The following is a 110,216-nucleotide window of genomic DNA, read 5'->3' on the forward strand; positions in this document are numbered from 1 at the left end:
AGCACTGGCCACAACACTGCACTGCACTGCACTGCACTATATTATACTATACTATACTATACCTAGGGATGGGCAATAATATATTGGTATTAAATCAATACTGTGATATGAGAAAAGATATCTTCATATTATAGTGTTGTGTATTTTAGGAAGCCTTTTAAACTCCATGGCCTGTTTTTGTTTCTCTTTTGATGTATTTTAGGAAGTTCTTTTGTAACACCTTGATGAAAAAAAATAGCCTTTTGGTTAAATCTGGCATTTTTTTTAAACCATGTGTATTTATTAATTTGCACTGTCCCTTCTCTCTCAAACAAACTAAACTAAACATATTTGTAATGCATACTAAAGTATTATAAAACTAAGCTTTATAATACTATACTACAGGCCACTGTACTCAACTGATCTACATTTACTGATTGAAAAACTTTACTGTAAATGTGCCACAGTTATTCAAAAGCTTATGTTACATCTGTAGTCCCTAGACAGATGTCACACCATAGGCCACTGTACTATACTATATCATATTCAGAACTAACATGGCCCTGTAGCCCAAAAGCTAAATTGTCTCAATAAGTACATCATTGTACACTAGAGCCAGCTCTATATAACACTATAATAATTGTGTAAGTAAAGTGATAGTCCTCATCTGTTGTCCCTGGATAGATGTCACTCGTTAGAGAAAACATGGCCTGATGGACTAAAGTTAAGTGGTCGACATACATCTTTATATACTAAAGCGAACTAAATTATACTCACTATAACACTAAACCACACTACAAGTCATTCTACTGTATTATAGTATTCTGTACTGTACTATACTATACTATACTATACTATGCTAATTCTCAGAGCAAACATGGTCCAATTAACAAAAGCTAAGGGGTCTCTCTACACATTTGTCCACTAAAGTCAACTAAATCATACTCTCTACAACACTAAAACCACACTGTAAGTCAATATACTATACTGTACTATTCTGTACTATAATATACTATAATATACTATACTATACTATATTATACTATGGTAATTATCAGCGCAAACTTGGCCCAATCATCAAAAGCTAAGGGGTCTTTCTACACATTTGTCAGTAAAGTCAACTGAATTGTACTCTAAACTACTCTACTATGCTCCAGGCCACTATACTACATTATACTCTACTATACTACCTAATTGAGAGGAATCACTGTAAATATGCCACAGTTCAACCCAAGTCTATTTTATTCAGCTGTAGTCCTGTACTCAATACTTTACTACACACTGTACTGTACTGTACTAGATTTCAGATTAAACGTGACTCAATAGCCACAAGCTAAGTCGTCTCTGTAAACCTGTAGTAGTCCATTTCGAAGGCCCCTATATTATGTTTAATTGGCTTTTCCTTTTTACAACACAAAATATGAGTAGTAAGAGGACAGCAGGCCCAGAGAGTCCACACGTCCGTCTTCATCATTTGTCATTGACAGCCGCAGGGGGTAGTTTTCACAGCTAAGCCAACAGATGTGGAAATAGGCCTCAACAGAGTAGTGACATAATTTCTGGAAAGGCCAGTACGTTTTTGGTTTCTAATAATAAAACGGCTTCCTAGTCCAACAACAACAATAGAGAGGGACTCAACCTACCGAGCAGCAGCAGTCGATGCGTCTGTTTGTACTCCCGTTTGAGCTCCTTCAGCGCCCTGTCAATGTTCTTACTGACTTTCTTCGCCTCCTTCTCGGCCTCCTTCTCCTCCACCAGCAATTTGTCCCAGTTTTTCTGCTTTTGGGTGCTAGTCTTTTGCAGCAGCTGTAAGCGTCGGCCGCGGTCCTTCCCTGTCCCCTTACCGCTACCTCCGCCGCCGCCGCCGCCGCCTCCGCCGCCACCTCCGTTTTGTATGAGCGCACCGTCGGTACCGGTGTCTCCACGGCGGTGCTCCCCGGCCGGGAGCCTGGCAGGGTCCCCGGGGCGAACCGGACCGCCGCCGCCGCGTAGCGCCGAAGTCTCCCCGCATCCCCCGGTGTCCTCCTGGCGGGCTCCCACGGCGCGAGTCGGCACGGCGGCGTCCGGAGGCTGATCCGAGTCCGAGGTGGCGTTGGAGATAGACCCGCTCAGGTCCCCGAAGAGCCGGGGACGCAAGCTGTAGCACAGCCCCATGTTGAAACCAATATTTCTCTCTGAATGTGATTTCTCATAAATTAAAATAGCCAAAAAAAAATAGCAGTTGCGCCACCACCAGCCCTAACGAGCCATCGTCACATTGGAGCTCCAGCGGTGCGATTTAAGTCCGAAATTGAGCCGAAAATGTGAATGAATTACGCTCCGACATTTGCTATATGTCATTTTGCATTTTCCCCAGTCAGCCTTCGCTTCGTAGTTAGTGGATCACCTGATCCTTTAGTGGACACTGCGGGTCCATCTTACCGTAAGTAACCAAAAGCACAACCTTGGGAAAAAAACGCTACTATCCGCTGCGCAGACAGTCAACAATCTGACTGCACAGTTGTTAGGTGCAATGCACGTCACGTCATGCTACTACAGTATGGCCATTTCGAGAATGCTGGTCATGATTTTCATTCCTCACATTTCATTGCCTGCATGCCTAAAAGCAACCTTCTGCCCTGTAGATAGTGAACCTGCTGTTTATTATCAGACCAATGACACACAAATAATCTTTCTTTATTTCACAAACGTGTCGAATAAAATGGCAACCCTTTGGAAATGGAAAATATTCAAAAGGATTTTAAACTTCTAGCAGTTTTTGAGTTGATTCACACAAAGATAATTACAATAATTGAGGCATTATTGTGTTTCCTAACACAGAGCTTTATTACACAAACCCTTATACATTATAATAAAATGTCTTTATATCACCCTTTTCATTATTTATTTTTGTGTCGGTGTCATTTACCGGATCTCTAAATATACATGACCTTTTTTGAGCCCCAAAGCAAATGTAAATATTATATGTACAAAATATCCGGTCTCCAAATTGGGAACCAGGGACATTTCAAGGGTCCTTGAGTTGGTCTCTGAGAGCTCCACAGAAAAATAAGGATACTTTTATTATGCAATCCAAACGCAGTAAAAATGTACAATACAATATAACGTGGTTTAGTCACCCAACGGCAGCTACAGTGTGACTGTTTGTGCAACAACACAATGTTGTTGTTTTTAGGTGGATGGTCACTGAAATTAAGTATTAACTGATTGGGGTCATTTGTGACATGCGTAATTACTCAAGGGTCCAGAAAAATGTGTATTTACCTGGATTACAGGGGCCAGTCACAATCAGATGCAGGGTTGAACATGAACCACTAGATGGAGCACTTATGACATAATACAGCACAATATCTCAAGTAAATTTAGAACACAGAACAACACATACGTTGGTCAAATCAGCCTTACGTAGTTTTAAAGTAAATACATGAAGAGACTAATTTCCACTAAATCCCAAATAAAAGGCTAATAACTGGCCCTCAGACATTAAATATTAAGTAGAGATTGTGTGATTCAATCGAGAGCTCCAGACCGAGACGTTATTTACTCCTATTGATGTCTTCTTGTCACACCATCATGATTTCAAATCAGTACATCGAAGACATAGCACATTATGAATAATTATGTCATTATAACTTAAATACTTGTATTTATACACATCACACTATTTTTTATTATTATTTATGACTTTTATTTAATATATTGTATACTATTCTAGGTGTATCACAGTGCATAATATTGTTCATATTATTAGTAAATTCTTATGTTTTTTTTAAAAAGTCTCTGCGTTGCCGAGGAGCCCGGAAGTCGCCCTTGTAAGCGGACAGAGCTAGTAGCACCTCTTCATCACCTTGTTATCGTCATCAGGTATACTTTATCTAGGTACGTGTAAATACTGATACAATTATTATTTGGTAAAAACTGTAAATTAGATCGTGTGGTTGAAAATTGGAGCTGGACAGTTTTCGCTCTTAAGCGAACATTACTGTATTTATTGTAATAGCAGACTTGTTAGTTGTTTGCTAAACCAGCCAAATTATCTTGCGCTATATGATGACGTTTTGAGAATCTGTGATGAAATGAGTTGACGTTTGTAATGTTCTGTTCAATATTACTCAACACCAAAACAAACTTCTTTTGTGGAAAGGAGAGAGAAAAAACATTAGATTTCAAGATCTGTATCCAGGTTCTTATAATGAGGTTATAATTGAGCAGTTGATATGAAGTAATGTATTAAAAACACCAACCCTAATGCTACCACTATATAATATTTAATAATTAATCCTTGCAGAACATCATCTGTCTTTTTACTTTTCCAAGTCCTTTTTTATTTGCAACAATGAAACTTAATAGATTAAAGGATCAGGAAAGAATGTGCTGGTTCTTATGATCTAAAAAAATTAAATAAATAAAACAGTGACAATAAAATAATTCAGAAAGATATTAGCATAACACAGAGACAAAGATACAAAAATATTTATATATATATATACATAATCAATAATGATATGTAGTGGCAAAATTAAACACATGGGTATTGCTGCTACTATGCATGGCTTACAAATTCTAGAAAAGTCACAAGGAGAGAGAACTCTTAATTATTGTTCAAGTTCGGCCCTGTGTTCTCTTAGGTCTTTGGAAAATGTGGGTTAATTGGATGTAAAAGAAAAGCAGGAGGCAAGCATTATTGTGAACAGCCGGTTCATGGTTCTTTGGTCAAAAGCATCCTCCGAATGGCATTCTCACACCTCAAAACCACTGGCTCACCTGTATGTGATCAGTGTTAGACAACACAGGTAAAGTCCTCTGATTCAGAACCAAATTCATGAATGTAGTTTAGGTTTGCAAGATCACAAATCCATCACACCTTATAAAATGTGTCAGCATGTGAACTCCACGCTCCCTCGCCAGGTAAACCTCCACCTTCTTTCATCGCCACTCTGCAGAGAGAAAGGTAAAGGATGTGCCCTTGTGTTTTATGAAGGGATGTAACTGTGCTTACGATGACCAACTGTTTGACCCTGTGGAACTGTCAAGGCTCCTCGGTGACTGAGAGGCAGGGCTGTCTGTGGACGATGAACCGCTACACCACGCTGAAGCAGCTGGGGGCCGGCATGTATGGCAACGTGTTCCTGGGAAAGAGCAATGACACTGGGGAGCAGGTGGCTATAAAGAGGTGAGTGTGGCTCCAGTAAACATGCCTGAGGGACAAACTGTGTTGTTTTGTCTCAAAGCATTAGGCTGATTAAGTTAAAAATCAATCACTGAAACAAAGGAGATTGTGTATACGGTATAATTACTAACTACTATGAAAAAGAAAAACTTTGTTCTCTTTAAATAAATGTGTGACACTCAAACCTGGGAGCTGCTAAATGTCGTGCATCACAGGAGTTTATGGAGGCAAGTGATATTCACAACTTCAGTTTCCAAATCACTCCACACCCCAGATTTAACATACTGAGATTTGAATGTGTAGACTTTTTTTTAATCTCACATCCCTAAATTTAAGATTACTTTTGTGAAACTGATGTTTCATATTTTGACACTGAGAAGTTGCGCAGTTCCAGCTCTCCTGTGGTTCTGTTGCAAAGCAATAAGGGAACCTGTGGCATCTTGTGTTAAAGCAGCTGTAATCCTAAATCATATAGACCTGCTTGCTCAAATAGAAGTGATAACAATTCACACCAAATGTTAAAGGTTGTAGTAGTATTAGCATGCAGATTGTTATGAAGAACTGCAACAAAACGGCAACACACATTTGCTTTCTATGTGTCATTGCCGATGTATTTGCTTGATGTAATACATTTAGTGTGTGTGTGTGTGTGTGTGTGTGTGTGTGTGTGTGTGTGTGTGTGTGTGTGTGTGTGTGTGCACTTTAAATCCTATCCAATAGGGGCTCCTGAGCCAACAGGGGACATTATCTCATGGTCATGTTTTAAATATACTAAAAATCATGTCTAAAACCTTTAGGTGAATATTTTTTTATTTTAACCAACTTCTGGGAAAACACCTTAAAAGTATTCTATTCTATTTTTGTTTTAGCAAAATGAACAGAAACAGAAGTCCACACTTAGTTGGAGTGACGTGGTAGTCCACTGTTGGTAATGTAGGAATGTGTGTGTGTGCGTGTGCGTGTGCGTGTGTGTTGGGGAGGGGACTGAATTAAGTAAGCATTCACATATTTAAATCATATACCTCCTGTTGTTATTTGGGGCAAACGTGTGAGCTTCCCCCACAATGCATTGCTATTTCAAAAACGTTTATGCTGCCTGAAAAAGGACCCCAGGCATGCATAATCACAATGAATGGTAATACCACATCCTGACTAATTTTTTCAGTCTGGATCTTTAATGTCACTGCTTCTATCAAGTTGGCTGTTTTACTTAAGTTTAGTGAACACAGAGTTATTACACTCCCCCGTGGCTATAATATCCTCCACACTAACTCTCAGTGGAACGTTATCGTGTCAAAGTAGCTCTCGTAATGTTGAAGACCGTTTAATATCCAGCAATTCAACATTTACAACGACAGTCTCTCACAGTCAGCTGCACCTTACAGTGGATGTTATTGTCACGGAGGGAACTCTGGATGAGGACTCGGACGCAGATGTTAAGGTTCACTGACGATCCTTTATTTACAACAAAAAACTCAGGAAAATCCCTGGAAACAAAGCCTCTGTTGGCGAGGCAGGAAAACAAACTCAAAAAGCAGAACTAAAAAACTCCGGTTTAACTCAGAGGGCAGTGAAGTAAAAACGGCAAAAGCCAAACCAAAAATCACTTCGCAAGGAAGGCAAAATGTTACAAATAAAAAAAGCTCTGATTCTACTCAAAGAGCTGGGTGATCAAAATGGCAAAAGGCAAAACAAGGTCGCTCTTACAGAAGAACTACAAACAAGAAACGAGGAACAAGAACGGGATAGACAATAATCAGGCTTGGATTTGCTGATATCATGAGGCGGGTGTGCAAGGCAAAAGGACATGACACACTGGCACAGGACAAGGGGAGACACAGACTATAAGTACACATGAGGGGAGTGGGGGAGCAGGTGGAGACAATCAGGAATCAGGGAAGACAATCAGACTGGTGACACATGAGGAAGGGCAAGGAACCTGAAACGAGAGGAGAGTTAATTTCCAAAATAAAACAGGAAGTCACAAAACAAACGTGGAGACAGGACAAAAACCCAACTTGACATACAGGTGTGACAGTTATATGTTTTACTGCGGAGCACTCAGTCAGACTGTGAATGATATGTGGAGCAGGTTATGGTGAATGTCAAGTCTCTTATGATCATAAATCAAGCGATACAATAAAAAAAGAGCAAAACATTTTAATGGTCTGCAAAAAATGCATTAGCTGCACAAATTTTCTTCATATCCATAAGAAAAAGTTCCATTTTCATGTCATGGAAAAAAAATGCTACAAATGCAACAGAATATACAGTATACTCTGTTCCCTCAGAGTACATGTAAAGCATTACTGGGTTTTATCCTGGGTTTCTTATTCAAAATGCAGTGTTATGATTAAAAACCTGCACCCCCACAAACAATCTAACGGCCTATTCATAAAGCATTAGTGGGCTGCTCAATGTAAACCCAGTAATCTCCAACTTCGTCATGTTCCAGGCATGTACAAGAGGTAACGAGCACGCCTCCTGACAGTCACCATGCAGAGCAGTGACAGCCCATTAGTGTTATTAAGGCTCCTTTTCTGGAGACTATTTTTATATTATTATTATTATTATTATTCTCTGTGGGTGATTGTGTGTCTGTTACCTCTCCACTGTCTTGTGGCGTACTGCAGGGCTCGGTTATGGGGCCTCTGTTATTTTCCCTTTATTTGTTACCTTCATAAAAAATGATAATGTGTCCTACCATTTTTATGCAGATGACATACAACTCCATCTGTCAATCAAACCCAGTGAGGCTTTCTCATTAACGAGGCTCCTGGACTGTGTACATGCTATTAGAGACTGGACGGCAGAAAACGGCGTACAACTCAACGGCACCAAAATGGAGGTTCTAGTTATTGCACCAGATGAAGTTGTCCCTACGATCAAGCAGAGTACTAGTCCACTCTCCTCTGCTGCCCATTTCAACCTGTGTAGAGGTTATTTTTGATTGCTCCATGTCATTTGACCCCTGTGTTAAACAGCTGTCCAGATCACGATTCTTCCACCTGAGAAATATCAGTAAACTGAGATCTGTATCAACAGCTGAGATGATTATTCACGCCTTCATCTCTTCACGCATCGATTTCTGTAACACACTTTTCTCGTCACTCAGTGTTGCTCTTAACCGTTTGCAGGTCATCCAAAATGCTGCCACCAGATTACTCACTAGGACACATCAACGGTCTCACATCAGCCCCATACTCATCTCTCCACTGGCTCCCTGTAGCATTTAGGGTCCACTTTGAAATGCTCGCCCTCACTTACAGAGCACTACACGGTCACACTCCTGCATATGTGGCTGAACTACTTCACCCTTATTCACCCGGCCGCGCTCTCAGGTCAAACATGTTAAACTTTCTGTCTGTCCCCCACACTGTCTTAAGACCCATGGTGACGGAGCTGTTGAGGCAGCAGCACCAAGGCTGTGGAATGATCTGCCTGTACTGTTTGCTGAGTCTGTGAATTCGTTCAAAAACCAGCTCAAGACCTGTTCAGACTGTTTGGTAACAACTCATGTCCTAGGCCTGCTTTTAAACCACGAAAGTTTTGTACTTTCTGTTTTTTGTGCATTCCTAATGTAAATTATTGGTCCTTATATGGTCACATTGTGTTTTTTATGTTTGTAATTCTGCTCCTGTTAAGCACTTTGTGCTTTATAAATACCTTTTACTTACTTACTTACTTTCTTTACTTACAATCAGGCTCATTGGATTCACAAGAGGCTCGGCTTTTCTTGCCTGTTTAGGGACCCCAGTATGCAGAAATATTCAACTACACTATTTTTAGAATAGTCAAAATAGCACATGTATACTGCATGTAAACAGTTTTTTGCCCAATAATGAATGGGATTGTCATAGAGGTCTGTGAAGGGGAGACTCGTGGGTACAAACAGAACCCATTTTCACTCACATATCTGGAGGTGAACGGTCAAGGGCCCCTTGTGAATGTGTCTTTCTCCAAAATGTGTGTTATTTGGCTAAATGGAGGTCCTGGGTCATAAAGAGTCCTATGATACCCGTATTCTCACCAGAATCTGGTGTCATATAGACTCTGAAAGACACTAATGTCGGCCGAGAAAGCCGGCATCCTTGAGGGGGTTCAGAAGTTTGTGGTTTCAGATGATGATTGTAATTAACATCAGAAAAAAAACCAAATTTACCAACGAACATTTGACAACCAGCTTTATGATTCCAGTTATCCAATGATATGCTTAGTGAGGCCCGACAGAGAACCAGACCGAGATGAACTCGCTTCACGATCCAGGCTCCTGTTATGTCTGCATCAAAATCAAAGATCCGAGCAGGAGACACACAGATCCAACACACAGGCAGAAGATGCAAGCTCAAACCTACACGAGACAGATTCTCTGCTACTACAACAACAATTCTCGAGGGAATTTGCACTTTTCATTTGCTCAGCTGCTGGAGTGCTCTGTATTTATTCACCTCAAGCAACCAACGCACCATCAGTGCAGCTGTTTACTGCCGTGGAGCAGAGGAGGAAAGCTATATTTGAGTTAACAGGGCCCTGGAACATTGAGGCTTATTTGGTGACCATTACACCGGGTTTAAGAGGCTAGTGGGATGTGTTCATTCAGAGTAAATTAGCTTGAGACCCAGTGTAATTATACAACACGGTTGCAGACTAACTGCTGTTGAAAAACAGCTTGGGTATTACTGCATGCCAGATAGTGTTAGCATTATTTTCTCTGAGTGTCCATTCTTTAGCCTTCTTGCTTCATTGTGGACATCTACCTGGTGCTTGTTGTTATAATCTTTATACAATAGTAGGTTGATTATGTGCTTTACCGACACATTCTCACAACAAACTGGTCAACTGCCAACGTTTGGACAGCGGCCCAAAGACTACATCCACACCACTACGTGTTCCTTATAATATACCTTTACCTAACCTCCACACAAACCCGGCGTCTAAGAACCCCTAAAACATGGACCTTTGAAAATGCTGATGAAGCAGTTTTAGTCAGGATGAACAGAAACGAAGACCTTTGAAAGCGATGACTCAGACACCCACATTCTTTCTGTTTTATGTTTAACAGTCATGACGTGACCTTCCCTGATTCGCCACGGCCCTAACACGTGATCTTCACGCCTCGACCACCAGTGGTTCACTTCAACATGGATACCGGTGACGTTGCTGACCTTGTTGTCAACAGGTAGGTCGGCGGTAGGCAAGCTAATATTCCAGCGCTTTGCAACAATCCCATGTCCAGCGGCGCTACCAGCCCCGGTCATGTGACCAGCGTGTTCAGGGCGTTGTACTATGGACAGAGACTCTTTGTGAAATGGCACTAAAATGCTAGTCTGGATGGAGATGGTTTTGGTTTTATAACATAGTGTGGATGTAGCCTACACTTCACACTGTGACGCATACGGGTTGGACGTGGCAGGTATCAGCTTCCCCTCGTTTCATGCATGGTGTCTTTTCAAAATAAACTTCCTTGTTCACAAGAAGTTAGGTTTAGGCAACTAACGTCACGACTGACGTGATAAAAATGTCTGTTTTTTTTGGTTTCGCACTGGACACAAACAGCAGTTTGAATCTGTTGAAAACACATTCAGCTCATCAGTCCAGCTGGTGTCATGAAGTGAGACAGAAAAAACAAAAGAATGATATTGAATACGTATTGAAAATGATTGCTGCTGCCTGTTTATGCACCAAGACCTGTAATCCCATAAGGCCTGTGAATCCCCTGAAGTTTCTCTCTTCTCCTCTTTCCTTCCCTACTTCCCTCCTTCACTCAATCCCACTTTCAAAAGGAGACATTGAATAGGAGAGACAGTCGACTACGTCTTTGACGAGAGGGAGACAGAGACGAGCCCGGTGCTCCGGCGGTTCTGGCTACTTTGTTCAGTTTTATCTCTGACAAAGACATTGCTACTAATTTGCCCAAACGAGCTCCTTGTTCTCAGTCTGTCTCTGGTCTTTTTGTTGCAGCGCTCTCTCACACCATCAAAACGTCCTCTGAAGCAGCACAGGGCAACCTAGCAGCTTTGACGGATAGCTGCCTCTCATGTTGGAGCAGAAACAACAATACAAAGGGCTTCAGCGCCATTCACAACAAGCCTGTGTGTGTGTGTGTGTGTGTGTGTGTGTGTGTGTGTGTGTGTGTGTGTGTGTGCGTGTGCGTGTGTGTGTTTCCCAGATTAGGTGAGCGTTTGCTGAGCCTCGTCCGTCTGTATAAGAGTCTGCATCGATGTCAGGGGAAAAACAAAGGAGCAAATCCCCTACGCTCATTTAAATTCCCAAAGAGCTCTCCATGTACTCTCCTTCCCATCTGGCCTTTCTGATCCAGTAGTTCAGCCGGATCCTCCTCCTCCATCCACATTCCTCTGAACCACTTTGAGACGCGGAACTAGAGACAAAGGGAATTGATCGTCATGCTGGTTTTTCATCGTTTTTAAGCATTATACACAAATGAAACAAGCAACTTAGCAAGTGTTTCCTGAGTAGCCAGCATGTTCACAAGTCAAGTCACTTCTCAAGTCTCTGAGCTAGAGTCCAAGTATTTAGTCACAAGTGCATGTGCTGCCCACACATTTCACTACTTTTTCTCTTAGTTAATTGTCTTAGTTAGTTCATCTCTATTTCTGGATCACTTGGCATATGACAGAATACACTCATCAACAGCGGTAAAGGATGCGCTAGCTTAGTGTAAAATAAAGACTGTTTACGAGTCCTAATCCCGTGTCAGACTCTTTTGAGGACGAGTCTAAGTGAAGACGAAGTCAAGTCTAAAATCAATGTGTGCACGTATTAAGTGCATCTTGAGTCCAAGTTGCGGACTGGAGTCCTGATCTCTGGAAGCTTCTCTGTTGTTACTATGAGAAACACATCGAAGCTAGAATGTGACAAACACGCACTGTAGTTCCTCTCAACGTGTCAATCCAGCAAACACAGCAGTGTAAACAAGGAGGAGCAAAGAGACTGTGTATATATATGTATATATATGTATATATATATATATATATATATATATATATATATATATATATATATACACACATATATATATATATATATATATATATATATATATATATATATATATATGTGTAAATACTGAGTATGTAGACTGTGCATGTTTACCTCCAGAACAGTGTCGGACTGAAACCCCCTGAGTGGGACAGACAGTGACAGACAGAAGGAGATATTTACTCAAGATTTGTAGATTCTTTTTTTTTCGGTGGAAGTCAAATTGCATTTGTGTTTAGTTAAAATATGGCTTTGAGGTTTTGCACAGCGGAAAGCTGTGTGTTTGGTCTCATGTATTAGAAAGCATTACCATATAAAGTGGAGGAGGACATGGACATCTATGGAGACAATACTCGTATAATTCTACCTCACCGGAGCTCACCGCTCAGCATCACAACACATGACCAAAGAGGGATCCAACAGCCGGGTAGTAGTTTCTCTCTCTGTGTGTCTCTCTATCTCTCTGTGTGTCTCTCTCTCTCTGCGTGTGTATCTCTCTCTCTGTGTGTGTCTCTCTATCTCTCTGTGTGTGTCTCTCTCTCTGCGTGTGTATCTCTTATACAGTCATTCAGGTATTAGAGACTTTTAGAGGACCCCCCCACACACTCACACACCATTTTAAAGTACAAGCCCCACCGAATGAATTCCAACTGAAATGCTTTTGATGAAGCCTGTCATTTAATAACCTGTTTGTGTTTATCTAACATTATGATTCAGTCTCCTCTCCTCCTGTCTAACCCACCCAGCCCCACCCTTTCAAAATAAAAGCCCCATGGATTAACTATATTTAAACATTAAGCTCAAAATGAGGCTTTTTTGTTGAAATAATTAATGTTCTTACTAATACTACGACAACTACTACTACTGCTGCAAATATTTCTAGTATTACTACTACTGCTACTAATACTACTTCTACTACAACTTTTTTACAACTTTTGCTGTTGCAACTATTACCATTACTACTACTGCTATTATTACTACCACTACTGCTAATACGACCAGTACTACTATTACTTATACTACAACTGCTACTACTACTACTACTACTACTACTGCTGCTATTCATACTACTACCAGTACTAATACTACTACAGCTATTAGTATGAATGCTACTAGTATTTCTACTACTGCTATTACTGCTACTTCAAATACTGCCATTACTATTACTAATACTACTACTTCTTCTACTACTACTACTGTTATATTAAATACAACAACCACTGCTACAGCTATTACTACGACTACTTCTACTACTTCTTTGAATTACTAATACTTCTACGACTAATAATACTTCTATTATAACTACAACTTCTACTACTACTATAAATATCTCTAATGCTACTAATACTTCTACTTCAAACAATACTTCTACGACAACTTCTACAAATATCACTACTGCTGACATTTTTTAAGCCACAGAAACCATTAGAATATCAAAATGTTCAGCTCTTTCAGGAGAGAGTGATATGACTTTTCATATTTATAATCTTTACATTTTTGAATTATTAAGCTTTTTGCAATTTGTTTTGAATAAGATATCTATGGAGAAAATCTTCAAATCCTGTTAAACTTCTTCAATTTTCAAAGCCTTCTTCTTTCTCATACTTTCAGCTACAGACACCATAGTTAGACGTTTCAACTAGAAGGGTTTTCAGCAGTGCAGTTTAAATGCTTTCGGGCTTCAACATTTTTCAGACAGGTAGTTGCTCATTTCTGTATTTTCAGCAATGTTTTTGCAATTCATTTCAGCTTTCAGCATTCCAACGCATTTTCAGCAGGAAATGCATTTTCTAGTTCCCAATGGGATGCTTCTCTGAAAGGTGGGCTCATGAAACCTTTATGACGGACTTAGAGTTCATGAATCAGTTTGAGTGCTCTGAGTCTATCCAGGCACAAGGTGGTGACCAGTTTCAAGGTTTATTACTTAAGATTTTGTCATCCTTGTATTTATCATACTTCAATTTTCCTCATCTTTCCAGCGACACTACACACACTAACGGGTCCAACCTGAATGCAGTCCAGCACTCACCTGCCAGCATCCGCTCTCCTCCTGATGACACTCATCCGGTCCTCTCTGGACCGGATGAGTGTCATCGTGGGAGCTCTAATGATTCGTAATTATTACTCCAGGACTCCATAAATCATATGCGTAATCATAGGCTTCTCCAGCACGAAACCTCACTTTAGACGACCTGCTGTTTGTGCCTTGACCTCCCAGAGAACTCTCACCCAGCCATCTTGTTCCCCTGATGAAACTTCTTTTATGAGCAGGGATGAATGCTAAAACTATTTGGAGTCTAGGTCTAATATTTATGAATAGAGATTCATGATTAAATCATTACTGGGATGTAGGTTTAATGTATAGCAGCGTTACTAATCTTCCATCCTTGACTGATGTAAAACTGCAATACCCTCCCTCCGAATATTTCACAACAACGTACCAGAATTGAACAGGAACAACTTTAGGCTGATGTAACCCCAGTTTAAGCTTTTGTTATCTTTAGAGAACATAGATTTTCACAATTTATGCCACCAATAAGCAACCTTAGAAGTTAAATTAGCGATTCCCCAATATATGGTAAAAATGAAGTGTTGTGTCACTTCTACAACCCTTATCTTTGTTCCAGTCACTTTATCTATAGCATGATCTCAGCTACAGGCTTTTTATTGAAATGTCTGCAGACTTCAGTCCCTGTTTACAGACAAAGCATTTCATCTGTAGCTCAGTTTGTGAAACCAAGTCATCATAGTTTTATTACGTACTTTACTAATGTCAGTTACGTAACAAAAATATTCTTACTCCAACACAAACTTAGTCAAGTAGTTGAATCTAAACACTAAGCAAACCTCTGTTAGAAGGGTATTTAGAGGATCATTGCTGTGTATTTGAATTTCAATAGGGCCTTCGCTGCCCAACGTTGTTGGCTGCTCGGGCCATAAATAGCGAGATCATAACACCAGCGAGTGTCTTCACCACCCATGGACCATTCCGACTCCACCTGAAGAAGAGAAACAGGAAACATGAGCGACATCATTGGTGAGAGCAGAAAAGACAGATAGAAATATGATCAGAGAAGGTGATGGTGAGTAATACTCTCTCCTTATCTTTACTCCTACCCTCCTCTGGTCTCCTCCAGCTTAATACATGAACACACCAAAAATATTGACATTAATGCTGGAGGAGTAATCATTCTGGACAACATTGGCTCTGTAGCCCGAGCTCCTTACAATGAGGCCAGGAGTCACCTACGCACTGAACGCATGAAGTCATTCAGAAAGTGCTCTTGCTTTCCCTCAAAGTACTTTGACCAAAGACCAAAATCAGTGCTGGACTGGTGGATTTCTTCAGCCGTTCATGTGAACTCTGTTTGCATTATTTCTGGTTTGGAGGTGAAGGAGAACATTTTCTATAATGTGAGATGCAGCTTACTGCACAATCAAAAGTATTGTGCAGTAAATGTACAATAGAGCTTTAGTTTATTTTCATCTGAAAACAAACTAAAGCTTTCAGACAAATGTAGTTAAAAATACAATATTTACCTCAGAGATGTAGGGGAGGAGAAGTGGAAAGTAGCAGAACATAGAAATACTCATGCAAAGTTAAAGTACCTTGTATTTTTATATAAGTACAATACTTGAGTAAATGTACTGATTTACATTGCTGGTAATGAAGATAATAAAGTTGTAAAAAGTGAGTATTTTGTTTGCTTCATTTGTGTAAACATGGAATTTATTGAAAGTTAAGATACTAGCAATAGCTAAAAATGTTTAATTAGATCAAACTTAATTTTAGTTTGTAGAAATTAAACCATTAAATTGATCTGAATCTACAAAAACAAAACAGGTAAATAGTAATTGAGGTTACATAATTAATTTTAGTATACTGAACATGAACATAGTGAGTAAACTTTACTCAAAATAGTTGAGGTAAAATTATGAATATAAATTAAGTAAAATCAACTTAATATATATATATCTGGATTTAGATCAATTTATTTCATGCAACCACTTACTTAAAAAAAATTAAGTAAATCCAACACAACATTTTTTTCAGTGTAGCATGATCTCAGCTACAGGCTTTTTATTGAAATGTCTACAGACTTCAGTCTCTGTTTACAGACAAAGTGTTTCATCTGTAGCTCAGTTTGAGGGCCCGACGTTGTTGGCTGCTTGGGCCATAAATCATAACCTGAGATCATAAAGCCAGCGAGTGTCTTCACCACCCATGGACCATTCCGACTCCACCTGAAGAAGAGAAACAGGAAACATGAGCGACATCATTGGTGAGAGCAGAAAAGACAGATAGAAATATGATCAGAGAAGGTGATGGTGAGTAATACTCTCTCCTTATCTTTACTCCTACCCTCCTCTGGTCTCCTCCAGCTGAATACATGAACACACCAAACATATTGACATCTAATGCATATTAATGTATACAAATGAAGTGTGACAAAAACACCGCCCACATGTAGTGCAGAATGTATTCGGGATGTAAATTATTAACTGCAGGTGAGAGTTATGCAGTATTTTATTTTTAGTTAATTATCATCCAGCACACATCAGTGAGTCGTGGGGGGGTATCAGACACATTGAGATTGTGATGAAGTGATGTGCAATGTGCTCATAGAGTTTGTTTGGTGTGCTGACTTGCATTACTGTTTACTCTTCATAAAGAATAATCATCAACTGATATGAATGTGTTGGTGCAGCTCTGAGCTGCTTTACGTCTGTTTGTTGTGTTGTCAACATACTATCACTTCACTGAGTTTATAGAAAACTGACTTTCCTTGCTTTGTATCACTTTCCATAATACAGCATACTGCTCTAATCATTCATAAAGCATATCTAATTATATCCAACAAGAATCCCTTCTATGTGATCATAAGTGGCCTCTTGTTCATCGTATGTCCACTTAGAAATCAAGTCATTATAACGTAGTATTGCGGTCGTACACAAACAGTGATTCATGATCCAAATGCAAAGTTGCTAAAGGGGCGTCGAGAACGGGCGCTAACAAACCAACCGCCCCTGACAGGTGCTGGATTCAAACGGACCAATCGCAAGCGTTTATCTACATGTGGGGAAGCACGGCGGGGCCACAAGGAGTCTTCAGTCTCTGGTTGAGTGAAGCCTTTAGAGACCGACTTGTGAGTCTGATTATACTTCAACGACATCAAACTTTGCCATCGCCTTCCAAAGTGACCTATAGGAGCTCTTTCTGATGCGGATCTCTAGCGTACCAACGCTGTTTTGTCCTTTGGCAAAATTGCCCCTGTGACTGTGACAAAGAAGATTCTCACGGTTTCATCTAGACAACTAAAAGTACTTGGTGAAGATTAGCTCATGGTTTGTCGCTGGAACAGAAATCTAACTAACTACCAGGACTAAGATACCCACTTCTTATTCCCAGCTGAGCTTTACTGCATCACAGGTTCATATCATGCCTCATAATAGTAACAACGTGATTCCACATGAACTACAATGAAGCAAAGACCAAATAAAGAGGTACTTTTGTTTTTGTGCTCTCCAAACTCCTTCCTTAGCTGGCTTCTTCTTACTTCCTTAACACTAGGCCTACAGACCAGTCTAAACTCTCTATGTCAAAACCAGCTCCTGTGGTAAATGGGATAACACTGTTTGGCTTTTTCATTTTTCATTTAATAGGATCAAATGAACCACTTGGTTCTTTGCACTAAAGTACAGTCTCTAAGAATTGGTTGCTTTTTTGCCGGACTTGTGAGTAACTTCAATTACCAGGTGTTGCACCGTGGCTTCCTGGTGGTTCCCTCCCTCAGACTCGGGGTTCTCTCCCTCAGGCTGGTGGTTCCCTCCCTCAGGCTGTTGGTTGTCATCCTGAAGGTTGGTGGTACATTGGCGGACAGCAAGCTAAATCAGAACGGTCATTAGAAAACGAACAATGCAATTTCAAACGTTCCTCTAATCTTAATTTTGTATGCAGGGTGGAAGTAAAATAAATGAAATACTCTTGTTCCTGAAACAAATTGTTTTGTTTCTGTACCGATACTTTTTTTTACTTTTACTTAAGTACCTTCTATCACAAGTATTGTACTTCACTACATTTCAAGTGACAGAGTAAAATAAAAAGTCCTAATAAACAGTGTGAGACTGGATCAAAAACAAGGACATACATCATCATCAGCAGCAGAGAAGAAGCTGCAGGAGGGCGGAGCTCCAGAGAGGTAACAGTGGGAAAGTTACATCTTCAATATACATTCAAAGTAATGTCAGGTGGAGTGAGGCGTGTAGAACAGCGCTAGCACCAGGGAACAGAACACTAACAAACTTCAAATGACAGCCCCACAATGCTAAACGCTAGAATAGTAACACGTCACAAGAAAAATCCACCGTCAATGTTGATTTTAATGTGAATGTACTTACATAAGGTAGCGGATAAGTTAGATCACCAGAGACCACAACTCCACCATAACCAGTAGAGTCGGTCTCACACTGGACCTAAGAAGGGAACGGTAATAAACAGAGATATTTATTTTACTACTGTATAATATAAAATATATTTAATATATAATAGTCCATGGTCAAAACATTAAGTTTGTAGTCACAGATATTTATAATGTGTCTGTGTGTGTGTGTGTGTGTGTGTGTGTGTGTGTGTGTGTGTGTGTGTGTGTGTGTGTGTGTGTCAGATATGTTGTACAACATGAAAGACAAAAGAGACTAACATACTCACCGGAAAAGGAAGCTCCTCCTTGAATATATTTTGACCCTACAGAACAATGACATTTTGTTTGACAACAATTCATAGGCCCATTTATATACTATATATATATATATATGAATATATAGAATGAAGTTATGAAATGAGCAAAGAAGAAAGTCAAATCATTATCATCATCTAATCTATTTTAACCAGCTCAGGGAGACCCAACAGTCACAGAAGGTATTTCACATGGCGTTCTCCAAAAAGAGAAACGTGGACAGAGACCAGTCTTTAACAAGAATGGACAGACTCTGGTTTGATGATTCTTCCTACGGACAGTTTAACACCAGAGTGTCTCACATGTTCAGAGGCCGTGGTGATTATTAAAAGCGGGAATGTGAAGCGCCACTACGAGACAAAGCACACATCTTTTGAGCAAACGTACCCACTCACATCTGAAATGAAGGCACAGAAAATAAACCTCAGAGCCCAATATGATGTTGACTACATAAAGAATTTGATACGACGGCTATAGGTGTTGAATTTTAGAAGCTTCTTGAAGTCTGTTCTTCGGATGAGCGTAACATGAATTTTGTAATCAAACTCTACTACGTCACTGCTTCACTCCTGATTGTGACGTCTCACGGGAAGACGACTACAACACGCCACCTCAGTCTCGCGTTGTTTCCCCAAACTAAATTACATTCAGCTTGGCTTTTTCATTTGTAATTTAATAGGATAAAATGAACCCCTTGGTTCTTTGCACTAAAGCACAGTCTCTAAGAAGCAGAGAAGAAGCTGCAGGAGGGCAGAGCTCCAGAGAGGTAACAGTTTGGAAATCCCCAGTCAACACCCAGCAAACAAACTTCAAATTCAAATATAGCCCCACAATGCTAAACGCTAGAATAGTAACACGTCACAAGAAAAAACATGTGAATGTACTTACATAAGGTGAATGATAAGTCAGATCACCAGAGAACACAACTGGACCCAAACCAGTAGAGTCGGTCTCACACTGGACCTAAGAAGAGAATGGTAATAAACAGAGATATTTATTTTACTACTGTATAATATAAAATATATTTAATATATAATAGTCCATGGTCAAAACATTAAGTTTGTAGTCACAGATATTTATAATGTGTGTGTGTGTGTGTGTGTGTGTGTGTGTGTGTGTGTGTGTGTGTGTGTGTGTGTGTGTGTGTGTGTGTGTGTGTGTGTGTGTGATACGTTGTACAACATGAAAGACAAAAGAGACTAACATACTCACCGAAAGAGGAATCTCCTCCTCGTCTATATTTTGTCTCTGCAGAGCAATGACATTTTACATCAGAATTACAAGTTTGTTGTTTGACAACAATTCATAGGCCCATTTATATACTATATATATGAATATATATAATGAAGTTATCAAAATGAGCAAAGAAGAAAGTCTAATCACAAATCACACTACTCCATCTGGAAGCCTGCCCGTCAGATGAGCGTAACATAGATATTGCAATCAAACTCTCCGTGTCACAAAATGAACTTTCGAAAAAACTTGAAACGCCAGTTATTCAATATGTCACGCTTTAATTAAAAGAATAGATAATATAACGTCGCTCAACAACAAACAAAGACGTTGCTAACAGGCTAGCTGGTTCGGCGACGATATAAATATCCACATCTTGAATCGCAGCTATCTTTTCAGTAAGTCTATGAACAACTATTTAACACCATTACCACCAATAACCTTACCATGTCAGTGGTTATATACCCTTAGATTGAAAATTGCAGCTCTATGTGGAGGACAGGCCTTTTTTAGACCTCGTGGTTTACCGTTGAAGATGGCGGACTACTACTTTCGGAAGGCAACTAGAACACGTCACATCCGTCCCGTCTTGCGTCGTTTCCCCAAGTTTGGATTTTTTCCATATTTCTAATGGTTTTTCTGATTTTTATTTAAAATAAACTGTCAGATCAGGTTTGTTTTAATAAGGTTTTACTAAATAAATTAAACTTTGTGTTTTTTCACACAAGAAGCCAAAGCTCATTTATATTCACTGATATTATTGCTAGACTGCATTGATAGTATCATACAAGTGTACCTGGTCCAAAGCTGTCAGTTCTTGCTGTAAAGTCTGTGCATGTTTACGGCCATTTCTGACTCTGAACCATTAAAAAGAAAATTTCAAGCGACATAATCGTCATCGCCTGTTAAATTCTACGAGCGCTCTCTCAATCAGCAAAGCCCTTTTTGGCTAAATCTAACTGGACAAACAACCCAAAGTTAAAAGATAACAAACACATTCACTGAAATGTCCATAGAAAATATTCTTCAAATACTTAAAATTCAGGTAGGTTTACCTTGTTGGGAAGCCTCGTTGGTGTCACCTGTCTGAAAACAGCTCCTTTTGACAGTTGAGAGAAGCAAATGACAGTTGATCACTTTCTCACACCCACTAAGCAGATCAAACGCATTGCCGTAGTTAAGCTGTGTCACTGGTATCACTGGTATCCCTGCCCTCTGTACTTACGTTTTGAGATTCCAAAATCTACAGTATTTTAGAATAGGTGGATCATCTACAATCATATCACATATAGGTTGTGTTGAGGAGGTGGGGATACTTGGACCCAGACATCCCCAAGTCATCCCACCAGTTAGGCCCATCACGTGCATTCAATTCATGTTGCAAGAAGCCATTCAATCATAATTTGCCAATCTTGTTTTCTTTCAACTTCAAGAATGAACTTGTTTGTTTTCAGTTGAGTAATCAGGTTCATCCTCTCTACCCATGAAACACGTCATCCTTTAAGTTGCTGTGAACACATTCCTCTCATGAATGACCTCAACAGAGATGCTGCTCCAATTTTAAACATTGAAACAAATGTATGTATTGGAGGAACTGGTTGTTGTTTTTTGGGTGGGGGGTATTTAATTTAATCAGCTAAACTAAAGTATTTAATTGGCAACAGAAGAAAAATCTTAATTGATGTCAAGCTCGAAGGAAACGTTTATTTATTATTCAGAAGCCTGCAACAGCTCACAAATCTGTTTGTTGAATCCCATTAGTGCTTCAGGAGAATCCAGCAGGTGGCTTCGGCTCCCAGGAGCAGCAAACTAAACAGCAAGCATCCAAAAAACACACAAGCGTTTGTCTGATTATAGTCCTTTTACACGTAAGAATGTATGAAATGAATTGCCTCTCTGGAGTCAAGTGTTTATGTGAGATGAAATTTTAACATTTCAACTACAAAAGGAGGCAAAGAAAGACTCAGCAATACAATCAAGTACAAATGCTGCTGATGCTGGAATGTGATCCAAGCGAGCCTCGTCTTCGTGTGCAATATGTTAACTGCATAAATATTATATAGACATCATGGCTGACGGACCCGATTCTGGGTCTTTACCGTCCAAAAATGACCAATGCATGTAATTATGAATATGAAGAAAAAAAGAAAAGAAAATCTAAAAAAAATTCAAAATCTGCTTAAAACAAACAATCCAAGACAGTCTGACACACTCCAAACACCATTCTACACAAATAGTGTACGCAAATAAAATATTTATCACAAAATCACGTATTTCTAGCCATAAGTCGCTCTTCTCCGAGTTAGCATAACAAAGCTAACGGTTAGCATAGGCAACCGAAATATCAAACAGCACGAGCATTCGACACAGACGCGCCACTGTTTTACTCCTTACTGGCTAACGCTTCTGTCTATCAAAATCACGATGCGTTTGTTAGATAGCCAGGACTCAGACGCTTCTAAGGCGGGCCCATTGACTGAAATCGACCAACCACAGGCTGAGCTAGGAGACCTGGAGTGGAAGCCAGATGAGAAAATCCCATGGATGACAGACATAAACAGGCTCAGAGAGGATCCAGGCTCTCTAAATGATGCCAAACTTCTGCATATGATAGATTGAACACTATTAGTCATAAAAGAAGTGAAATATATAATTATATACTCTATAAAATTACAATGGAACAGCTTGGAACCAAATGACATTTTGGTTGACCTTGGCTGAAATCACTGCAAATTGAAAATTGGATTAATTTATAGTCGGAGATAAAGAATTTCAATTTGTGCTGTGTTCCATCTTAATGTACTCTTAACCAGTAACATATATACTGATATTTACAAATTAGAACAAATTTCACAAGTGTCAGCTTTCTACACTATAACAACTATTAAAATACACCTTATATTTAGACGAAAATCACTCTCTTAACTATGGGTTGCAAAAATCGAGGAGAGGCCTACAAAAAGGCTTAGGGCTTAAAGGGTTAAACCCTGAGGGACCGCTGCAATATGCTTCACGGCTCTAGACTCAAACATGTTGCATCCTCAAATGAAAAAGAAAACATTTTGTGTCAAATGTGATGCCTTGGTGTGCATCACGTGTAGGCATTTTAGAGTAAATAAGATGTAGGATCATTTTAAAGACCAACAGTTGCACAGACATTTGAATTATTAATGCATTGTCAGTATTGCTACTACACAGTATATTGTCATAACATCCTTATTTGCCTTTAGACCACATTTAAAGGATTAGTTGTTTCAGATCTTTGGCAAGAAATAATTACATTACAGTCATGTAATAATGAATGTTTTACAAGACTGCTTCAGGCACTGTTTGTAAATGTATACTGATACTACTGATGACAGAAGTGAAAGTACACCGCATAGTGTTGCTCCTGGAGTTTAAGACAAAAGAAAGAAGAAAGGTTAAAACAGGTTACACATGCACAATATTACAATCTTGTACCTTTAAATATTACTATGTTACATAGAGATCTACTATTGTTATAATGGGTACAACAGTGATGCAACATTTTTGGAGCCCATAGTCCATAAAGAGAGCAAGAAGTATTATACAGTGGCTTTTATTTAACGTTTTCCAACACATGTGTATTGAAAGAAAACGCAAGTTCTGTTGTTTCCCCAACAGGATGAAGAGTAAGTTTTATTCTTGGGATGAGTGTTTGAATCTAAGAGAGGTGAAGGTGAGAATAGATATTGTCAAACAAGAAATCTCCACTAGTTGATACAGCAGCTTTTAGATACAGTATGTAAGCAATAACTGCCATATTTGGTAATTATGATCATTTTAAACCACCAATCTTTCTGCTTGTATTTGCAACAGTCATGTATTGTAGTAAACTAGTAAAGCAAAGTATATCTAATATATACCACATACATGTATAATTGATATTTTAAGGTTCAATCACTGCTGTTTTTAACCATATAAATAGGTATATTAACATATTATTGAAGCATTTTAGTTATAAATAAACTAAGTTATAAGTGAGCATTAGTCCTAGCCCTACTGTATATCTAGTCTTAACTCAAACAGGGAAGTTGTCTGCTTCAAAAACACTGTTTTGAAGTATTTAAGGTTATGAACTTACACGATGAGCTGATTCTCAATGATTCTATTGTATGTGTCTCCTAAATATGTTTGGATGTCAGTCACTGAAGAAGCTGAACCATGACAATGTGGTGAAACTAAAGGAAGTCTTTAGAGAAAACAACTACCTCTACTTGGTCTTTGAGCCTATGGAAGAAAACCTCAATCAGCTCATGAAGGGAAGGTAAGAACAAATCCGACAGCAACGTTTGTTATTTTCTTCTGGTGTAATTCTGCAATTATCTGGGTCAGATTGAGTCATCATGTGTCGGTCTTGGTTTTTGCAGAGACAAGTTGTTCCCTGACTCAGTCGTCAGAAAAATGACATCTCAGATATTACAGGGACTTTTCTATATTCATGAACATGGTAGGTGACTTCCAGCGAGGCATTTCAATACAAACTTGTGTTTTCAAGCTGTAAGCACTGTCCTGGTATATATATAGTTCATAATTGAGCAAACAGAAAACAACGAAACTAAAGGTAAAAAGCACATGAATGTGGACATAAGACATCAGGCATCACAGCCAAATATGACTCACTTCTCCTGTGAGAAGGAGAGGTGTGAGTGGTACCGAAGCTCAACTTTTATCGCTCTTCCATCAGCACTGGTTTTAGTGCATGTGGGTGCTGGTGTCTTTCCCAGTTCAATAAGGCATGCTTGTTTGTTGATGGTGTATTTATTTTTATCTCTTCTTTCTTTCTTTTGTCTTTCACTACTTTTGTCGCTGCCAGGGAAGATAAGATGTTTTCTGAAAATGAGATAAGGAACATTCTGTTCCAAGTATTGTCTGGCTTAGCATTTTTGCATAGAGAGACTCTTGCTGTCTTTCACTTTTCCTTTCCAAGGCTTGGCTTGACTGTGCTTTGTCAGGATAAAACATCTTTTTTATTTGGTCAGAGATGTTTTAACTCTGTGTTTCACATCTTAAAAAATCGGATCAAATTGTGGTATGCATCAATAGAGTCATGTAAAGTGCAACTCTTTTGTTTGAGAAAATAATGCAAAATCGAGACAAACATCAGCATCAGCACAGGTTTAGTTGACTGTCTCGTGTCTTGCAGGGTATTTCCATCGTGACATGAAACCGGAGAACTTGCTCTGCACGGGCCCAGAGCTGGTTAAGATTGCTGATTTTGGACAAGCCAGAGAAATCTGCTCGCAGCCACCTTACACTGAATATGTGTCCACAAGATGGTGAGACAAATTTCTTCTACAAGTTTAGAGCAATGTACAAGTGATTCCTGAAAACGAGTCCTCAACGTTGAGATTATTGGGGCTATAATAACATTAGTGTACTAATCCTGTTGCTATCAACTAAAACGTCATACTATATGACATCTGATTTGGGATTTGCTGCCTTTGCTATGACAAAGCACCATAAAGAAAATATACTTTTATTGTATTGGGATGAAAGCAGATATCTCAGAGACAGACATTCACATGAAAAACGAATACTATCTACATGGACAGATACCACCAGGGGTATGTGAAAAAATATGCTTGTAATTTGACTGACCCAACCCGCTCTCATTAGTTGCTCATGAGAGACACAAACATTTATTCTGTGTAAGATTAAAAAAAACAGAACAAAAAGGAATTTTAGGAAGAGTACAGTTAAATTAGTGTATGTAAATTTTCCATAAATATCCTCCCGTGCTGTTCTGACAGGTACAGAGCCCCAGAGGTTCTGCTAAAGTCAAACTCCTACAGCTCACCCATCGACATCTGGGCCGTGGGATGCATCATGGCGGAGCTCTACACACTCAGACCCCTGTTCCCCGGCAAAAACGATGTGGACGAGATCTTCAAGATCTGCCAGGTGCTGGGAACGCCGAAGAAGGTTAACCATCACAACAAGGTGTAATGTGTTATGGTTCTGCTGTCGCCGTGGATGTAACCAACCGGTATCTCTTAAATCATGGGGACGTCCTCTCTGCTTGGGCCCTTGCCTTTCTATGGCGCTAACATCAATCTATCTCGTTGCTTTCTCTTGTGTCTCACCACATCAGTCAGACTGGCCTGAGGGCTACAACCTGGCCACCTCGATGAAGTTCCGCTTCGATAAGTGCATCCCCACCAGCCTCAGATCTCTGATCCCCAATGCCAGCAACGAGGCAATCACACTGATGACGGGCATGCTGCAGTGGGTCCCTAAAAAAAGACCAAGTGCCGCTCAGGTACATTCAAAAACCCATTAAGTTTGAACACAGATTGGTAGGAATAAACATAAAAAGGTTACAGTGAAGACAACCGACCGTTGAGGTGGCAGTGTTTGTTTTGAGTAACACACGTCCTTTGGCGAACGATTTTTTCCTTAGCAGCTTTAAATACCTTGAGTGCATCTAATTTTAGCATTGGAGGCCCAAGTGGGAATCAATCAGCTTACCTTTGCAGTTACTGTAATACCGAACCTGACATCTATGTGTACTGCTGAGGCAATGCACCTCCACTGGCATCATTCAAGAGGCAGACACGAATCATTTTGAAAACCTTTCCACTACTACTGAAGCTTGAAAATTATGAAAAGTTTCCTGTGCTCCGCATGTTTATGAATTTATTTTACATTTCAGCCTGTAGCAGCGTGAGAAATGTGCAGATTTGGTTTGTCTCATTAGTCCTTTGCAAGATATATCTTGTTCTTGTCATATTTCATGTCTGCATTTTCAGTTTGATATGGCTTATTTTATTTTTTATTTGATCTAAATCTGGAGCTAAAATTTAAAAAAAAACTGAGGATATTTGTCCTTTGGTTTGTACTGTTTGTGTTCCAGGCTCTACAGTATTCATACTTCCATGTCGGCCAGGCAAAGATGTCCAAGCCGGAAGCAGAAACAAAGCCTCTGTCCCTCTGTAAGACAGGCCTAGAGTCCAGCGAGCCAAGTCGGACACAGACCTGCCGCCAGTCTCTCCCCCAGCACCTTCAGCAGATACTCCTGCCTCAGGATATCAAGGAGCCGAGCACAAACCCAGCTATGTGTTCCACCGTGGTGACAGAGGGGCAGCGGGAACCTGTCAGCTTTGTGAAAAACAGGCAACCGACGAGCTGGCATGCTGTAGGTACATCACTCAGGTAGAGCTACCACATCTCACAATGAGACCTTCTTGGGACTTGTTTTTCTCTTTGTATGTTAATTTTAAAGCAAACAAGAGCAGCTCCCACAAGAGCAGAGACCAGCACGACTGGAGTAAGGACAGGACGTCGTCAATGGGGACAGACGTCTTTCAAGTCCGTCGACATTTGTGACGCTGACGCTGGAGTGTTTATCAGCTCTCTGAAGGACAGGGCGCGGTCCGGGCCCAGCTGTCGGTTAGACTTCTTCATTCTCATGTAAAAGATGTTGTGAAAAAAAAAAAATACAATATGTTGTTGTTTAGATTTCCAGATTCAAAGAACAACACAGGAGCAAAGCTGCAGAGCAGCAGCGGGCTGAACAGAGCTGACTCCACCACTCTGTCAGCCAAGCAGCCGTCCAGACATCTGCCTGGTAAAAAAAAAAAAAAAAAAAAAAAAAATATATATATATATATATATATATATATATATATATATATATATATATATATATATATATCATTGGATCACAAAAATCACACTAAACAGTTTCCTTGACCTCTGCAATACCTTTGATTTCCTTTGCCTCCCGAAGGAGTGTTTAATTTACATTTTTCTAAATTTACTTTATTTATCTTGCCAAAAACTTTGAACACTGAAAATAAAAGCCATTAATAATGCAAAAAAAACTGAGAAAAATTAAGAAATGAATAGTACATTTATGTGAAGTTAAAAAGTGGCCTGAAACCAGTGAAAGAAGATTATCAGTGAATTAATTTAGAGTCGTTCTTTTCAGCCATAAATCTGAAAAACAACTTCTCGTTTTGGGACTACAGCAGCTAATTACAGCATCACACTGATAAAAACATCAGTGTGAAATGAGACCAGTTTTTTTATTTCTTCAGTGCTGAAATGAGGAAAAACTGTTATACAAAAAGCAAATGATGACTCTACCCATGCTGTCATTTGGAGCGATTAAAAAGTAACTGTAAGCAATGACATCAGTGGAGTGGCATACATCTTGTTCTTCATTGTCCTTCACAGACTCCTTCATGAGCAACTCCAACAGCCCAAACAAGACGTGCATGTCAGCTTTTCAGAAGACTGAAACAGGAGCAGCTAGGATTGCACCGGCACCAAAAAGAGGCATCTCTGCTGGTGAGTCACAACTGAAAACTGAAAACTTTCTATGTTTTATTTTCTCAGAAAGAACAATGGTTGAGTCAGTGTTGCTTGGCACCAATCAGACACGGATCAGAAGGTACTGGAGGCTAAATCTTTGTGTTTTGAGTGCAGTTTCTTTATGAGTATTTAACTTTCTCTTCCATCATACTTTAGAAGAAAAACGCCCCCTGGAGTTAGAAAGGAGTCAATACCTCCCTTAAAGATTAAGGAGAGTCTGAAAGGATTGTCACTGATGAAGGAGCTTTCAAGGATTTTTCAAACAGAACGTTCAGAACCTGATCTGATTCAGTGTGATGTCTCTGAACCTGATTTTTTTACCCACTTTCTTTTTGTGAATCTCGTAGTTGATCTAAGAGATCAGTCAAAAATCAAATCATCCAAGAGCAACACCACCTCACATAAACTGCAGCTCTCAAATGAAGGTATATATATACGTATTTAAAAAGCCCTATGAGCACAAGACATGCAGCTTGACGTCGCTTTCCAAGACAAACACTTTCCTTCTCTCCCTTGATAATTTCCCAGAATACGAAGAGGGGAGGAGCAGACCTCTGAATCCCAGCGCTACAGGGAATAACACTTTTACAAGGAGCACAAACATCCAGCCTGTGCACGGACGAGTCGACTGGACCACCAAATACGGAGGTCACCAGTAGAGCAGCAGTCTGCTCTGCTCCACCAGTGACTCATGGGAAAAGTTCCCACTGCACTTTAGCCAGGAAATACATACTTCAGAGGAGAAGTGTTTCCTGCTAGTCTGTTGTGACATTTGCCATGCTATTAAATATTGTTAAATTTTGCACTAGTGTCCCATAACCTCTAGGGTCAGTATTTTTTATTTTTATAACAGTTTAGGAAAATTAGAATTAAAGTTATTTTTCATTTAAGTGGGTGAATTTATTATTTTACAGCAGCTGATATATTTACAAACTAAAAACATCACCTAACTGTACAAAAAAAATGTTTTAGTTTTTGATTACTTTTTTTTTTTTTATAGAACCAGATTAACAGAAAGTCACATTACAGGGAATGATTGTGTATGTGGGAGCACAAATTATAAATTTTTCAGGTAAAAAATATATTTGTATGTATAACAAAAAGGTATATTAAGATATTTTCAAGATTTATGTAGTTTGTTTCGCATTCCAGCGATGATCTTCACCAGCATCAGTCCACTGAAAAGAGACATTTAAATCAGGAAACGGTTGAAAAAGGACTGAAAAGTAAACTGGTTCATTTTGTTTGTCTCAGGTTTATTAAAGCAAATGTTAACGGTGTGTTACCTTAATAAAGTCATTAAACCAGCTGGCATGAACTTCCAGGAGTTGAGGAATCTCAGTCCCATCACCACAGCCAGAGTTCCCGAGGTGCCTGCAGGGAAACCGTGTTAGTGAAAGCTGCGTGTGGACGGTCACAGTTTACCAAACTAGACTTGCTCACCAAGTGAAAGCCAGACATTCTTGGGATTTTGAGATGCCAGATAAGCACCGACTGCAGCCAACAGGCCGAACAGGAGCCCTGCAGCCAGAGAGGTGACGCTGCCTGTGGAGGAACAACACATGGGTTTATTTTGAAATCAAGCGTTGAATTCAATTTAATACATTTGACCACCTCTTTTATATCGGCACCACAAAACCTCCTAAATGATCATAAAGATGAATCCAAAAGTGTTTCAACAAATACTGATATATAAATCAAGAAACCAATCAGCAGATGAATCCTTAAAAAATAATAATTAGTTGCAGACCAGTGTAAACTAGTTCAAGATGAGCTCCACCTCAACCAGCAGTAAACCACTGCTTTTAGATTAATGCATGAGTACTGACAATCTATAACATAACATCAGTCATATGAGACTACTTTGCATTGAGTATTATTTTCCCGATGATAGCTAATACCTTTACTCAACCTGTTCAATGCAGGTATTTTACTTATTGCAGATCTGAATGACGTTACTTCCTCCACCTCTGTACAGTTAAGATAGCTATTAAATATAAATAAAAGATGTCGGTGGATCTCTCTCCTACCTGCTTTCACATAACCGATGATTCCTCCTGCCGACACCAGAACAGCATAGCTGAACCCAATCCAGTCTACAGCCATGTCGGGAAACCAGGAACTGTCTGCTGCTGAGGTAACTAAACCAGTTTATTAAGAGGAATAGTTACCAGCACTTCACCACAGTCTGGTTAGTCATGGCAACAAAGAATCTTAATCATTTTAACCATTAAAATATCATACAACACATACTAAAAACAACGGAAACAGTCTTAACTGAATTTTGAAACGACTTTAAGCAAGCACCCGTTTCCTACAGAGCAACTTCCTAACATTCACCCAATGTTCTCACTTCCGGCGTCCTTTCAAAATAAACACGCTACGTTTCATTTCCAATTTCATTTTTAGTTAACTCGTTCGTCTTCAACAGTGACAAAGAAAATAAAAAAGTGAAGCCTCGTAACCTACTCATGAGTATCTTGAATATATCCGTTAAAACAGACATTCAGCAGCTGTGCTTTATCATACATGTGTGTTAACTGTGAGTAAATGTGTTATATAGATCAAAATCTAATCTAAAAGTCTATGGATTATAAAACATTTTTTTATTGTTGCCCATTTCATGTTCCATTGTCATTCCTCTCATATGGCAAAATATATTCACAACATCTGTTCTTTATGACCTCCTTGTGGCAACCACAAGAAGCACATGCTTATGTGACCAAGTAAGTCCAGATATAAAACAGTCCATGAAGGATAATACAGATTATTTGTCCATTTTATTTTCCACCGCCCTTTTTCTTCTTTTTGGGCTTGCTCTCGTCTTCTAGAATAACTTCTTCTGCTGCAATTCGGACTCTCTTCGTCTTTGAAAGCTCCTGAATGAGTTCTGTGGATAGAAGCAAACAGATTTATGTGGATTTCAGTAAGAGAAAGCAGAACCACCCACAGTGCATCGAAAATCAAAATGCCTTAATATACCTTCTAATATCTAGAGCTCAAATCTCTTTCTTAATATGACGATGCAGAAGTGCAACGAGAGTGTTTGCAGGACAACTACCTTTAGACGTCGTTGCCTCAGCTGCAGGTTCCTCAGCGGTCTGCTGCACTGATGAAGGTTTCCACACAGCCAGACACGTCAGTCGGGCTGTTGTGTTCACTTCCCCGAGGAGAGTGGGAGACTCCAGCTCCTGTTGGACAATGCATTGCTACATTATTAACCGCACCTCGGCAGGTAACAACGGTGTTGTTCTGCTCATCTTTGTTTTTATTCTTATAAAAGGTTTTATATGTCCGATTTTTACTACATATCTGATTATACATGAAAATCTTATTTTCATTATTATTGCTTTTAAAATAACTTTATTCTTCTTCCTTGCAAAGTAGAATATGTCAACAGGTAATGCAGCTAAGGGATGTTGTATTTTAACACATAATTTGTGGCTACAAATGTAAATGTGGGATTTGGTTGAAGTTACAAGTAAATGGTTTAGGCTCAGATATTCATAAATAACACCAGAGACGTGCCTCTTTTAGATGAAGTTTCCACATTTTGATGAATCCGTCGTTTGAAGCCGTTACCAGAACGCAGTAATCCTCCATCATGAAACTGTCAATCGCTTTCACTCTAGAAATCACAAAATAAAGGTTTGTTCACTTACTTTTCACCAATATATGAGATTTAATAAAAAAACGAAAGATGTCTGTGAGATGAAGATATTATCAGCAATAACAAAAAAAAATATCATCAGTAAGTTTCATGCATTTCATTCTTACAAAGACAAGTCCAGTTCTCATCTCATCATTAGACGTGTGTTTTTAGAAATGCAGCTCTAAATTAACTGACATGGATCTGTAAAGTAAAGAAAAACCTTGTGAATTTACCTGGTTTCATGAGCCTTAAACTCACACACCCATTCCTCTTTACTCAGGTCACACAACCTCACAAACTCATCGTCTCCTGCGATGGCCAGGACGGAGTTCTGAAATACAAGCAGAATTATATTTATTTAAACTTAATCTAATGTCGCTTATTCCCGTCATATCTCGGTTCAAAAGCAGATACTAATAATCTCAACCACAACAATCTCTATATCACATTTAAATGTCAGTTTCTAGTCAGAGAACTCACATTTAAGAACTTGACAGACGAGATCCTCTTGGTGTTTGTGACGGTTCCGATCACAGAGGCCGTCTCCAGGTCGTAGATGTTCACTCTGTCATTCACCACAGCCACGTATTTATCCCCATCTGGAGACCATCTAACAATGTGTGCATCTGTTAAAAAGGGTTCGGAGAAAAAAAAAAAGAAAAAAAAGATTGAAGTCATTTCGAACACAGTAATATTATTAAAAGAACTTAAAAATGTCTTGACTTCAGAGTCCAAGGGGAGGCTTACTCTGCTTTATGTTTTTGATGAAGGCCGATCTTCCGTTAATCAGATTCCATGTCCTAAAAAGGATTTTTAAAAAAAAAAAAAAAGATGCAACAGTCAGTTTCTGATTCCCTGATAAATAAATGTTTACTTTCCAGCAGAGCTGTGACTTTTACCTGAGAGTCTTATCTGTCCCAACTGAAAGCGCAAGTTTCCCGGACGGATGGACGGATATCGACGTGACATGACCTCTGAGGAAAACAAGATGCAGTTATTTTACTAACACAAACATGGCCGTCTCACTCAGCAGCGTCCATCTCTCTCTGTGTGCTTACTGGTGAGCTTTGATGGATTTCAGACACTCCCACTTCTTTGTGCTCCACACACAAATGAGTCCATCCTCTCCTCCGCTCAGTAAATGAGACGTGCCATAAAACTCCAAGCAGGTGATGGTGCCTGTGAAATACAAGGAAGTTACGGGTCAGGTCTTCACTTTCTGTACACTTTGAAAAGCAAGCAAGGTCAACTCTTTCATGACATTTTATATGTGTTGTTCCAGCAGTAAAGAAAATGAATTAAGTGTGTGAAGCTGTCTGGATAAACAATCGTCTTTGCCTTTCTATCCATCCACACATCCTCCATCTCTACTGGACATACGTTGGTGTCAAACAGAAGACCTAATGAAGACCCTCACCGTCGTGATGCAGCAGAGCTCCGTGTTCGATCCGCTTCTTCATGTCGTACAGCTGTATGGTCTCATCTTTGCTTCCCGTCACGACAAACCTCTCACTGGCGGCCGCAGCTGATATGGAGGCTGTGTGTGCGTGATGTGTGAAGTCCGCCGTGGCTGTCCACTCCTGCATGATGCACAAAAACACAACTAACTAATGGACTCTTTGCAATATCTCAGGTGCTGAACCCGAGGAGAAAATAAACGTAGTGTTTGCTAGATCTGCCAGCTTCAAAAGCATGAAAAATCAGAAATTACACTGTCCATCATCACAGTAAACAACATTAAACATGTGGTCATAGTCGTGTATGACTTCCCATCAACCCCAGCGACAGTTTAGTTTACAAGAAGCCAGAGCAGACCATTACTTTTAAACACAACCACAAAAGAAGACAGTCCAACTTACTTTCTCATCCGTTTTGACTCGGTAACCAAAGGCTATCTGCTCGTAGCTTCCAGCAATCAGTCCCAGCACAGCTGCCATGCTGCCACTTGTAGCTATAGAGTGCTAAGCTAGCAGGCTAGTTAGCCTTCTTTAAACTTCAGCTTTCTTTCTGTCGCCCGATTTTGAGCAACAGCTAATAACAGCTCCAAAGAGTCCAAGCAGGGGCCTACACGAGAAACCCCGAGACGGTAAACAACGTAAACAACGTGGGGAAGCTGTTTAAGTATGAATATCTTACTAGCTATTTTTGCCAAAACAACGTGTGAGGCTGTTGCGCATGCGTAAAGTCGACTTCCTCCTGTCTAGTAAGTAGTGGTTTTCAGAATAAAAGCCGAGTTTTTATTACGCGTCAATGCAATTATGTAAATACTTTTCACAATGTCACTTTTCAAGTATGTAGTACTTGCAATTCTCAAAATTGGAGAAGGATATGCATTGCCTAATTTTGAGCAACAATGTGACAATTGAGGAGTTGAGACATTTAGAAAAAAATATTTAATGGTTAATGACAATAATAAAGAGCCTGTAGTGTGCCTTCACAATAATTATGTCATACTACAGGTCATTTTAGGTCATTTTGAAAAAAAGCTTATCATTTCTTTACTTAAAATTGAATTTAAATTACATTCAAAAATAATAGAATAAGCTTAAGTTAATATGTACTCATGTGTTGTTTTTTTTAATTATTACATATTTGTGGGGTAATGGTTGGGAGTTTAGAGGTATAACTATATATTTATAAAAACCCTAATCCTCACCCTTGTTATAACAACACGTTTTTCATATATTTAATCATTTAACAAGGAGACATTTCAGTACAAAACAATTACTGGCCTTAATAGCCTTATATTGATTATTTTGGATGCAGAAATGTAAGACAAAACGTGTATTAAAACTCAGTTTAAATGTTTTTCTATATTGCAATGACTAGGCGACATCTATGACAAGCACAATTTACTCACAGTAAGCCCACTGTAAATTATTAAAATGTATTGATAAAACTTCAGGATGGGGTCCGCCCTCGTCATGACGGAGGGGAGGGGCACGGACGTTTTCGGGTCTTGTCATTGGCTGGTTCTCTTTGGAAACGTCATGATTGACGCCTCAGATAACAGTTTTTTTGAGAGGATTCTATATCAGAGTAACTTTTTCAACTGAACGGAGTCATGGCGAGGAGGTAAGGTTTGGTGAAAATAGCAGATACATCAGAATGACTTATCTTTTAAACGGTTTTTTTTTTTTCATTTCCTTTTATGTGCATTCTTTGTTATTTTCTGATTGATGACACTTTTAAACAATACTCAACTCTTTGTTTCTACTGAAGACAAAAATGTTTGATGTAAACATCAGCCACATTTGCAACACAATACTTCTCAGGGTCCTTCTTGATGTTAATAAGTGAAGACTTTTTTTTATTTCTGGTTCAAACCAACAGCTGTTCTCAGTGCAGATTGCAGGTTTGTACAGTGGATGTCTGGATGTTGCACATTAGAGTTTGTTTTTGTTTGTATGTGAGAGCTGCAGGTTCTGGTTGTGATTAGTGGGTTGAAATAGACAACAGCACAAACAGGACAGGATTAGACTAGAAACAGACTCTGGTGCAATAAAAGTGTGTGGCGTTCCCCCCTCGTGATATTCTCAACTGTAGCCGAGCCAAATCAGAAACAGAGAAGTTTCTGTATTAGTGTGAGCTCCTTCCTGTCATTTGCTTCTTACTCAACTTTTTTTTTTCCCCAGTGAGTCAAACATCTGCTGTTCTTTTATATGGCAGGAAGTGTCAGTGGTACTATAAAATAGCATTTGAACGTTTTTTCATCTCATGTTACAACCTACAATTAGAGCTAGTTGTAACTTTATAATGGAGGTGGGGTCAGGTGGGGTCAGTTTTCCTAACTGGTCTGTGGGTTTTCTAACAAATAACCCCCCACCACCAAATCATGTCCTTGGGAGCAAATAAATAAGACAACAGAAGGCCTCCAGCTGCTGTAGGCTGCTCTATTTAAAAATTGCAAAGTAAAGCATGTGTAGGTAAATTTGCTGCAACAGTGGCTGAGTTTCAATGTAAAGCTGAGATGCACTAAGACTTTTATTAATATACTTAAAAAGGAAAACAGGAACAAAATAGTCAATGTGCAAGATGAACTTTGAAATCTACAATACTCAATATGGTTCGACACATGTTTGAGTTTGTTTAGCTCTTGATTAGACAAACATTGAGATCAAATTGTTGCTGCATTTGTTTGAAAAGGTCATTTCACCACATAAACAAACAATATTCCTCTTTCCCATTAGCAGTACTTAGTCTGACAGATAGTCTGGTTTTATTTGCAGGGGTTTTGAGATTTCTGCTGCCTCAAAATCAAAACTTCCAGCATGGACACAGCTATGGGGAAACTTTTTTCTTTTGTGATTTGGGTGAACTGACCAATGACTTCCAAGCAATGTTATTATTATACTATCAAACAGCATACACAGTACTTCATACATAAATAGCGTGAAAAAACAACAAATCAAGAAACGTTGAAAATCACAAGCTGTTATCTACTTAGTCACCCAGAAGTTTGTGATATGGATGGTTTTGGTATATTACTGCAACTTCCTGTTCATTTTAATCAACACATTTTGACAAGCGGGTAACGTGACGAGTAGGCCGTATCTTAACGGCACTATTTGATTGGTTTAACTGATGAATTCATCAGTCGTGGTAAAACAAGCGACCTCTTTCAAACTCATACTGGCTGTGAAGCACAAACAGTTCCTTCATCATTAATTCCTCCCATCCCAGGGTACAACGTGCAGCAGGACACTGAGTCACAGTAGCTGCTGTGGAGGAACAGCATTTACTTTGGCAGATTTCCTCCACTCTAGTGTTGAACACCGGAGCCCCCCAGGGCCGTGTGCTGATTGTTGATTTTAGAAAAAATGAGGCAAAGATACACACCTCTATCTACATGAATGGGGAAAAAAAATCCTCGTTAGTTTGAGCAGATTCCAAAACATATGTTTTAATGTCAGAAACGTATTATATTGCACCATTTCTGTTTCGTCTACCACTGCAACTCTACTTAATTCACTGCATTTACTTTCTTTCCCGTTTCACAGTCAAGAAGCCAATCAGGAGCTCACTGAGGTGCTAAACCAACTCTGGCGCCTGGATACCAACCGCCTCAAACCGGAGACTGATTACATAATTTCCCTACAGGTCATAATAAGTCTGCCTTCATTTTCTCTGAATTTCTCTGCAATGCAAAACACTCAGAGATACATGCAGTACATGAAAACCCCATGCAGTCAGTTGTCCTGCCTTTTGCAGCTACATGCTGATGTCTGTCTGCATATTTTTATGTGTTTTGCTCAGGGGAGGGCAGGTTATGTGCGTCAGGGCAGCAACTATGCCAGAGACCGGGCCAGGGCGCCGCTCTTCACATATGTCAACGAAGACAAACTCAAGGGCATCGAGACATATTTACGTAAGAAGCAGTTCAACCCCCCCCCCCCCCCATTGCACTTAATTTGCTCGAACCACCAACATTATTTAAACATGCATGTTTTGTGTAATGCAGATTTCATGAACTTGCTGGACAACTACGAGTCGTCCACAGGTGTGTCAGAGAAGGTGACGTCCGAGGAGCTTCAAGAGAACAGGCTCTTCATCGATTCCATGATGGAGACCGATGTCATGAAGGTGCAGATTCCCTTCTTTAATAACACATTCATTATCACAGTCAAACACACCGATCCTATACAGCAGCTGTTTACATCCCGAAATGCTGACAGTTTCAAGCTGCTTTTAACTGACCAGTTTGATGTCGTTCCACTCTGACACATTCTTATAATCCATTAGTTACAGGCCAGATGAGTTCCCATAACAAGAAGCATGGGAAACTCAAAGCTTTTAGCATGATGGGAATTTTAAAGAAACTAAGCTACAGCTACATAAAAGAGTTTACCTTTAATACTATAGATTAGTAAAATGATTTTAATTCATACCATATTTTATCACAATATAAAGATACCATACTGTCACTGTTGTTTTTTTTATTAATGTGTATGTTTAAACTTTGACTTGATGTCTAGGGGAACGCAAAAAAGATGGGAACAACATCGTAAGAAAAGGCTACAGAAGCACTTTAAGTTCATGAGTAGCATTTGACATAAAAATGATTAATGGAGAAAACTACAAACAGAAGCAAGTGAGGCGTCAGGGTCTTCAAGGACAAAATATAAAACAAGAACCCACACTAGATACAAGATAAAAACTCAAGATAATACTAAACATCTATAAAGCAGGAAATAAATAGTAAGAAAAGAAATGGCAGAGGAACCCTTACAAGACTTCTCTAAATAAAGTTACCATGACTAGAAAAAACTAAATACCAAGGTTTCAGCAGAGCTGTGTCAAGTTTCACCAGTTAACCTCCACCACAGACCAGCAGCAGACAGCTGAAGGGCCACAAAGGGACAGGAACCCAGACTCTGGGAGCAGATATGCAGCTCTGATTGTTGAGCGAGGACCAGGTGTGATCAGGCCCTCAGGTGAAGGCGAACTGAGACATTCCTGTTCTAACAAGAGGCTATATGTTTAGGATATGTTTTTATGCAACTTACTTATAATAATAGTTTCAAGTCAAAAGTGTTGGTTAACAAAACAATCTCAAAACAAAGTCAGTCTGCTAGCGATTCTGGAAGCAAGCTCAGCGGTTGTAGATGTTCAAATATCAGTTTTTCTGAGCACTTTTAGGACTTTTCCTCCATATCTGCTTAAAAGTCCGAAACACTTTAACTATTTCCGAGGGTAAGATTGATCTTTCAGTCTCAGGCATAATACAGACAGCTTTAGCCTGACGAACTATCTTTATCCTCAGTATGCTCTATTTTCTGATACTGTTCTTCGAAAGTGTTCTCTGATCCTAGCTCGACATGTCATCATGCTATTTGTTTTTTCTTTATAGTGTGCTCACAAGTATCTGGTCAGGAAGGGGCAGTCGCCATCAGGCAGTGGGCAGTTCAAGAGACAGCTGTATGACATCTGGTTCCGCCTCTACCACAGGGACAGGAGTGGAGGGTGAGTTTCACAATAACAGCAGGGGGAGCTACTGTAATGAAGGAAGACACGATGCTGGAGGTTAGAGCGCAGGTTTATTCATCTACAGCAGGGGAGACCAAACTTTTTTGACTGTGGGCCATATACAGAAAAATATAAAGAGTCATGGGCCAAGCAATAGTAAATATGTAGTTTTCAACCAGTTCACTGCAAGAAAACAGTGTTTCTATACCAGAAAAGTGCCATAGGAATTACATTTTCCATTAAAATAACACAACACTACATAAACATTACAGTAGGTTATTGTTGTAAAGGTCTTTTTGTACCTGCTGCTGCTAACCCTAACCCAGACGGATGAATATCCTTCTCAAGAACGAATAAGAAATCAAAAAATATATACAATATATATATATAAATATATAATATATACACTGTTTGCTCTTTTGTGCTCTCTGTGAAGTTATGTTGAGTTATGTTGAGACAAGAAGAAATATGAATATATGTACAAATAAAGAATACATTTTTGACAAAAAATACAATTCTAGCTTTTCTGGAGCTTTCAACCACATCTCCCAGTCTTCATTAGTTAATGGAGCGAAACTGCTCCACAAAAGGTAGTTAGTTTTTATAGTCAAACTATTATTTCCAAGGTCAGGAACATACTTTCATCCAAAAAAATACATCCGAGTGGATGGGTTTAATTTCACTTTAGTTTGCTGTACTGTTAAGAATTTTAATTTGCATTTATTTGATATTCGACTGCTTCTTTAAAGGAGAGCCCCAGGTTGTGTTACCTTTAGTGTTTTATCTAGTTAGCAATTCAAACACAGAAGATAAGAGGACATGAAGTTCATGTACGTGGAGACATAGTCAACCAATCTTTGAAATATGTTGTCGTTTTTTTATTACAGAGAGGATTCCTGTGGGTTTGAACATGTGTTTGTGGGAGAAACCAAGTTCGGCCAGGAGATCATGGGTCTGCACAACTGGGTCCAGTTCTACCTGCAGGAAAAACACGACCATGTTGACTACAAAGGCTACAAAGCAAGAGACCACAAAGATACAGTAAGAAAACACGGTGTCCTCATGTGAATTGTGAAGAAACTGAACACACTGAGCAGAAAATAAATGAGCTTTTTTCGTCGTTGTTTTACAGCCTGATGAAGATGACCATGTCCTGAACCTGCAGTTCAGCTGGAAAGGTTTGGTGAAGCCGGTTGGTGGCTGCTTCATTGGTGTGAGTCCAGAGTTCGAGGTGGCTCTGTTCACCATCATCTTCCTCATGTCGAATGAGAAGATGACGTCCGTGGTGGTGAAAGTGGACGAGTACGTGCTGGAGCTGGTTGTCTATCGGCACGGACGATCCATCGGCACGTCCTTCCCCAAACTGCTCAGCAGCAACCACAAGGATTTGTAATATCACTCCACCCAAGCTGTCTGATATTGTGTAAACATTTATATTTTCAACTATTTGTGTAACACTTTGATTTCATTCCTTTACAGTATAAACCTATAAGATAAATCTGGATCAGATTCTCTTTGCCCTAAACGTCAGGCTTAAACTGTCTATAATGAGTTTTCAGCCTAAACCTCCTGATCTGGACTGATATAATGGAAGGAGTATATCTTGTCACAATCATTTATCTGTCTGGTTCTGTATACTTTTATGGCGTAAATAAAAGTGTTTTTGTCTACAAATAAGTTGTGACATTTTTATCCTCTCCTGTTTGTGAAATAAGGTCAGATAGTTCACAAGATTTAGAGAAATGAAACCAAAGAAGTGACGTGACTCTTTTTAAGATATAAAGTTTAGCAATTTAGCACAAAAACAACTATTTGCCAATTTAACTGAGGCAATGCTGCCAAATATACTTGATGCAGCTTTATCATTTTACTCTAAAAAGATATATTTTTTTTTAAATAAGCCATGAATCTGAGGATAAAGACTAATTGTTTATTTGTGCTAATTAATTGTACTTAGCGTTCAGTACTCACGTTGTATACTACATATACAGTTAGATGTCTATACTGTGTATATGAATTACACATTTTTTGTACATGGAAGATTAAAGTTTTTAACTTGTGTCTTTAACAAGAATGTGTTTGTATAGATTTCTGGTGTTTCTTATGCATATGACAACACATTGAATCGTGAGATTGTGAAAGATTAAACCAGAACGATGGCACTTATTACGCAGTTATGGATTTATTTTTTAATATTTATATTTATCTGTGCATTTTGTTCATTCAATTCAGTGGAGGTCAGGCCTGCTTCGCCTCGCGGTTATTTCTGAGAACTGTACCTTTAAAATGAGCATTGGACGATCCCTCGCTTTGCGCATGCGTACTCAAACAAATCATGTCAAACCACAGAAATTAAACTGTTCCTCTGAAACCAACCTGAGGATGTGCTGAACGAGCAGGTAAACACAACCACGCCTTTAAAGCTGGATAAACTTCTCCTAGATGTTTAGTAACAGTAGCCTTGTATCTCATGAACAAACTTTTCCTGTTAGAGGCGACAAACATGGTCAGCTAACAGCTAGCCGCTCGGCTAACGTAGCCGTCAGTTGGTCAGCTCGTTACCACTCCGTCTGTTTGGGAGCCACCTGACAACCGCTCACATGACTCAAATAACTGCTGTCCGAGACATTACGACAGGAAGAAGATCATTTCAGTGTGTTTCTGTTTGCAGTTTGGGGATCGCTGGAGTGTCACTTAGGGGCTTGTTAAACAGCAAGCCACAACAACAACAACAACATCATGTTTGGTAAAAAGAAGAGAGCGCCACAGCCCAGAGGCCAGGGCGCTGCTGCAGCCAAGCAGGTAACAACAACAACAACAACAACAACACTGAAGGTGTTTATTGTGATGTTGCCTCTTGACAATAGCTGGGCGAAGTTGATCTCTCGCTTCGTGGTTGCAGATGGGTCTGTTTGTAGACCTGGACCCGGAGGAGATGATGATGGGCATGGAGGGGAATGTGGACGACCCGGACTTGGAGGCGGAACTTGCCGCTATTACTGGCAATACAGCTGCGGCAGGAGGGAGAGCCAAGCAGAAGGGGAAAAGTGAGTTCAGTGGTAATGATTAAACGTCCTGTAAACAATCCCTCTTAATAGTGAAGGGTGCAAACGCATTGGGATAGGATAAGGGCCAGACCTGTATCCTGTCTCGAGGGTGTTGGATGGGATTGAGGTCAGTAATCCGCACAAGCCAAACAAGTTCTTCAACAGGCTCTATTTTCATTTGCATTATTACTACATCATCATGTAATATGTTGTTGATCTCACATACAAACCCAGTGGGATACATGGCGTTATGTTTGTGTCGTAGGCCCGCTGCCCATGGAAGACATCGCAAAAATGGCCGATGAGTGTATGAAAGATGTCGATGACGATGAAGATGACGGTGACCTGGAAGACGACGAAGATCTATTGGTTGGTTTTTGTGTTTTATTATCTCTGCTCTCATGCCAGGGTTTGTGGCTGCCATTTGCCCGACACACGTTTTAAATACACTGGAATCAATACAAGTAGCTGTACAAACCCAACAAACAACAGCAGAGCCATCGAATAGACAACTGTACTGCTTGTGGGCCTCTTGGCCATCGGCCATGAGATTTAAAAGTCTTGTTGCCTTCACACACTCACTGTGAGCCTGTGAATGGTGGATACCCAAGTATAGTAGAGTTATTGATCTGAAATAACAAAGTACTCAATGTTGTAAAAAAAGAAAGAAAGTGGTACAGAGTTACTTTGTGTTGTAACAGCAGAATTAACTGCTTATTAATAGACTTATTTAATTATTTATTATTATTTTTGCATCTTTTTATCTAGGCTTTTTATTTTATTGGGTCACCAAACAACCATTTTCACACAGAGTGAGAATATCATGTCTTAGTATCTTTGGTATCCTAACATGTTGATGGATGTGCCACTACATTGGTTCATGTAAGGATGCAGTTTGAGTAGTTACAATAATCCCCAGAGCAATCCCAGTGTCAACAGTTAATTCATGGTGGCGTGGGGGAGGAGACCAGGAAGCTAGTGCACAGAGCTGAGAATTTAAGTCCTTTTTAATTCTTGATTAACTGAAATGTTAAAGTGATTTTGTAGCCATAAAGATGATATTTCAACAAAGATAATGGCCAGTTTATCCAGGTACTGATTCTCCTTCCAACTGAGTTAAACAACTGGAACAGAACCAGCTCTTTTTCATTGCAAAGTTGAGCTTGACAGGTGAACACCTGATTATTGGCCCACCTTATGACCCATAAACCGGAGAAAATACAAAACCCAACCTCACCTGGTAGGCATGTATGTAAAAATAATGCTGAATAAATGCCTGCGCAAATACCACAGTAACTATGGTAATAAGCCAAAAAGGTTTTACAGGTCTAACATTCCGGTTTAATTAGTCTGTTAATTGTTGAAGGGCCTTCATTTCATCTGCACATTTTGGTTCACAGTTCACTTTTATTTGTCAAACAGCTGCATGTCTTACCGAACGGAAAACTTGTCTCACATTTCTGTAGTCCAGCCTTTCATGTAAACAATCAAAGTTGGCTGTTGATCAGTTGCTGTATTTTTTTTTTTTTTTCCCCATCAGGCAGAGCTACAGGAAGTGGTGGGTGAGGAGGAAGCTGAGGATGTCGTACCTGTCTCCTCCACATCCTCTGCCACCGCTTCTCAAGCTGAAACACCAGAGTCGCCAGTGACGCAGGTACAATGAACGTTGCTGCCTGTCTGTAACTTGACACCAGCAGCCGCCAAAATACGAGTCGAAGCTTAAACTGTCGTCAGTCACAGGAAAGGGCTGGCGTATTGTCCTTCTTGCCCTCTGCTGGTTTACAAAATGACCTGCTTCTTTTGATCTTAAACCCCCTCAACTAGTTCTAAACAATAGTTGCTTACTTAATATTGAGTAGAATAGATGCTGTTGAGATTTACGTTTCCCACTCTTTCTAGTAAGTATGTGCATTCCTGTAACACATTTCCTTAAATACTTGTAATACTTTGTGTGCAGTATTTTAAACCTGTGATTAAAGATAAGATATAGATATGTTGAAATTTGATTCTCTCTTTTTATTTATCCGTGGTAAATACTTTCTCAACACCCAGTTCTAAAGTAATGTATTGACCTTTTAGCGTAGATTTACCAGCTGTTTTCAGATCATGTTGACAGTATCTGCCTGTTGTTTTTGGTGACGCAGCAGGACGTGACGGTCTCCTCAGCAGCTCCGGGCAGCCTCCAGCACACCCTGGAGGAGAGAGTTTTCATGTATAAGACGGCCTTGCAAAACGCCAAAACTGCAGGCGAGACCTCCAAAGTGAGGAGATACGATCGCGGCCTGAAGGTGAGCGACACTGCTGCCTGATGACATGTTATATGGTCACGGTGCAGAATTACATTTTACAATATTGTCTTATGTTTGTATATGGGATGATTTATCACAGGATTTTCCAAATGTCACAAAACGTTTTCACCGGATTTGTTGGTACAAGTTTCTAATAAGGGCTTATAAATTGTAACCCATGACTTTATTATGGTGAATAAATACTTTCACCATATGCTTTATCAGTGGAAGTCCATTAACAGGTATACAATATTTATATATTTACACATGTTCACGAGTCTCTCACTCTCTAATTAGCCATCAATTCTGCATTTTGACACGTTGAAAAGTCATTAATATTGGGTTTTAATAATGCCGGTAATCAAGTCTGCAGTTTAAGGTGAAAAACAATTATTTTTCACAAAACATTACATTACGTTACATTACATTACAGGCAGCTGTTTGACAAAACCAAAGTTGTTCTTATGAATAGTTTATAATGAATCTATAAAGCATTAGTAAATGATTAACTACATGAATAAAGCCATTCATTACAGTTTAATAACCCTTAATAAAGGTTGTCTTGCTAGAGAATGAGATGTCCAGCTTTAGTCACATATCTAATATAATCAACATGACATTTCAATGTATTTTAGGTTTTTTTTGAACACGCAGTGTGATTAGTATCTCTGTGTTAAGAAGGCCTGCTAGCTCCAGCTTGTTGTTCTTTACTCTGTTCTATGTTGTCTTCATTGTCTTTTTAGTGGTTTGAGTGCCACTGTTCAATTTCCGATCTTAACTTTATTCTATCCAAGAGGCAAAATAAAAGCAGTTCATCAACTGAAAATAATTACTCAATAAAGGTCTTTTCTTTAAATTATGTGAGCAACACTAAAAAGCTACAGATTACACCTAAAGGAAGACATCATGCTTTTTGTCATCTTTTAAATTATTTCTTAAAACCCATTATTTGTGATATTTACTTATTTTCTTGTTTCATAGTAATTGTTTTTATAATTTGTGAGTGGAATCACTGGACTACTGTGACGCTTCCTTCATTACACATGAAGTGTTTTTTAGATTTCAGACATCCTTTACAATTGCAGATGGTCCTGATTGTTATCGTTGCTCTCTACAGACTCTGGAGTCAATGTTGGCGGCCATTAAAAAAGGGAGACCCGTGAACGAGGCGGAGATCCCTCCTCCTGTTGCCACTGGAGCCCCGAGTGCCGCCTCTCGGCCTGCTGTTCCCCATCGACCGGCTCCCCCCGTTCCCTCGCCGTCTGAACCCACTCCTTCAGATCAGCAGGGGGAGCCTGCCGTACCGGAGATCCTCACCCCCAGCAGCGAAGAGGAGCAGTCGTCCTCTGCCGCCCTGCCCACTCTGAGCACCGTCCCATCTCCAGAGGAGCAGACGGAGGAAGCTGTCGTCCAGCCTCAGACCAGTCCGACAGATGGTCCGTGTGAGATGGATTACACAAAGTTATATCAGTGAACATATAGGATATTAGAGAAAGTGTAATTAGGATTGTGGATTCATTGTTTGGCCCTCATTTTAAGACTAGTTGGTTAAATATTAGTGCATTACTTAAAAATAATCCTGACCTCAATTAATACTTTGGTCTTTAATTTGATTCCTCGTAATGTATTCCAGCACTCTTTTCATCCGGTGCGCCTCCACGTTGTGAGCTTCTTGATATAGAGTGAGTGTGAGCCTTTCATTGTGTCATTTGTTCTGCGTGTCTGTCCTCGTGAATCCACAGCGAACGAGTCGACCAAGACGTTGCTTTTGGAGAGGCAGAAAGAATACAAGATGGCAGCTCTGAGAGCCAAGAAGCAGGGAGATGTGGAGCAAGCCCGGCTTTACTTCAAGACCAGCAAGGTGAGTGGAGAGACCACAACACTGTCCTGTGCAGGAATTTGTATCGGTGGTGTTTTGAATAAATTTGAATCCCTTTTTTTTATTTTTTTAGGAGATTCAAATTTATACAAAACACTGCTGGTATAAAAAATGTTTCTTGGTTTTCTGTGTTGTGTGCCAGCATTTTACTCACAGTGAATCATTTAGTTTTAGCATGGTGTTAATATTAATGTGCTTAATAGATGACAAGTAGACTCATGTGTTACCTGACAACTTTCTTGTAGAATCTGTCGGATATGTTTCGTTTCATTTTGAAATTTAAAAATAAAAAACAAACTCATGTATTTATTTTGAGCCAAATTAAATGGTTTCAATGATTTTTTTACAAACTTATGCAGGCAACCAGTATGACATTCTTGACAACATACAATAATCACTGTAGTCTTTCACATATATAGTTGCTGAGCTACAACTGTTAATAAAGTGAAACTCATTTCTTGATCCTGTCTTTTATGTCTCTATTTTTCACTACAAGCTAAATACAAAATACAGCCTTGTGTCTGCTGCAACTGGAAGCAAACATCCAAACTATTTTGCTCAGCAGAGCAAGTTTCTGATGTAGGGATGTAGCAGCAGCTGCGTTTGTGACAACAGACACACTGTTGTGTTTTTAACCTGATGCTTGCTAAAGAAGAAAAATAATTGTGCGGCCTGTTGTCTGGGCCTGTTGCAGGATTTCCCTCTCAAGAATGTGAAACATGCCAACAATTTGGAAGTAGACAAAGACCATCGTTGTGTTTGAGAGTTTGGGTTTGCTGTAATTCTGTGTTGCAGAGGTTCGATGCGGTGATTGCGGCGTTGGATAAGGGACAAGCAATCGACCTGGGTGGCCTTCCTCCATCTCCACAGGGTGAGGAACACTGGTATAACGTGAGAGAGAACAAATTCATTTTTAGATGATTTCTAAAAAAAACACTTATGTAAATACAATGAGACATTATTTTAAAAGTTGATGAAATTTGTAATTGTGCAGGTGAATTATGATCAATCCTAAACAAGAATAGAAGCACCATGTTGAGAAACTGCAGAACAATAATTATTTGAAATGTTTTGTTTTAAACACAAGCCCTGGATTATATTTTAAAAAATTAAAGAAATATGTCTAGAAACCCGACATTTCACCAAATGTATTAAAACAAGTCAGTCGTTTCTCTGGACAGAAACCTGTTGTATCTGCTTCTGTATGTTTTCATTTATCTCGTGTTGTTATATTTCAGCGACAGGAGGAAGCTCTGCTCCAGTGAGGGAAACTCCCTCAAGGCAAAACATAGATGTCACCCAACTGGTTACAGCCGCTCCAGGTAGTAATACTATCAGCGCATGTATTCCCTTTGCTTGTGTCGCTGCAATGGCTCAAGTTTCTTTTTAACCAGTCATGCAGTTCTGTGTCCAATTCCCCCTTACTTCTCTTAGCAGTATTTAATATGGACCAGCTAATGTGAGCTTGAGGCTAAACATCAGAGGTGATGTCAAAGAGAAGGGAACACACGGCTCTTTTAATATATTTTCTTAATGACTAACTTTTTAACTACCAACCAAATCACCTCCACAGTTCTGTGTCAAATTCTTAGTCTGATTTATTACAATACTGAGGAAAATCTTTGAAAACATTGTTGCCCTCAGCCGCCGCCCCCCCCCCAGCAGCCCCTTCGGCTCCCAAAGACGTGCTGGAGGCTCTCGAGCAGAGACGAGCCAAGTATGTGGAGGCGTCCAATCAGGCCAAAGCCGGTGGAGACGACCGCAAGGCCCGGATGCACGACCGGATCGCCAAGGTACAAAGAGAGCCTCTCCTCTACATTCTACATTTCTACATTGACAGAATACTGAGACTGAGTTTGTCAGGCTCTATTGTACACGATTATCTGTAATATAAAATAATAATGGTATGAAAATATATGTGGGTTTGAATACCATTGGCACCATTCCTAAAAACGCTGCACTTCTTGCACTACAACAACAGCTCGTTTCTCTGTTTACCTCATGACAGCAGCATTTTAAAGATGTTTAACGTCTCTCCTCCTGCAGCAATACCAGAGCGCCATCCGAGCTCACAAAGCAGGAAAAGCGGTCAACTTTGAGGAGCTGCCGGTTCCCCCTGGTGAGATTCTTTTGTCATTAGTCATGTTTTTAGAGTTGAATGTTATTTACATATAATTTGTTCCACAAAAATGAATTTGAATTTTTGTTTGCGGTTTTGTAGTCCCGGGGTGTGACTTTGTACTGTATCACTATAAAAGCTGTCAGTGAGTGTTTTTGTACACGTAAACGTAGCGTTTAAGAACTGTAATGCCAGTCAGATTACAGATTTAATTAGTTTTATTATTCAGGTTTTCCTCCAATCCCGGGCCAGAAGGAGACGGGAGCGGAGCAGGGATTCATTGCTGCTCTGGAGGCAGCAGATAAGCTTTCCTCCACTGATGATGCCGAAATGGCGAATGAAGCAGAAGAAGAAGAAGATGAGGAGGAAGAGGTGGGCTATCAGCAGCACGTTATATATGTTATATATCCTTTTATTAATGTGGTGTTTTGTGTTTGTTGCAGTCGAAGCCTGCAGCTCCAGAAGGGCCAAAGAAGCTCATGTTAGACGTCCCCACTGCAGGGCAAGGACGGAAGAGGACTCCGTCAGCTTCACCTGACAGAACAACCACCAGGGAAGGACTTTCACCATCAGGTCCGTCCGCAGAAGGAAACTTTTCCTTAAGCAGGTCACAGAAGTCTCTTTTAATTTCTGTGACCCTTAAAATCATTTGAAGATATTCAAGGGATTGTAACTCTGTAAGAGTAAATGTTGACTGAAAGTAGTATAGTTCTGTGGCGTAAGATGACCAAAATCAACCAAACTCTACACTTCAATCACCAAAGGCTGCTGGTGCCTTCAGGTGGTAGTTTGAGTTATTAGTTTTAATATAAGGAAAACAAATAACACACCAATTAACATGACTGGAATGAACAATGAGAAATGCACACACACGACAATACTTATTAGAGCGGCAAAGATTAGTTAATTAATAGATTAGTCGATTGTTTCAGTCATTTTTTTAAGCTGAAAATCCCGAAATTCTCTGATTCCAGCTTCTCAAAAGTGATTTGCGGTGAGATGTGAGTATAAATTGTATTAGAGCATAAAGCAAATTGGAATTGTCAGCTTAATTAATAATGAACATAATTATTAGTTGCAGCCCCAATACTAATAATGTAGCAAATGCTGTCCAGACAAGAACAAAAACACCAGACAGTCCGGTCCTTCCACCTGCAGCCATGCTGCAAATGACCTTATTTTCATTACTGTGTAACAAAGAAAGAAAGACGGCCATAACTGTTCACATGAAGCACCTGTGCAGAGGTAAACCTGATCCCCACTAAAAATAAAACATCTACTCGTTTACATTCGGTTTACTCTCTTGTCTTTCTTCGTCCTCCAGCGGGTCAGCAGCTTGAGTTTCTGGAGGGCAGGAAGAAGCAGTACATGAAGGCGGCTCTGCAGGCAAAGCAGAAAAACGACATGGAGCAGGCCAAGATCTTCCTCCGCACCGCCAAAAGCTTCGAACCCATGATCGAGGCAGCACGCAGCGGCAGGACTGTGGACATTAGTGCGGTGAGCAGACGGGCAATTTACTCTGCAAATGAATCCATTTATGATTTACTTAGACCCAGCTTGGTGTTAGAAATAGCTCTTATTCTGTTATATCAAATGTATTATGATTATTGTGACTTGTGTTAAATTCTTGACAAAGTTTGTACTTGTTTTTGTTTCAGTATTTAAGAACGTCATATGATAAGTTGTCGTATGTCATGAAATATTCTAGGTATAGTATATCATAAAGAGTAATTAAAACATAATTATAAAGTAATGAACAGTCCTACAGTAGTCTAGTATTAGTTATAAAAATATCAGATAAAAAGTCTTATTATAGTATCTCATAAAATAATGTCATACATCAAAAGTTATAGTATTGTCTGGCAACATTTACAGATATTGATGTGAACACATGGAGAGTCCTGCTGTGGCTGACTTCTCTGTTCTGTTTCCTGTAGGTGCCGTCGCCCCCTGGTGATGAAGACGAGGACTTCATCCTGGTTCATCACAGCGACGTGCAGATCTCAGAGAAGGCAGAGCAACTTTACACACAGCTGGCCAAGATCCTCAAAGAGCAGTACGAGGTAAAATGACCGATTAGCTCGTGTTTGCATTTGGATTAATTTACATTCCTCAAATCACCAAATTCTTACCTCGCTGATTTAAAAAAAAAATGTTATCGTCATGTACATTTTTCAGGTTTCCCATCACCCAGAAGACACTTTAATCTCTCCAGAATCCAAAAAAAGATTCAGCTCTCTGATATTTATATATTTAAGTTTCCAAAATTATTTCTGATCCCAAACAAAGATTTAGATTTTGTCTGGTTTCTCTGCACTGTTCTTATTCATTTTCCTTGAGATATCTGACGTCTGTTCGTTTTCCTCTTTTGTTAGAAATGTATGACTCACTCCAAGCAGTTCACACACCTGGGGAACGTCTCCGAAACAACAAAGTAAGCTTCCTGTGCAACTATTGTCATTAACAATAAGACTGTTTATCTCCTGGGATTAAATGGATTATCCACTCTCTAAAATGATTCAATTATACAGTCTATAAAATGTAAAAACAAATTGAATGTTTATTTAAATTACACAGTGAACTGCAACAGAAGGATGTTATAAAGTCCCCACGTAGAGTCGACTGATTTCTCAAAGAAGATGTTTTGTGTGTGTGTGTGTGTGTGTGTGTGTGTGTGTGTGTGTGTGTGTGTGTGTGTGTGTGTGTGTGTGTGTGTGCGCTCTAGGTTTGAGAAGATGGCGGAGAGTTGTAAGAAGAGTCTGGAGGTGCTGAAGCTGGCTCAGTCCAGAGGTCTGCCTCCTCCTAAACATCACTTTGAGGAGAGATCATTTCACACTGTCAGGTAGGTGTTATACTGCAAAGATTTCTGTAATGAGCTCTCATTCATTAGTTATAAAAGTTAGAAAAAAATAGAAGCTTGCAGTGCCAGGAATAAAGTCAAAGATGCCTTGTTTAGATGTTTCAAATGTTTAAATATTGACACTCTTTGGCCACTTTATTAAATTCACCTCAGCAATTTGAAGGATGTTTGACTTTACTCAGTTTGTATTTATAGTGGATGCCTCAGCAATGAATCACTCATCTATTTATCTTTCTTTTCATGCTTTCTTTCTTTCCTTGGTTCCTTTCAGGATATTTCCAGACCTGAGCAGCACCGACATGGTTGTTATCATCGTGAAAGGGATGAATCTTCCTGCTCCTAGTGGTAAAAACAAAACCATTTATCAACCGGGCTCCATATACTGTACAGCAAGTTTACATGGCGTCTGCAAGTACTGAAATAAATGGTTCTGAAAACACTTTAATTAATTCAAATCTTAAAGTAAGTCAACAGTTATTTTCATCATGTATTATAGTTTCAAGTGACACTAAAATATCTTAAATACAAGTTGCTGAGACTTTTAGCTTTATGTCATTTTGGCCTTCTGTCATAAACCAAAACCTTTTGCAAAAGCTCGTACTGGTTGATGCTTCGTCGTAAACGTTCTCTTTCTCCTTCAGGAATTCAAACAAACGATCTGGATGCATACGTGAAGTTCGACTTCCCCTACCCCAGCGCGGTAAGAGGCTCAGACTGCCGATCATTTTAGTTCTCATTTAAACCGGTGACTTCTCTCCTTAAAGTGTTTGGCTTCTGTGTTGTTGTCACCAGGAGCAGCCGCAGAAACACAAAACAGCTGTCATCAAGAACACCAACTCCCCAGGTGAGACATGAACAACATCGCTGTAGATCTGTGGGGTTCATATATTTGTATCGACAACGAGGATCATTTAAAAAAAAAAAAAACATGTTAGTTTCACTTTTTCCAAGAGGTTTGGACACAAAACACTTCATGAATGTGATGCTGTGGTGCAGATTAGAGAGTGTGTAGAGTAAATCAATGAACTATTAAAATTATTGTAAGTATCCTTATTTATTTATCTTGAAATTATTTTTGTTATTTACGTTTTATGTCTATATGAGTGGTTTAATTTCAAAATAATACAAATAAAACAAAGCAAAGATGCAAACTGTTTTAAGAATTCAGTAGAGTGAGAATCACAATCAGGTTTTCATAGATTTCGTATATCTCTATGTCTGTGATCTCTTTCAAACTAAGAATACAAGCAGAGCTTCACCCTGTCAATCAATCGGAAACACCGCGGCTTCAGGAGGGTGGTGACGTCTAAAGGCCTCAAGCTGGAGCTGCTGCACAAAGGGTGAGTCTCACACAGCTGCTCCCGCTGCAGGGAGTCGACCTCACGCCGCTTCAGTTTGGTGATCCGCCGCAGCAGCTGGTCGCCCTCACAGAACGGGATGCTTTCCTCTAAATCTGTGGCTCAAATCTCAGAAGTGGAAGCTTCGGTGAAATGAATTATCAAAGTTCACACCGTAATGATTATCACTAAGTTGATATGTTACAATATTTGCTTAATTTGCATACACAAAACGATATTCGCAAAATCACATTGGAGTTAAACTATTTATTTGTGTTTTTTACCAAAACAAAACCCCAAAACGTTCTTTTACAGCAACATGTTTTGGTACGATTTAACTGTTCAGTGTTTATTTAGACATAAGAACACTGATATATTGATGTTAAAAATGTTTAGCCCTTGCTGGGAGTTGATTTTCATACTGGAGAGGAAGGAAAGAAGGGGGAAAAACACGATATATAACTATAAGTAATACAATATTACAGCGATTGTTTCACACGTTTTAGTCGAGGGACTAAAACATGGTCCTTGGAAAGTCAAGAGTTTGTCTTACTTCCAGTTTTATGCTCAATGTTTGTCGGCAAAGTTTCTCCGAACATTGATACAAGTAACCAGATGAAAAAGTCTGAGCTTTGTCTTGTTATTTCACAGCTGCATTCATGTCAGAGTAGCTAAAGAAAGCCAGCTGTGTGTTGCTCAGTGACGCCGTGTTTCATCTCGCAGCGGTTTCTTGCGGAGCGACAAGCCGATCGGGACGGCCCACGTAAAGCTGGAGAAGCTGGAGTCACAGAGTGAAATCAGGGAGATCGTAGAGGTGAGTTAGATCAAAAACAAAGCTGATTGAGAGGAGGAGCTTTCATAGTCTGTTTTCTGAGATGTTCGGGGACATAATAATTATCAGTAACTGAGACGCTCGTGTCTCTGTTGTCAGGTGATGGACGGTCGTAAAGCCACAGGCGGTCGGGTTGAGGTTAAGATCCGGCTGCGGGAGCCTCTGAGTGGACAGGACATGCAGAAGAGCACCGAGCGCTGGCTGGTGATCGACCCGTCACAGGTAACATGAGACAAAACGCTGTTAATACCATTGTGTTTGCAGCTGTTATCTCAAAATACACACCTGGGATGTCAAAATAAAAAATAAAACTTCTGATGTTGGTTCTTTTGATCTAAAAGGTTCTCGTTTAGATGCTGCTGCAAGATTAAAGAGGATTCACAAGATAAAGGTAGTTGTCTTGCAAATTTTTCGTCTGAATTGAATGAAAATGAGGAGACATGTTTGACGTAGGAAAGATTTGAATACCTTTGGACAGAGCCAGGCTAGCTGTTTCCAGTCTTTGTGCTAAGCTAAGCTAAGCTAAGCGGCTGCTGGCTGATCGTCTAACTCTTGGCATCAAGCCCTTTACTATTATCTTAAATGTAGGTGTACGGATGCATTTGGCTGTATTCGATTCATCTGACTGATAACGAATGATTTATCTTGCAGATTAAAGGCACTCAATCAGAAACACAGGACAGAGTTTGGGATGTGATGAGGACGGTCTGTTGTTCAGTCTGACCTACGCGGGTCTTTGACTTCAAACTTTTGCACATTTGGAAGACAGAGGAGCTCCTTTCACACTGCGGTCCACCAGGAGGAGACACGGAGCCGGTTTAGGACCGGCCAGCGTGTCCGTCTTCAGTCCGACGGGACGGACCATTACTTGTCTAAACCGATGGTTAGCACAGGCTGAAGAGGCTGAAGAGTCTCCTTGAGGACAGCAGGCCACGTGTCCTCCGCTAAGAGGCTCGGTGTCGAGCTAACTACGACTTAAGTTAATATATATCAGAGAATGTGTACATATTCCTCATATTATTACAGCTCTGGTATCTAGAACTGCACCTATGCACTAATACCAAAGTAATCACTGTTGCTGTAAAATCCTGCATATTTGAAATTTGCCTTTCAGCAGCCAAACCTGACGCCAGACCCCCGACACATTTCATCTGGTTTCAGTGTGAGAACGAAGGCAGACGCAGAAGCTCTGCGATGTTTTAAAGGAGTAAGCCAAGTAATGATGATGATGATGATGATGATGATGATGATGCTATATAATAATGTTGAAGATCACACTCCCTTTTGTTTTTGGCACCTTTCACTTTGATTAGGAAGTCCTCTTGACTGCGGTCACTAAACTGCACTGTCACATTTGTATTTGTCTGTTTTACACTGAATGTGAGTTCAGCTCATCTTTAATTGTTAATGTCTAAAAAGCTAAATATTAATTTAGCTTAAGGAAAACCCCCATTATTACACAGATAAGATGGTAATATTTTTTTAACGTAGACATGATTGGGTGACTAAACTTTGATAGTATCCTGTACACATCACCTCTTGACCCGTTCTGTATCCAACACACCAACATGAGAGGCATCAGTCTCCTCATCCAACTCTTGTCAAGAGTGCATTCCCCAAAATGTGTAGAACTACTTTTTACTACTATGCAACAGCCTCTGAGGCGTGGGATGATTATTTTTATTTTTTTAAAAGGGCCAGTTCACCCAAATTACAGGAAGACTTTCTGTTTTCTTACTTGCTGCGTTTTGAAAAGGAAAAAACAACTGGAAAATGATGTTGGAATTGAAAGTAAATTTTTTTACCTTAGTAGTTTAAGGAAAACAATTAACTTCCAATCTCAACTTTAATGGACAATACGTCTTTAAAGTGAACATCAACCAATCTGCTGATTAGAAAAAGAGCTCCAGAACAGCTACTAGATGGACCTCACAGTGAAAGCTGTTGGTTTGAGTTGGAACCAGAACATTGAGTGAACTGACCCTTTACTGCAGCATTGTAATAAATGCTAGTTCAGAAGCCATAAACACACTGAGCCAACATTAATACCGTTTTCCAACTGGTTTACCTCAAAGTAAGACGACACTGGTCACATTTGTTTCTCATAAGGAAAACCTCATGGATCAATGCAACCTGAAGTTTACCATAAACATTGCCCTTAATAATGAAACCATACAGTTACCCATCATTTTATTTTGTTAAAACATACATAATGCTGTTTGTATTTACAGAACGATAACCTCTGGAATAATCTGTAAAACAGAATCAAGGCTTTATTTTGTTTTTAATTCTGGATTAATTTGCCTGTCCTGCTTAAAAATATACCAATTAAAATGATCTTGTTTTGCATTGTCAAGTACTTTTCTTTGAGTAAAAAAAATAAAATCTGAATTTGCAATAAAACTTTTGAAGAACCTGAATAAAAAGGCAAAAACTAAACATTCATTTTAATTTTCTATAAGCTTTTATTTTACATATACTACAGTTTTTCGATAAAGACCACTTTGACATTTAAAGGAAAGGAGGACAGGGTTTTTGGCTTTTCAAACTTTTGACTGTTTATTAAAAAAAGGAAAAAAAATATTTGAACAAAACCCAAACAATGACGGAACTGAATGAGTGGATCGTCTAAAGATAGAACTGTTAAAATGCAACGTTGATTTGCTCTCTTCGATTCAAGCTGGTTTGCATGCAGTGTTATAGGTTCAGATCTAACGTCTTACAACTAAAAATAAAAAAAATAATGCTACTTTTTCAGTCTAACAAATTGCACCTTTTTCTTTTGGATTTAGGACATATTGCACACGTCAGATAATGCCAAAATAAAACGTAACAGAAGACAGGAAGTCAGAAGAATAAAGCCTCACGTCTCCTCTTCATTAATGCTAATTTATAAAAACAGAAGTGATGAACGTCACCCAGTGAAGACACAGTGATTGAGATACACCAGCTCTGGTAGGATCACAGTAATAAACCCAGAGCTGGTCACCTGTTGACCTCTCATTCAGTCCTTACTGAACATGTGAAATCGGCTTCACCAACAATACTTTGCTACAGTGGCTCCTAAAATACTTAAAAAAAAAAAAAATTGAGTAACGAATACAGAGCAGCTACGGGTCGAATTCAGAAGCGTCGGCTCGTCTGCAGGTTTTCATGTGATTGTCTGATTTACAATTGTGATGACGAGATTCATTTGACCGATTAAAATGCTTCAACTAACCTCTGGTACTGTAGTGACAGCACTGTCTTTGTGTGCAGCCCCTTCTGGTTTTACATTAGCATGATTAAAGATGGAGAAATTGCCACAATGCAGAATGATTATTGTACAGAGTGTTTTTGACATGATGCGGTGGTTTTTGGTGATTAGTCTAGCCAGAACCAAAAACACACTTTTACAGATTTGAACAGTAACAGGAGGAATACATTCTTATCATTTTCTTCCAGGTCCATGTTGTTGAAGGAGAGCACAGTCCGGAGGAGACAGATGCACTAAAACAGTTGAGGCCTTTTTTTTTCGGATCTACAGGGTTCCTCTAAGCAGGTCTGAACAGTCTGGAGCAGGATGTTCATGAGTTCAGGGCTTTTGGAGGGACGATAAAGTTGCAGGAAATGTGAGATGAAATACATTCAGCTTCAGGTCGATCAAACTCTGGTTTCTGCAGGAACCCCGGATCTTTACAAACACTGAACTTTTCTGCCGTTGGGGGGGAAAAAAAAAAAAACGAAACAAACATGAGTCTTCCAGGACACGGCAGCAACCCCGACGCTCGCTCTCACTCTCCTGTTGATGGCTTAGAATCCAGTGCACTGCTTCTGCAATTTAATACAGTTCTTATACATATCTATCTATATATATATATATATATATATATATATATATATATATATATCTATATATATATATATATATATATATATATATATATATATATATATATATATATATCTTTACATCTTCTACAGTTATCCTCTTTAATATAACTGGAGTGGCTTTTCCAACACGAGTCGATTGATTTAAAAACTGATTTCCCTCTTCAGCTTTATGTACAGATCAAGTTTATCAATAAAGCATTGGAACCTTTTTTTTTTTTTTTTTTTTTTAAGTCTACTGCGGGACAAAAAGGCTTTTTGTAATATTTCACAGAGCGTCAGTTCATGACGGTCACGTCAGTAATACTGTCTTTATATCTGGGGTCTATGGAGGCTACAGATGCAGAGTTAGAATGGAGGAGGAGTTACTACGCCTACAAAAATATGTACAGCAGGTTAATGGATTCATCCATGAACTAAAGCATCTGGTGATTGATGAGTAAAGCTAAATGTTCTTTTTTTTTTCGCTTGATGAATCGCTGCTGCAGGCACTGAGCACCATGGTGCAAAAAAAAAAAAAACACAACAAAAAAACCCTACATCACCACACAGTCCATCTCCCCATCGGATGATTTGATTGGACGATTTCCCTTTTAATGTCACTTCAGAGAAACAGTCCAGACTTCTCAGCGGTGAATACGAGTCTCTCTCGTTTAAGAGCATCCGTGCTACACAGAGGTCAGAGAGCTCGGCGCTTCAGGACCCCCCCCCCCCCCCCCCGACTGCCACAGTTACATTGGAGTAACGGGTGAGCTACATACAACACCTATGAAAAGTATTCATTCTCCCTGGAAGTTTTATCGTTTTACTACATTGAATCAAAGCAGAAGTGGCTTTTCTTGACACTGAATTAACGATTCGCCTCCACCGTTGACAGTTCCATCCGTTGGACGAAGCCGTTTAGTTCTTGACTATCTTACTGTACTCCTTTTCCCTGCATTTTAAAACTAAAAAAAACAAAAAAACAGCTGATCGGGAAACCAAGTGAAACTACTAAGTTCAGTCAGAAGGTCAATTTTCTGGAACATTTCAGCATTTAGTAAGAGTGTAATAATACAAAAAAAACAAAAAACTTTCAGCAGAATAAAATCTCTGTGCGCTGACACAAGAGGTTACTGCGGTGTGAAATTATTTAGATGTGCGATTTATATTCCTAATTCCTTTGACTTTGTAGAGACACTCTTTCCACATCTAACCTACTTTGATTCAATGATGCACTGACGGTAAAACATGAAATACTTTCCAGGAGGTTGTTTCTTTTTATAGGCACTGTAACGCCACAACAGTGTGATGTCGCTGGTGTTCAATTCCTGCTCGGAGCACCTCAAGTGAACACCAGAAGTACCTGTCAGGCGAGGTTCAGGTACACAGGACACACAGATGGTCCTGCTCGGAGCTCCCTCAGGCCCCAGGCGGCCTCTGGAGCAGAGCAGAGCAGCGGTTGGATGCATAGGTTTGACTTGAGGAACGCTACGCCCCTCCCCCCCGGCATGCCAATGGTTTTTGTTTTTTTTCCCAGGCTTGAAGTGCAAACGGTTGAAGGGAGACGACGTCATAAAGTAAACAGTGTTTTTGGAGGTGAAGCTCCGAAAGACTCCTAGGAGATGATCTCCAGGATGTAGAAGACCAGCTCTATGACCACTGGGCCCTCGCTCAGCTGACACGCCCCGCTGTGGATGACGGGGATCAGAGCGCTGTCCAGGTCGCTCAGGTACTGAGGCAGGAGAGGCTGGCCGTTACTTCCTGCCAGGTAACCCACCTGTGACAATGAGGACGCAAAGAACAGCGCATTTCAGAAGGCTGTTAAGAGCTACGGTCTTTCTAGATTGTGTGCTGGCTTGATTATCAGAATTGAAATAGTTTCATTTTGTGCCGATCGACTAATCAATGTACAAATTGCTTTAGCAGCAAAGATTGCTGCTCTTGGATATTTGTTTCCTTACAGTCTGAATGAACGAGACGATAGCGCCTGTATAACATCTGTCCCACCTGGTCAGAGTCCAGTGTGACCCTCAGTCCCAGTTTGGCCATGCCGTCCTCCTTCAGCAGCTTCAGGTGCGGACACAGCGCCATGCAGAAAGCTCTCGCAACGTTCTCCGTCAGCCGGCTGTGGTCGGCTGGGTCGCTCATGACGTTGGGTTGATCTTCACTCTGGAGGAAAAACACCTGAGAAAAAACCCCCCAACATCACACTTTACTTTAAACCTGAATTGTTGTGAACAGTTATACTGTTGGTCCCAGTTAAAAGAGATGAAACCTGCACCTTCACGGTGCTACATTTTTACAACATCAATTATTTTGCCCTGTGAGACCTGCGTGGTGGCTTCATTGTCTTACTGACACTCAGTGAAATGATGGGAGTGAGTGTAAACCGTGTACCTCTGTCCAGCGGATGACTTTGCCGTTGGCTTTGAACTCCGAGCCGTGGAAGATCTTGACACTGATGATCGACTCCATAGACTTCCCATCAATGGGACTAATGACGCTAAATAACCAGAACACACAAAACAACAGTGTTTAAGCATATGACATAGTATAGTATGTCAACATTTTTTTTTTAAATTATCATAGTATAGTAAGTTAGACAGACAACCTAATGACTCTGGCCAAGACTGTCGCCGGCACGAAGGCATAACTATAAATAGTAGGCGGAATATTTCCATCTTGCGCCTTTTCACATATTCTATGGCAATGCCAGAATTTATAGAGCAAGAGACAGTCCAGCAGAGAGCTGTAATGCAACACTGATGGATGCCAACCGGCAAACGGCTTAAAACCCAAGAGAAGAAGAACGGGATGGGCCATGGCCAGATGTGCGCGATGGAACACATCTCTTCCCCACTTTCTGGAACAAAAGCATTGATGTGAATGCTAAACTGTAAACAAGTCATGGACTCAAATACATCATCATCATCATCATCATCATCAGAAGAGTCTTGTGATTGGTTCACTCGCTTCAGGTTAAAGTGTCTTTCATCAGATGGACAAAACCAACCAGCTCGTCCCGTTTCATTCACAACACTGAACACATCATTCCCAGATGTGTTGTTCTTGCGGTGGGAAATTGGCGGAACAGATTCCTGATCTGGTGAACTACAGGTTAAAACAGCTGCTGTGCAGATAATGTTCTCCCAATGAGGAGATAAAGTATCTGCTGAAAGGCCTCAATTATATCTAATAGTGAAAAGTCACATTTAATTGGCAGATTTTATCAAGACTGCTGTAAAATTGATTGCGTCTCAAAGCCACGTCAAACCACATCATTCCACCTGGCTGAGATCCTCCTCCAGAGGGCTTCCCCGAGCATGCATAATGAGATTTTATAGCAAAGTAGTAAAAGCAGCGGTTGGGAGGCTATCAGTTCAATTGTCCGTGACATAAAAGCATCTCTTTCATCTCCCTCTCCTCGTCTGTTCACCAGGTCTAATCTGTTCCAGTCGCACAATCAGAATCAGGTTGATTGCGAGGTGCGAAAGTGAGAGTCGGCCGCTTTGTTTACACAAGTACGCATGATCGGCCAACAGCTTTTACTTCAACAACATAAACGAAACAAGACAAAATGGAGGAGGTCTCCACCATTTGAGGCGCCATCTTTTCTTACCCCTTGTTGAAGTCGTGGTCGTCCTCCGTCCACTGGATGTGGACGAGCTCCTGGTTCTCCTCCTGGTCAGCTTTACCGCACGTGACGCTGAAGTCCTTCATGTCCCTCAGGGCTTGCCGTAGAGAGTCCATGGTCTCCGCCGTGATCTGGATCATCACACCGTCTAAGGGTGGCGAAAAGACAAGATGTAGTGTTGATTAGTGCAGAAACGGATAGAATATTCAGTAAGCCGACTGACAGAACATTACTCAACAATTTTGATAAAAAAGCGTTATATAAAATAAAAAGGGGAAACCAGCGCTGCACATGTTTCCCCCTTTTTTTAAAAGTCCATCGTTGGCGAGACCAAAAACTTGATGGAAGCATATGACTGGAGAACCCTTTAAGTCATCTTTCATTCACATTCACTGGTTTCAGCTTTTCAACGTGAGGATTTGCTGTAAATCGAGTATTTTTGAGTTTTTGTACTGTATCCTTGAGCTTCAGGAAACTGTGAGGGGCTTAAATCATTATCATAAATAATTGTATGGACAACACAAATTTGAAAAATAACCAGGAGGATAACTGATAATCAAATAACTGTTAGTTGTAGCTAGCAGTGGGGAATATGGATACAATCCTCTATCACAGTACATGTCATTTAGAATAATGTATGTATATTTATTGGGAGTATTCCAGTGTATTAAATATCTGACAAATAAATTTGCTCCTGCACATTGATGCAAAATCTTTGACAGTTTGTAAGTTTATTTCTTCATATCTTCAACTCCTTATTTGCAGCACTAATCATGAATTTGTGGCAACATGGGCCTTGTTCTTTGTGTGAATCGAGACCTTTGTGAGGAAGCTTCATACAAATATTCTAATAAATTCCAGCATTTTTAGAGCCAAGATGTCGTCCGTCACATTTCTCACCTTCCACAATGCTGGTTTTGGCCAAGAAGCCCGACGAAGCTTTCAAAGCACCACTGAATACAAAGAAGCAGGCTCCAGTGACTGTGGGAAAAATAATCACAACTTAAGATCAACAACTAATCGCAATCAGACAGGACCGGAGATAGAACAGCAGACACTAAGATCAGACAATAAGATGGATGAAAACCAGACTGGCTGAGAGATAGAAGGAAGCGTGATGAAATACGCTTTTCTGTGTCAGCACCTTTGCGAGGCTGGTGATGGATGCTGATGGCCTGCGTCTGGTAGTTCCCGTCGTCGTTCTGGACACACACCAGGTGGGAGTCGGCCCGGTCGTTGAAACACGCCCCCATGGCCAGCACGTGTTCGTTGGACTTGTTCATCGCCTTCATCAGCTGCAAGGACAAACAATATCCATGTCTAATTAAGATGCCCTTTGGGAGTGTGAGCCGAAGAAAATGTGCTTATTACGAGCTGCCTGGTTAAGCCTTATTGCAGCGGGCTTGTGGGTAAAGTCATCGAGTTAAATGGGCGTAGAGATGACAGGTTGACATTGACATGGGGGGGGGGGGGGGGGGGGGTATCAATAGCTGAAAGATCCCACAATAATTCTGCTAAATCCCCTGCCTCTGCGTCTCTCTAAAGCCGTCCTTTGCAAATCAGAAATAAAACGGAAAATCTGGAGGGCTTTAACCACTTGCTGTGCTAAAGGCTCGCCTGCAAGCTGTTGAGAAACGGTCCCCACTTCACATTATTGGGTTCCCATCTGTTACTGCGTCAGCAGCCAAACGCAACAACCAGCACCGCTCTCTCCATCTTTCTTTTCTCAGCCAAATGGTGCTTTGTGCGTATCACTTCTTCTGGGCGAACATTCATTCACACCTTGGAGGCAGTGGCATTCTAACACGTCGACAGCCCACGCCTAATGTTCAGCTGCAGGGACCCTGGAGAGTGTGTCACACATCACCTACGCAGAAGGAACATGTGTGTGTGTGTGTGTGTGTGTGTGTGTGTGTGTGTGTGTGTGTGTGTGTGTGTGTGTGGATGATCAGGGAGCTTAATAGGAGCCTCCTCCACTGATGTCATTTGTGTGGTGGAGGGTTTCATTTTTGGTTCGAAAAATGATCTTTAAAAAAAAAAAAAAAAAAAAAAAAAAAAGCTCAAATGTGTAACATGAGACACACGGAGAGAAAGTAGAGCTGTTCCCTCCATATCTACAATACAAATGTTTGAAGTGGGAGGTTTGCAGTTTTAGGGGGGTTTGGCAACAAACAAGATTGACAGGTGTGAAAGCTGTCAATTCGTCATTACTCATAACAACATAAGGTTACGTGGCTAAATATTTGTTGGCTGCAGAGAGCAGTGGGCAATATGGGTACAAACTAAATTCATATCATGAATACAATTAGTAGATTGTATGCAAAGAACAACCAGATGTCCGTTTTACTGGTATGTGATGTCATCATAGTGGTAACCAGATGCAAGGCACTCACCTCATTGTAACGATTACTGGGGACCTTAATGCTCGTCTTCTTCACCTCCATGTCCACAACCAGACCTTTCACCACCGGTAGCGTGTACTGATAGTTACGGAAGTCCTGAGACAGGGACGGAGAAAAAAAAAGAAAAAAAGATGAGGACAGAAAAACGGTATTTTATTATTATATGTCTGTGAAGGACACAAATCAGAGCTCTTCAACCTTGAAAAGGAACAATAACAGAAACAAAGCAACTTACTGCGAGCAGATTCATGATGGTGTGACCGGTCTCTCCAAAGAGGGGCTTTCTGAAGCGAACACTGAACAGAGGACACGGATAAACTGCAAAACAAAACACAGAACTTTATTACTACTAACATCTTATCTTTGATTTCTAATGTCAAGGTCATTTAGTTCCTCAGCAACATGTCGGTTTGGAAATAATTTTAACATTTTAGGTTGAGCCTTGGTTAGAAAAAGTAACAGAAATGTGCTCACAGAAAGGGACGTTTTGATTATATATTAGTTATATTTATTTATTTTATTAACTGCGCAACTTGTGTTTTTTACCCTGTTCACTTATAAATGCAAATTAACTAAACGAAAGAGACGCGCACGCACACACACACACACACACACACACACACACACACACACACACACACACACACACACACACACACACACACACACACACACACACACACAACTGTGCCTGCAGTTAGGAGGAACATTCCTAATCCACAAGTGAAAAATATGGCTGCTTTTTTTCCCTCCAGCAACCAAAGCTCCTTAGATTACTATTTTTAGCCTTATCTCAGCAAAACAGCTGGAAATAAGATCTCTCCATCTCATTAGCAATAAAAAACAATCTCGACCTCAATCTGCAGTTCAGCGGGGATCCGTGCGCCGACGAGCAACCTGAACGCCTGCTGGTCACTGCTTAAGGTAAGAGGTGCCGGCGTAGAGAGCTACACTGGTTGTGTGGTGGATTAATTTCATGGTGATGGTAGCATTTTGTGTTTAAGAGCCTCAGCTGTATGTGGCTTTGTTAATGTATTCCATCCAAGCTCGCTGGAAGCAGGCAAGAGGCTTAGCAGAGCCAGGCGGCGCTCCGTGCTAGCAGGTCTGGCTGTGAGGAAAGGGGATTTGGTGGAGATAAAACCCCTCACAAGACTTCCTGGTCCATGTGGAAAGCTGTGAGAAATGTATAAGAGCAGGCCGGCTCGACGTCTACAGGCTTCATCTGACAATTGACATACTAAGCTCTCTAGATCAAGCTGGATCTTAATATTTTACCATAAGAACCCATCAAAACGTTAGAAGACACTCTCACGTAGAGCAATACATGATTACCCACATCAGAAATGTGACATCACATCCTTTTTTTGGACGCCATTTGGGGAGATATTGTTGAGCTGGAGACTGACGTGACCATGCTGCTCAGAAAAAATGGAAATATGAACATCTACATCACTATTGCTATACAGTGTGAGCCCTAGAGGGCCTCTGCACTCACATCGGTACTCTGCGCCCAGCCGCAGCATGAGGCGGATGGGGAAGACCTTGGCCCAGGGCGTCTCCCACTTCTGTATCAGGATGCCGAAGAGGTACGGTGGGTTGGGCAGCAGCAGGTCCTGCAGCGACTGGAAGGAGGGGCTGATGTAGAGGAAACCACCGTGCTCCTTACTGCCCAGGAAGCTCTGCGTGAAGAATGAGTGACTCAGGTGGCTCAGCACGTTGCCTTTAGGAGACGAGGAAGAAGGGGAGAGAGGTTAGTGATAAAGGAGATGCGAGGAGGAGGGGTTGGTGAAATGTAAAGGGGGGGAGGCAGAGCTGGGAAGTGGAGGGGAGAAAAAATAAAATAAAAAATAGTGATATATAGGAGTTTGGGGAGGAAAAGTGTAAAACGCAGGGAAGGACATGAGATAGAAATTATGAAAATTAACACAAATGAGAAACACAGGAGGAAAAAAAGGAGGCAAATATAAAAGGCAGTGGCTCTCAGTGTTTACCTGGGAATACTGTGTGGATTAATACTCTTGCTTAGTCTGATTCCAGTTCTACATCAATGAATAAAAAGGTGTCTTGCCTGCTTGCCCTACAGCCTCATTATACCAGAAGGCCTTCATGTTACTAATTATCTGCAGGAGGAATCGCTTGCTTTAGGTGCCACATAACACAATAGTGTCATGACAAAGCTCAGTGGCTGGGACTTGCTAAAGCCAGCGATTCTTCCCGAGACCTGACAGACTGCGAGTTAAATCAGAAATGACTCACACAATGTGGCTCCCTTCCTCCAGCCTGAAACTGCCCCAGTGTGAATATGAAAAAAGGAAAAACAGCCCGAGGGGAGCGAGCCATCAAAGTCACCCGATATTAGCCGATTTTGCTCCGCAGCATACGGAGCTAAAAACGCACGATAAGCGTTGGTGTGGTGTCAAGCCCGGAGGGAGGCGACCTGACAGCAGGATGCTAATGTCTGCACCATTTTTCATGAGAAAAGGCAGAGACTCAATTCAGCAGCAATGGACAGTAACCTCGTTTCCAAATAGAGGATGACAAGACGCACTTGTCTCTACGGAACAAAAAAAAAAAAAAAAAAAAAGTAGAGCAGGAGCATTTTCCCCTTACATTATTCTACATTACTTTAGGGTTAGCTCTTTTTACACTGGGCAACACCTGAGAGGTAGACTCACCTGTTGACAGAACTACTAATATGAGCTGCTATATGGCACGTGCGGTGGAGGTGGACCAATTTCACAGTGTGCCTCCCGGCGGAGCTGTTGGTTGTGTTCTTACCGCTGAGGGCCTCCTGGTAGAGTTGAACAAAGTGGGTGAAGACATCTTTCGGGATGGTCTTCTCGTCAGGCAGACACTGGAGCAGAATGACCACCTCTGCCTGGCCGACGGCATGCATGCCCTTAGTCGTCACGTACCAACACTTCCTGTTTACATCTGTGGGTCGAAAAAACAGAAGACTAGTCTGTCACATAAGAATTATCCTGCTTGAACAAAGAGCGTAACATTGCATCAATAAAAACTGAGAAAGATCCCAATTTAAAAGTGAGAAAACTCATGTCCAGTCTGTCTTTAAAGAAGTGTTCTTCCCTCAGACAAAAGCTTAATAAGGCAAAAATTTAAATGTATTCAGTAAAATATTTATTTTCACTTTTCCTTAGATCATCATGAATTTGACACACTGCCCCTTACGTTTTGACCTGCATTATTAAAATACTCACAGTTGACTAGCTTGACCATGGCGAGCAGGTTAGCGTTGAGCACGAAGACCAGGGGGTCCGGACTTCCCTCCTCCAGCTGCTGCATGAGGACGATCTCAGACGGCCTCTCCTCCACTGCATAGTCTGCCGGTGGGGTGGAGCACAAGAAGGAGAGGAGGGAGGAGCCGAGGTAAAAGTTAGATAAACCGACAGGAAGAACTCGAGGATGAGAGCAGAGCGGAGATGTCGGAGTGAGGATGATAAAAGGAGTCCCGTGTGAGGTAAGAGAAGGACATGATGATCAGACCTAGATGGCGGAGACCGCCCATATTATAACATCACTGCATTCCCATGAACAGCCCCCCCCCCCCCCCCACCCACTGTTGGCAATGAGTGGTGGAAACATGAGCCGTGATACAGAGCACATGTAAAACACACTTAACAAGCACAAACACAGCAGCTGACAGAGCGATGAGGAGGCAGCAGAATGGTGAGGATGAGGGCAAGCACCTGTGATGTGGCCTCCCGTACCTCCTTTGACTCCGGTGGAGATGAGGATGGGAGGGAGCCCGTCCTCCGGGATCAGACTGACGGAGCTGCCCACGGGGCTGCCCACCGGGGCAACAGGGGTATGGGCTGCCTGGGGGGGTGGAGGGTGAGATGTAGGTCATAACATACAGTGAGAGGGTTTTCATGGCTGTGAAATAAATGTAGGTGCCATATCTCTTATGGTTAAAATACAATTAAGTTCATATTCTTTTAAAAGTTGGGACACTTTTGAGACAAAAAAAAAAAAAAAAAAAGTCAAGATTAATACAGCAGAGGCCAAATTCATCCTGACTTTTAGTTCCTAGAACAAGTGAAACTCACTTAAGAAAAAGTTGAATACAAATTTATAGTATTTTTAGTTCTCTTTCATACTTCAAGAAACCGGTTTGTGATGCAAGTCACTTTTCTCAGATTTGATGAAGCCACAAAACTTGTTTTTTTTAGCATATTCTGTATGTTCTCTTCGGCACAGATGTCAAGCAAACTTCGAACTTGTGCAAAAGTCCAAATCAGTCCTCTCCCACCCATGTTAGCCTGTTGTTGACCTGTGTCTAGCTCAACAAATACCAGGCAGTCTGTGTTTTGGATCACTTCCTGCAACTGGGTTAGATTATGATCTCACTGTGTTCACTGTTTTGGTCCGTATCAAAGCATGATTACTGCGTTCACAACTTCCCCAAAGAACTGCACCAGAGTTAGAGTAAAACAGACTACATTTTGGCTTGTGAAAACTCCCTAAGTCCCTTTTGTTTGGTACATTATAAGCTGCTAAACCATGAAGACTGTTTAAAAAGCACAGTAGGAGCCCCTGTGTATCAATGATTCCCCACTATGCCACTACTAGTGAACTATAGAAGTCACTTCACCGTGAGTGAAACCTTTGGCAGTAAAATCAAATCCATGCGTTACTGAGTTCATGCCGGTATGACTTTCATGGCATCATGTGAAAGTCTGATTTTATACCCAAGTTCTGCTCGCATTGCATCATCCGGCCATCGGAGATGAAGCCATTTAAAAGCTTCAACAATGATTCTGTTCAAAAGGCCATGAATCATCCTGAGTGGTGGCATTCAAGTCCAATGAGTGTACAAACAGCACGGCCACTGAAACCTCTAGATTCAGCTTGCTGCTCTGTTATTTGTTGTGAGACAAACGTGGACGCATTTCCTTTAAGCGTTTCAGTCTACTGGGTTTTCTAATTCTGATTAAGCAAACAAGGAATGTTTCCTTTAAACTCACTGCGACTCAGCCAGCAAACCACCAAGAATCCCACAGAAAGAGTTCTTTGTGGCTTCAGAGTAGCTAATATGACCGTAACAAGCTCTCCTAATAGCATTAGCTGTGGGTGAATGTTCTTTCGTGCCGAGCCTACCTCTGAGGATTCAGAAGTGGAGGATTTGTTTGAATACGTGGAGATAGCCAGCGACTGTGAGGGGGCTGAGCTGGAGGTTGGGGGTTTGGGGGACTCTGCTGTGTCTCCGTTGGGTAGCACCCCATCAGCAAACCACACCCTCCTCTGCTCCCGTGTCAGGGTCCCTAAAAAAAAAAAAAAAAAAAAAAAAAAAAGGTGAGAAAACCACAGTGAAACACCATAAAAGGTTATGTAAATGAAAACTGTATGCAAGCAAAAGCGAGGACAGAATGACACTGTAAAAAGGTGAAAAATAAAATCGCTACGAGCATTGTGATTGTCGGCAAAGGTTGTACCCTCGTTGCCAGTTTGTTTCAGGACTCCCACAGGCACCATGACGGTGGGAGGAGGGGAGCTGAGCACCCCAGAGGCCTGGGCCTGCTGCAGGGGGGGGATGGTGGAGCAGTACTCCGCTGGGTTGTTTGGGTTCGGACTCTGGTTGCTTCCAGTGGCCGGCGTCTCCCACGGTTGAGCTGACAGACAGAAAACACTGTTATCTGTTAAGACAATGACCTCTTTCTTCAGCAGACAATTGGAGTTTTCATGGTATGACAAGCACAGGTGTGTCTAACTTCATTAACGAGGGCTTTGTTCTAATACGTTGCCCAGTAAGCCACTCAAGCCAATTAATGTTATGAATTACACCTGTGCCTTTTCGTGTTATTACACATGTCTACTGTGAAAAAGGACTATTTACACAGTAGCTTTGCCCCATTGCCATAATACATACAGTGTTACACTCCACATGTATGCTATAATCATAAAACTGCTGCACTTTCCTGTTGAAAATAATGTATTTCTGTCGAGAGAGAGCGCTGAACAACCAGTCATACTGGAGTTAAGCTTTACTGTAGTTCAGATGAATCTCAAGATGAACCTTTTCAGTATTGGTTTTAACTTAAAGAGCAAAAAAGTACCAATATGTCAATCATTATTTAAACCCTTTTCTACTTTCTCTCCATCACATTATGAATGATGTAAAGTCTTAATTTAAATTGAGCAGCAGATGACTTCAGTTACATTTATATATATATAATAAAATGTACATCAAAATGCAACATACAAGCTGGACAGAAGTAACTTTCTACTTGATGATTCTCACCACTGGTCAGAGCAGAATGACAGGTGACACAGACGCGAGCCTCCTTCCTGTCCATGTACACGAGCCGGCACTTCAGGCTGCAGCACGTCGCACAGAAAACCTTAAAAACACAAAGAAATAGATTTGTACCACATTCATACAATAGGGTGAGCACACTGTGAGAAATATATACAAATTATTTTTACTTAACTGGGAGAATAGATTTTTTTTTTTTTTTTTTAAAAAAGGTGAAGAAATGAAAATCAGCTTGGATGTACTGCGAGTGTGCTGCAAATGTACCATTTTATGGCTATTGATTTCCTGTACTCTGCCAGGGCTTCAATGAGCTGCAGCTGTGCACAGGGCACTTTTCATTTATTGCACCTCATTACACATCGTTATCCAGGCACATTCAGATGCTAACAGCACCATCATACACTGGTTTGTGGATCTACCAGTCTGGTGGTGGGTGCACAGAGGATCCCGCTGCGCCCGTTGTTTGCGGCCCCAGCGGTGGCGTCAGTATTACTGCAGTGCCAGCTCCTCCCTGCTCAAGTGTCAGAGAGTGCGTTTGTTTACCACCGAGGGAAATTAAGTGTCTGTCCGGAGATATTCCGGTGCAGCGTCAGCGACCGCATCTTCCCTTTAAGGCACTGTGCGGACCCCCCGCTGCATGCGTGGGAGGCCATAATCCTAGAGAGCTACCTGCACACCCACTGAGTTCATCTGCAAGGAAAAACCTAAAAAAAAAACAACCTGAAAAAAAAAAAAAAAAAAAGGAACTCCTCTATCAAAGTACGTCATTTGATTTACCTCCTTACCAAAGCTCTTAAATATACCCATCATGCATTTTAAAGGTTGAAATTAATTTCTCGTGTTTTTCTCCTTGGATGCATGATTTGTCTTTTGTTAAGAAGCACTTATTTATCCTGGTTGGTTTGCAGTTGTGTTATTTTATTTATGTACAGTTTATTTTAAGATTTACTGCAAAATGATGACTGCTTGAATGTCAAACATTACAGGTTCGATGATTCCAGATAAGTGTGTATAATATATTAGACAATTGATTAATAACTGGAGTCAATCCAGAGAAAATGAATCAGTAAACCCTTTACTTCTCAGTTCATTTGCGATAGTCAAGCTTTGTTTTTTTGTCACATTAAACTAAATACGTTGGTCGGACAAAACAAGGGAGTGGAAGACCTCATCTTTTACTTTTTATTTTACTGGCATTTTATAGACCAAACTGATGGAGAAAATAGTATGAAGATTAATGGATATTTAAGTTAACCATTAGTTGCAGCCCCATTGTGTCCATGTCAACATGTTTTTGACAAAGATCCTAAAAGGCTACTCACTCGTCAAAAGAAACCCAGGATGAAGGCATCAGCTAAAACCCTATAATAGAAATGGACCTTAATCTTAATACAATAAATATATCACGGATGCACTGCATTCTGGTCCATTAACTTGTACAGACTACTGTGAGGTTAGGAAATGTATACATTCCTTTGTCTGATGGATTGCTGGACGACGGTTTAAAATGTGCAAAATGGAGTCTGCGTTATTCTGAGGGATCCTTTCATCTGATGCTTTAGATATAAGATCATTTGTGTAAGTGTAGCTGCTCGAAAGTGTCAGCACATTGGTCATTTATGGGTTGTGGATTTATAATTCCATAATAATTAGACAAACAACAGAATTAGCCTAGAAATGCCCAGTTGCTGTAAACATTGTTATAAGTGTGCCACAGAGTTATATTCTAGATGTTCAAATAAAAGCACTCCACACTGACCTTTCCGCAGGCCCTGCAGTGGTGCCTCCTCTTGGTGAAGGTGAACTTGACGTCACATTTCATACAGACGGGAGCCTGGGAGTCAGGCACCCACACAGGAGCCACCTCCCCCACGGAGCTGATGGGCCTCCTGCTCAGAGTGCCCTGTTGGCCTGCTTGGAGATCATTGTCTGGGCTCTCAGAGGGCTTCGGGGGAGGAGAGTGGACAACGCCGTCGCCGTTCATCCCGACTGCACTTTGATCAGTCCCGTTGGGCGTGGCTTCGGAGGGCGTGCCTCTCCGACACTGGTTCTCCTGGTTCTTGTTCCTGCTGATGGCGGACGGGCAGAGCTGATTTTGGACCTGGCCCGACAGCGGCTGTGGGATCTGGAGCTTGAGGCTGACCGGCTGCTTTGGTCGTGCCCCTCCGTACGGAACACTGACCGGCTGCAGACGGTTGTTGTGGAGTTTTGGCTGGACGCCACCGGACCCCACTGCTCCTCCATCGCTGCTCTCTTGCTTGCTTTCCTCCATTTCTTTCTCCTCAGTGACAGAGTCCTCTTTCGAAGGGACGGGAGAGGGAGAAAAACCCTCTTCTTCTTCCTCCTCTTCTGTCTCCTTAAGTTTGGAATGGTTACTGCCCTCTTGCTCCAAACCATTGGGAAGGCTTGATATTTGGAGGAGTTGTTCCATCTGTCCCTCTGGACCACATCTCCTCTCTATCTCCTCCACTCCGACCCAGTCAGGAGGCGATAAACCATTCACCTCCACCTCACAACCAACCTGAACATCTCTCCCTCTAATCAAGAGGCTTTCTACCTGCTCCTCTTTTAAGTGTACAGTTTGTTTTTCTCTACAATTGTCCTGTAAAACAGCAGCGCTGGCCCCCTCTGTGACATCTTCTCCATTTGGTGTCGTTGGTTGCACATGTGGATGAATTTTCAGAGACAGAGTTTCATCTTCGTGTCCTAATGCCACCTCAAAGGTAAAGTGAGTGTGATTGACAGTGGAGGCTCCTCCTCCTCCTCCTCCTCCTCCTCCTCCTCCTCCTGCTGCTGCTGCTGCTGCTGCTGCTGCTGCTGCTGCTGCGGCCGCTCTCTCCTCCTGGTCAGAAGCACCAGGCGGTTTGTCTGGAGGAGAACTCGTCTCCTTGCTGAGCCCATCCAGTTGTGGGCTTGCCGGGCAGCCATTCTCCACAGCAGTAGTGGCCGTCACAGGGGGCGGCGAGAGGTCGTCCGTGCCCACCAGTTTGCCGATGTTGGGCTGGAGCAGGGGCGGGCTGTGGACGTCTGCCGGCCTCTCCTCCACCCAGGACGGAGGCTCGGGACCGGGGTGTCTTTTAGGGTCGCCCCCCGACAAAGAGTCTGGGAGAGTTTTGAACGGCAGCGGACTTTCCTGCGGGCTGAGGTCTGCGTGGGCCAGGGCCGGGTTCAGAGAGAGCAGGTGGGCTGGTGGGGCCAGGATCTGGGACCACTTTGCATCCGAGAGAATGGGGTTGTCCGTCTCATCTGGCCGAGAAAGAAGAGAGCAAAACAGACCATTATTTACATCTGGTGTTGCCTTATTTGACATCACCTTAGTCTTAGTCAAGACAGCCTCAAATTAAGTGCTAAAGAGAACTAATACAAAAAGATACACACTCCCAGGTGATCGAAAAAGCTAAAAATGGAAGGAAGAAACCAGGGGACACATTAAGAAATGAGGTTGGCATGGAATAGGGAATTAGTGTGTGTGTGTGTGGATGAACTTGGAAATTCTGAAAGTGGGCCAAACGACTCTTTCACCCCTGGGAGCCATCAGTCACGCCGACACATGAATGCTGTGTAATACAAGCGGAAATGCTTCCAATATATATTAAAAAAAGGACCTTCTCACACAGCGATGTCAGCTACTGTATAGCGCTCTCCTCCCGCCACTGGAATTTATGCTAAGCTGTTCTAGTATGTGCCGAACCAGGTTCATTCACTCACACAGAGTTAATCTGCCAAGCTGGATCTCTGGCAGAGGACACACAGATAATCACTCACAGCCAAAACACACACTGAGCTCACAGTGCCATCAAAATATGCTGCGTGTGGAAGACTGGGATTTTTTTCTGGGGTCATCATCAGCCATAAATCCAGAAAAAGAAAAGCTGGGAGTCTGCCGATACACAGCTCAGTAATGTGTGTTTACTTTACAATAATCATAAATAAACTCTGTGAAAGCACTTTTTTCAAAAAGGCCCCAACACAATTTCTTTACGTATTGTGAGCATAAGTGTGAAGAAAGAAAAAAAGAGGCTATTGTCTTGCACCAATTACACAGTTTCACACAAGCCCAAGGGAAATTGATAATCCAATTAGTCCTATTCCCTCTCTGCACACCCTCAATCACCAACTGTAGATGTTACTCACACTCATTGGATGGCGGCCGATTGTCAGACACCGTGATGAATTACTCGTGGGTTACATAACCTGACCACAACTTCTGCGATAATTCCATCCCACAGATGCACCTCGTCCCATTTGTCATTTCTCAAGCACAGTGACTCATTGTTTGTCTCCGTCTCGTCTCCACATCAATTTAAAAAAAAGGAGATTTGTCTCACCTTCGTTCTGCTCAAACTCGTCCAGCACCTTATCCAGGTTAAAGGCCTCGGCCTGGAAGTAATTCTCCATGGGTCAGGAAGCTCCACCCTGCCGACGGCCGTGTGAACCTAGTCACACAGAGAGTGTGTCATTAAAACCTAGTTCACTTTTCCACACTGTGGTGCAGATGCCTCCTACGGCCTGTATCATATCTCACTTTAATATGATTTAAGTGGAAACATCCCTTGTGACTCCTGTTCATTCTCACTTCTCATTTCCCTCCCACGCCACTCCTCTCTTTTGTGATCGCTCTGAGATAGATTGATTAGGAAGAATATGGAATAAATGATATGACCTGGAATATCGGGACACTGTGAAATGCAGGGTACAAACTAATCAAATGTTCACAATACTAAGGAAAGGGGGTTCTTTAGCCTTTTACTTATGCAAAATGCATGGCTCCATCCTTTATGAAAAGCAACAAATAAGCAATTAATCCACAGATTATTTTAGTCAATTGATCGCCTGGTCTATTAAATGTAAGACAATAGTGAAAAATGCTCATCACAGTTTCCTTAAAGTGACATCTTTGCATCTTTCTGCAAAAACCCCCCAAATAGATATAGTTTAAAAACAGAGAAACCAGAACATCTTTGCCAGAACCAGAGAATTTATAATCAGCTTTGCTTAAAAAAATGACAAATAAATCAAACCAAAATAGTTTCTGTTAAACCTTCTGTCAATCGACTGATCACTTTGGCTCTGTGCAACACACCCAACCAAATGATGGTGTAGGATTAAAAAGCCAAGGTTCAGCCACCTGTTCATAGTACTATGGTTACTTTGTGTTATTTAAATTTGGATGAAGAGAATGGTTAGGAAAGGAAAAAGGATATAATTTTGAAGATATTAAGATCCAGCTTACATAGTATGTATCTTAGTTTGAATGATAGAATTATGCTGAAACATAAATAGTCTATATTTTTGTTCCTTTACATTTCTGACACCGGGGAAAGTTCCTGTAAAAACATGAAATAATGCTCCCGTCTCCGTCAGACTCACCTGCACAGAGGTCCTCCCCAGCGGTCCCAGGTGTGTTTGTTTCTCAGCAGGTTTCCCTCTCAGTTCTCACTTCACCCAGTCTGGCAAGCGCCCAGCGCCCACACCTTAGACATGAAGGGAAACGGAGATCAGTGAAAGAGCTGCTACACCGGTGCGGCAAAGCACACTGCTAGTTACAATACAGAGCGACACAATGAGCGAGTATGGTGACGGCAATTCCTACAGTATATGAACTTATCTCATTGAAAAGTAAAGCCTGCTAAGTGTGAGTCAAACATGTTCATATTAAGCATCTGATTTTTATTGGGTAAAACCTGAAGTCCCAGGTTAGGCCTGGCAGTTTTGGGAAATAAAAATACCATGCTTCATTTGATCATACAGTACATCTAGCGTATTGTATGTACTGCACATTATCATACATAGTGAACCGTCACCCATCCACACTAGACAAGGCAATCAGACTCATGAATGTAAAACAGCTGAAGCCTGAATCATTTTACAGATAACCTGCCCAATCTGTCCTTGCTGATGAGAAGACCTTGGAAAGAGAGGGGGGTGTGTGTGTGTGTGTGTGTGTGTGTGTGTGTGTGTGTGTGTGTGTGTGTGTGTGTGTGTGTGTGTGTGTGTGTGTGTGTGTGTGTGTGTGTGTGTGTGTGTGAATGAGTCACAGCCCGGCCGAAGCTCAGGGTCATTCTCATAAGGACAAGAGCGACCAGGGATTACACTAGAGACCAGATATTCCGCAGAGCGAAGGCTTCGGAGAAAGGAGACGAGTCGACACATTTTCCGCTTTGTTTAAGGTGCACGCGTTGACATGACGTCAGCAGAAAACAGTGAAGGCACAGGACAGGAGGCTACGCGTGTGATGAGTACCGCGGATCAAACCATTTCTGCCACACTAGGGAACGAGGCTGAAGGAAACACTGTGATCAGAGCCAAATAAACCCCCCGAAAAAAACAAATTACACCGACCACAAAAAGGCTACTTTAAAATTAAGAATATTGACAAAATAAATCATCCATTAGTGAATGAAACAAAGCGGCAGTGCTTTAATTAGAGCACGTTACAAACCTTTAAGCAAGCTCAGTCCAGATGGAGTATGATGACTCAGATTAGGCAAAAATAATGACGTCACCGCTCAAATACAAACTGACATTTGAATAAATATTTCATATGACCACTTTGTTTTTTAAAATCTACTCTACTGCACAATACAGGGATTTCACCCAAATTCAATGAATGAGACCTTTCTATAAAATAGCCAGCACCTTAGACAGTTTACCACCAGAGAGCTCCAAAACAAATGACATTAACGATTTAGTTTATCAGGATCTACCTGATCTAGAGAAAATTCTGACCAGACTGTTGTCAGTTTCTGATACTCAGCACCTTTTACTTCAGCAGTGAAGTCTATACTGAATGAAAGACTTGTAAAATCGTCCCGCAATATAAGAGCCTGAAATGCTCCAGTGGACTGTGGGACAGTAAAACACACACACACACACACACACACACACACACACACACACACACACACACACACACACACACACACACACACACACACACACACACACACACACACACACACACACACACACACACACGCCTCCATGAGGACAGGAGCCTATCCCTGATTAAGATTTAATTACTCTACAGAGGCGGCATTGAATAATGCATCTTTAGTCAAAGTGCGTGAAGGAGTTGTATTTTTAGACATGTAAATTTGGGAAGATGCTTTAAAGGAGACATATGTGCATGAGAGAGCGCGTCAGTCAGAGAGTCTGTAGGACTAAAAAGGAAATCGGTCCTGCAGCTACATGATATTAATATAATGCTCCAACTCCTCAACTGATGACGAATCAAAAACTATTCCATGTGGTGTGGCCTCAAGTAAAGCAAGAATATCAAGCTCACCTGACGGTTATTCTGATTGAGCTGTAAACTATTCTAAAGACTAAACCAATGACAAACTAATGTCAATCACAGTGTAATAGAGCCCATAATAGTCTTAAAATGGCTTGTGAAGCTGCAGTAAAACGGTTTAATATGTTCAGCCTTGCTAGTGGCGTAGCTCTAGGGAGCTCTGACTTTTCATTGAGCGGTCAAAATATAAATGATCCAATGCAGCTATTCTTTGTGTTCATTGCTAATTAGCAAATAATCATGCTAACACACTTGACTAAGATAGCGAACGTATTCCGAGTACAGCCTCAAAGAGCCCTTAGGCTGTGGCCTCTTAGTCTGTACGACTTAAACCACTAATAATCAAAGCTGGAATAAGTTTTGCTTAAGTTGTTCAACCGAGCCTCATCATTTTCAAACTATCTCTTCCTACAAAGTTATAAAAATGCTTTCTTTAAGAGCATTTGACTCCACACCTAACATCTATTTTCATTAGCGATTAAGCATAAGCGATTACTTTGTCGATCGAGCAATTGTTTGTTCTTAGAGAGGTCACGAAATAGTACAAAAGAAATGTCAATCACGTGTTCCCAGAGTCCAAGGGGAAATCAAACTACTTGTTCTGTCCGACCAACAGTCAAAGAACTCAGAGATATTAGATTTAAAATGTTATAAAATAGAGAAACGTCCTCACACTACAGCAGCTGGATCCGGGGAATGTTTGATCAAAGTCTCTGCATCTACATCTTAATGTGTCAAAATAATGACAGTAAAACTCATATCAGAAAAAGGGCTTGACATGAATAAGGGTGTTTTGTAAAACGGTGTAACCGTAGAACACCCACAACGTTTTCTGACAACAGGACCGGGGTCTCTCCTCTATTTTTAAAACAAGCAAGCTGCAGTCGGTCCTCTTCCAGTACAGCAGCCTCCAGTGTGAGCCAGACATGCTAATAATGAAATGGCCCTAACGGACTACTAACACGATAAACCACGCCTGACTGGACATCCCGGCACGGCGGCCAAATGAAATAAGACAAGGGCATAAACAGCGAGAAAGCTCCGACAAACTAGAACGTTACGGCGGTTCATTAAGTCCTCGCTGTCGGAACAAGACTCAGGTTTCCTGCTGCCGTTTCCTGCGTTCACTTCCTCACACATCAGGTGGAATTCCATTACAAATAATCATTGACGTTTTGGTTATGTAATATAGATATATATATAGAAAGTTACTACATTTTGGATTTGGTTTATTTGAATAATACTTTCTTATTTTAGGTCGTTTCCTTTCAAAAACATTTTTTTTTGTGGTTTCCTGTTTCCTTTGATTGCCAATCGTTATCTTCGGAGATCCACTACCTGCAAGAGGATTGGTCAGTACATAAATAGAATATTTTCACAGCATACATTTTGATAGGTCACAGCAAGAAAACGATGGTGTAAAATCCTTAATAATAATAATAATAATAATAGCAAAACAGGATTTAAGTGCACCATTTATTGTTATGTCACATATACTAATCTGTCAACATCCTGGTAATTAGTATCATGGGCAAATGCATCTCGTCATAAGTGTATTTCTTGTGTGCTACAATAAGTGATGAGGAGGCTTTCTAAAGGATTCATCATGACAGGTGGTGCATTAACTCTTGATGAAGGGTGTGATGCGGCCCTGACGCGTAACCTCTGGAGGCCTACTGTTGACTAGAAGGCGTAGACTTTTTGCGGCATTATTGGAAGCACACGGTCATTTTTTATTTTTGCCAAGAATTGTTTCAATTATAAGTCTTAAAATCATGTAGCGGTTATATACTTATGCCCCCCCCCCAACTTCACAGAGTGGGGTTTTATGGAGAGAGGTAGAAATACATTATTTTTTTCTTTTGTTGTACACATCTGCTAGCAGCTAGATAAATTAATAGATTTACTATTTATTACAGGAATATTTCAGGCAAAAAGCAAAAAATATCCTCTGGTTTCAGCTTCTCAAATGTAAGGATATGGGACAGTACTACTGTCTACTACTATTACTACGTTCTGACATTTTATAGACTGTATGATGAAATGAATCAATAAAAAAAAAAAATTTGTGAGAGCCATACTTCTAAAACTGCTGTATGATTCACTGGAGGTTTGAACCCTCCTTTTTTTGTAAGTTCTCCTTGTAAAAGTGATAATCTCTGTAAATACTTCTACAAGAAAACAGACTTCTTCTCCTTTTCTTTTCTTTGGTACTGCAAACTTCCCAGGATACCAAGCTCACATCGTGATAAACATGTTTTTTTTAGATCCATACCCCACAGACGCCGTCTACTCGAGGTGAACACAGGAAACCTCAAATGATCACTTCCTCTCTTTAAGAATGGACTGACATCACTTTCTAACAACGTGATCACATGACTGAGTGACACATTATTATATAATGCTTAAAGCCCAGACTGGGAGTAGACTGGGAGTTGTCCTAACTCCTCCTGTAAGGTCATGTGTTATTCTATTCACCAAAGCACTGCTATAGATCTAAGAAATTACAGGAAAACACATTTTTTTAAAAAAACAACATGCCACAGGTTTGCACCCCATTCGAAAAGGTCACTCTCTCCTCAATAATTAAAAAAAAAAAAAAGTTTCTTTGACAAGACAGGTTGAAACAGCAACTCTGTTGAGATTTGAAGAAGGTAAAAATAAAGAGAGTAGCTGTCCTCCTGTTACAAAGAGCCGCTCTGCTTCACAGCAAGTGTCAAACGCTATTATCATCTTCTTCTTCTTCTCCCTTATGTTTTGATCTACATTTAAAAACCCACAAGAGGAGACCGGCTGTTGGGCTGCCATCAGGGAGAGCCTTGTAATACTTTGTGAAAGCGTACAGTAACCTACATCTAGGAGGTCTCTGCACAGGGAGCCTGTTGGATCAGTCTACTCAATCAACCCCCTGAGTTTGATCACTGATTGAGGGTGTAGTGAGATAATGATTTAAAAATATATATATATATTAAATGTCCTGTGTGTGTTTTACATCTAGCTTGGACGCCAAGAAAATGATGGATGTCGTCTTAGCCTTTCCAGATGCTTTAATATCATCCGATCTGGCTTTCTTTTCAGAGAAGACAAATTCATTTTTTTTAAATTCCTCACTGGTGATTACTATTCAAGGTGGCACTGGGGTGTGGGCCCATCTGGTCTTCATGAATCCACCTCCAGAACTCCACTAAAAAAAGGCCAATGACACAAAATGATGAGGTAGATGCAAAAAAAACAACAACCAACAAACCAACTCTCCAGAGCTAAGATAGATGACCAGTAGCTTCAATTATGCAGCCATAAAGTGGCACTGTGGCTGCTGCCTACAGGCCAAACACAGCCTCACGATGGGTGATATTACTCACAGGTAGGTAAACCCGTGGAGGGGGAACTACTTTGTGTTATAAAACGTGGAAGGTTATTTCTGAACAGCTATAAAATCACTGGTTTAGTTAATAACTTAAGAGTTAGTTGTATTAGCAGGGGCTGCTAGCTGAATTTAACGTCCACACCGAAAAGGCCACAAGTTAAGTTTCCAAAACAGTCATCACTAAGCCGATGAAACAAAATGGTAAAAAATAAATTTAGAGAGTAAATAACACCACTGTATGTATGGCAGCAGGATGTATCGAGGAGCTAGAAATGGCTCCAACGGTTCGGCGGGTAGTCGTGCGCAGAGTGACGGTTAGCGACGTGCTGCTCTGACGGACACTCACACCGCCGCTGACTCGGTGAGCTTTAGTGGCTAACGGCCACTTTTTAACGGCTATTTGAAAAGCAGTCCTCCTCCGGTTTGCGCGAGCGCATTCCTCACAGTCACTGTGAGTACGTTACCTTCCGCCGCACTGCTGGCGTTTATAGTGAACGTTTATTAGCTGCAGCTCGTTAAAGCCGCGTTAACGTGTTGTGTAATTGAACGTAAAATAGTGTTACCGTAATAACGCCACCTTTCTCGGTGCCCCTCACCGTTTCGTTACGCTAGCTAAACAGACCGTAAAAAAAAAAAAACATTCCGCACTGACTTGGGCTTAGTTCATATTAACACTTGCCGTTGGTTGCAATGGCGGGTTTGTAACATTAAGAGCCACAACAGACGTGTGAAATGTCATGAAAACAGATTCAGTTACTCACCGGATGAATCCTCATCTTTACGTACAGTCCCGCGGAGCCCCTCCGTCAGTATCCGTCATACTTAATCTCCTTTTGGAAGGCTATTTTGGAGTATCCCCGTGTGGAAGCTGCGCTGCCTTAACTCAAACGGCACAAGTCGGAAAGTACAGCCTGTAGTCTGCCGTAGTTGTTGCGACAACACTCGAGGATCCCTCCCACAAGGGTTAATATTGGGAAAAAAATAAGGAGAACCGACAAGACGACCAGATGGAGATGCACAGCTTCCGGTTATATATGTCAAAATAAAATTCCCACTCGTAAATGTGTGGCTACACTAAGTATTTAACAGTGTTGGAAGACGTATTCGGGTATTTTAAATAAGTAAAAGTAATACTACAATGTAAACTATGTTAAAATAAAAGCCCTAAAGTGCAAATACAATATACACACACACACACACACACACACACACACACACACACACACACACACACACACACACACACACACACACACGTAGCATAAAATTAAAGGATAGTATAGTAGTCATTGCAATCATTAAATCACCAGCATTTGAAGGCTTTATTTTGAATACATATCATCTAATCATCCCGATAAATAAAACTGGTTCTCCTGTCCTTTAATTTTACACCCTTAATCTAAAAATTCTTAAAACAAAAAGTGCCTTTTCTGAGCTCTTATTTTAAAGGCGACAACAGTTTCCGGTCCTGACCTCGCTGTCACTGTGAAACTTGATGCACCTCTAAAGCGGTTCAGCTCCATCCAGCTCCTGTACAGTGTGGTCCAGCCGCAGCAGCAGCAAGTAGCAGGGACATTTTAGCTCAAACCGGGCTGGAGGTGGTGAGCCCCGGGGCGGGTCCGCAGCTACGCCCCCCCCTCCACGGCAAGACACACTAGAGCCAAAATGGCACGTTCATCCCCAGTAACCTTGTAGGACCCCTCCCGCTGAGCAGAGCCCGACAGCAGCAGCTCATTGATCAGCACGATGCAGCAGAGGAGCGTCAGAGGGGATCAATGAAACGGGATGTAGTGATGTGTAAAAAATAAAAAAAAGTATTTTAAGCCCTGCTTATTGACACACCCAATCAGAAGTTTTAACAACAAATTATTTTAGTGCCGTTATTGATTCAGAATTATTTTATAAAATAGCAACAAAAAAAACTTGGACCTACCGTAAAATTACTTATTTTCTTTTGGCACAACAGGGGTAAACTAATAATTAAATCAAAGATCAAATACATTTAAACGAAAAGTTATCCATCTTCTTTGTGAGAAAAGTCTGGACTTCATTTCTGATGCACTCTACTTAACTCGAGTATTTCCACTTTACTTCCGACGTGTACTTCTTTACATATATGTTGTACTTTTTTACCCACTGTTTAACAGCTGTAGCTGTGTTGCAGATTAATATTTAATGAGCAAGAGACAACTGATCAATACATTGAACTTTGTAACTACCCAACAGTATACGATACTCAAAATGAATGTAAATAATAAAATACAGTAGATAAATAAGCCCCCTAAAAACACCGCTTACTTGTTAATTCATCAGTAATAATAACAAAATTAAATTATAATACTTATAGGAGGCATTACACTGGACAACAAAGTACTTCCACTTTGTAAACTTTGAATAAGTACATATCTGCTGAAAATACTATACTTTTACTGAAGTCAAATTTTAAATGCAAGACTTTTACTTGTAAATGACACTTTATATTTATATACAGTATATTGTTCTACCTTAACTGAATACTTCTACCACTGTTGATTGAGGATTCTCCTTGTTGGCTATAGCAACACGACCATTGAGCAAATGTAGCAAACCGATTCAAAATTGAAGTAGTTTGAATTAAAGTGTAGTTTTGCAATCTTTTTATTTACACCCCATAATGTGTTACACAACAGCTCGGATATCTATGAATTCAAGGAAGGGTAAAAGGAAGAGAGCCACTGTGGGTCTTTCATATACATATACATATATATATATATATATAGTATATACTTCTAATGTGCTCATCAAAGCAGACATGTCGGGTGATGTAATACTGCCGACTCATCATCTGGCGTTAAGCCGACCAGCCCAGCCAACACCAATCTCAGAAGTCATGTAATAACGAGATGCATCAATAGCCCAAAAAAAGTTTTATTAAATTCATAATCACTGCTATAATGTAAAGTAAATCACTTTAATTGTAATTTAATAAACAATCTCTTAAATACTAGCCACGTTGGATCGTGTGGAAATCCTATTTCTAAAGTAGTTGGAGTCATTCGGGTGCAGAGAGTTGTGCGGATCCTCGTTTATCAGCGCGTCCACAATATCACAGCCTACTGAAATCAAAAGCTACTGTATCTGCACGTTGTTGTTGTTGTTGTTGTTGTTGTTGTGGCAGGCTAAACCGCAGTGGTTCTCCGGAGATGATGATGATGATGATGATGCATCACACCTTCAACAACCGTTTCTCCACAAGAGGAAATGCCCTCTGTGAGTCCATAAGAGGTAAAAAATAAAACGGTTGATGGAGGAGAAAAAGGTTTCATCAGTTCGCTTCATCCTTTGAGGCTTCATCGAAGTTCTCCACAAGATCTGGAAGACAGAAAAGAACAAGTGCATCAGGATGATTTAACTAAAGGGTAGTGAGAGATGTAATCCTTTATTGTTCACATTCTGCAGCGGTGATATAAACCATGTGAACACAAGGATATTAAGGAGTTTAAGTCCTTATTTTCTTGGATGACAAAAATGTTAACATGAACCCAAAACAGATGTCGTGTCTCATGTTGTCACGATGAACAACACTAACTTCTCTCCATTAATTAAAACAATAATTATCTGCATCTATACCTGGTACGTCGTCGTCCTCTTCTTCTGCAATTTCCTCCTTGACTGCTTTCATGTCCATTGCTGCAAAATATAGAAAAGACAAAAATTTGTGATTATTGGCAAAAAAGTATCTGCTGTTATAATTTACTGTTAACGCCAAATTCTTGTGGTTTTTTTTTCAAATTCTCTGAGGAAACCCGGCCGCTGTAATGGACACTTTTGAAAAAATAAATAAAAGTGGGGTTTAAATTTACATGCAAACACGAAGGTAAACTCCTTTAAACTGAATCATCTAGAAGCTCAAACCGGGTGCTGACATCTGCACTTTAATTAATAATCAATGCCCAAAAACTTCCGGCACTCTTTGCCTTCTCCTCGCAGTCCATCGCTGCTCTTACTGGTTTCTCAAACCACATTTACAGATCTAAGCTCTGCTTGGTCGTCACACAACTCTGCTGAAGTACACTAACGTCTTAAAGTCATGATGATATTAAAGGACCACGGGGAACCCCGACACTGAGTGTCTAAGTGTGCATGTTCTCACATTGCCGGGGGAACTGCTCCGCCAGCTTGCGCAGGCTGCTGAGGCTGTCGGCTCCCAGCTGACTGAGGATGCCCGGCAGCATCTCCGTCAGCTGCTTGGTCTCAGCGTGGCCCGTGATGGCGAAGGTGTTGGCGGACAGAGACGCTTGCACTTTGGGGTTGTTGAAGTGGATCACCGTCCCGTCGTCCTTTATCATATTCACCTGAGGAAGCAGAAACCAGCGCAGTCAGGACTCGGAGCCAATAAAACCTGACATCATCCCCATATAACCATCTACTCCATCCTTAGACCCTCCTTCAAACAAAAGAAATCCCCGAAATAAACCCAGAAGAATCAAAAAGGTACAAAGTGTCTTAAATGAGTTCTGCGTCTGATTTACAGCGAGTATCTTTTTTAATAATATACTGTAAAATACAAAAGGTACATTGAGCTGCAGCATGAATGAATGAGACTGAATGAATATGAGCATCAGGTTAGCGTCTTTTCCTCGAGTTGCATCTGTTTTTTCGTGCTTTGATTTATCTGAATCACTATGTGGGAGCGAGTTGGATAAAAGCACTCTAAAAATAAACGAGATGACATGATGGTAAGGCTCTCCTCGTCTTTCATCTTTCCATATCAGACAAAAAAAAAAAAAAAAGTCAAAACACTGCAGCTATAAAACGCTGACATTGCTTTTCCTTTGATAGCTCACCTCTTCTATCCCTGCAATGTTGTTCACTGCCAGTTTCTTCAGCGAGCCCTGGAGTTTTTTGTCGTCAGCTGTTGCCGTTTTGTGAACAACCTTTTTCTTCCTGCGGGCCGTTCCCTGAGGAAAGAACAGGTGGGAATGCCAAAAAAAGGATTAGATAGCTAAGTGAAAAGTCAAATACACTTCAACACCACTGGGTCTCATACTTTCTTAAATGCATGTTTGGAACACTTTTCCATTCCATAGTTGACACAATATTTACTCGTTTCCAGATCACAGCGATGGTGTTTTAAACACGAGACCTGAATCACTAGTTTGTAAAGTCGGAAACAAGCTTTTACTGAAGCTTTACTTTATTTTTTTTACCAAAACAGTGTTTTTACAAAATGTGTACAAATGTTATACATTTGTCTTTTTACTAATAATGTCAATACATTGAAAAGGATCTGGATGACTGCATTGAAAAGCCTTGAAGGAAGCACTACTGAGATCTGACATTGGTGCTCTTATGCACTAGTAAGCTAAATACTGCCCACAAAAAAAGAGCTGATTCCCCAAAAGTGTAAACAACACCTCCTTGGTAAAGTACAAAAAGTGGAAAAAGCCTTAATTATCACCGCTACATGATTAGAAGTAAGACTCTAAAAGTTAATGGGACTTGGAAACTGTAAAGTCATTTTCAGCATGAGAAAAGGCCGTCTTTGTTTAGACACTAAATTATTGATATTTTCAATTTAACTTTTAATAAATGTTGCTTTTACTAAATACATGGTTAAACATGAGATTTTACTACTCAAGTAATGTAGTGACCCAGGATCCCAGTTTCAAAAATTCACAACTTAAAATAAACTATTTGTGAGTAAAAGGGAACAAAAGTGTATGAGATATTCTTGTTACTTAAATAAATAAATATAAACAATAAAGTAAATGCACTTTGTATTTGAGAATGTCAATATATTGTGATCTGGAAAAGGTCACAAGGCCTGTTGTCACAGCAAAAATAACAAATAGCGCCACCTAGTGGTTGGCTGAAGACCTCAACATGCATTATTAGTACAAAGCCATAGATATAGGGGGGGGGCATTCTCTGCTCGATAAAGGGAATGCTGAGGTCAGGAGGAAAACTGGCAGGTGCTGAATGCAACACAACTGAGTCGACGAAAGTACAAACCTGAAAGCCCAGATTCTGATTTAAATACTGGGCATTTTTCAACACAGTACAAGAGTATTTAATAATACTGCAAGGCCAAAAAATATATATATATAATATACTGTACCTTTCCACCTATCCGCACTTGTGCCTGAAGTTTGGCAAGTTTTTCTTGATTCATAGTGTTCTGTTTGTGAATAAAAAAACAGCTTTAATATTATGATATTCCTATGTTTTTCCATATAAATCCAATGTACAAATAATGTGAAATGAATGGGCTATCTATGCAGTATACATAAAAGGATGCACAACTCCACAGAAAGGGAGCACATGTGATCGACGGTACTTGTTGAAGTCTAATGGGCACAGCATGAGTGAGGCAACCAGAGCTAACATTACAATAATCATTGTAGCATTGAGCTAGCAGACTGCTACCGATCAGCTGAAAGTTATACTGAAGACCTAATGACTATCAGAATGAACTGACATGGATTGAATGGAAAAAAAGAAAAGTATCTGGAGCTAAATTTTAAAATGACATTTAAGTCTAACGTAGCTGTTGCTAGTTGGTTTGCTAACCAACGTTAGCTAGACTGCTATTTTAGCTAATGTTAGCATGGTGGCTGAACAAGATAAACCAACTGACTAACGCTAGCCGTTTGTTCCTGTCAAGGCAGAAAGATAACGTCAACTTAAATTAAGTGATAAATCAAACCGGTTCAGACGTTAACCACAAAATTTAAATATATATGTTTTACCTTTTAAAAGGACAGCCCGTTGAACTGTTAATGGCACGGTACTAGCTATGAAGCGGTGCGGCTTAATGTCGCGTTAAGTTAGCAGCAATGTAAACTACTTTCTATCAATATTTTCACAATAAAATAATCATGAATCATACCAGTAGTTATTTATTTTATGTATAGAACATATTCATAGACAACGGTGAAAATATAAGTTATAATGTAGTTGGGTGAGATTTAATACGTTATATCACTAAATATATTTATTTTTTTACATGTGTGGCGACTATTAAACTTTTGTTTTTACACTGATTTCCGGTCTTTTTCTGACATTTCGTTGTCTAACTTGACTAGTTTGAAGCCGCAGGCAGGAGCACGCGGTTGTGTGGATGTGACGTCATGTGACATGTAAAATGAGTCACTGCTTGACCAATAGGAGACGGAGGAGAAGGCAACTCACACACATGCGCACACACGCGCACACACGCGCACACACACACACACACACACACACACACACACACACACACACACACACACACACACACACACACACACACACAACTTTAATGGGAAGACTTTTACTGTGAAGTGTAACGGTTTAACTTCCGGGTCTCTGGTTCACGAACAGAATCTGCTGTTAGCTTCTAGCCGTGGCTGTGAGGGAAATAAGGCCAGTCAAGATGCAAACGTCTCTCGTGAACATCGTTTTATTTTCATCTCTTCAGGTTTTGTTGTCTTTGTCGTGCTTTCAAGATGTTGTCGAAGCAGCTAGCGGGAAAGGTGAGTTTATATATATATATATATATTTTGAGTTAATATGCAAACTGAGGCGAGCAGGATGTCTGGTCAATGATAGAGTGACCACAGCTGCCTTTGTATGAGTATCCTGGATCATAAGGTCTGTGTCCGGGACAGGGTGTGCTTATCATCAGCCACACATGAACTCTCTATCTCCAGTTTTTCAGGTGAACAGACTGGTTCTACTGCCCAATGACACCACTCTACAGACATAACGTGTAATGTTTATTTAACTGAGAATGAGACTAAACTTAATTTTTCCAAAAGGACATGTTTATGTCAAAGATAATTAATATTCATAATGAAATAAATATGTACATATTGTAATGCGAGAGTTCATTTGCAAACACTATTCTTAAAATGAATAAACTAACACCAGTTTGATTGGTATTCCCTGGAGTACGCAAAAAATAATGCAAAATTACATATCTGTTTTTGCAAATGAACCCATTGACAAAGTTAAATTATACTTGCATGCAATGAATTACGGTGCGCAAGTTCTCATATTTAAGCAATACAAACTGTACAGAAAGATGCATCAGTGTTATACTCGACGCATAGAAATATACAGTTCACTAAGTTTCACCAACATTTTTTAGATAAGTGAAATGGAACTTAACGAAACACATGCTGTCAATGTACAGATCACATTGAATTTGTCTTTACTTTTTGAAACCAGCCCCATATATGCTTCTCACGAATTTATGTGTAAATTTAAACATAAATAAACTTAACATACTATAAAATGTTCAGCAGCCCACCAAGAAAGTTTACCTAAGATAAAAGCCACATGTTGTGCAGCTGCATGTGGATCCACCTGTTAAGAGGAGACAATATAATCTATTGCTATATTGATTTCTTGTCCCACTGCTACCATATAAACCTACAAGCTAGTTACTGTGAGTAGTTGTAGGTGAGAGAGAGCAGAGTCCATATTTCCATACTGGTTGATATTAAATTACCAGCATTCATTTGTTTCCTTCTGTCAATACTGCATTTAGGGCGGACCCACCCTGTTGTAGAAATATAATACCGGTTACACAATGCCGGTGTGTGTGTGTGTGTGTGTGTGTGTGTGTGTGCTCATTAGTTCACTTCCCCCCGCAGGGTTTGGAGATAACATCCACTGGAGGACGCTGGATGATGGCAAGAAAGAAGCCGAGGCCAGGTGAGTTCACACTGAGGGCTGAAATATTACAAACACTTCCTGAAACTCTGCTCAGCCGCCTTTTGTGGAACAACCATTGGCCCTGAGGCCTAAAACCTAAATTCCTTGTTACTCAATGTGTTATTTAAAAAGGAGTGTATATTTGTTTATTACTACAGTCGCAAGCTTGATGAACTGAAGTTAGTTTTCATTGTCCCGGTGTTTGGTTTTAATAAATGTCTTCATGCGTTTGCATCGACAGCGGGCTGCCAATCATGCTCATCATCCACAAGACCTGGTGTGGAGCCTGCAAAGGTAAAAAAAACACGTTCTCTCCCTTTCACTATAAAAGCCTCTGGAGAAGAACTGTCCTGTCAATGTCTGATTAATATGTAATATATACATGAAGGACACTTATGTCTAAATTACAAAATGCCATTACTTACTTACGTATTGCCTGTCTGAAAGAGCTTTATTGGTCCAACTTTGTTGTGTTGTGACCTAAATGTAAAAGTGACTTTTGGAGCAGTATTTTCCACTTGTACACTGACTAACACCTTCAATCAACAGACGATAATGACCCGAGTCATTTTTCACTGCAGGCATTTTAACTCATTATAGCAGGAAAAGCACAGGTGCAACTAATGCCACTAATGATGCCACTAATGATGCCTCTGTTCTATTCTAGTGTCCCAGTAAGGCATCGTTAGATTTATTATTTACACCTGTGCTTTCCCCTACTGTGACATATCAAAATGTTTTTACTTGACCTTAAGAATCGGTAAGGCGGCTATCTGGACTGTGACCAATCAGGGACAAGATATATTATATTATATTATATTATATTATATTATAGGTCCAACTTAATAACTGGGATGGAGGGGAATGCAGTTTTTGCATACATTTGGTTCAGTTTTAGATTTAAAAGGCATAATTTATGATTTTGTTGAGTAACTTTAAAGATAAAACAATACAACATGCTGCTGCTGGGGAAAAAAAGGAAATGTTTCATCTGTAAAGTGGGCAAACACTTCAAACGGGAAGCTATTATTAAAGCTGGTTTGGGATTTCATGGCAATACAAGATGACGATTAATTGTATTTTCTTTGTTGCTTTTACTTCAGCACTGAAGCCCAAATTCGCTGAGTCCAAGGAAATCTCTGAACTGGCACACAACTTTGTTATGATCAACCTGGAGGTAAGGACAGGTCGAGTGGCACTAACCAGTTCATCTCAATTATCCAGGGTTTAATTAACGTCTGTGTTTTAATGATTGTGCTAGAAGCATATATCTATCTATCTATCTATCTATCTATCTATCTATCTATCTATCTATCTATCTATCTATCTATCTATCTATCTATCTCTCAATCATCATTAGGTTTGTTTGCAGTCTTGTAAATGATCACCAACTTCTTGTTTGAACAGGATGAGGAGGAGCCAAAGGATGATGCCTTCAGCCCCGATGGTGGATACATTCCTCGGATTCTTTTCCTTGGTACGAAGGGGTTTAGTCACTAAGTGTAAACAGTTTGTGGGATTCCTTTTGGAGAGAGACTCAGTTTATCTTCCTCAATAACACACGCTGCCTGATTCAGTTTCAGTAGGCTGGATTTAAGTTTCGGTAGCGTGAAACGTTGAGATAGGAAAAACTAAGTGGTTAAAAATATCACCTGTATGTGGCGTTAAATACAACATTAAACAGTATGTAAAGATTAAAAGGACAAATCATAGGAATGTTGTGCCACAATTTTTTTTTAAATGCTCCAATACATTTTGATATGTTTCCATGTTATAGTTCAGGTCAACTAAAATACTATTGAAAACTGAAATGACACGTTGAGTAATCTGTTAGTTAATAGACAGAAAATTAGCCGGTAATAATCTTATAACAAACCAGATTATCATGCTTATCATGCTAATATTTGCATTATATATATATATATTTTAGTCTTCTATAATATTGAATGAATGACCTTGACTTAACGACCCTTTATAACTGTTAGTTGGACAAAACAAGCGATTTGAAAACATAAAACTGGGCTTTAGGGAGTTGTTGGAGCAATTTCCCACAATTTTCTAACTTTTTATTGAGGAATCAAATAAATAATTGTCAGATTAATTCATAAAAATAACGGCTAGTTGCATCCTTGTATTGTTTAGATTTTAACATTAATTTGCACTGAGCGGACCTCTTTTATTTGACTCCTCACAGATCCCAGCGGTGAAGTCCATCCTGAAATCACCAACAAAAATGGGAATCCAAACTACAAGTACTTCTACAGCAACGCAGACCAAGGTAACAATCCACATTATTATCATTTTACTGTCACAGCGTGATGTAGCTGCTGGCTCTCCCAAACACGACGTTGCTCATCGTGTGTGTGTGTGTGTGTGTGTGTGTGTGTGTGTGTGTGTGTGTGTGTGTGTGTGTGTGTGTGTGTGTGTGTGTGTGTGTGTGTGTGTGTGTGTGTGTGTGTGTGTGTGTGTGTGTGTGTGTGTGTGTGTGTGTGTGTGTGTGTGCCCCCCCGCTCAGTCGTGTCCGGTATGAAGGAGGCGCAGGAGAAGCTGACGGGCGACTCCTTCAAACAGGGTCACACCGGAGACGAGCTGTGAGGAGGCGGGCATCGGGCTGTAAGGGCTACACTTCCTCTACCTGAGCTTCAGAGCGCCCCGGTACACTCCCAAACTTTCACGATCTATACTCGGAATTTAGAACCAAGCCAACCATTCAAATCGGTGCTTGAGAATTTCTTTCTGTCTTGTATGTTTTTGGTTTTTTTTCCAACACGACTACTCGTTTTCCTGTCATCGTCTTTGTTTTACAACATGTATATTTGTAATCTACTGTTATTAAACGCCATGTACTGTACTGTACTTACTGCCTGTAGAGGATATAACCAACTCGACTTAGCCAAGTTAACATTAACTCTCATTTTCATACGCTGCTGCTGTTGGATGGGAACTTCACATCTGGAAAATGCCACATTTTAAGTAAATTGCCTTGTATGTCACTAGATAACTGGGATACGAGTCATTTTGGTTTTGAGTTTCACAAACACCTCGAAGTCAAAACTTTGTAATTCACTTTAACCAGTGGAGTTTTCACCCAACAGCAATGATAACGTACTCCATTTTAGTCCAGATCAATAGTCTAACTCCTACAGTCATGTGCTTCCAAAGATCCTCTGCAGAATGTTAATTGTGTAACAATATTTCCCATGCACTACAACATGGGCTCTTCACTTCTCATTTCTAATATCCACAATCTTTAAAATAATAATTATTCTTTCAAACGTGCCAATGTGTGTATTCTAATTTAGCTATATCTACACAATTTGTTTTTTTCCTGTTCTGATTTTGTTTCACTGCTCGTGAAGTGACACATTGTGATGTTTTTTTTTTGTTTTTTTGTTAAAACTTCTGAATAAGATGGGAACATTGGTTGTGTGTCTAGATGTATTTTATACATGTACACAGCCAAGTGTGCAAATAAAGTTTGTTGTACTGAGTCGTTTGTGAGCCGGATGAATTCAAGACACAGCTGTAATAACAGTATATCAAATTTTATTGTCTATCCAACAATAGTGATCCCTTATGGTTTGTCAAACAATATGCAACTATCACCAGTAGATGACACTAATCAATTCACTATTTAAATTCAGTTTGACAGTGATTTAAATAGTGCAGTTACATTAATGCGAGTGCATTTATTTAAGACATTGGATTGCAATTGATCCCATTCCAGACACAGCCTGCAAAATGGCTTATTTAGGAAAGAACCGTCTTCCATACAGAGCTGTGTCTTGGTGTAAAAAAAAAAAAAAGTCTTGCAGCATATGATTTTTCATGATAAAATAAATTACAGGAAAAATTAAGCGTGCATCTCTAAATAAGCCTCATTTCATGACAATAACTGTGCTAACAGACTAAGACAACATGAGAAACATGAGGAATGTTGGCTAAAGGCGTTTAAAGATAAAACCCGCTGTTCTCTGTATTGCTCGGTCTCTTGACGGATGGACGAAGGGCTCGAGCTGAGGTGTGCGAGGACACAGAGGAGAGATGTGAGAACACAAAGTAAACGAACATCAGCAAAGTCAACGTGGCCGATGTGCCGACATTTCTTCACTGTGAGGTCATTTTAAAAGATTTAAAAAGATGGAAAGGACTTAAAAAAAGAAAAGGTTTGAGGAAAAACAACATCTCTACAATCACAGTAATTACACTAATTACACAATGCTGCCGTTATAAAATCAGCAACGTTTTCACATATATATATATATATATATAAAAAAAAAAAGTCTATAAAAAGCTGTGTGAAACATCTGTATATTCAAAATGACACAGCTAAGGAAGTGTGATTAAAACTTTTAAAATTTAAGGTGTGCACATACCATTCCAAAACCAGTGTAATAGACCACCGCTGACTAAGAATTAATCACCAACTCTTCATCGTGCAGGAGGAAGGTCCAGTGTCGGAAACGCTGCATTTCATGGATATCTTCACATGACGACACACAGACACGACTGAGGTCGATGCTTTAAGTGCAAAGCTACACGTTAAAGCAGAGTGATGATAAGAACACTTCATCCACCCCCGGTTGTGCTGGTGGAAGTTTGTCCAGTTTGCGTCTGAGGATCTCAAGAGGTGAGTTGGGGCAGGAGGGAATGTGTGTGTGTGTGTGTGTGTGTGTGTGTGTGTGTGTGTGTGTGTGTGTGTGTGTGTGTGTGTGGAGAGGGGGCGGGAGCAAACTTAAAATCTTCCCTGCTTGGCGTCTCCGATGGCCCCCCAGACGTCAAAGACAAACTCATCAGGAAAGGCGAAGTCTCCGAGGGTCTCGTCTAGCGCCATGGCGAATTCATCCGGGTTCTTCTTGTCCCGGCCGACCTCGACCATCGTGGCGGCTGCAGAGAGAGAAGAACACTTCACTGAACGACTGCAGAGCTTTGGCATACAGTCTGAGGTCACAGACAGCGCTTCAACTGGATATCATCATCTACTCTAAATTAATATTAATGAAGCCACTCGAGACTAATTCGTATGCACGAAATCAGCTACTTTCTTTAAGTCCCCCGACACAAAAATTACCAACCACTTAACATTACAAGTCTGCTAGAAAGACTAAGTAATTAACCTGCAGGTAATGTTATTAATATACCTTAAATATGACAAAATGAAGAGGCCAATCATCTCTCAGACGTCTCAATGCTGGAGCATCGTCAGCAACTTCCCAGTAAAGTGAGTGAAAAACGTACGTAGTTGTGATACTTCTGCTCGTGAATATTTTACACTCACCGAGTTCAGTGTCTCTGATGCCCATGTAGCTCTCCAGGAGGTCGTCCACTTTCTTCACGGCCTTCTCCTCGAATTCTGTTGGCTAGAAAAAAAGAAAAAGAAAACTGTTTCAATTTCAGTTCCTCCATTTTGTTTGTATTTTGTTGCCGTTACGTCTTGCACAGCACCTCCCAGGATGTTGCAAATTATTATTCCAGATGTCATGGATAAGGAGGGGACACACACACACACACACACACACACACACACACACACACACACACACACACACACACACACACACACACACACACACACACACACACACACACACACACACACACAGAAGTAGCCGCATCTATACTCTGTCTGAGGGGATATCACTACATGGGCTGTGCATTGTCAGATGTATCTGTTAAAATCATAACTGTGATTGCTTATAGAAAACAAAAGAATATTCCCACACATAAAATTCACGTCTGCAATGCCTTTCGATGATGTTATCAAGGCATTTTTCATGGGACACATATCCATACACACATATTTAGTGTATACGGTTCGCATGTTCCAGACTCGCACTGCTCTGGTCTTGGTCTTGGTCTTGACCTGGTCTCGGGTTAGGTGGCCTTGAATACAACACTGACAAACGGGGATGAGCGGGTACCATCTTTTGTGGGTGTTTTGTTCTTTTGTTAGTCATATCTGTGTATCTTTAGCAGAAAGAGCCTTTGAGATTAAGTCAGGAGCAAAAAAAGAGACAACTTATCCAAGTGGTCTTCATAACAGTTCCATGTCTAAAGGTGGGGGAAAAAAAGCTCTCTTTCCCAGTGTATCACATCCACAACCGTTGTCTGGTTGTCCCAGGTCTCAGCAGCATTACCTAAAGACACTCACCTCGTCCTCTACAGTAGCTGGGCCCTTGGAGCGAAGTCTCAGAGTCCCCCTCCCTGTACCGATTTTGTTGTCACTGGTAGGTTTGGCGCCCTTTGACCTGGGCTCAAGCATTTCTGTCCGTCAGAAGAGAAACAATAATCACTGAAAGTTTTTTTTTTTTTTTTTTTTGCTGCAACAATACACTGAAGTTTCCAGCTACGGATCACCACAAGTGAACATTAAAACAAAAGAGCGGTTGTGGTTTCTACAAGCTATTCGTAGCTCTGAATGAAAAAGCAGCGCTGTCCGTCTCACCGCAATGATCAGCAAAGGTATATTTTAACCTTTTTTAATCATGGAAATGATTGTGTAAATGCACAAAATGATCTCATGTGTCCTGGCTCACATGCTGAGACTCTGTTGTGAGTCACTTGTCGTGTCGTGATCTGCGTCTCGTGCCTCACTCACCGAAGGCCTTCATCGGCTCGACCAGTTTGAGGGTGAAGGCCTTGTCTCTGGGCAGCTCTTTAAGCATGCGGGCGACCTCATAGTGCCGCGTCCCCACGATGTTGTGTCCGTTGATGCACTCGACGTGGTCGCCCACGGAGATCACCTTCACCCCGTCCACGACGCTGCCATCTTTGATCCGCTGCCACGCAGAAGAAGCCGGTCACGGGTGTAATTAAAAGACAGCAAAATTGACGTCATACATTTATGAAACGCCACACGAAAAGAGGTTTGTTTGAAGCACCGCAAGTCAGAAATACAGATCAAAACAAGAGGGCAAGCAAACCAAGAGTGTGTGTGTGTGTGTGTGTGTGTGTGTGTGTGTGTGTGTGTGTGTGTGTGCGTCACTTTTCTCTTGTTAATGAGCCAACTGATGCAAAAACCACTTGACTAACAAAAAATATATATATTTATGCTTCTGTTGAAAGCTACATTTATTTCTGTGTGAGCTTTAAAAAAAAGAAACAAACATTTGTGATGCCAATATATCCTCTGTACCAGCTTAGGAGTGTCTGTACTGCATGGGACTGGGACTTTTTGAAAGTGACAAGAAGATAATATTTTACAGGGAACAAATTCATCTTCTCTTTTTTTTTTTGATCTTGAGCTACAAGCAGACCTGTTAAATGCCCCCTGACCTACATTTTGCTCCATAAACCTCTCAACAACAACAAGAGTTCACAGCATCAGACGGTGGACTACTCATGTTCTTAAATTTAGATTAAGATGTTGGAAAAGATCTAAGAGTTTAATTTTCCAAACGTATTCGACACCGTCTTCAAAGACGCAGCATCTCTGTAAAAGTTCACATCGTACAACAGCATCACAACACTGACCCGGGGCTTTAGTGTGTCATAAACACCGTCAGCTGTAGTGCTGTTTTGGCATCACATGATGGCACATGTGAGCACCATGTTATGGTGGCGTAAGATGACCGAGACCAAATAAGCTCATTAGAGTCTGCATCAACAAAGGCATACATACCAAGCTGAATTATGATTTCAGCTATGAAACAAAGTTTGTAAAGTTACTTCAAATATGGCAAACAAGTCTATTTATCAACTGCTGTGACATTCACTATGAGGTAATTAAGAGCATCGTGAATCAAATGTGATCAGAAAGAAATCAGATCAGAAACTGGTTCATTGCCAAGTAGGTTTTAGGGATTTGCATTGGTATTTTGGTGCACAACAGTCACAATAAACAGTCAGAGAAAAGGAAAAAAAAAAGTATATATAGAGATATGAAACAATATAATAAATATATAACAAAAATATATCTGTTATTAAAATGAAAAGAGCTGTACAGTGTTTATTCTAGTGTGTGTAATAAGTGTTTAAACGTATTAAACATGCACTTTGTTTACTACTTTGTTTGTATAATGTAAGTGATATCACATGGGGTAAAGCTGAAACATCTACATGATTATATGATTAGTTAAACAACATAAGATTAATCAATGAGCAGTTTGATAATAAATTCACCTTTTATGTACATAGTTTTGTGTTTTTCTGTGGCTCATAACATTGTAAATTTATATTTTTGACAAAATGAGCAAACTGAACACTTTTCTTTTGGGCCCCGTAGTTTATGACGAGCAGTTGTCATTATTTTATTATGGATTTAAAATAAATTCATATTTGATTATATGAAAAACAAATGGATAGATTCATAATAAAAGTGATTGTTGCATCCTCATATGGGTCAGTACATACACAACCTACACTTTGAAATTACTTAGTCTAAACTAATGAACACAGCTTAAAGCTTAATCCTAACCCTTGATGCGGCTTAATGTCTGATACTGAAACTTTAATTAACTTCAATTAATTCCGTTGTCTCATTCGTGTGCGTTCCATAAATCGACACCACCGTGAACTAAGAGGTGAAATAAACGATGTTCAGGATGAGAAGCTCACTTCCTTCTTACCTTTATGAAAGCGTATCCTGCTCCGTTGTCGGTGATGGTGAGACCCAGAGCATCTTCAGATTTATAAACCTCCACCTCCTTCCTGATCCCTTTAATGTGAGCGAAGATGAAATCCTCGAGGCCGATCTGGCCCCCCAGCAGCTTGTCCATGTCAATCTTGTGGGTGTTGAGGGTGCAGAACAGCATCTGTACACACACACACACACACACACACACACACACACACACACACACACACACACACACACACACACACACACACACACACACAAAGATATAGTACATTACAAAATACATAGACTCCGAAAATACACATATTTGATCGGACAAAACAAAAAGCACTTAAAAAAAAAAGTACTTTGATGAAATAAAAGATTTCTGATAGTCACTGAATAGAATTTAAAAAAATAAAATGGACTATTAATCATTTGCCTTTCAAAAAAAATAAAAGAAGAGGCCCTGCTGTGAAGGAAAACTCCACAAAATGTCTGCATCTTTAATATACAGTCAAAAAAAAAGAACCCATTTTTAGTCACAGCCTGAAAGCCGAGCTAGATATAAAAATACAACTGTTTGAGTGTAGATGACAGAGCACTGCCTCAGCATGCTAAATGCAGGAATCATCCGGAAGCTCCGTCTTTATTGCAACAGCCGCGCTATGCAGCTAAGCCCCCCCCCCCCCCCCCCACAAGTGTCATCAGTGTGTGTTGTGTCTGTGTCTCTGAGTCCTGAGCCTGTGAAGAAGCAAACGGGGGGGAAAATGACCTTTCCTTCCCGTGCCAGAAATGTTGAGATCTGGCTTCACACCTCGTGGCTGCCGTGTCTTGGCAGGACAGATGGAGGGACATGCGGACACCAGCAACACGATACACAAGAGGCCCGATTTAAACAGCCCTTTAAACGGAGACCGGACAGTGAAACCCAGGAGGAGGAGGAGGAGACTGATGGATGTGAATCATTTAATACGCTCAGACTCTCCTAGACAGAAGCTTTTTAATAAGATCTACTTTTATATTTCCTCAGATAACCCTCCTCAGTTATGACCTCATGCAACTTCTATTATGGCATCATAGTCTTAGTAGGGCTGAGAGAAACACGCCGCCAGACTTCCGGGTTGCATAGCAGGAAGGGATTTGACTACTACTGGTTCAGGAGGTTGACCTTTGTGCGCCAATCAGGCTCTGGCAGCGAGGCCTGCCTTGTCGTCCCCCCCTCCCCTCCCCTCCCCCCCCCCCTCCCTTTCTGTGTACCAACCGGCGCTGTTCACACGTTGGCCAACACGGCCTCATGCGTTGCCTTGGGTTACCAGACTATAAAAGAATGGGATTATAATGGAGGGAGGCCACGAGAGGAGGGTGAAAAAGAGAAAAGGGAGTATGGAGGAGAAGAGGAGGCGATGGAGGGTGTACTGTAGCTGAATTGATGCCACCCCCCCCCCTCTCAGGGCATTACCCAAGAGCGAGTGGGAGGAAAAGCAGCGGACGCCTACACACCCGGTTACCAAGGCTGCCAACTGCATTATAAGCTCTCAGCACTCCTCTCCTCCTGCTGCGCTCACAGCCACAGTGTGTTCACGCGGCCGGGTGTAGCTAGAGAGGGAGCAGCCAGAGAGGGAGCAGCCAGAGAGGGAGCAGCCAGAGAGGGTGCAGCTAGAGAGGGAGCAGCTAGAGAGGGAGCAGCTAGAGAGGGAGCAGCCAGAGAGGGAGCAGCCAGAGAGGGAGCAGCCAGAGAGGGTGCAGCTAGAGAGGGAGCAGCTAGAGAGGGAGCAGCTAGAGAGAGTGCAGCTAGAGAGGGAGCAGCTAGAGAGGGTGTAGCTAGAGAGAGTGCAGCTAGAGAGGGAGCAGCTAGAGAGGGAGCAGCTAGAGAGAGTGCAGCTAGAGAGGGAGCAGATGGTGCAGCTAGAGAGGGTGCAGCTAGAGAGGGAGCAGCTAGAGAGGGAGCAGCTAGAGAGGGAGCAGATGGTGCAGCTAGAGAGGGTGCAGCTAGAGAGGGAGCAGCTAGAGAGAGAGCAGCTAGAGAGGGAGCAGCTAGAGAGGGAGCAGCTAGAGAGGGTGCAGAGGGAGCAGCTAGAGAGGGTGCAGATGGTGCAGCTAGAGAGGGAGCAGCTAGAGAGGGAGCAGCTAGAGAGAGTGCAGCTAGAGAGGGAGCAGCTAGAGAGAGTGCAGCTAGAGAGGGAGCAGCTAGAGAGGGTGCAGCTAGAGAGGGTGCAGCTAGAGAGGGTGCAGCTAGAGAGGGAGCAGCTAGAGAGGGAGCAGCTAGAGAGGGTGTAGCTAGAGAGGGAGCAGCTAGAGAGGGTGTAGCTAGAGAGAGTGCAGCTAGAGAGGGAGCAGCTAGAGAGGGTGCAGCTAGAGAGGGAGCAGCTAGAGAGGGAGCAGCTAGAGAGGGAGCAGATGGTGCAGCTAGAGAGGGAGCAGCTAGAGAGGGAGCAGCTAGAGAGGGTGCAGATGGTGCAGCTAGAGAGGGAGCAGCTAGAGAGGGAGCAGATAGAGAGGGAGTAGAGTGACTGCCTCTCTCTCTCCTTCTCTCTCTCTCTCTCTCCTCTGACCAAGTGACTTGCAACATCAGACACTCCACACCTCCCACTTGCCTGCGCCACACGGACCAGAACCTTGATAACCGCGTGGAGAAGGGCAAGTGAAAAAGGGAGAGGCGGCGCAATCTGTTCAGCACCGCCCGAGACGGAGCCGCTCACGGGTCAACATTCTCGAAAAGAGGACAAAACAGACGAGGGGCAGACTAATCACCCAAAATCTGATTAAAAAAAGGCTCTCCTGCAACAAAGAGCATCGTCATTAAAGTCAGAACAAATGCTTACATTATAATAATATTATAATAATAGGCGTATCAGAGATAAACTCATGTTTCATGACATCTAAACAACTGAAAGACCCAACATCTATGAACATGCAAATATTTTACGTTTGTCATAGACACACAGTCAACCCATACTAATATAATCATGGATGTTCTGTCCTGAGCTGAGCCTGAACACATCGTTCTCGCCAGTGTTGACAAAAGATCCTCGATCCATTGATTTTATGAAATATTAGCCGAGCGTGCAGTTTCAACCACAAACACTTTGTGTTGGTCCTGCATTTGTCAGCAACTGCCGCCTTGCAGTACAGCTTTAATTATTATTTTCATTTCGGTCTTTTTACAGGTGGACACAAGATGTCTTTCACTGTAATGTCCCTTCTCAGTGGAGTGGGACTTTGAGCTTCAGGGGGAAATGAGCAGTGGGCGTCACATCACACAGTAAAGGCCGCATGTTCACTTAGTTGCTTATTCCTTCATTATCCGGCCGGCAGATCGGTCTCGCCCTCAATGTATAATTTAAGTCTAGTAGCCCTGCAGACGAGAATAATATTAACTTTCTGGAAGCTGCTGCTCAATAACCCTCTGTTGTTTGTGTCTCAAACACTTCTGTGCACTCGGCCTCTGTTGCACGTCTGTCTGTCGGCCAGGAACAGGGAACCCTCCTCTGCTGCTCTTCCTCAAGTTTCTTCCTCAATAAAAGGAGTTTGTTTGGAGAGTTTTTTTTCCCTTATGCTAAGTAAGGGTCAAAGGGGGGAACCACCTAAATTACTTAATATCAGTTCAAGCGTACGCTACGTTTAGAATATTGTCAGAAGAGGGAACTGAACTGAAAGTGAACCTAATCTACACTGGTTTGGTCAACAGAGCACACGGGCAAAAAGAAGGCATTTGTCAAGCAGATATTGTACAACAATGTACAAGTAAAAGAACATCTACTGACTCTCTACAAATCTCCACCCTGTACTCTCGACAGAGATCACTTCTCCCGCCCGTGTTTGATTAAAGATAAGATAAACACGGCCTCGTAATGGATCTCCCTCGAAATGATGCCCTGAACCAGTGTTGACTCTGGAAACCGGTTTCCTTGGACGCTGAAGCGCTGTCCATCTACAGCCTCTTCAACAGATCTTTTAAAAGGCAGAAAAGAGGCTTAGAAAGATTAAACTATCATGCTTACAGTGGAATAATGACTTCCCATTTCCTTTCTTCATCCATTACCTTCTGTGTCAGGTGTTTTTAGTAGTTAACAGAGAATGCTGATGGAAGCTGTGTGTATTGGACATCACATTCATCAGCGTTTAGACGGTGTAATCATTTACCTAACTGCGGATGTGAGATCCTTCAGAATGACGTTTGTTTCATAAAGGTGGCTCAGAAAAACAAAGTTCATGATGAAAAGCCCGTCTGAGTCTGACTCAACCAACATTAATCAGATTAATAAATCTGATTTAGAGATAATGGGATCACATCAATTCACAGTGATAAAAGACAAACTGATGATCACGGCTACAGAGTAGCACATACTGAATATATACAAATAGGAGGAAAATATTGCAGCAAAAACAAACAAAACCATTGCATTAAACAAAGCAGAAGAGAACTGTTTGAACTCAGAGGGTGTGAATCTTCTATGAAACAACATTAAACTACTTTGATGCACCAAATCGTATCGCAGCCAAGTCATTTGTTTTATAACAGAATAATAAGTCAATTAGTATTTTGTTGAAAACTAAAGTTCTCTACCAGCTGAACTTTTTGATTTGTACATAACAGCCTCCATACGATGGAAATACTGTTTAAATTACTTTTTTTTTTACTTCCGCCCATTTCGTGTTATTAATAGACAGATTTCTGGGTGTCTGATTCTTTCATTTTATTAAAGTGATATTTAAGAAAGCAACACATTGTGAAAATGCTACTAACTGTAAACTTTAGTCAGGAAGCTAAGCTTCTTTTAACCTTTATTCTATTATTTATAAAGGTTATACATCTACAGTTTAATTAAAAACGCTTACTTTGACTGGAATACTGTGCAGATACTTTAGACAGAAAAGTATAGCTTGTATTAAAATGTAATGAATATTATATGTACTGCACATTGGGAGAAAACTGTTTTAATCTGCAGATTTGAACACTAGTTCAGCCTGAGGTGAAGCCAAGTCTGAAAACTAACCGGACCAGAACCAGGTGAGGTTTGTCAGAATGAATTTCCTGAAGATAAGCAGAATTACTCCAGTGAACCTGGTTTAACTGGTAATCTTGCTTTCTGAATGCGAGAAGAAAGCAGTGAAATCCATGGGAATTTAACCACAGATTAATAAATGTAGCTCATAAACAACTGTTGAACAATGAAGGGAGAGGGCTGTGTGGCTCTCTCTGATACATCACCACATCAGTATCACACGGGTAATAACTAATACGGTTTTATTTGATCCGTGGTTGTTTTGTCTCCACAGAGAGAATGATGAAAACCTAAACCTCTGAAAAAAGCTGCTGCTGCTGTTGTTGTTCTACGGGCTCAGCTGCCTCGTCAGCGCTTTCCTCTGCATCGGGAAACAAACGCTTAAAAATGGTCATAAAACCAGATCCAGGCCACTCCCGGGGCTGAAATGTGTAATGAAACACAATTAACCACATGTTGGAATCATGTAGAGGGATAATTTCAGAACGTGTTGATACGCTATCACTGGACCGGTTTACAACGCTAGGAAATAATGGTGGTTTTAAAACAAGTCTAAGATCAGAGTGAAAACAAAAGATCTATTTAGAAAATGATATTTCTTTCAACAATAGAATATATTCAGGAAACTATAGCTTTCTTTTCTAAAACAATAAAATAATCCCTCTGGAAAATCACATGTTAAAATGCAAAACACAACAGCGTTGTTGTCAGAGTTACGTATATGTGATGTGCACTAAATGAGCTAAAACGTGCTCCTTCAAGTAAATCTTTCCAACTATTTGGTTTCCATTCATTTCATTGAAGTTTGAAAAACAATTAGCATCGTCTTGAAAGTGGTTCCAGTTTTTTCCTGACATGACGATAGGCTGCTTTTCTCGGTTGAAAAAATATAATCTCCTTACATTGAACATAAATTTGATTAATATGTCATTTCGCCTACGTACACTGATACACACTCATTATTAGGAACACCTGGGAACTCAGCCATCAATTCTACCTTTACCTAATGTTCAGCTTTGTCAGAGAGTTGTTCATTAAACTACATGTTATTATTGAGGTTATAGTTACAACAAAAAAAAAGAAGAGTGCATGTTGCCGTCACAAGATATTCAAACTGTAGGCAAATGTCTGAGTTTGTGGTGAGCAGGTGGACAAGAAGCAAAGTGAGCGTGAGAGCCGCACCTCAAACGCTGCAGCTGTAGAGCCAATAAGCGGACTTTGACCTGAGCCGAGTGAACACATCAAAAGATTCTTCATCGAAGGACTGTTACACTGCACTCATGTCTCGCTGGCTGAGATAACATAATGTATGCTCTGTAAAGCCTTTACTTTTAGATTATCGGCTGTTATCTCACTCCGATAAATTCCTTTCCATCACTTCCTATTACTGTTTCAGTTTTTATCATGTAAAGTGCCTTGGAGTACCTTTTAAAGCGCTATACAAATAAATTGTATTATTATTAATATTACTACATGAAGTAACTGACTCATAAGGACTTGTGTCTGATTAAAAGGAACAACTGTAGATGCTCACAGTGAACCCAGACAGGCTTTAATGCAATGTGTTGTCTGTTTGAAAAGAAACATGTCAACTATTAGAGGCAATGAGCAGAGGAAGACAACACCATTGTTCATTACATAATTCATATCAGTTCTCAGCCAAGCACTCAAGTAACCTCAGAGCCACTGGTTTACAAAGCTACCGTTTCTGGTGGCTCCTCCATGAGCAACTCTTTTGTCCTGCTGTTAACTTTAGTGCAGAATTCAAGACAAAGCAGTTCCTCGTAGGGTGTAAATGATTTGTGTTTGCACAGCAGACATCTTAAGATATTAAGAATAGACATTTTTTCCATTATTATTAAAGCAACAACTGTCAATTTATTTCACTAAACTTACACAAGTGTTTTAATTTAGAAACCAAGAAGAAGTGCTGGGCGACAATATCATCTATTTCATATCTGGATAACAACATATATCACCAAATATGTTTATGGATTGTTCAATAAATAAACTGTATATGAAACAACCACATAGTAAAGCTTGGTTTAAATACTTGACAAATGAAAAAGTATTTTCTCATTTAAGTAACAATTTAAGTGCAAAATAAACATAAGTGTCAAGTGAAAAAAAACGAAATATTTCCAGCTATAAAGTATAAAGATTATGTTTACATGCATGCAGAAATTTGAGCTATTATGTGCTTGTTAATATCAATTGAGACGACATAATTGTGTATCAAGATATCTCGATATACGATTTCATCACGATAAGATTCCATTGAAAGACGATCAATTATAGTATTGAATTATAGTCCGGCCCGACCTAGAAGCATGGCTGTGTAAAGGCTTTGATTACGCTTATGTAAGAATTGCCTCCAGGCATTTTCAGGAAAATGAATCCGGATGAGTGGGAGAAATTGAAACGAATACAAATTATGTAAACTCATCGTACACTGCTGATAACTTTTGTCCTGTGAGACAGACTTCAACGCGGGCAGCAGAGAGAGGTTTGGTGGTGTTTATGGCGGCTCCTGTGTGGATCCTCTGGGACGCCTGTGGCTGCTGCTGCTGCTGGGACAAGTTATCTGGTTCGATTTGAGGCGATGCCCGCTGAGCCGGAAGTGAGGGACTTCCTGTGGTAAAAACTGTGGCGTCCAACGACTCACGCTCCATCTGTCTGTCTGTCTGTCTGCATCCGTCTTTGTCTTTGTGTAACTATCTATGCCAAATTTCTGAATAGACCAGTATCCTCGGTGTTTCTACACCAATGTGACAAAACTGCTGAACAGGACAGACTGATGTGTTGAAATTCGGGTTGTTATTTTTTTTCATTATTACCTGCTTGGCAAGCTTTGGGGCATTATTTCAGCAGGGAACTTTTTTTTTTTTTTTAATCCTGATGTGGCAACTACAAAAACAAACACTGATGTGATTCTTTGCTGATCCCGGTACTGTCGATCCTCACATTCCCCCTTAACAGAGGGTTGGAATCAGGTTTTCCAACACAAGCTGCTGGAAATCAGCTAAAATCTCAAATCTCTTTGGCTCCGCTTTAGTACTTGTTGTTAGGAAAAGCCACAGGCACAGGCAGTTGCTGCACTAAAACAAGTCCAGACAGATTAAAAAAAACAGTCCTAATGAGTGTTATTGATAGACATGATGGAACAAATACCCATAGAAAAATAGGCTGGTGTCCAATTTAGAAAGAATGACTGCATAGTTTGAGTCTCATCGAGGATATTTACTTCCATCTAAAATCAGAAAGACTGTGAACAGTTCCAGGGAAGCAGTCCACCACTTATCACATGTACGTCTATATGTGAAGTCCTGTAGTTTGTGCTTCACTGTGCACCAATGCCACAGAGACAAATTCCTTTCCAATTATTGGACCCGCTGAATGAAGCAACTGTATCTCTGAGCTTCAAGAGGGGGGGGTGGGGGGGAGGAGTTCCTGTCTGCGGCTCTTATAGCACACAGGGCTGATAACAGGCGGCTCCACCGGCCTATCTAGTCATATATTCAGACTGACAAAGGCCAAACATGCCATTCACACTTTCCTTTCAAAAGTGGAGCTTAAGCAGTCTGGGCTTTGAAGGAGGACACAGAACCTGCTTTTTGTTTTCAAGACCTCTTCCTTAGACACGTAGCGTTTGCTTTTCAGTGGAATTTCGTAGCTGAATGAACAACCTGTATCTAGAAATCAAGGTCATTTGTCAGGTTTCTAGTGAAGTCATAGTCAAGATAAGACACCGATCTATCTCAGTCCTACAGAGTTGAAGGTGTTCGGGCTGACAGAGCGTGCCTTTACAAACACCAACTATCTTTGACACAATGCAATCAAAGTTGACTTTTAATGGCCACCACAAGGGCCACTCTCCAGGAAAAGCTGCTTACAAAAACTTTACTGCAAGCATTCATCGGTGCGGTGGTGTATTAAAGATTCTTTACTGAGGCAAAAATAGCATTACAAACCACACAGCAAAAATACCCGTAAAAGTATTTTTAAAATGTACTTATGTAGAAATATTCAAGTATTATCAGCAAAATGTACTTAAGGATTAAGAGTAAAAGTATTCATTCTGCAGAGAAAATGGCTCCTGTAACTTCTATATTATTATACATGTCATTATTAGATTGATGATACTGATGCATCATTTTACTAGTACTGGTTGAGGTCGAGCTAGTTTTATTTACTTTATATACAGTTATTTAGTCCAGTGTTTCACAATTTAAGGAAATGGTAACAAGTTATATCTGAGGAGTAATGATGTGATTAATGTCAAAGGGTCGGAAAGGAAATTAAAAAAGTTACATTCATTTGTAATCTTAAGAGTTTTTAAAATAATTGATAATTTTCTCTTCTTGGGCCTCAAACACGTATCTATATGGAACCATTTGTGGTTTAAAAGGGCAAATGTTATATTTAGTGGAACTGCTAATAATTCATAGACATCTGAAAAGGGACAAGGGGCCCCAATACTGGGGCCCCTTGTCCCTTTGGGGTTTGTTTATAAGAGGTCAATCTTTAACACTGGATTGTATTAATCATATATCATAACATCATGAGGCTACCTTAATCTGAAAAGCTTGTCACAAATGTCAAGTAAATGTAGTGGGACAAAAAAAAAGTACAATATTTTTCCATGCGATATAACTAGGAATAAATACTAAAATAAGCAAAGTATAAGTACCACAACATTGTACGTGAGTTTAGTTTTGGAGCATATGACTATAAACAGGAGTATCTGTTGGAATACTAACGTGCATTACTTTGAGTTAAACACTTGAACGCAGCACTAAATCACATGTCGCCCTCCTGTAGCTACAGGTGAGCGCTTACTTACCTCAGGCGGACTGATATTAAACGCTTCTGCTATCTTCGCGTATAACTCCTTCACGTTGGAGAAGCCCTCGATCCTGCCGGTGGGGCTTCCGTGCGCCAGCTGCGTGTGGAACACCAACTTGGGCCGGAGGTTGGCAGGTGGAGGCGGCAGTCCTGCTCCGTTCACGGCGGATTTAGCCACGCTCCCGGTGGCACCTGCGTGTCCGCCGCCGACCTCCTCGTTGTCCACCAGATGCTCCTTCGTCGACTTGTTTTTCTTCCTCCATGGTCCCAACGGCATTTTTGTTTGTTGTTGTTTGCTTTTGTTTTTCCAAAAAAAAAAAGGTCCGAGCCGCGGTTAGAACATTGAAGTAGCCAACCTGTTGAGTTCCAAACCCAACGTTCGCGTTCTCTTTATTTACTTCCTTCTTTGCGTCCGAGCTTTTTCCTCAACGTCTTCCTTCCTTCCGCGAAACACTTTTCCTTTTCATCACCTGCCCCTCAGCTTAGATTAGTTATTCTTCGACAAGAGGCTCGGACCTCGCCCGTGGTACAAATGGTGTGAATATTCAACAGGTAGGTTGTGGTGAGTGCGGGATCAACTCTGACACAACCTGCTGGCTGCTCCTGTCCTCGGCTAACAATAGCTCCTCTGTCTATCAGCGGGACGCAGGCGCAGTGGGACGAACCCGGGCTCTGTCCCAGTGCACCTGTACTCACTTAAAAACATACTTAGGTGTTTTTTAAACACACGCTATATAATAAATATATATATATATATATATATATATAATATATAATATGCAACAAAAGTTAAAGTAAAAAAACGAAAAGAAACAAAAGTAATATTTTTGTAAAAATTTAAAAATACTATGTCCGATTATTCATATATATATATATATATATATATATATATATATATATATTGTGTGTGTATATATATATATATATATATATATATATATATATATATATACAATATTACTTGGCAACAAAATGGACCAGTGGTGGAAGAAGTATTCAGATACTAAAAGTACTACCACTCTCTGAAAATACTCCACTACAAGTAGTAGTCTTTCATTCAAATTCCTTATTTGAGTAAAAATTCTGTAAGTATTATCAGCTTAATTAACTCAAAGTATCAATGGGAAAAAAATCCCTGTGTGTTTAACTATATATGATTTTTTTGTATTAATATTACTGCTGCATTAAAGTGTATGTTGTATTTTACTGCTGTAGATGTTTACGGTTGTACTCCTTTATATACTGTTGGGAAGTTTTAATCCAGAGCAATGCATCATATTCTATATAATCATCATTATATCACAGGCGGGAGGTTGAACAGCTGGTCCTCTGGTCAGAACAACCTGGAGCTAAACAGGCTCAAAACTGTGGAGATGACAGTGAACTTCAGGAGGAGCCCCCCCAACACTGCCCCCCCTCACCATACTCAACAGCACTGTGTCTGCTGTGGAGCCCTTCAGGTTTCTGGGATCCACAATCTCTCAGGACCTGAAGTGGGCCCCCAACATCGACACCATCCGGAAAAAGGCCCAGCAGAGGTTGTACTTCCTGCGCCAGCTCAGGAAGTTCAACCTGCCTCAGGAGCCGCTGATCCTGTTTTTACTCCACCATCATCCAGTCTGCTCTCTGCTCCTCTATCACTGTCTGGTTTGGATCCGCCACCAAACAGGACAGGAACAGACTACAACGGGTTGTCAGGTCTGCAGAGAGGATCATTGTTTCCAGCCTGCCCTCCATCCTGGACTTGTACACCTCCAGAGTCAGGAAACGGGCTGGAAATATTACTGCAGACCCTTCACACCCTGGACACAACCAGTTCCAACTCCTCCCCTCTGGTAGGCGCTACAGAGCTCTGTACACCAAAACCACCAGACACAGGAACAGCTTCTTTCCACTGGCTGTCAATCTGATGACCAACTAACAATTAATCAGACATATTGCATCTTCATTTGCACTATTGCACTATTATCACCTTTCTGCACTAATTTCCCAAATCCATTGTCATTGTTGTTGTTCTATGCTCTTTATGCTCATATATATTTATATTGTACATAGTTAAATGTTAAACGTTCATGCTTAGTTTCTCTGTTCTACTTTGTTGTCTTTAATGTCCTTGTTTTTGATACTTCTCTTGTTTATTGTATATTCTATGTATGTATGTACGATGGGAAGCAATGTGTTACCGGAGTCAAATTCCATGTATGCTCACACATACATGGCCAATAAAGCTGAGTCAATTTTCAAAGTTTATCAGGCTCCCTTCGGATCTACAAAAAGTTTTCAAAAAAGTTCACACATACAGTAGTCCAGACTTTGATGTCATGTGATTTTCAAGATAGAATAGGGTAATATGGGAGCTATACTTCAGTTCTTAAATGTTCAGTTTTCCCAACGTCCCCCTGAACAGTGAAGAGTGCTATAGCTCAGCATATAATACCTAATGAAACATGACACTGAATTATTGTAAACTGATGTTCAGTCAATTCAGATATTCAATGATATACATGTTTTTCTTCTCCCCTTAAATAGACCATCCTTTCATTTTAGATAACACAATGTAATGCCATAAAGATTCACGATAGGCTCACATTGAGAAGGAGCAGGTGTGTTTACCCTCCATCCTCCCTGGATAACAGTGACTCAAGCCTCTGCACACGTCTCTCACACACATTTTTATGTGCATGTAAGTTATTATAGTGAAATATTTGCTAGCAACAATTTGTGCACCCAGAGGTCTCCATCCTTTTTTCTCCTTTCATAAAATATATATATATATTTTAAAAGCTACAGATAGATGCAAAAAAAAATGGTATTTATTTGTGGTATTAAATGAAAAGTATTTGGCTTGAGCTTTAATCT

The 110,216-nt window shown here is 40.6% G+C and overlaps 10 protein-coding genes across 13 annotated transcripts in view; 4 read left to right on the top strand and 6 right to left on the bottom strand.

The window, feature by feature from the left end:
- Positions 1 to 2,448, bottom strand: part of LOC137892539 (guanine nucleotide-binding protein G(olf) subunit alpha) — a 44,666-nt gene extending 42,218 nt beyond the window's left edge. Inside the window, exon 1 of the mRNA XM_068737758.1 lies at positions 1,623 to 2,448. Within this exon, the coding sequence (XP_068593859.1) occupies positions 1,623 to 2,133 (511 nt within the window). The 5' untranslated portion in view covers positions 2,134 to 2,448. The remainder of the gene's footprint in view (positions 1 to 1,622) is intronic.
- Positions 2,449 to 4,979: 2,531 nt separating this feature from the next.
- LOC137892610 (serine/threonine-protein kinase MAK-like) lies at positions 4,980 to 29,117 on the top strand. The gene is made up of 13 exons (XM_068737890.1): positions 4,980 to 5,152; positions 23,764 to 23,818; positions 24,285 to 24,406; positions 24,510 to 24,589; positions 25,286 to 25,418; positions 25,893 to 26,064; positions 26,234 to 26,401; positions 26,996 to 27,277; positions 27,365 to 27,531; positions 27,600 to 27,709; positions 28,321 to 28,434; positions 28,806 to 28,883; positions 28,987 to 29,117. The coding sequence occupies exons 1-13, from the start codon at positions 4,980 to 4,982 to the stop codon at positions 29,115 to 29,117; spliced, it is 1,785 nt and encodes a 594-aa protein (XP_068593991.1).
- On the bottom strand, positions 28,458 to 30,774 carry LOC137865982 (transmembrane protein 14C-like). Its single transcript, XM_068701593.1, has 4 exons — positions 30,489 to 30,774; positions 29,902 to 30,003; positions 29,745 to 29,832; positions 28,458 to 29,636 (listed from the first exon to the last, which is right to left on the bottom strand). The coding sequence occupies exons 1-4, from the start codon at positions 30,562 to 30,564 to the stop codon at positions 29,579 to 29,581; spliced, it is 324 nt and encodes a 107-aa protein (XP_068557694.1). The 5' UTR covers positions 30,565 to 30,774; the 3' UTR covers positions 28,458 to 29,578.
- A 267-nt stretch (positions 30,775 to 31,041) lies between these two features.
- On the bottom strand, positions 31,042 to 34,288 carry pak1ip1 (PAK1 interacting protein 1). The gene is made up of 10 exons (XM_068701592.1): positions 33,970 to 34,288; positions 33,528 to 33,690; positions 33,169 to 33,289; positions 33,010 to 33,084; positions 32,858 to 32,910; positions 32,591 to 32,736; positions 32,344 to 32,441; positions 31,987 to 32,086; positions 31,520 to 31,649; positions 31,042 to 31,348 (listed from the first exon to the last, which is right to left on the bottom strand). The coding sequence occupies exons 1-10, from the start codon at positions 34,045 to 34,047 to the stop codon at positions 31,239 to 31,241; spliced, it is 1,074 nt and encodes a 357-aa protein (XP_068557693.1). The 5' UTR covers positions 34,048 to 34,288; the 3' UTR covers positions 31,042 to 31,238.
- An 855-nt stretch (positions 34,289 to 35,143) lies between these two features.
- On the top strand, positions 35,144 to 40,773 carry LOC137866140 (uridylate-specific endoribonuclease C-like). Its single transcript, XM_068701839.1, has 7 exons — positions 35,144 to 35,185; positions 37,111 to 37,210; positions 37,367 to 37,478; positions 37,572 to 37,693; positions 38,961 to 39,073; positions 39,964 to 40,117; positions 40,209 to 40,773. Exons 1-7 carry the CDS (start codon positions 35,175 to 35,177, stop codon positions 40,467 to 40,469), a joined length of 873 nt encoding a protein of 290 aa, XP_068557940.1. The 5' UTR covers positions 35,144 to 35,174; the 3' UTR covers positions 40,470 to 40,773.
- A 612-nt stretch (positions 40,774 to 41,385) lies between these two features.
- On the top strand, positions 41,386 to 55,787 carry cc2d1b (coiled-coil and C2 domain containing 1B). 3 transcript variants are annotated; one of them, XM_068701815.1, is made up of 26 exons: positions 41,386 to 41,475; positions 41,748 to 41,878; positions 41,979 to 42,123; positions 42,389 to 42,492; positions 43,664 to 43,777; positions 44,268 to 44,411; positions 45,529 to 45,847; positions 46,154 to 46,272; positions 47,086 to 47,161; positions 47,529 to 47,612; positions 47,935 to 48,083; positions 48,337 to 48,409; positions 48,639 to 48,781; positions 48,853 to 48,982; positions 49,734 to 49,906; positions 50,347 to 50,472; positions 50,785 to 50,843; positions 51,135 to 51,251; positions 51,541 to 51,614; positions 51,911 to 51,969; positions 52,062 to 52,113; positions 52,510 to 52,609; positions 53,330 to 53,420; positions 53,538 to 53,660; positions 53,780 to 53,829; positions 54,090 to 55,787. In XM_068701815.1, exons 2-25 carry the CDS (start codon positions 41,816 to 41,818, stop codon positions 53,789 to 53,791), a joined length of 2,649 nt encoding a protein of 882 aa, XP_068557916.1. In that variant the 5' UTR covers positions 41,386 to 41,475; positions 41,748 to 41,815; the 3' UTR covers positions 53,792 to 53,829; positions 54,090 to 55,787. The 3 variants fall into 3 exon arrangements, with proteins under 3 accessions (XP_068557916.1, XP_068557917.1, XP_068557918.1); XM_068701816.1 differs by having other exon boundaries at positions 44,271 to 44,411; XM_068701817.1 differs by lacking the exons at positions 53,538 to 53,660; positions 53,780 to 53,829; positions 54,090 to 55,787 and having other exon boundaries at positions 53,258 to 53,335.
- Positions 55,788 to 58,018: 2,231 nt separating this feature from the next.
- zfyve9a (zinc finger, FYVE domain containing 9a) lies at positions 58,019 to 81,213 on the bottom strand. Of its 2 annotated transcripts, none has more exons than XM_068701814.1 (19): positions 81,026 to 81,213; positions 74,971 to 75,074; positions 73,929 to 74,036; positions 71,360 to 72,846; positions 69,586 to 69,685; positions 68,780 to 68,956; positions 68,445 to 68,608; positions 67,055 to 67,163; positions 66,545 to 66,667; positions 66,105 to 66,260; positions 64,822 to 65,046; positions 63,562 to 63,644; positions 63,318 to 63,422; positions 62,069 to 62,219; positions 61,825 to 61,905; positions 60,910 to 61,072; positions 59,688 to 59,793; positions 59,298 to 59,474; positions 58,019 to 59,067 (listed from the first exon to the last, which is right to left on the bottom strand). In XM_068701814.1, exons 3-19 carry the CDS (start codon positions 73,996 to 73,998, stop codon positions 58,906 to 58,908), a joined length of 3,639 nt encoding a protein of 1,212 aa, XP_068557915.1. In that variant the 5' UTR covers positions 73,999 to 74,036; positions 74,971 to 75,074; positions 81,026 to 81,213; the 3' UTR covers positions 58,019 to 58,905. The 2 variants fall into 2 exon arrangements, with proteins under 2 accessions (XP_068557915.1, XP_068557914.1); XM_068701813.1 differs by having other exon boundaries at positions 67,034 to 67,163.
- A 1,940-nt stretch (positions 81,214 to 83,153) lies between these two features.
- Positions 83,154 to 87,073, bottom strand: LOC137866123 (transcription factor BTF3 homolog 4-like). The gene is made up of 6 exons (XM_068701809.1): positions 86,996 to 87,073; positions 86,365 to 86,424; positions 85,091 to 85,204; positions 84,397 to 84,598; positions 83,874 to 83,933; positions 83,154 to 83,615 (listed from the first exon to the last, which is right to left on the bottom strand). Exons 2-6 carry the CDS (start codon positions 86,416 to 86,418, stop codon positions 83,569 to 83,571), a joined length of 477 nt encoding a protein of 158 aa, XP_068557910.1. The 5' UTR covers positions 86,419 to 86,424; positions 86,996 to 87,073; the 3' UTR covers positions 83,154 to 83,568.
- A 486-nt stretch (positions 87,074 to 87,559) lies between these two features.
- txndc12 (thioredoxin domain containing 12 (endoplasmic reticulum)) lies at positions 87,560 to 92,436 on the top strand. The gene is made up of 7 exons (XM_068738021.1): positions 87,560 to 87,760; positions 88,886 to 88,946; positions 89,188 to 89,240; positions 90,050 to 90,123; positions 90,354 to 90,423; positions 91,141 to 91,224; positions 91,462 to 92,436. Exons 1-7 carry the CDS (start codon positions 87,661 to 87,663, stop codon positions 91,539 to 91,541), a joined length of 522 nt encoding a protein of 173 aa, XP_068594122.1. The 5' UTR covers positions 87,560 to 87,660; the 3' UTR covers positions 91,542 to 92,436.
- A 39-nt stretch (positions 92,437 to 92,475) lies between these two features.
- On the bottom strand, positions 92,476 to 107,957 carry gipc2 (GIPC PDZ domain containing family, member 2). The gene is made up of 6 exons (XM_068738020.1): positions 107,356 to 107,957; positions 97,514 to 97,699; positions 95,545 to 95,725; positions 95,098 to 95,210; positions 94,225 to 94,306; positions 92,476 to 93,833 (listed from the first exon to the last, which is right to left on the bottom strand). The coding sequence occupies exons 1-6, from the start codon at positions 107,632 to 107,634 to the stop codon at positions 93,682 to 93,684; spliced, it is 993 nt and encodes a 330-aa protein (XP_068594121.1). The 5' UTR covers positions 107,635 to 107,957; the 3' UTR covers positions 92,476 to 93,681.
- Positions 107,958 to 110,216: the final 2,259 nt, after the last annotated feature.

This window comes from Cebidichthys violaceus, unplaced genomic scaffold (genome assembly GCF_023349555.1).
Source record: "Cebidichthys violaceus isolate CVI_PGR_0920_01 unplaced genomic scaffold, fCebVio1.0.p SCAF_8, whole genome shotgun sequence".
Taxonomy (NCBI): domain Eukaryota; kingdom Metazoa; phylum Chordata; class Actinopteri; order Perciformes; family Stichaeidae; genus Cebidichthys; species Cebidichthys violaceus.

Excerpts from the sequence above, each read along its gene's own strand:
- LOC137892610 (XM_068737890.1), top strand. The coding sequence starts at position 4,980 with ATGACCAACTGTTTGACCCTGTGGAACTGTCAAGGCTCCTCGGTGACT. Across the intron at positions 28,435-28,805 it reads AAAAAGAGGCATCTCTGCTG|TTGATCTAAGAGATCAGTCA; the intron begins GTGAGTCACAAC and ends TGAATCTCGTAG. Across the intron at positions 28,884-28,986 it reads ACTGCAGCTCTCAAATGAAG|AATACGAAGAGGGGAGGAGC; the intron begins GTATATATATAC and ends ATAATTTCCCAG.
- LOC137865982 (XM_068701593.1), bottom strand. The coding sequence starts at position 30,564 with ATGGCTGTAGACTGGATTGGGTTCAGCTATGCTGTTCTGGTGTCGGCA. Across the intron at positions 30,004-30,488 it reads CATCGGTTATGTGAAAGCAG|GCAGCGTCACCTCTCTGGCT; the intron begins GTAGGAGAGAGA and ends GTTCCTCCACAG. Across the intron at positions 29,833-29,901 it reads GAATGTCTGGCTTTCACTTG|GCACCTCGGGAACTCTGGCT; the intron begins GTGAGCAAGTCT and ends GTTTCCCTGCAG.
- pak1ip1 (XM_068701592.1), bottom strand. The coding sequence starts at position 34,047 with ATGGCAGCTGTGCTGGGACTGATTGCTGGAAGCTACGAGCAGATAGCC. Across the intron at positions 32,087-32,343 it reads TTTAAGGCTCATGAAACCAG|AGTGAAAGCGATTGACAGTT; the intron begins GTAAATTCACAA and ends TGTGATTTCTAG. Across the intron at positions 31,650-31,986 it reads GGAAACTTCATCTAAAAGAG|GAGCTGGAGTCTCCCACTCT; the intron begins GCACGTCTCTGG and ends ATTGTCCAACAG.
- LOC137866140 (XM_068701839.1), top strand. Across the intron at positions 37,211-37,366 it reads ATTACATAATTTCCCTACAG|GGGAGGGCAGGTTATGTGCG; the intron begins GTCATAATAAGT and ends TGTTTTGCTCAG. Across the intron at positions 40,118-40,208 it reads CAAGAGACCACAAAGATACA|CCTGATGAAGATGACCATGT; the intron begins GTAAGAAAACAC and ends GTTGTTTTACAG.
- cc2d1b (XM_068701815.1), top strand. The coding sequence starts at position 41,816 with ATGTTTGGTAAAAAGAAGAGAGCGCCACAGCCCAGAGGCCAGGGCGCT. Across the intron at positions 51,615-51,910 it reads GAATCTTCCTGCTCCTAGTG|GAATTCAAACAAACGATCTG; the intron begins GTAAAAACAAAA and ends TTTCTCCTTCAG. Across the intron at positions 51,970-52,061 it reads ACTTCCCCTACCCCAGCGCG|GAGCAGCCGCAGAAACACAA; the intron begins GTAAGAGGCTCA and ends TGTTGTCACCAG.
- zfyve9a (XM_068701813.1), bottom strand. The coding sequence starts at position 73,998 with ATGGAGAATTACTTCCAGGCCGAGGCCTTTAACCTGGATAAGGTGCTG. Across the intron at positions 61,906-62,068 it reads CCATCACCAGCCTCGCAAAG|TCACTGGAGCCTGCTTCTTT; the intron begins GTGCTGACACAG and ends TTTTTCCCACAG. Across the intron at positions 61,073-61,824 it reads CAAAACCAGCATTGTGGAAG|ACGGTGTGATGATCCAGATC; the intron begins GTGAGAAATGTG and ends CGCCACCCTTAG.
- LOC137866123 (XM_068701809.1), bottom strand. The coding sequence starts at position 86,418 with ATGAATCAAGAAAAACTTGCCAAACTTCAGGCACAAGTGCGGATAGGT. Across the intron at positions 85,205-86,364 it reads AAGTGCGGATAGGTGGAAAG|GGAACGGCCCGCAGGAAGAA; the intron begins GTACAGTATATT and ends TTCTTTCCTCAG. Across the intron at positions 83,616-83,873 it reads AGAGGACGACGACGTACCAG|ATCTTGTGGAGAACTTCGAT; the intron begins GTATAGATGCAG and ends TCTGTCTTCCAG.
- txndc12 (XM_068738021.1), top strand. The coding sequence starts at position 87,661 with ATGCAAACGTCTCTCGTGAACATCGTTTTATTTTCATCTCTTCAGGTT. Across the intron at positions 89,241-90,049 it reads CTGGTGTGGAGCCTGCAAAG|CACTGAAGCCCAAATTCGCT; the intron begins GTAAAAAAAACA and ends CTTTTACTTCAG. Across the intron at positions 90,424-91,140 it reads TCCTCGGATTCTTTTCCTTG|ATCCCAGCGGTGAAGTCCAT; the intron begins GTACGAAGGGGT and ends GACTCCTCACAG.
- gipc2 (XM_068738020.1), bottom strand. The coding sequence starts at position 107,634 with ATGCCGTTGGGACCATGGAGGAAGAAAAACAAGTCGACGAAGGAGCAT. Across the intron at positions 95,726-97,513 it reads CAGGATACGCTTTCATAAAG|CGGATCAAAGATGGCAGCGT; the intron begins GTAAGAAGGAAG and ends TCTGCGTGGCAG. Across the intron at positions 94,307-95,097 it reads CAGCTACTGTAGAGGACGAG|CCAACAGAATTCGAGGAGAA; the intron begins GTGAGTGTCTTT and ends CTTTTTTTCTAG.